A 144,179-nucleotide genomic window follows, 5' to 3' on the forward strand; every position below is an offset into this window, starting at 1 on the left:
GCCGAAACCGCCCCCTTACGTAAATAGGGTTCCTGGATCAGGGCCACGTCCACTTATTGTCTTCTCAGAAAACAACTCAGGGCAGCAGTTGCCTCTTGAGCACGTTGCAAGTTTATTTCCAACACTTTCCGTCTCTATCTTGCTGCCTTGGTCACTTCCAGTACCTATGATTACACTGGCGGTAATCTGTAATGAATCAGGTCCTGTTCCCGCCTTGCCATCAGGGGTTTTTTCACCGACTTCCAACCGCAAGGGTTTGGTTGTCTGGTGCAACCTTCCGGCTGATTACCCTCCAGTCCTCTGTCGAAACCTACTAGATCTGTGTACTTATTTTCTCGAGCAGTCTTTGGATCCTGAAGAAGTTTTCGTAACCATACCAATGCCTTTGAGGTCTTGAGGAGCTCAGCCGCTGATTTGAAAAGCATCTTTACATCCTCTCATGGTGCTATCTCAGACGCTATCTTCTTAAGACAATCCTTTGTTTCCATCTCCTCACGGGCAAAGATAAGAACACCTTGTCCAGATAGATCCTCTTGAATTTAGGTGCTGGACTTTCGTATATCTCAGAGAAAGTCATCCAAACAAGCTCCATCTGCTGCGAAGTATTATTAACAAGTGGATATCCTTGTTGGATAACCGTCATCCTGAGAACCTAGACAGCTGTTTCCCTATGCCTTGTCGCAGCTCTTTCTGGATGCGGTCATCATGAGATGTGGGGGTATTAGGCTCCTCCCTTATTCTCTTGTTTCCTGTCTTCGAGGTCAAAGAGCTCTGTTTATCCCCTTCACTCCTGAGACAGTCGTTTTTGAGAGACTTCAGTTAAACACCGTTTAGTTCCCACGTTTTTGTTTGGGAATTCAGTCTTTACCATCCTTTTCCTTTTGTTCTTTGAGAAGTTTTCTTCTCAGAGCCCCAGGAAAGGATTTAATCTTGACCTTTTCCAACTTCTTATTGACAAATCTTGGACTAGTGTATCACCTGGTCAAGTTGCAGAAACAGCTTCCACCGGTTTGAAGCTCGATGTATAGTTATTTATGGTCTCATCACGTCCCACCAGTTTTTGCTTTTATTTTTCTGTGTTCTCCATTTTGGTCCCATTAGAATTAACAAAATATTCAGTCAACACCATGTGATGCAAGGCAAATTACTCAGAAAGGTCACTCGGTATCTCTCAGTCTCAGTTAATGACACGTTCCCATGTGCCTAGCGCCTATCGGCACCGATCGCGCCACACCTTGGCTTGCATGTCTAAGGAAATGACGTAGGGCTTCGGATTGGATGTGGAAGAAATGGATTGTTGTAGGACACTCTTCGTCTGGTCCATCAGCTGAGGCCTGTCCGGCGTGGGAGACCTAAAGCATAGCCCTTAGCTTCCTGCAGGCACACATCCTCTCTTCTCTCACGGACAGTGTGTGTACGAGGCAGTGTCCTCTGGAGAGCGTTTCAGTATATACTTCTGCACAACTACATTCGGCTGCTTACCCTCCAATCCTATGTCGAAACCTACTAGATCTGTGTACTTGTTTCCTCGAGCTGTCTTTGGATCCTGAAGAAGATTTGGTAACCATACTGATGCACACATATCCCGTGTGTCGCCACTATATCTTTTGCTGTTCCCAAACATTCTACTGATTCTTGTACAACTTGTGGACTGGTAGTGACTAATGTAGCAGTGGAAGAAATGAATCATTGGTTCATCTTTCTTTTGAAAGCCCCTGACGACAACCAACATTTCCGTTGGCCAAGTCCATGGTCTTTCATTTTTCCGTCGTTGCTTCTTAGTACCAGCGGTGTCACCACTTATTCCTTATGTTAAGTGATCTTTTTGTGCGATGTTCCCTTCTCACACGTCCATATTTCACACTAATTTACAATCTCTTTTCAAATGCAATTTAGCCTAGGTAACAGATGGAGCAGTTGCATAGCATTTTGCAAAGATGGTCAGTAAAGCAAATGAATATACTATTACGTCCTGCTTGTAAAATACTTCAGTTAAATTTTGAGGCTGAGAAGTCGTGGTCGATATACACTGGTGCCCAAAATTAAAGGAACAAACGAAAGTTTTACAAGGTTGCGTTTATTTTGCCACAAAACAGTACAAACAGGTGGTAGTAAAGTAGAAACAATGTAAAGAATACAGAACGTAATCAACTGCAACATGTACAATGGCAGACAAAAATGTTGCTCGATTTTTCTAACGCACCGGACTTACACACACATTCTGACAACTGGTTAACGCGCTCAGTAGGGGTCTGACCATCTCTGGCACCACGGGCATGACGGAACATGCTGTTAATGATGTCATCAATCTCATGTTGAGGCAATAACGCCCTTCCTTCCTGGGGAGCTGCTCGAATCTTGGAGAGTAATTGGTGGATGCAACCCATTTCCTTAGTGCATTGCAGAGGGAGAGCGAGCAGGCCACTCCGGGCGGCAATATTTCCGTTTCCAAAAACACCATCAAGCACCTGTGCTCTATGAAGTCGAGTATTATCGTCCATCAGTACGAAGTCTGGGCCCGCAGCATCTCGTGCCAACAACGCATGATATCCAAAGACCTCCTCACAGTACCTGACAGCTGTTAAAATCTTGCTCATCCACCCATACAATTTCATGAAGAGGTACCCGAGTGGTCAACATAATCCACGCCCACACCGTTAGGGATCCTCCTCGATATAGGTCTCTTTCCACAACGTTTTGGTCTGGAAGTCGTGTTCCACGTGCCCTCCAGATGCGAATCCGCCGAGAATCACTCTCGAGACCAGATCTGCACTCATCTGTGGAAAGATCGTTGACCCACCGTCCGACCGTCCAGGAAACATGTTGACGGCTCCACGCCAGACGCGCCAGTGGTAAACAGACAGCAAGTCTCCAACGATAAAGGGAAATCTGCTGAAGCCTTCTGTACTCCATTCGCCTCAATACAACATGTCCAGTGGATGTTGCGAAGTCAGATGCCAGCTGCAGAGTAGTAGTAATTCGGTACCTTCAAGCCGTTTCAGCCAAATAACGGTCGGCTCTTTATGATGGCATACCTGGTCACTCCTGCCGTGGTCTCTGGGGTACAGTTTCGGTCTCTATAAGCTGTCGCCTCATCCGAGAAACAACAGAACGATTCACATTAAGCTATCGGGCCTCATCAGTTGGCGATTCTCCTGCTTCCATTCTTCCTACGGTCCTCCACAACAGAAAGTCTTTAGGTGTCTTGTCTGTGCCATAGTGCACACTCTGTGCCGTACTGCACCATCCGTGACTGCGTTCACAGCGATTGTGGTTGTGGAACTACCCTGAAAATACTATCCCGGTTGATAGGTGACCTGACGTCATTGATGGCGTGGTTGTCCGTTCATCGGAATACCATATTCCATACAACGACATCTGTTCACAGTTTGTATGGTTATATCGTGAGTTAGACATAGGATGGGGAAATAGGAGCTTGTTGCTTTAATTGTGGACACCAGCGTATAAAACTATTTCCTGGTGTTTCGTCTCGAATCAGAGAGACATCCTCAGAGGTAAAATGAAACTGTATCAAGGGTACTGCCATTCGTCATGTGTTGCAAAATGCATGGCTTTGCATCTTCTTCGTTTCTGTTAAAATTATTATGGTGTTTGCAAATCTCTAGAGCCCCTCTATAAGGCACGCATGATAACGCGTTGTCTTTGCTGAAACGCTCGTCCCATTGAATTTTATTTCGAGGCGTTAACACCTCGGAAAACGTATTCTGCTACAGTTGATTTGTTAGTATGTACCAAACGCCAAGTGGCCGAGCGGTTCTAGGCGCTACAGTCTGGAACCGCGTGACCGCTACGGTCGCAGGTTCGAATCCTGCCATGGGCATGGATGTGTGTGATGTCCTTGGTAAACGGAATTTTTGGGTTTATACCATTGAGATGTACCAAGGAGGCATCCTACTCTTCGTCACTGTGCTTTCATACTACAAAAATATCTGCCACATAGCGACACGAAATTACACTGCATTATGACCACTGCCCACTGCAACGCTGGATGCCACCTGGTGGCGATGCGGCACGTCATGCGGTAGCGAAAGTATGTAAGCGGTGCAGACACGGATGGGGTGATCACCCTTGCGAAGATATGGGCTGCAAATGTGGAAAGCCATTGAGATAGGAGAGTTTGATAAAGGGTAGATAATAGTTTCGCAAAGCCTATGATCGAGTATATCGAAAACGGTGAACCTGATAAAATTTCCACGTACTACTGTTGTGAGCATCTATGGAAAGAGGTAGAAGAACAGCGAAACTACCAATAGGCGCCAAACGGTTAGACGGCCACGACTCTACACAAAACTTTGGGCTCGGAGGCTTGTCTGCTCTGTAAAGTATGGCAGATGGTGATGTGTGGCGTCTCCGCCGAAAGAGCACAATACTGGTGCACGCACAAGTGTTTCGGAGCATACTGTTCATTGTACATTGTTGAACATGGAGCTCTACAGCAGATCGCCCCTACGTGTTTAAATGGTTCAAATGGCTCTGAGCACTATGGGACTCAACTGCTGTGGTCATTAGTTCCCTAGAACTTAAACCTAACTAACCTAAGGACATCACACACATCCATGCCCGAGGCAGGATTCGAACCTGCGACCATAGCAGTCGCACGGTTCCGGACAGCGCGCCTAGAACCGCCAGATCACCGCAGCCGGCACCCCTACGTGTTCACATGGTCACCCAAAGACACCTTCAGTTAGTATTTCAGTGGGCACGACACCATCGGGATTCGACCGTCGATCAATAAAAACGTGTCAGCTCTTCGGGTGAACCATATTTTTGCTACGCTAGGTCGATACCCGTCTCCACAAACGCCGTCATCGAGGTGAATAGCGGCTCTGACCGCGCAACCCGGCACGGACGCGGGCTGCTCAGTATTGTGCTATGGGTGACATTCTCCAGGTAGTAATCGAAGACACACTGACAGTTACGAACCAACAGCATCCCTTCATACTTGATGTCTTCTTACAACAGTATAACTGTCCGCGTCTCGGAGCCAGGACGGCGCTACAGTGATTTGCATTGTAGAAAACTCACGTTGTCTCAGCGACCACATTTGCCTCATGTAATCCTAGGCAATTCTTCTCGGTAGCTATGGGACGCCATCACTGCGTGCGCATGTCAGCGGCCCGTCATTAACACGAATTATATGACCTGTGCAGTGACTCCTAATACCACATACCTCCACAAACCTACCAACAAACCGTCGGACCAGTACTACGAAAAACCAGTCCAAAGCTGCAAATTATACTTTTTTAGTCCACTCGACGACTAGTTTCGGGCCGAGATGATTTACAAACCATCGTGTCATTGTCGAGAATGGTATTTCGGAAGACGTCAAAACCATGTCAAAAATGTGCAACAGTTACGGAGCGTACAGATGCTGGAAGTTCGTAAACTGTCGGACACCTGATACGCAGAATCAATGATGTATTTCACTCCAAAGACGGACAAACAATCTATTGAGCACGTGGTCATAGTGTTTTGGCGTTTTATTGACAGTCTGCGTCACCCGTTGTTTGAAAATCTCGATAACCAATTCGACCACAGCAGGACTAAGTGGGCTGCTCTTGGTCACCCCGTCAATTTTCTGGGAATAGGTTTTAGTCAGACAGTGTCTAAATAAGTCTACTACTTCGATCGGAAAAATATCTGCTGTTTATGAAGTAGCATCTTTCACAGGAATCAAATGGTTCAAACTATGGGTCCTAACATATGAGATAATCAGTCCCCTAGACTTAGAACTACTTAAACCTAACTAACCTAAGGACAGCACACACATCCACGCCCGAGGCAAGATTCGAACCTGCGACCGTAGGAGCAGCGCGGTGCCGTCACAGGAATCATCCCAAATAAGGGCACAATATAATAGATGAGAAGAATATCCCTGACCCATACAATGTCTTTCAATTTAATAATATAGTGCGTGCAGTTTTTAATATAAATGTCTTCTCTCAGCGTATTGCAGTAATGAGACCAAAGGTGAGACATACAGCACGGGTGGATAAGCTTCCGTCGTACAGAATTGTTTATTATCTTCCGTAGAGTAAAAATAACAGGCGGTTGGCAATTGTTAAAAATTTTGTTGGGGATTTTTCCGAAACTTTTTATTGGTCTCAAGACCTGTATTGCCCCTTGTGTGAAATTACTGCCAGGTGGCTTGGATTTACGTAATATTCTAGCGGTTTCTGTCCTAATTCTATCAGAGGACAGTTTTGATGACAGACGAACTGTTGCCTCAATCTTTTCGATGATGTCCTCCGTGGGAATCTTCAGTGGCACACAGCACAATTAGCTCCTTTAGATGGTAGTGAACTTTCATCTTTAGTTAAAATTTTCTACCTGATACTTTGTAACTTTTCGGGAATTGTCAGCAATTAAGGTTTCTTGTCTATTATTTTGTAAGGTAGTAAACTTTCCCTTGTATCAATAGTCACCCTGCACTTCGTTCCGTAGCCTCGAACGTTAGACTCCGTGTGTGATGTATTCGCTCTGTTGCATACTGTTGCATACTGTTGAAAATACGAGCAACTTATGCCGAGCAAAACAGCCTCCTCACCTTCAGAACTGTGGATTACGCTGGGCCGGCCGTTGTGGCCGAGCGGTTCTAGGCGCTTCACACCGGAACCGCGGTGCTGCTACGGTCGCAAGCTCAAATCCCGCCTCGGGCATGAATGTGTGTGATGTCCTTACGTTAATTAGGTTTACGTAATTCTAAGTCTAGGGGACTGATGGCCTCAGATGTTAAGTCCCATAGTGCTTAGAGCCATTTGAACCATTTGAATACGCCGGCGGCGTAAAAGGAAACTGTGCATACAGAGATGATGAGCGCCCATCTTGCGCAGTTAACAGGAAAGATGAAGGTGGTAATTTAGACTAAAAATGGATGTCGACTTTGTGCCAGCAGAATGAAATCTAAGGCGTTAGCCTGAGATAATCATATAGTCGACATCGTGTGACGACTGGCGATGCCTTCTATGCACCTCTATAAATTCGGGAACATCTGAGCCCTTGATGTAGTTGCCGTTTTACCTATGAATATCTCTCTCGCCATCCGGCAGTTTTAATTGAGGTAATGCATTTTAGTTTTCAGTCACCATTTTCGTTTTTAAATAGCACTGCAGACACTAACCCTACACTTTTTCATGTCTTCGATTTATCAAAGCCGTAGCGTTGTCGAAACGATTGAGTGAAATGTACCCTGTTGCTGATACGCACCTATTAGATAGTGTAGCTGGATGGATTAATGTGTAAAACAAACCGTTCCAAATGTGGTGTCACCGCCAGACACCACACTTGCTAGGTGGTAGCCTTTAAATCGGCCACGGTCCGGTAGTATACGTCGGACCCGCTTGTCGCCACTATCAGTTATTGCAGACTGAGAGCCGCCACACGGCAGGTCTAGAGAGACTTCCTAGCACTCGCCCTAGTTGTACAGCCGACTTTCCTAGCGATGGTTCACTGACTTCTACTCTCTCATTTGCCGATACGATAGTTAGCATAGCCTTCAGCTACGTTATTTGCTACGACCTAGCAAGGCGCCAGTTTCCGTACTATTGATATTGTGAATCATGTACCATAAAGAGCGACGTTCTCCATGAATGGATTAAAGTTAAGTATTCCACCAGCTACGTCCGTTTTTCTCAATTCTAATTCCCTTGTCATGTTCCAGACCTCACGCCAGCCTGCGTGAGCTTAGACGCGTGCATTTCGGCCTCCTTTAACCATACGGTTGGCTCTCCTGCCAACCACAAGCTCAAAGATCAGAGAATTAATGGAAAAAATGCTTAAAAACTGCTCTTTTATAGTTAACATTTGCGAAATCACAAGTAAACGTTGCACCATAAAGAATGGGCTCACACAGTTCTCGATTCTGGTCCCGCTTTTATGTAACTTGTACACCAGCGACATAGTCACCGACGATTCTCTAAAGTTTAGCTACGCCTACCACCTAGCTATTGCAGCTCAAAGCAACACACTCGAAGAAAGTGAAGAAACACTATCTAGAGCCCTCGACCATTATTACTTCACCCGAACCACAATAAAATAGAAGTCAGCTCATTCCACCCAACCAACAGAACGGCAAAAAGAGAACTAAATGTAATCTTCAACAACAGAAAAGCACGACAGTGTCGACGCCTCAAATATCTGGGTGTGACCCTCGACAGCGAGAAGTAACATGTTAAGGAATCTGGCTGGTGCCATTTCCTGATCTAATGCACTATAGAACAGGCACTTATCCTGTCCCCGAATACCATTCTCCTACTTTGAGTAGAAGTCGCCATATCCACAAAAGAGTTATCGATCTAAATGATGGGATGAGGATCGCGGCAGGAACTCCCAAATCACACCAACACCATGGCTGTCAGTATTCGGCAATTGCCCCTCCAAACCTCCGACGACAACAAGCATTAACGCTTGAAAGCATGAAGCACAAAATACCCAGAGACCTACCTATTCATAACACATTGAACTATCTACCACGTACTCGATTAAAATCTGTTGAACATATCTGGGTAAAGACAGAAGTGGCCGAACCATGACCAAAGCCACGTTACAGAAATGGGGAATTAGCAGTGATCATCAATGCGACTGCGGAACATGGGAACAAACATTGGAGAATTCCTTAACTTCGTCTACTTAGTTATTCCCAATTCTGAGGTTACGTTTCTCGCTGTTGTCATTCCTGCTACTTCTCATTAAATTCGTCTTTCTTCAGTTTACTCTCAATCCATATCATGCACTCATTGAACTGTTCACTCCATTCAACAAATCATGTAATTCCTCTTCACTTTCAGTGGAAATAGCAATGTCATCAGCGAATCCTCTGATGCCTATCCTCCGACCCAAAATTTTAACTCCGCCCTTGAACCCTCTTTTATTTCCGTCACTGCCTTTTCGAAGTACAGTTTGAACAGTAGGGGCGAAAGGCTACATCCGTGTCTTATATTGTTTTTAATCCGAGCACTGCAATCTTGGCCTTCCAGTCTTATTATTCCGTCTAGGTTCTTCCACTAATGCTATACTGCTCGTCTTTCCGTACAGCTTACCCCAGTTTTTCTCGGAATTTCGAACGTTTTGCATAGTTATACATTGTTGAACGCTTTTCCCAGGGCGACAAAACCTACGAACGTGTCTTGGTTTTTCTTTAGGCTTGCTTCCATTTTCAAAAGCAACGTCCGAGCTGCCTCTCTAGTGCCTTTATCTTTCCTAAAGCCAAACTGATTGTCACCTAACACATCCTCAATTTTCTTTTCGATTCTTCTGTGTATTATTCATGTCAGCAAATTGGATTCATGAGCCTACAAGGTGATTGTGCGATAATTCTCACACTTGTCGGCTCTTGCAATCTTCGGAATTGTGTGAATGATGTTTTCCCGAATGTCTGATGGTGTATCGCCACACTCAGACATTCTACACAACGAAGTGAACAGTCGTTTTGCTGCCACTCCAGCGCAGCAGGAAAAGGTGTATCGGTGGAGCGTGCATACCCGTCCCCTCATGAGGGTAGTTACCCTCCACGAGGAAACGGACGTCGCTACTCTCAAGACGTTCACGCGAGAGAAGGCAGGGCGTCGCTATGTCAAAGTAGAAGCCCTAAGCGACACGGTCGCTGGCTTACAAAACATTGGCACCACGATTCCCCGCCACTGGCACCGACACCCTGTTCCCCTCACCACCATTGAGGTTACCAATTCTGACCATGGCTAACGATAACCCTGTTACGGCCACTCGTAATGCATTAGTGTTAACTTGACCACTTAATGGGTACTGACCATCGTAAACCGCCACTGTTGATACCTAATGTAATTAGTAGTTAGTTAGTAGTTGCCTGCAACCTGAACTTCCACCGTCGGAGGTTGCTATGGGAACTCAAGTCCCACTGCCACACCTTCAACGTGCACTCCATTGATGTCTGTGGTTCAAATGGTTCAAAAGGCTCTGAGCACTATGGGACTTAACTTCTGAGGTCATCAGTCCCCTAGAACTTAGAACTACTTAAACCTAACTAACCCAAGGACATCACACACATCCATGCCCGAAGCAGGATTCGAACCTGCGACCGTAGCGGTCGCGCGGTTCCAGACTGTAGCGCCTAGAACCGCTCGGCCACCCCGGCCGGCGAGTGATGTCTTTGGAATGAAATCATTGTCGAATGGACCAGTTTTACCATTCACGAAGACAGTAAAACCGTCAGACACTGGTGAAGCTGTATTTCAACCTCCGACAAAAAAAAAAAAAAGTATGACCTAGTAGCCACCAACGTGAGTTACTGTTTTTTGTGTTCCTTGTTGTTGTTGCCAGACCTCTTGGGGTGTATTTTTGTCGTGAACAGCACCAGACATAGGTGATAAATGGGATGGAGATGCCACGCACTTGTGTGTGACAGCATTATCACCATCTGACAGAGCTTTAAAGGGACCTCATACTAGGTCTCCGTTTGGTCGGCTGCACGGATTGTTCTGTACCCAGGTTTTGTGAGGCATTGGGATGTGACAGGGGCCTGATGAGGGACTATATAGGAACACGAGGGCGGTCATACTGGTCATGAAGGTTATGGACAACCACTTTTGGCCACCACAAGGCACTATTTTGCATCAAATACATCATAATCCCTTCACAATTGTTCCTGCTGTCCGAGAACAAGTAATAGACGTATGTTTCATCTGAGACCATTGGTCTGAGATTGGCAGCAGGCACACGAGGGTTTTACCAACCCACATCTACTGTCATTAACATCACAAAAGCAAGTTTGGAGTATTTCTGTGCCTGGAAACGTGGACTGCCAATAAACTGCATCGTATTATCTTTAGCGATGAATCACGGTTCTGCAGTACCCTTCGTCGTCGTCGTGAAGCAAAGCAAGCGCTGTATCATGTATAAGATACAGAGGCGAGCGAGTGCACGGGACTTACCCTAGTTCACTGCTAGTAGCGTCACGTCATCGTAACGCGCCTGCATATAGTATTGCACCACATTTAACATAAAAGTAAAAATTAAGATTTGTGTGTAAAACGTTGTTAAAGTATAGTTCTATGTAATAATGTTTCAGGTAACAAATCTTAATGTTATAAAATTAGTAGTTTACGTAAAATTCACGTTTTGAAAGAAAAATAGGAGGCGCTAAATAATGACGCTAGGAAGCCAAAATTTGGTGAGAAGGTGCAGTAAGAAGTCATTAATGAGTGGTGCTGGTTTCCAAAACCATAAAACTAAAATTGACTCCAGAATCCGCATTTTTCGGAAAAATCAGAGGCGCGAAATAATAGAGCTACAATATTGAAAATTGGTAGGATGCTTCAGTTCACCCTAATAATAATAATGGAAATACCACAATCAGTTACCTCTTCTAGTTTTTTAGTAATTTAGTAAAAACTACTTTTGTGAGTAAAATGTACATAAGCATTATAGATTAAGTACTTTAAATTTTAATGATAAAACAAATTCTTTAAGACCAATGATCAGATAGGACAATTAACAAAGCTACACCAAGTTTTAGTCTTGTAGCATAATTAACAGCTGATACAAGTCTTGATAAAGCTATAGTTCAGAGGTAACAATCCTCCGTTAGTTCCATTGTAAAAATTCTAGAGAGTAAAGTTTTAATTTTAGCGGGCTGAGATTTTCTACGTGCTTTTGTACTGCTCAGATGTATGTATACAAAAATTGAGAAGTTTGTAAAGCTATTATTAAATGTGATATTTAAGATTATGTGCCTGAGATAGCGATCATTTGGAGGCTGCAGGCATCTGCATAGGAACGGAAAGAACAGATGCTCTCTTGGCGGTACGCGCCGGAGCTATATAAAAAGAGCGGCAGAGGCAGTAGTAAGCTCACTCCGCATTAGACCAACGCCTAGTCCACGCGAGCTTAACGTCCGATCGCGCCTCGCCTCGGGTGACGTCATAGCGGGCTGTGACATGCGCGTACTTAGCAATGTAAACGGACATTGAAAATCGCGAGGACTGTACACCGTCCTGGATCGTTTAGACTTCGGTAACAAACTGTTATTATGCCGTCCGTGTGAAGTATAATTCCGCGTGGCAAGTGGTGACTAACTCCACTTTTAAGGCGAGCATTAATCTTTTTTTTTAACATTATTGCGAACTATTAATAGAGCACCGTTAGTTAGAGTAATGAACTATTGGGGAGGAACTTGCTGTAGAAGTCGCCTCTGAACTATTAAACGATTGGCTGAATTAACAATATTTAATGTCTTTAGCATTTTCAGAAGTTTCGAGTAATTTGTGTGAGCCTTTAAGATAATAAAATCTTGTTTGGAACTTTAAATTTTATTGAAGCAGCCCTAATCCCGTGAAGAACTATGGATATTTTTCGTTTAGCTGGGCTGTACAGGAATGTGGCCGTGCAGACTGGGAACTAAGGTCAGTAAGTTTCCCTTCGCTTTCTGACTGGCCACCAAATTAGTTGCCAGGCTCGCGTGATTTAAGGTGGCAATGTTCAACTTTCATTCAACATTAAACAACGACTTCTTCGCCGTCCCACATATGTTGCATCGGCAATAGTCTGTTACGTGAAATGAACATTCAAACAACTCATTCGACAACTTCTTCGCCGCCCCACATATGGTGCTTATCGGCCGGGAAAACTGAATTAAAAGCAAATAAAAGTGCTCGATGTGTGAAAGCGATTGGTATAAATTAACGAACTCGGTAGGCAATAACAGGACACTGAATTGAACTAGTGTGGGAACAGTGTTACCAGTAAAGGCGGGTGTAGTGTATAAACAATAAGTGTCTACCGCTGTACGTTGGTTAGTGACGATGGTGAGGAAGGCGACGATGCTGGATCGCGGCTGCCGACGGCGCTGAGACTAAAGGAAGACGGTGCGTCATCGCGGAGCTGCGCTGATCTGCGAGACAGCTGCCGGCTGCGCCGAGCGGTCAACGGTGCCTTGCTGCCCCCCCCCCCCCCCCCCCCCTGGAGCTATTGCAGTAGGCGATTCCTGTGGCGGTACTCGACGCTACAGCTGCTGCTGCTGCATTCAATACGTCGCGACGCGTCGCATCACGATTGCTGGTACACCGCGACGACATCATTCGTCGAAATCAAGCATTTAAGTTAAGCCAAAGACTTTTAAAATATTTATTAACTGCTGCTAACAAACTAAAAGATATGGAAAGTAGTGTACATTTCAGAAGGGAACCGGTCTCTGACCAAGAATCCTCAGGATCAGGAATTGAGTTTAATGAGGATGGTTCCATTAATCCCTCAAATATTGAACTAGAACGTAATTTGTCACCAGTAAATTATGACTTTAATTTAAATGAGAGTGCAGGGATGCAATCAATAAGTGAAATAGAAGTCAAAAGGGAGCCAGTAGAGTTGCTAACTTTGTCAGGTAGTGAAACTGAGCTCAATATATCTCCAGCTCAGTCAAGTCAAGAGATACAAAGTATCAAGGTAGAAGCTCCGGATTGGATGCAAATACTGTTTGCCAAACTCGAATCAAACCAAAATAAAATTGAGGCTAAAATTGAGGATAGTAATAAAGAACTAAAAGAAGAACTGCAATCAAAATGGAATAGTTTGAATTATAAGATAGATGCTATTCATCATGACATTCAAGTAAAAGTAGGGCAACAGTTAACTAAAATGCATAGTACTTTCAAATGTGAAATAGATCAAATTCAAAAAAATTATCAAGAGGCAGATGAACTTTTGGAAGTGAGGTTGTCCGAAAGATTGAGCAACGAGTCCAAACTTTGCTCTGACAAGGTTAAAGAGGTACAAATTAAAGTAGATACTTGTCAGAAAAACATTGAGAAAGTAAAAGAAACCTGTACCGAAATTCGTGGTGCAGTGGAACAAAGATGTTCTGCCAGGATAGAAGCAGTAGAGTCACAAGTAGAGGAATTAAATACTAACATTGCTGACCTAGAAAATAGAGTAACCTCTGTTAATTCTAGTCATTCTACTGTACAGCATGTGACTTCAGTTGACGCCGCTTTTATAGGGTGTCGACAGTTTTTGCGCTTTGATCCTGATAAGTACATTCACCCTCTTGAATTTTGGAATGACTTTGAGGATGTTCTCCCCAACACTTGGTCAGAAAGAGAAAAAATTTCATTTATAAGAAGTCATTTGTCAGGTGATGCTTTGCGATGGTCAGCGGATGTAATGATCAAATGTAAAACTTTATCTGAATTTAAGTCTGCATTTCTCAACGAATACTGGTCACATAACAAACAAAATGATGTGTTAAGGGAATTCTGGAGTGGTAAGAAGTTTTTCCCAGGGCGTGAATCAGTAAAGGATTTCGCTAGGAAGTGGGTTTCAAGACTGTCACATTTGACAGAAAAGATGAAGCCAGATATGATCATTATGGGTTTAGAAGGTAAGCTGCCGTGGTACTGGCAGAAGAGGATCATTTCCGCCCCTAGAGATAATATAGACAAATTTATTGAATATCTGGAAAGAGTGGAAAGGGTAGCTGCTGCTGAGGAGCAGGTGCAGCAGAATAACAAATCTTCTAACAATCACGTACAAAATAATGGAAACGTGAACGTTAGAAATATGGAAGTTAGGCACACCAAAACAAACTATCGAAACCAAAGCCGTGGCAGAGGAAGAGGGGGTAGATACTCACCACGCTTTCGTAACAACTACTATGACGAAAGTGGAGAAGTAAATACTATGCCATTAAGACAAGAAGGGAGTCATGATGCTACTATATCTAGTGGTGTCACAGATGAACACAACAGGCCGCGTGTGGGAAACTAAATCCCGTCTATGAGGAAACTGGCGCTCACCAGGCGGTAACAGTAACACAACCAGTAACGGAAACACAGACAATCAGCCAACATACACAGACAGACAACATGGATGACGAAATAAATACAGATAATACCAGTGATGTGTTAAGCCACTCTCACAAAATAGTGGATAGTATTTTGGATACACTAGAAAAATGGGTCAAGGAAGAACAGGAACTCAAGGTAGATAATGGGGAAGAAATAGATAATGGGTTTGAGTCTGATGGGAATAATGATGAAGTAAAAGCTTACATCTTCGATGAAAATGGCAATCTAAAAGCTGAAGTAGAAGTAGCAGAAGTAGAATCAGTACTGCAAAACTTTAGAGAGGAGGAAATGATGAATGAAGGGGGTAGAAATAGTAACGAGGTGAAAGAATATAGTAGCTGTGTAAACGTGCCACAAATGGTTGAAGGTGACGACATTCTTATGAACAGCAATATTGCGCAGGGACGCAGTTGCTCAGAGGTAGAGGATAGTTTGGCTGATGTGCAGCAAACAAAAGTAGAAAAAGTCGTCAGATGCTTCGATTTAAAGTTAGTGGACAGATTAGAGAAAGCAGCTAAGATTATAGAGCATGATGAGCCCCAGGATGTAAATGTAAATGTAATTGCAACTGATCAGAATTACTTTAGCTGGAAGAACATAGAACGAGATTTATTAGACGAGGTGTGTGAGCAACCTGTTCAATGTAAAATAACTCACCCTGTTATCAAAGTAAACATATCAGGAGTCACTGTGCGTTGTCTGCTTGACAGTGGCAGTGAAGCAAGTGCTTTATCACAAACATTTTTTGACACCATACCCAATAAAGAGAAGTTAACAGTTATGAAAGTAAGTGGCTTAAAGATTATAGGTGCTACTGGAAAAGTCTCTAGACCAGTTCAACACGAAGCTTTGATACCCATTGGTATAAATGACGTAGTAATAGATCATCCTTGTTTGATTGTGCTAGGCTTAAGTGTTGATATGTTGATTGGTACTGATTTCTTATCAAAGTACCAGGGAAAGATCAATTTTGATCAGAACAACTTAATTTTAACTTTACCTGACTCTAAAGTGATAAGAGAGTCTTTTATAGGAAGTCATATAGGCGGTAGTAATGAAACTTGGGAACTGCCTATTAGAGTAATAAAGAATAAAGGATACTTGCAGGAAAATTTGGTTTTCAGTGAGAATGAGGAAAGTGCTAAGGTTGAAGAGAGACACATCCTAAAGGAAATAGAGGAAAAGGTACAATCAACAAAGCAAATTGCTGACGAACAAAGATCAGAGTTAAAGAGTGTGTTAACTAAGCATAGTAATGTATTCTCAAACGCACCTGGTGAAGTTAAAGGTTATGAATGCCATTTGGATATCAAGCCTGGGAAGGTATTTTTTTCTGCAGAAACTAAAAAGTTTATGCATGTATATCATGGACCATTTAGAATAGTAAGTAAACCTCATGCAAATGCCTATCGTTTGGAATATCCAAAGAGTAAGAGAGAACTAGGTCTAAGAAATATTGTGGATCTAAAGGAATTTAAAATTAACAGTAATTATTTGCTGTAGGGAGTCTGCCACTCTTTGGCGGATACACGGTTTGGCGTACCGTGCAGTCCCAGCTGGGTGAAACTTTATTTCCTTTTCAAGTTTCATTCCCTTCTTCTGGTCTACCATAACAGGTAAGAATCACATATGTCTTCATGTTGTATATATGCTATTAGGTTTTAAGTATTCTTAGTAAGGATCTACCTAGTGAATGGCAAAACAAAAGTCTGAGTACCAATAAGAGGCAAACATGGCTAAAATAAATAAATTAAAATATTTCATGTAATTGTAAAGGGTTAGAAACTACAACTAAGAGAGACACTTTGCAGTATACGAAGTACGGTATGAATATGAATAATCCATGAGATTATGCAGAAGGTAGTATGTTGCTAGAAATAAGGTTGTCTGAAGGAAAACAGCGTAAGAAGGTAATGCTCATAGAGGCAAGCAATGGCGTTTTAGAATTAAATAAATGGAGATGTGTGGAAGTGGTGTGAGGATCGCACCAAATATATAGAAACAGGACGTCAATAGGCTGACAAAAGGAAAAGGGAGAAAGAGGTGAAGAAGTGAAGTAAGTAAATTGAAGTAAATGATGTAGGATTAAAGAATAATTCCCTCACGTCTCGTGAAATGGTGAAAAACGCTAAATCTTGCTTGAGGCAAATAAATAGTTAAACAGACAACAGAAATACACAAATATTGGAAAATGCAGAAATTTGGAATCGGTATACTGAAAATAACTAATTTCTTTAGTAATTCATACAATAAAGCAAAGTGCTGGTCAGCAAATGACTTCTTTGATGAACTAATCCATACGATAATTAAGCCAGAGTACATTAAAACTAAAAGGTTACTCAATTTTCTAAGTTGAAGCAAGATCTTAATATATTAATTTGCTAAAAGAATTTTCACTATTTAGGAACCTAAAAGATTATTTATGAAAGAAGAAAGTAGGAGCTATTGTATCAGATACGACTTAGTGCTAAATGTCTTTCTGACAACTTCACAATTAGTAAAATAGTGCCAGAATATAAACTATAAAATGTACTTTGTCCTACCTTAGATATAAGTTGAAAACAGAAACTTAGACTGTATTGTCTGTTTCTCAGGGACATGCAGGCTGCATGAATGACTGACAACAAGCGGTAGGGAGATTGGAAGTAGAGACGCAAACCACAGTGAATACAATTTCCTCCCACAATTTTGTCAATCAGTGAAATTAAATGAGTGTTACAATAGGACACCCACCACAGTGCCGAGTATTATAGTAAAAGAAAAATGTGAGTGCGTTGCAGTGATAAAAGTCGTGTGTATTTTCTTTTTCAGGAAGAGACTGATTTTAAAGAAAAAAAATAACTATTTTGTAACCATTGAAAAATTTATATTTCCATGTAAATGTATGTAAATAATTTGTGAATGTCTTCTGTACTAGGTTTTCTATGTGTATATGAGTATGGTTATTTTGTGTATGTAGTAATAAGGAATTTCCTAAGAAGAAGCAACTTAAGTTGAAAGAGGTATACTAAAGTAATCCATCGCTTGTTTGTTCTTTTAGAAATTTAATTTTGTTCAAAAATAGATTTTCACGAAAATTAAAAAGGGGGTGATGAAGCAAAGCAAGCGCTGTATCATGTATAAGATACAGAGGCGAGCGAGTGCACGGGACTTACCCTAGTTCACTGCTAGTAGCGTCACGTCATCGTAACGCGCCTGCATATAGTATTGCACCACATTTAACATAAAAGTAAAAATTAAGATTTGTGTGTAAAACTTTGTTAAAGTATAGTTTTATGTAATAATGTTTCAGGTAACAAATCTTAATGTTATAAAATTAGTAGTTTACGTAAAATTCACGTTTTGAAAGAAAAATAGGAGGCGCTAAATAATGACGCTAGGAAGCCAAAATTTGGTGAGAAGGTGCAGTAAGAAGTCATTAATGAGTGGTGCTGGTTTCCAAAACCATAAAACTAAAATTGTCTCCAGAATCCGCATTTTTCGGAAAAATCAGAGGAGCGAAATAATAGAGCTACAATATTGAAAATTGGTAGGATGCTTCAGTTCACCCTAATAATAATAATGGAAATACCGCAATCAGTTACCTCTTCTAGTTTTTTAGTAATTTAGTAAAAACTACTTTTGTGAGTAAAATGTACATAAGCATTATAGATTAAGTACTTTAAATTTTAATGATAAAACAAATTCTTTAAGACCAATGATCAGATAGGACAATTAACAAAGCTACACCAAGTTTTAGTCTTGTAGCATAATTAACAGCTGATACAAGTCTTGATAAAGCTATAGTTCAGAGGTAACAATCCTCCGTTAGTTCCATTGTAAAAATTCTAGAGAGTAAAGTTTTAATTTTAGCGGGCTGAGATTTTCTACGTGCTTTTGTACTGCTCAGATGTATGTATACAAAAATTGAGAAGTTTGTAAAGCTATTATTAAATGTGATATTTAAGATTATGTGCCTGAGATAGCGATCATTTGGAGGCTGCAGGCATCTGCATAGGAACGGAAAGAACAGATGCTCTCTTGGCGGTACGCGCCGGAGCTATATAAAAAGAGCGGCAGAGGCAGTAGTAAGCTCACTCCGCATTAGACCAACGCCTAGTCCACGCGAGCTTAACGTCCGATCGCGCCTCGCCTCGGGTGACGTCATAGCGGGCTGTGACATGCGCGTACTTAGCAATGTAAACGGACATTGAAAATCGCGAGGACTGTACACCGTCCTGGATCGTTTAGACTTCGGTAACAAACTGTTATTGTGCCGTCCGTGTGAAGTATAATTCCGCGTGGCAAGTGGTGACTAACTCCACTTTTAAGGCGAGCATTAATCTTTTTTTTTAACATTATTGCGAACTATTAATAGAGCACCGTTAGTTAGAGCAATGAACTATTCGGGAGGAACTTGCTGTAGAAGTCGCCTCTGAACTATTAAACGATTGGCTGAATTAACAATATTTAATGTCTTTAGCATTTTCAGAAGTTTCGAGTAATTTGTGTGAGCCTTTAAGATAATAAAATCTTGTTTGGAACTTTAAATTTTATTGAAGCAGCCCTAATCCCGTGAAGAACTATGGATATTTTTCGTTTAGCTGGGCTGTACAGGAATGTGGCCGTGCAGACTGGGAACTAAGGTCAGTAAGTTTCCCTTCGCTTTCTGACTGGCCACCAAATTAGTTGCCAGGCTCGCGTGATTTAAGGTGGCAATGTTCAACTTTCATTCAACATTAAACAACGACTTCTTCGCCGTCCCACATATGTTGCATCGGCAATAGTCTGTTACGTGAAATGAACATTCAAACAACTCATTCGACAACTTCTTCGCCGCCCCACAGTCGGCGACTACAGTGGCAGCCTGGCAGGAGGTCTCATTCTCCAGTGTTTTGGATATCCACAATGGTGTTACCCCTGGCGTCAAGGCAGGGGCAGCAGTCGGGTATGACTGGTGTGACAGGTCTTGCCTGATAGTTATTGATGGAACCCTGACGAAACAAACAGTGATGTGTTGTAGAAATAATTCAGAAGCCAAGATCGCTTGAATACTGTTTACTGGATAACCAGTTTCAGCACACTAAAGGTGCCATCATCGGATCTGTGAAGATATAACATGACAGGTTTGAGGGAGGGCTTTTGTGAGTTACATTATATACATTACTCTTAGTATAGTAACACAAACCTGAATGTGGATTAACATTGATAAACCATTTGCATATAACGATACATGAGTCAAACCAGCTGATATAAAGTCATTGTCACAAAAAATCAAAAAACAACGGCTGTCATGGTCACTCTTTTCCATAAAGTATGTAAAACCGAAGTCACAATATAACACTATTTGGCACACACAGTCCCATTACTACTATAATACAACTTTACTATTTCTGCTAATCAAATACCCATGCAAATAACAGTTTCGCATATACTTACTGTACATATTATACATACTATGCATACTATACATACTACAAAGTACGCCATTTACAGAGTAAAACATCTGAAGGAAAGGCATAATCCACATTAGCGCTATACAAAAGTGCATATTAAAATTTACCCTTATTCATATATGGAAGTCACACATAGTAAGCTGTTTATAACATGACTTAGATACAATGTGACGAGTGATTAAAATCTGTATGCTCTGCTTTCCTTGTCTGGGTACTAATGTCTTAGATATTGTAAGCGCTAAAAAAACCACTAACTTGCTATAAACTGTTGGGGCAGCGCTATCAAGTCGCCGGTTGTGAACCACTAGAATTGCAGCAGGTATCAGGTATAGGGAAGTGTGATGCCGACCGTTGTTAGTCGAGCAGCGGTCATGTATCAAATAGTGTTATCTTGTGACTTCGGTTTTACATATTTTATGGAAAAGAATGACTATGACAGGTGTTTTTCGATTTTTTGTAACAATGATTAGATATCAACTGGTCTGCCTCACGTATTGTTTTATCCAAATAGTTTGTAAATGTTAATCTACATTCAGGTGCGTGGTATTATACTAAGAGTAATGTATATAGTGTAACTCATGTAAGTCTTCCCTCAAACCTATCATGTTAAGTCTTCACAAATCCGATGATGTCAGCTTTAGTGTGTTGAAATTGGTTATCCAGTAAACAGTATTTAAGTGAACTTGGCTTTTGAATTATCTCTACAACAGAGTGATCGCCCCTCTACGCACTATGTGTTCATTGCAGCACAGTGATCAGTACCACACACCTTGTGTCCTCCCATCCTCATGCGACAGTGTTTCTGTGGTCGTCAGTCCAGAGACTGGTTTGATGCAGCTGTCCATGCTACTCTATCCTGTGTAAAGTTCTTCATCTCCCAGTACGTACTGCAGCCACATCCTTCTGAATCTGCTTAGTGTATTCATCTCTTGGTCTCCCTCTACGATTTTTACCCTCCACGCTGACCTCCAATACTAAACTGGTCATCCCTTGATGCCTCAGAACATGTCCTACCAACCGATCCCTTCTTGTAGTCAAGTTGTGCCACAAACTTCTCTTCTCCCCAATCCTATTCAATACATCCTCATTACTTGTGTGATCTACCCATCTAATCTTCAGCATTCTTCTGTAGCACCACATTTCGAAAGTTTCTATTCTCTTCTTGTCCAAACTATTTGTCGTCTATGTTTCACTTCCATACATGGCTACACTCCATACAAATACTTTCAGAAACGGCTTCCTGACACTTAAATCTATGCTCGATGTTAACAAATTTCTCTTCTTCAGAAACGCTTTCCTTGCCATTGCCAGTCTACATTTTATATCCTCTCTACTTTGACCATCATCAGTTATTTTGCTCCCCAAATAGCAAAACCCCTTTACTACTTTAAGTGTCTGATTTCCTAATCTAATTCCCTCAGCATCACCCGACTTAATTTGACTACGTTCTATTATCCTTGTTTGCTTCAAGACACTGTCCATTCCGTTCAACTGCTCTTCCAAGTCCTTTGCTGTCTCTGACAGAATCACAATGTCATCGGCGAACCTTAAAGTTTTTATTTGTTATCCATGGATTTTAATACCTACGCCGAATTTTTCTTTTGTTTCCTTTACTGCTTGCTCAATATACAGATTGAATAACATCGGGGAGAGGCTATAGCCCTGTCTCACTCCCTTCCCAACCACTGCTTTCCTTTCATGTCCCTCGACTCTTATACCTACCATCTGGTTTCTGTACAAATTGTAAATAGCCTTTTGCTCCCTCTACTTTACCCCTGCCACCTTCATAATTTGAAAGAGAGTATTCCAGTCAACATTGTCAAAAGCTTTCTCCAAGTCCACAAATGCTACGAACGTAGGTTTTCCTTTTCTTAATCTATTTTCTAAGATATGTCATAGGGTAAGTATTGCCTCGAGTGTTCCAATATTTCTAAAGAAAACCAAACTGATCTTCGCCGAGGTCGGCTTCTACCAGTTTTTCTGTTCGTCTGTAAAGAATTCGAGTTAGTATTTTGCAGTTGTGACTTATTAAACTGATAGCTCGGTAATTTTCACATCTGTCAACACGCGCCTTCTTTGGGATTGGAATTATTATATTCTTCGTGAAGTCTGAGGGTACTTCGCCTGTCTCATACATTTTGCTCACCAGATGGTAGAGTTTTGTCAGGACTGTCTCTCCCAACGCCGTCAGTAGTTCTATTGGAATGTTGTCTCCTCCCGGGGCCTTGTTTCGACTTAGCTCTTTCAGTGCTGTATCAAACTCTTCACGCAGTATCGTATCTCACATTTCATCTTCATGCACATCCTCTTCCATTTCCATAATATTGTACTCAAGTACATCGCCTTGTATAGACGCTCTACATACTCCTTCCACCTTTCTGCTTTCATGCGACAGTATCGTGGCGTAATTTATCAACTATAAAATCGTCCAAAGATGGCACGTTTCTCTATGAACTAAAAGCCTTGTGTTGAGGTACTCCTGTAACCAGCAAAATCACAAGATCTGTCTCCAGTAGAACATGTGTGAGACCAGCTCAGAAGCCACTGGCAGTATGCAGGTCATCAACGACCTCACAATAGTTGTGGGCCAATTTGCGTCAGGAAGGGGTACAGGAATTTCTGACACCCATTTTAATTGAATCGGTAGATGCAACAGGACTGACAGGGTACAATGTCATGCTGGTAAGTGGGATGATACTGTCACGTTTTTTGAAAATTTGATTCGAATTTGTAATCACTAATGTAACACAACACACCCACTCGCACCGTGAAGTCTCATTTCGTTTTTTTCTCACTTTCTAAGACCGGTAGTTTAGATTTTGGGCATCAAAGACCATCTCCTGACAACAACGGTTGCTCTTTTCTATTGTAAAAATGAGCCAGACAATATGAGATTTTACTTTATTATATGAGCTTCCAAACGGTAACTTCATTTTTCCATTGCGTCCAAGCCAAGGCAGGCAGTGTTACCTGCCTGTTAATTCTTTCGTCCCGCGATCTTGTAACAGAAAGTCAGCACCGAGGAAGGGCACCTTGGCCACCCGCCTCTATCACGTGTTTACGTGGTAACCCCGACCCAGGCGTCGCTTAGCGGGTAACGCTCTGGAAATTTCCATGCCGCCCTCACGGTTTGCTCGGTCCTGACCAATCAGGGCGGAGGAAGCCGAGTGGTGTGTCGAATATACCCGGCCACCCGTCGCCGGGCCCCATCTCTTGTATTCTTGCTCACCCGCGAGTCGGATGCTCGCCCTGTAGCATTGAACATCTCCCGCTTCTCCCGGTGCTGCGGTACTGTGGACTTAGTTTTGGCAGACAACCACTTTCGTTAGCTTCGCGAACTATGACTCGCTAAACTCTACGCTCCGGCTCACCCTCACCTCCATAGGCCTATGTAACCCCTTTCAACATGCTTTCGCCAATAAATGGCCTTTATCTAAAAATTACCCTATTCATTCCATAACGCCCACCGTCTTCCCATACGCCCATCCTGTACACTATCATGTAATCGTGATTTCCGTCTCTTAATTCCACTACCACAGGGTGTTACAAAAAGGTACGGCCAAACTTTCAGGAAACATTCCTCACACACAAATTAAGAAAAGATATGTGGACATGTGTCCGGAAACGCTTAACTTCCATGTTAGAGCTCATTTTTGTTTCGTCAGTGTGTACGGTACTTCCTCGAGTCACCGCCAGTCGGCTCAATTGAAGGAAGGTAACGTTGACTGAGGTGCTTGTGTTGACATGCGACTCATTGCTCTACAGTACTAGCATCAAACACATCAGTACGTAGCATCAACAGGTTAATGTTATCGCGAACGTGGTTTTGCAGTCAGTGCAATGTTTACAAATGCGGAGTTGGCAGATGCCCATTTGATGTATGGATTAGCACGTGGCAATAGCCGTGGAGCGGTACGTTTGTATCGAGACAGGTTTCCGGAACGAAGGTGTCCCGACAGGAAGACGTTCGAAGCAATTGATCGGCGTCTTAGGGAGCACGGAACATTCCAGCCTATGACTCGCGACTGGGGAAGACCTAGAACGAAGAGAACACCCGCAATGGACGAGGGAATTCTTCGTGCAGTTGACGATAACCCTAATGTCAGCGTCAGAGAAATTGCTGCTGTACAAGGTAACGTTGACCACGTCACTGCATGGAGAGTGCTACGGGGGAACCAGTTGTTTCCGTACCATGTACAGCGTGTGCAGGCACTATCAGCAGCTGATTGGCCTCCACGGGTACACTTCTGCGAATGGTTCATTCAGCAATGTGTCAATCCTCATTTCAGTGCAAATGTTCTCTTTACGGATGAGGCTTCATTCTAACGTGATCAAATTGTAAATTTTCACTATCAACATGTGTGGGCAGACGAGAATCCGCACGCAATTATGCAATCACGTTATCAACACAGATTTTCTGTGAACGTTTGGGCAGGCATTGTTGGTGATGTCTTGATTGGGCTCCATGTTATTCCACCTACGCTCAATGGAGCGCGTTATCATGATTTCATACGGGATACTCTACCTGTGCTGCTAGAACATTTGCCTCTACAAGTGCGACACAACATGAGGTTCATGCACGATGGAGCTCCTGCACATTTCAGTCGAAGTGTTCGTACGCTTCTCAACAACAGATTCGGTGACCGACGGATTGGTAGAGGCGGACCAATTCCCTGGCCTCCACGCTCTCCTGACCTCAACCCTCTTGACTTTCATTTATGGGGGCATTTTAAGGCTCTTGTCTACGCAACCCCGGTACCAAATGTAGAGACTCTTCGTGCTCGTATTGTGGACGGCTGTGATACAATACGCCCTTCTCCATGGTTGCATCAGCTCATCAGGGATTCCATGCGACGGAGGGTGGATGCATGTATTCTCACTAATGGGGGACATTTTGAACATTTCCTGTAGCAAAGTGTTTGAAGTCACGCTGGTACGTTCTGTTGCCGTGTGTTTCCATTCCATGATTAATGTGATTTGAAGAGAAGTAATAAAATGATCCCTAACATGGAAAGTAAACATATTTTCTTTCTTTGTGTGGGAGGAATTTTTCCTGAAAGTTTGGGCGTACCCTTTTTAACACCCTGTATATGGCAAAATATTTGTTCAACATGGCACAAGTAATGACTTCCTAAGAACCAGTGGACATCTGACGAACAACAGGATGTCAGACAGTGCCTCGCGCACGCGCCGCCTGCGCCTGTCTGAGACGAGTCCTCCTGCCGCAGACAGCGTTCGCGTGGCCAGGCGTGTGCTGGGCCAGCAGCAGGGGGTGTGGCTACTGCAGGCGCCGCCGCTGTCCGCCATCCCGCGCTGCAGCAGCTCGCTCATCCTCCTCCACTACGACTGTCCGCAGAACCGCAGGATCTTCCAGCAGGTACTGTACTCCACATAAATTGCTGCTGCAAGTACCCATGCAGCGTTGTAGCAGAAGTAAGTGAAGTGTTCATTACCAGTCCGCTTATTGAATATACAGCTAAAGAGACAGTTTGAAACATCAGCTGAGGTGACAGAAGTCCTTGACATCTCCTAATATCGTCTCAGACTTCCTCCTGCCCAGCTTAGTGCAGCAAATCGACGTGGCATGAACTCAACAAGTCGTTGGAAATCTCCTGCGGAAACATGGAGCCATATGGCCTCCATACCTATTCACAATTGCGAAAGTGTTGACAGTGCAGGATTTCGTGACACAACGCTTCTGTCCCATATATGTTCAATCTGGTTCATGCGATCTGGGTGCCCCAATTATCCGCTCTAACTGTCTAAAGGCCGGCCGTGTGGCTGAGCGGTTCTAGGCGCTTCAATCTGGAACCGCGCGACCGCTACGGTCGCAGGTTCGAATCGTGCCTCGGGCATGGATGTGTGTGATGCCCTTAGGTTAGTTAGGTTTCAGTAGTTATAAGTTCTAGGAGACTGATGACCTCAGATGTTACGTACCGTAGTGCTCAGAGCCATTTGAACCATTTGAACTGTCGAGAACATTCTTCAAACCAATTGGGAACAGCTGTGCCCCAGTGACATGACACGTTGTCATCCACAAAAATTCCGTCGTTATTTGGGAACATGAAGTCCATGAAATGGTCTCCAAGTATCCGAACATAACCATTTACGTCAATGATGGGTTCAGTCGGACCAGAGGATCCAGTGTATTCCTTGTAAAAACAGCCATCACCAGATTGCAACATGCCTCGTAGACGACCTGTGTCCATGGCGTCGTTGGGTCTGCACCACACTGGAACCCTACTAATAGCTCTTATGAACTAAATCGACACTCATCTGACCAGGCCACGGTTTTCCAGTCATCTAGGGCCCAACTGATATGGTCACGAGCCGAGCAGAGGCGTGGCAGGCAATGTCTTGCTGTCAGCAAAGACACCTGTGTTGGTCGTCTGATGCCACAGCCTATTAACGGCAGATTTCGCCGTACTGTCATAAGGGATGTATTCGTCGTACGTCCCACACTGATTTCTATGTTTATTTCACGCAGTTCTGCTCGTCTGTTATCACTGATAACTCTAAGCAAACGCCGCGCGGGCTTAGCCGAGCGGTTTAGGGCGCTGCAGTCATGGGCTGTGCGGCTGGTCCCGGCGGAGGTTCGAGCCCTCCCTCGGGCATGGGTGTGTGTGTTTGTCCTTAGGATAATTTAGGTTAAGTAGTGTGTAAACTTAGCAGTTAAGTGCCATAATATTTCACGCACATTTGAACATTTTTAAGCAAAGTCTGCTGCTCTTGGTTGTTAAATGAAGTCTGTTGGCCACTTCGTTGTCCATAGTGAGAGGTAGTATCTGAAAATTGGTATTTCCGGCACACTCTTGATACTATGGACTTCAGAATACTGAATTCCCTAGAATCTAGCTTCAACTGCTACTCCATGTTCAGCATCTGTTAATTTCTGTCGCCCAGCCATAATCACGTTAGAAACCTTTTTACATGAATTACCTGAATACTAATGATGCTCCGCCAATGGTTCAAAATGGCACTGAGCACTATGGGACTTAACATCTGAGGTCATCAGTCCCCTAGAACTTAGAACTTCTTAAACCTAACTAACCTAAGGACATCACACACATCCATGCCCGAGGCAGGATTCGAACCTGCGACCGTAGCAGTCACGTGGTTCCAGACTGACGGGCCTAGAACCGCTCGGCCACACCTGCCGACGCTCCGCCAATGCCCTGCGCTTTTATACCCTGTGTGCGTGATACTACAGTCAACTGGTATTACCAAAGCGCAGTTCTAATAGTCAGTAATTTTGTTGTGTACTCTTAAAACTATTGAAATACTCAACTGCAACCTGTTCTTCAGTAGTGGCACAGAGATAGTGCTGTCTCAGACAGGTCTCTCCCTTCGCCATACCCTTCCATCTAGGCCGAATGCATTACATATAAAGTAATGGGCTGTTCTCCTCTTGGCTGAGGCATGTGAATCACAGTCTGCATTGTTTCTATGTTTTTGTATTTAGGACACTTAATGCTCTGATTTATTACATAAGATGGGTGCATCTTTACGTTTGTCACTTTTATCTTTATCAGTATAATTTACGATCGACACAACCAATCATGGCTATCCATGGTAAATCTGACAGTTCAACATTAAAGTGGACATAGCCAGCAGAAAAAATGGGTGGAAATTAAGAAAATCCAAATGAAATAACCTGGTTTGTTTATTTAGGAATTTTCAGTGCAGTGTTGTGCTAAGTATAAAAAGACAGGAAATGCGAGATAGTTTGCTAATAAAACAATTACTGACATACTTTCCAAGCTGTCATCCAAGTGCACACGTAGATAATCGTAAATACAATACTTTTGATGCTAAGCAACTGTGTGCATGTTGTAGGAGAGAGTGGGATAGGAAATTTCATTTATGTAAACAAATACCACTCTGGACCCTATTGCTCTCTGCCGACCAAGTGCCAACAGATGCTTCCACCTCAGGTCAAACGCCATCACTACATGTCAATGCGCTACATCACTTGGGGTGAAAGTGCCTGCCACCCATTGCCGCATCTGGTCGATTTAGAAATCCAGTGTGGAATGACAAGGTGGGGAGCTGTTGGTTGCACACCTGAATAAACGCATAAAGAAACTCATTCCAAGCCAAGAGCAGGTGGGATATGTCTTAAAGCCTTAGACAGTGTGGCCCCACCACTGTATCTTGGTGTGCAATGTTCCACAGAGCCCCCTTGTCTTGTCATAGTCTTTGGGTGCATAAAGTGAATGGGTGCTATGTCTACACTTCATACAAACACAGTAACATCCATAGCAGTTCCTTCCAGGTTTAGATATTGCAACTAGTGGTCTCGTTTCTATTAAGCATAGGCACAGAGACAGACGTTTCAGCTGTAATAACGTTGTAGATTTTTATTTCAGCTTTTGGCTAGAGACAGCACATAACTCCTGTCATTTGGGCAGTGCACTTGCTTTAACTTGCTGTCCTCTTAACCATCTGGGATACTCCCAGGGATGAGACATCATTAACATTCCATCACCATGGCATGTTCTTCCGTATAGGGTTCCACATTCTTTGGTCCCAAACTTCAAAAATATGAAACATCTGTACAGTAACCACATAGGAACTGCAACAACCACATATGTGTTTGGTGTATCATCGCTCTTTTCTAAGTACAATATGTTACAATGATACTACAATGTTTTGTCATTCATCAATCGAGGTACATATATGTGATTTTGTATCCCTCTGACATCTAGCGTTTACATTAAAGCCCATAGCTTCTGTTGCAGATTCCTATTACCACAAAACCTTGGCTATTAACACCCCATACCACTAATCTATCCCTGAAAGTTAAGTATCAAATGAGATCAGATGTGTAACACAGGTGTCATCAATTCCACTAAGAATAAAGTATATCCCCTGGTCATTTGTGAAATGTATACTAAATCCATCACTTAAGTTTGTAGTAATTACAAATTTCTAGATAGCATCTATACATACAAAGATACAGTGCAACATAGTGATTATCCTGTATGACAGTACTTAGATCGCATGTATGGGTGAACCAAAGACTGTGTTTTATTGTCACATACATAGCAGATGCAGGAAATCTTTACTAAAAGAGATTGCCTACATTTTGCCTGTCATTCCTCTTACACAGTATTGTTGCTTGCTATAGGATGCTTACAGGTAGAAACTGATAGAGCCTTAGAGAATGACATGATCAAACTACCTCCCCATCGGTACCTAATCTACATTTGAGCTCCCTCCATATCTTCCAATAGATAATATTGTATCTACGCTCCATAAAGCTTTTTAACATGGTTCTGCTGTCATTGTCAAGACTGCACTAAAAATCAGATGTGTAACACCCACATGCCTAATTATGGTGTATGGTGGAGATACTTCCACTGTTTGACCCTCATTCCTGGTATTCAAGTATGGAATCGTCAATATGCCTGACTCTGATACCGTTTTACAACTAGGTGCATATCCTGCCACTTGGGTAGTGGACATGCACGAACTTCCTCGCATATTAGATGCTTGTACACTTGTGGTCAACACTAGGCATATACTGTCTGATCAAAAATCTCTGGATACTTGCAGTAGACAGTAACATGGAGAGTGTCTGCCACTCAAAATACACGCCTTGTTTAAAAAGAAAACTGTGACTGATGGTAGAAAAAAAGCTCCAAATACTTACATTTCGTTCCAAAGACGGAACAGAGTCTCACTAGTTATCGATGGCACGTCAAAGCCTCTCTATTGCTGCCAAGATCCGACTGAACCATCATGTGAAATGAAACACAGATTTTCCCGCTTGCATTCTCCATAAAGCTTTTCCCAGATTATGGTGTTGTAGGTACAAAAACTGTACCAAAAATCAGATGTATAACACCAGCATGCTACCTTATAGAGTGTGGTGGAGAGTACTTGCGATACATTCATCATTTATGTGCCGTCCCTATCCAATCCATGAACAGTGTCTGGAATGAATTATTGTCTGCAAACCTTTGCATTAGCTGTAATTGCTTAGATTTTCGCAATGTGGTCATTTTGTGAGATATATGTGGAAGGAAGAAATGTGTTGCAGAATTCTTCCCAGAATGTTCTCTCTTGTATTTTAATCACCACCATCAACTGATTCCTCTGTAAACAAAGAGGACAACACTAATGTTTTTAAAAAACATCATTCATCTGCTATTGCTGTATACCCTGTATTTGAAAAACAAAATCGTGACTGGCAATAGTAAAAAAGTTGTTTTCCACCATGTCATTGATTTCTATGGAGAAAAAGAGGGTCACACTGACATGTTTTTTTTTTTTTTTTTTTTTTTTTTAACAAGTCATGTGTCTTCCATTGCTATGTAGTCCATACTTAAGAAAGAAAACTAAGACAGGCAGCAGAAAGAATATTTTATAAACAAATCCATTAGTTACATTTCGTTAAAACACAGAACTTCTGCTATATCTATCATGTAACATTTGTTCTTGTTATATTCCCAAATGGCAGGTGAGGAATGGTGGATATCATGTGTCACTTTCAATTAGATTTTTAGCATGTGATATTTTTTTCATACGACAGGCCCTACTTCTGGGAAATTCAAAACAGTAGCCCTCACTACAGCTCTACACTGATGTGGGATATTGTAACTCATAGACATCAGCTGTGGCTGGGGTTTACATTTGTATACAAGCCCAATAGTTCACTCATCTATTTAGCTGTCAAAGCAATGTTACAGCTCAGAAGTACATTTTATGAGGCCACTCATGCACCAAAAGGCATCAATGTAGGAATTGCGCCAGATGTCAATTTTCTCATTTATATACTAAGATGGTATCTGTAATTTCGGACATGTCCAGAACAACACACTTAAAACACACTTGGAGCACACACAATGAAGAATAAAACTGCCCGGTGGGACTTGCCGAATCAGAGGCCGGAGATGATGGAAAAAGTAGGGAGAGCAAGGGGCAGTAGGGGAGGTGGCAGGATAAAGAGAGTAGGGGCATCAGCGGGTACACTAAGAGGCAGGAGACTGGTGGGGCAGGTGATTAAGAGGGAAGACAAGGCAGGAGGAAGTGCAGAGACACTGTAGGGGAGCACAAGAGAGGGGGGGAGTAGGAGGGGGAAGCTGAGCAGGAGAAGGGAGGTGGAGGAGAGGGAGCCCTGAGGAGGAGGCAGGAAGATGGGGTTAGAGATGGTCAGAAGGGTAGATGTCAGGGCGAAGCTCATCATCTTGGAGGGATAGATGGTGAAAGTTGCATTGGGAAAGGAGGCGAGGCTATGGAGATGGAGAGAGGGTGGGACACAACGGTAAAGACACGGCAACGGGTTGGGGGTGGAGAAGAAGGGAGACACCAGGGGGGAGGGGGATCTTGGGGGAAGTGGCTGAGCGAGAGGTAGGCGATTAAATCCATGATCAAGGGCGCCGCTATTGGCTACTAGGACCACGTGTTCCACTGTGGCGCCCTCACACTAAATGTGGGCCAGGAGGCGCGTGCTACCACGTCTTAGGCGCGATGGTGCAGAGACCTCTAGGGGTCTTTGACCACCGTGGCGTCTGGCACGGATTCAAATTCCGCGGTGCGCGGTACGAGACTGTGGAAATTTGAAGTCTGGTTTCTACTGCATTAAGTATTTGCCTTTTCACTTTTGTTTTATGGAGGACAATATTGGCAAGAGTCACTAGGAAGCTATCGGAGATGGAGTAGTGACTGTTTACACAATGAGTTCTCCAGTCTAGTTCCTTTTTGTTAGGAATGGGTAGAGGTATTAATTTCAAATTTAATTCACATACTAAGATCAAAGGGCCCTTGGCTGTGTAAAATTTGTGTGCTTCTAAGACACTAAAGACAAAAGGTATGGCTATTTATGTCATTTTATGATACTTGCAAACTCACTTATCAGAACCTGAAGGGTCTTAGGGGTGTACGTGCAGATATTGCAATCATTGTTATCTTAATGTATATCCACTGCAGTCTGTTAGTTTCTTTTTCTGCGCTAGCACTCTTCCCACAAACATGTCACATAATTTACTACCTGATCGTATCTGCATGGCCGTAATTGAGCCACTAAGGGGATTACCCGTGTCGGTATAGACTATCCGTTTTGCGTCCCCACGTTCACAAATAAAACCTGACCTACTGCCCACGGAAAGCTAGGCATTAATGGCTTTCTCTGGCCACATGTACTTGCAAGTACTAACCAACCTAAAAACGTACTAATCCTAATTGCTATAACAGTCTGCAAATGAAGTAAGTAGAGAAGTAATATTGTTCAGTATACCGACGTAAAAGCATCTGTCCCTAACAACCTGTATAGATGATCTACTTAATAACATGGTGGGCTTGGTGGTCTAGCGATTCCCCTATACAATAAAAATGTCAGTGAAGTTCTAATCGACGAAATTGAAAAGACGTCACGTGACAATCGCAGAGAACCACTAACGTAAAAAGAAGAAAGAGATGGGAAAAAAGCGGTAAGAACGTTTCTAGAAACCAAAACGTCGCAGGATGGAATCTCAGTGGGACCGCGGACTTTTCGCTCTTCATTTTAACCTGACCTTCACCTCTCCGCGATATGAGGAGTCGCCACTGTTTTGCTTTCCACGACAAAATGTAGGTTTTCTGTCAGCGGACGAATATCTGTCGTAGGTCAGGGATACACAAGTAGTTGAAATGGCGTCCAATTGAAAGATTTGCATCAGTTCACTGAACCACACGAAATCATTATTCTTAATACATTTCTTTATGTTTTGACTATACTTTTGTTTTTCCAACAACCGTACGCATTTTTAATTTCCGTCATTTTCAAAGGCAGTCATATAAAATTGTTCATTAGATACAACGTTCTCGATCACGAGATCACGAGTTGTTGGAAAAATAAAAGTGTGGTCAAAACACAAGAAAAGTTATTAAAAGTGCATCTAAATAGTCGCGTCGTGTAGCATCATTTTCATGGAAATTTCATTACCTACGTACATTACCTACGTACATTATTAAGATTATAACTTCCTGGCAGATTAAAACTGTGTGCCGGACCGAGACTCGAACCCAGGACCTTTTGCCTTTCGCGGGCCAGTGTTCTACCAGCTGAGCTACCTAAGCACGCCCCGTTCTCACAGTTTAACTTCTGCCAGTACCTCGTCTCCTACCTTCCAAACTTTACTGAAGCTCTCCTGCGAACCTTGGAGAACTTGCACTCCTGAAAGAAAGGATATTGCGGAGACACAGTATATTCCGAGTGTTGACCACAAGTGTACAAGCATATAATTTGCGAGCAAGTTCTTGCATGTCCACTACCCAAGTGGCAGGATATGCACCTAGTTGTAAAATGATGTCAGACTCAGACATATTGACGATTCCATACTTGAATACCAGGAATGAGGGTCAAACAGTGGAAGTATCTCCACCATACACCACAATTAGGCATGTGGGTGTTACACATCTGATTTTTAGTGCAGTCTTGACATTGACAGTAGAACCATGTTAAAAAGCTTTGTGGAGCGTACATGAAGCCTGGAGGGTGTTTCCAGAACGGGATTTTCACTCTGCAGCGGAGTGTGAGCTGATATGAAACCTGCTGGCGGACCGAGACTCGAACTCGGGACCGCCTCCCCCGCCCATCCCACCCTACCTGCGAGTCAGACTGCAGCCAGTGCCTAGACGTACGGCTTGGGCATTGTACCACGCCAGTGCTGAAGGGTGACGCGTGACTTTTCCAGAGCGCATCGGCGGGCCTGCTGGGGATCTCCGCCCGCTGGCTGGTGGTGAGTGCGAGCCAGCCCGAGGAGGGCCTGCCGCTGCGGATGGACAGTGAGGTCACGTGGGTGACGAGCGACGCGGGCGGCATGCTGCGGCAGGTGTCCGTGTACCGCCCGCACCCCGCGCTGCCGCTCCACAGCCTGCCCGCCTCCGTTCTGCAGGATCTGCGACTGCGCGGAGGCCGCAACCCCAGGTGGGACCTGGAGGGCCACGTGCTGCACGCCGCCGCCACTGTGAGTTGGGCTGCTCTTCGAGAAAGTGACGTTCATCTTCATGCTGCACCTTTGCCATCAATGGGGTCACTTAAGGGGAGGTTTACTATCTTTTGGTTCAAGAAATCGATTTTTTAAAATTGTTTTTTTGGCTCCATAAAAGTGTTTAGAATCCACCCCTGAAATCTTTGTTATTCGCGGTTGAACAAGAAAATGCACCTGCCTGAAATCGGCTTTTTTCACGCACCAGATTTTATCTTTCGGAGGACGAATTCTTGTACTGGTGCTTGGGAGGAAACACATAAAATTCAAATGAAAGTTTAAACGCGTGTGAAACTTCCTGGCAGACTAAAACTGTGTGCCGGACCGAGAATCGAACCTGGGACCTTCGCCTTCCGCGGGCAAGTGCTCCTTTCTTTCAGGAGTGCTAATTCTGCAAGGTTCGCAGCAGAGCTTCTGTAAAGTTTGGAAGGTAGGAGAAGAGGTACTGGCAGAAGTAAAGCTGTGAGGAGGGGGCGTGAGTCGTGCTTGGGTAGCTCAGTTGGTAGAGCACTTGCTCGCGAAAGGCAAAGGACCCGAGTTCGAGTCTCGGTCCGGCACACAGTTTTAATGTGCCAGGAAGTTTCATATCAGAGCACACTCCGCTGCAGAGTCAAAATCTCATTCTTAAACGTGTGTGTTTGGAAGTTAGCCCCCAAGTATTTGCATTCTGGTGCGAATACTGTGGAGATTGCGACATTACTGGCAGTGAGCAGCTTCAAGGAAGGGTATTCAGCAATTTGGAAGACCATGAAAACGATGCACGTAACCCTGGGACTCTATTCGACGCAGTTCGCTAAGTATTCGGACGACCACCGGATTCAAGCGGCCGAAAACCGCTCGTACGAGCGGCTCTGGAGCAGCGCACGATGGCCCAGATCGAGCAAAACGCTCTCTGACGGAGAGGAAGGACTAGTTTATGGACCCAGAATAGCTGATAGAACGTACGTTGCATAATATTGCATTTATATGTAGTCAAAACTTCAGACGCGTTTTGCTCGAAACGACGTTTTGTTTATCGCGCGGTATTGTAGCTTCAAATATACTGAACCGATTGACTTGATTCTTTGTTTCCGACGAAACTAACTAAATTTTCTTGGAGTTGTACAACTTTTATTGCGATACATCAACTACAAATATTTTTACGTGGTCGATGAAGTCGAAAAATCGATGAAAAACCCTATTTTTTTTCAAATGGCCGCCTTTTTGTTTCGTATGGTCCAAATAGCTTAAGCAAGGTACAGCTCCTAAAGAATCTTATATACTTCGCTAACGTCAACTCAATTTTGATCTCAGACGAGCCGGCTGACCTGTGAGATACTGCGCGTGGAGGTCTACATTGTAATTTTGTTTTGTTCCGACGGCACTTCCGCCTTTGCTTTTAGACATTTCCGGTCAAAAAAATTCCAGTTTGTAGAGGAAATATCAATAATTATTTTGACCAAATTTTACATTGATAGGCCGGTCGGTGTGGCCGAGCGGTTCTAGGCGCTTCACTCTGGAACCGCGCGACCGCTATGGTCGCTGGTTGGAATCCTGCCTCGGGCATGGATGTGTGTGATGTCCTTAGGTTAGTTAGGTTTAAGCAGTTCTATGTTCTAAGCGACTGATGACCTCAGATGTTAAGTCCCATAGTGCTCAGAGCCATTTGAAGCATTTGACATTGATATCTGTAACACATCCCGAGAACAAACTACTCAAAGAAAATGCTTTTTTTCTGGCCAATGACAGTAAATCTCCCCTTAAAGAACACTATTTGACAGTGCCTTTCCCCCGACATTCTGCAATGTTTTCACTGTCACAAATTAATTCCACTATAATTAGCAGGTCGAGCCCGACGTAATTCGCTCTCCGACATAGTGGAAACTTGGCAGGATTATAGAGACGCCGAGTGGGGTAGCGCATTGGCGGACTCGCATTTGGAAGGAGGACGGTTGAAACCTGCGTCTGGCCACCTTACTTAGATGTTTTCAAAGATTTCCCTAAATTGCTTGAAGCAAATGCCAGGTTGATTCCTTCGGAATAGCATGGCCGCATTCCTTTTCCATCGTTCCCTAATCCGAGCATGTGTCCTGTCTCCAACGACCTCGTCGTCGACGGGATGTTAAAACTAATCTCTTCCACCTCCTCAGGATCATAGAAGGATGAAAATAAAGAGACACACATTTTGGTTTAGGTACCAACATACAATAGCTTCCGAGAAAATGACAGTCAAAGGTTCGACACTGCTTCCTCAGGCTCCACGCACATCGCTAAATCATCTGCGCTGGTTGCGTAGTTGGTAGGGGCACAGTTCCGAAATTTCGTGCCTCGAGTTCAGGTCCAGGTGTGACTTACGAAGTCGGGGTGAGGGGTACACTTAGCTTGGGAAGTCAAGGCCCTCAACTATGTCAGTCCTTAACACAACAACTAGCAAATCAATAACTAACGATTTATTCAAAACAAGCTTTTATAAAAGAGATAAGAGGCGATCAACACGTGGCCGTGTTTAAGACAATATCAAATATACAATCACAACAAGTGACTTAAAAGATGAGCCACGGAGATTTCAATACCTAAGAAACATAAATTACAATCTGAAGGTGATTTTAAAGGTGGGATAGATAGTTTTTTCTTTTTTGGCAATAATCAGCAATGTGAAAGTGATTTACAAGGCACACCAGTTGGTTACGAACCCAAATAACACAAGGAGCACAACAAGTTAATTAATACAATAGCTTCACAAGCAAATTAAAACATCCATTTTTTTAAATGTCTACCAAACGGGCAGTGACGCCAGGCTGCCCTGGGCAAATGTTGACTTAAGTTAAAATGCCGGAAGCAGCAGACCAGCCATCCAAAACAACACCTAAACGCCAGGTCCCAACGGGGAGTCACCTCCCATTAGACAACACGTCACAGCTTCTGTGCGCCGAAGCAGAACGTGGCGTCGCTCCCACACACCCCAGCACGCAGAAAACTGGAACACAAACAGACCGCAAGAAACACGGTAAACACCAAGCAAACATCAATTAATATAAGTTAAGAGATCAATAAACAACAACATAAACGAAGAACCAATAAATGCTTCTAATAGAAGTGACTGAAGTTTTACAGCAATATCCCCCATGAACCATGGACCTTGCCGTTGGTGGGGAGGCTTGCGTGCCTCAGCGATACAGATGGCCGTACCGTAGGTGCAACCACAACGGAGGGGTATCTGTTGAGAGGCCAGACAAACGTGTGGTTCCTGAAGAGGGGCAGCAGCCTTTTCAGTAGTTGCAGGGGCAACAGTCTGGATGATTGACTGATATGGCCTTGCAACATTAACCAAAACGGCCTTGCTGTGGTGGTACTGCGAACGGCTGAAAGCAGGGGAAACTACAGCCGTAATTTTTCCCGAGGACATGCAGCTTTACTGTATGATTAAATGATGATGGCATCCTCTTGGGTAAAATATTCCGGAGGTAAAATAGTCCCCCATTCGGATCTCCGGGCGGGGACTACTCAGGAGGATGTCGTTATCAGGAGAAAGAAAACTGGCATTCTACGGATCGGAACGTGGAATGCCAGATCCCTTAATCGGGCAGGTAGGTTAGAAAATTTAAAAAGGGAAATGGATAGGTTAAAGTTAGATATAGTGGGAATTAGTGAGGTTCGGTGGCAGGAGAAACAAGACTTCTGGTCAGGTGACTACAGGGTTATAAACACAAAATCAAATAGGGGTAATGCAGGAGTAGGTTTAATAATGAATAGGAAAATAGGAATGCGGGTAAGCTACTACAAACAGCATAGTGAACGCATTATTGTGGCCAAGATAGATACGAAGCCCACACCTACTACAGTAGTACAAGTTTATATGCCAACTAGCTCTGCAGATGATGAAGAAATTGAAGAAATGTACGATGAAATAAAAGAAATTATTCAGATAGTGAAGGGAGACGAAAATTTAATAGTAATGGGTGACTGGAATTCGAGTGTAGGAAAAGGGAGAGAAGGAAACATAGTAGGTGAATATGGATTGGGGCTAAGAAATGAAAGAGGAAGCCGCCTAGTAGAATTTTGCACAGAGCACAACTTAATCATAGCTAACACTTGGTTTAAGAATCATGAAAGAAGGTTGTATACGTGGAAGAACCCTGGAGATACTAAAAGGTATCAGATAGATTATATAATGGTAAGACAGAGATTTAGGAACCAGGTTTTAAGTTGTAAGACATTTCCAGGGGCAGATGTGGACTCTGACCACACTCCGTTGGTTATGACCTGTAGATTAAAACTGAAGAAACTGCAAAAATGTGAGAAATTAAGGAGATGGGACCTGGATAAACTGAAAGAACCAGAGGTTGTACAGAGTTTCAGAGAGAGCATAAGGGAACAATTGACAGGAATAGGGGAAAGAAATACAGTAGAAGAAGAATGGGTAGCTCTGAGGGATGTAGTAGTGAAGGCAGCAGAGGATAAAGTAGGTACAAAGACGAGGGCTGCTAGAAATCCTTGGGTAACAGAAGAAATATTGAATTTAATTGATGAAAGGAGAAAATATAAAAATGCAGTAAATGAAGCAGGCAAAAAGGAATACAAACGTCTCAAAAATGAGATTGACAGGAAGTGCAAAATGGCTAAACAGGGATGGCTAGAGGACAAATGTAAGGATGTAGAAGCTTATCTCACTAGGGGTAAGATAGATACTGCCTACAGGAAAATTAAAGAGACCTTTGGAGAGAAGAGAACCACGTGTATGAATATCAAGAGCTCAGATGGCAGCCCAGTTCTAAGCAAAGAAGGGAAGGCAGAAAGGTGGAAGGAGTATATAGAAGGCTTATACAAGGGTGATGTACTTGAGGACAATATTATGGAAATAGAAGAGGATGTAGATGAACACGAAATGGGAGATACGATACTGCGTGAAGAGTTTGACAGAGCACTGAAAGACCTGAGTCGAAACAAGGCCCCGGGAGTAGACAACATTCCATTAGAACTACTGACGGCCTTGGGAGAGCCAGTCATGACAAAACTCTACCAGCTGGTGAGCAAGATGTATGAGACAGGCGAAATACCCTCAGACTTCAAGAAGAATATAATAATTCCAATCCCAAAGAAAGCAGGTGCTGACAGATGTGAAAATTACCGAACTATCAGTTTAATAAGCCACGGCTGCAAAATACTAACGCGAATTCTTTACTGGTAGATGCAGACCTCGGGGAGGATCAGTTTGGATTCCGTAGAAATGTTGGAACACGTGAGGCAATACTGACCTTACGACTTATCTTAGAAGAAAGACTAAGAAAAGGCAAACCTACGTTTCTAGCATTTGTAGACTTAGAGAAAGTTTTTGACAATGTTGACTGGAATACTCTTTTCAAATTCTAAAGGTGGCAGGGGTAAAATACAGGGAGCGAAAGGCTATTTATAATTTGTACAGAAACCAGATGGCAGTAATAAGAGTCGAGGGGCATGAAAGGGAAGCAGTGGTTGGGAAAGGAGTGAGACAGGGTTGTAGCCGCTCCCCGATGTTATTCAATCTGTATATTGAGCAAGCAGTAAAGGAAACAAAAGAAAAATTTGGAGTAGGTATTAAAATTCATGGAGACGAAGTAAAAACTTTGAGGTTCGCCGATGACATTGTAATTCTGTCAGAGACGGCAAAGGACTTGGAAGAGCAGTTGAACGGAATGGACAGTGTCTTGAAAGGAGGATATAAGATGAACATTAACAAAAGCAAAACGAGGATAATGGAATGTAGTCAAATTAAATCGGGTGATGCTGAGGGAATTAAATTAGGAAATGAGACACTTAAAGTAGTAAAGGAGTTTTGCTATTTAGGAAGTAAAATAACTGATGATGGTCGAAGTAGAGAGGATATAAAATGTAGACTGGCAATGGCAAGGAAAGCGTTTCTGAAGAAGAGAAATTTGTTAACATCGAATATAGATTTATGTATCAGGAAGTCGCTTCTGAAAGTATTTGTTTGGAGTGTAGCCATGTATGGAAGTGAAACATGGACGATAACTAGTTTGGACAAGAAGAGAATAGAAGCTTTCGAAATGTGGTGCTACAGAAGAATACTGAAGATAAGGTGGATAGATCACGTAACTAATGAGGAGGTACTGAATAGGATTGGGGAGAAGAGAAGTTTGTGGCACAACTTGACTAGAAGAAGGGACCAGTTGGTAGGACATGTTTTGAGGCATCAAGGGATCACAAATTTAGCATTGGAGGGCAGCGTGGAGGGTAAAAATCGTAGAGGGAGACCGAGAGATGAGTACACTAAGCAGATTCAGAAGGATGTAGGTTGCAGTAGGTACTGGGAGATGAAGCAGCTTGCACAGGATAGAGTAGCATGGAGAGCTGCATCAAACCAGTCTCAGGACTGAAGACAACAACAACAACATCGATGCTGTAAAACATTTGAACTAAGAACTGTAAACAAATCCGATGCTGAAAATATAGTATCAGACTTTTACACTCTCATAGTTTGCCAAACAATATTTCCACATATGATTATGGCCGAAAATGTGTACAGAGATGAAATTGAAAAAAATTTCAAGATAATATCACGTTATTCAAATGCTCACCTTCACAATGATACTAGGTTTTGTGCACTTTAATTTGGTTGCATAGGTCTGCAATGTAGACCCGCCAGGTTAGCCGAGCGCGCTAACCGGGTGCTTCCTGGACACGGGTGTGCGCGGCGGCCCCAGACCGAATCCGCCCGGCGGATTAATGACGACGGCCGGTGTGCCGGCCAGCGTGGATGTGGTTTTTATTCGGTTTTCCACATCCCCGTAGGTGAGTGCCGAGCTGGTCCCCACGTCCCACCTCAGTGACACGACTCGCAGACATCTGAACAGTTTCGCAGTGTACCATGGCTTACACAAGTCGCAGACCGTTGGGGTGCACTAATTCCGTCCTGGGGGGTACGGGGTGGCGGCAGGAAGGACATCGGGCCACCCCTTTCACTAACATTGCCACAGCCGATTAACCATGCCCACCCTGCGTTTCCGCGGGAAAAACGGCACAAGCAAAAGAAAAAGAAAGAAGGTCTGCAGTGTATCTGCCAATTGTGTAAGCTTGGTATGCAGAAAATTACAACTAGACTCTGATCTAATATCTTCAATACCTTACAGTTACTAGCTCATTTCGAATACTGATCTTTTGAAGGAAGTAGTGACTGCTGTTCTCGATGCGGCCACTCACCTTGCCGGCTGGTCTTACTTCAGCAACAAGTACGTTAGGGCGACCAACCAACAAGTACACTCGCTGCAACGCAAATCGTTCAACGAAACGAAAGTACCAAAATCACTTACACCTTCGATGGAGAGCGCTGTTCGAGATGGTCTTGAGGGATGGGTCTCTCCGAGAAAACAGGCACCAAGGCAATGCGACGAACAGCGCCCGGAGTTGACATCAGGCAGGTCCACCACAAACTCGCGCCCGCCTGCCATGGTAGACCGGCCGCGCCGCTGCTGGCCGAGCCAGCGTGTTTTCCTCCACGGTCCTTCCGCCTTGTAGCGAATCTGACCCCAACTGCCGCGACTGCAAAGCAGCCCACAGATCACAACAGGGGCAAAGATCGTAGTACAGCCGGGTAATCGCTAGTGACGTGTCAAAGAGCTGGTGTGCCAGGAAAGGCACACCACGACTCACCAGACTTATGTTTGTCGATTTTATTGTTGCAGAAGTATGTGACATCAACATTTTTTTTTACTACATCGGGAAATATGCTCTAAGACGCACCACGAAGGAATTCTCTGAATGGGACGGAAATCCGTACCTGTGATGCACATGTACAGACAAACCATTTCAGAAACATTGGATGATTTATTCAAGAGAAATAGCTTCTCAAATCGATTAAGTTCGTACTGTATGCTGCGCCTCCCGCTGCAGGTTCGAGATCTACCTCGGACATGGGTGTGTATGTTGTTCTTAGCATAAGTTAGTTTAAGTAATGTGTAAGTCTAGGGACTGGTGACCTTAGCAGTTTAGCCCTTTAGGAATTCCACACATTTGAACATTTTTTGTACTGCATGAGTACATCTTTGTCCCTTATGCAAGCAGTTATTCGGCTTGGCATTGATTGAAAGAGTTGCCTGATGCCCTCTGAGGGATACTGGGCCAAATTCCGCCCAAATTGATCCTTAAAATCCCGTTGCTCCAAACATTGTCAACTGGGGAAATATCCAGTGACCCTGTGACCAAGGTAGGACGGCAAGCACGAAGACATGCCGTGTGCAGGCAGGCGTTATCCTGCTGAAAAGTAGGCCCAGGACGGCTTGCCGTGAAGGGTAACAAAACGGGACGTACCACATTGTCGATGTACCGCTCTGCCGTAGGGGGTGCAGCAGATGACAACCAAAGGCGTCCTACTGTGAAATGAAGTGGCACCCCAGACGATCGATCCTAGTTGTAGGGCCGTATGGCGACGGACATTCAGGTTGGTATCCTACCACCAGTGAGTCTCCAGACACGTCTTCGCTGGTTCAAAGTGGTTCAAATGGCTCTGAGCACAATGAGACTTAACTTCTGTGGTCATCAGTCCGCTAGAACGTAGAACTACTTAAACCTAACTAACCTAAGAACATAACACACATCCATGCCCGAGGCAGGATTCGAACCTGCGACCGTAGCTCTTCGCTGGTCATCGGGGCTCAGCTCGAAGCAGGATTCATCACTGCACACAATTCTACTCCGATGAATGAGATTTCAGACCGAATGTATCCGAGACCACTGCAAAGGGTGTTGTTGGTTTACAGTGGTCAATGATAATTGGCGCAAGGAAACGAGTGAGCCTATCTTTCTTTCTATGAGCAGCATGTAAATGTTTCGTGTGGTCACTGAAGGACCAGTTGCTCATCGGATCGACGATAATGATGGGTGGGGCTCTCGTCCCTCTCTGACGACTGTTCGGTCTTCGCATTCTCTCTAGGTCGACTGCGTCCATCTTAACCCTATATAAGACCAGATTTCACACTTTTCTGCCAACATCGTCGAATCGTGCCATTGCCCACATTCAGACTTAGGCGATTCGCTCCAACCAGCATCTTTGAGCCCAATTGCACGACGTTTCTGAAATGCTGAAAACTACGTATGTGGGTCACTCCAAAAGAATTGCACACTATTTTTTTCAAATCTCTCTTTTATTATACATGTTTGAAAGTTTTACACTGTGTAGATACATCCTTTAGGAACAATATTTTCATTTCTCCACACACTTTCCATCCATCTCAACTGCCTTAAGCCATCTTGGAACCAGCGCCTGTATACCCGCACGGTAAATTTCTGGACCAACCTGTTGAACTCATTTTTTGGCAGCGTGCGGAAGGGAGTCATCATCTTCAAGCCTTGTTCCACGAAGAGAGTCTTTCAGTTTCCCAAAGAGATGATAGTCACATGGAGCCAGGTCAGGACTGTAACGCGGAAGGCGGGTGTTTCAGTGTTGTCCATCCGAGTTTTGTGATCGCTTCCATGGTTTGTTGACTGACATGTGGCCGTACATTATCGTACAACAGCGAAATATCCTGCTTTTGCCGATGTGGTCGAACACGACTCAGTCGAGCTTGAAGTTTCTTCAGTGTCGTCACATTTGCATAAGAATTTATGCTGGTTCCACTTGGCATGATGTTCAGAAGCAAGAGTCCTTCGGAATCGAAATGCACTGTAACCATAACTTTCCCAGCAGAAGATGTGGTTTTGAATTTTTTTTTTCTTGGGTGAATTTGCATGACGCCACTCCACTGATTGCCTCTTCGTCTCTGGTGAAAAATGATGGATCCATGTTTCATCAGCTGTCACAGTTCTTCCAAGAAATTCACCTCCACCATTCTCGTACTGTTCCAAAAGTTCGATGCATACCGTTTTTCTTGTTTCTTTGTGAGCCACTGTCAACATCCTGGGAACCCACCTGGCACAAACTTTTTTAACGCCAACACTTTCAGTATTCTGCAAACACTTCCTTCCGCTATCCCAACGTAACGTGACAATTTCTTCACTGTGATGCGTCTGTCAGCAGTCACCAGTTCGTTAGCTCTCGGCACATTGTCTGGTGTGTGTGAAGTACGATGCCTGCCGCTGTGAGGACAATCCTCAATATCGCCGTGCCCGTTTTCATCACATAACCTGCTTGCCCACCGACTAACTGTACTGCAATCGACAGCAGCATCTCCATACACTTTTTTCAACCTCTTGTGGATGTTTCCCACTGTCTCGTTTTCACAGCACAGGAATTCTATGACAGCACGTTGCTTCTGACGAACGTCAAGTGTAGCAGCCATCTTGAAGACATGCTGTGACGGCGCCATTCACGGGAACAGGTTCAACTAAGCGGAAAGGATGTATCTACACACTGTAAAACTTTCACACATGCAGAATGAAAACTGTGTTTTTACAAAATTAGTGTGCATTTCTTTTGGAGTGACCCTCGTATATTGTTCATGCGTCTGCGACGCCTAGTTACTGTCCAACTGAGTACGTGGAATGAGATTCGCAAAGACTTTATGCCCGATATCGACATTTCCCCTGTTTACTATCCTTGACTGCTGCGTGGTGAAACTGTGCTGCAGCGTCGCACATACATACATCAGCCGCCAACAGTTTTGTATTTTCCGGTGATACCTGTGTCAATATCAATTTGTGACCAGTTTGCGTATTTTGCTCGTGGTGCATCGCTTGTTTTGGTCTTAGAGTGTATAATGAAATTATCTTGTCCTTCTTCTTCTCCTCCTCTTCGTCTATTAGACGAAATTGCCTGTACCTATTGTTGCGGGGTCTTCCGGTATCTCTTCTACCTTAGCGCTTATGTTTTCTACCCTTTAAGGGGAGTCTATCTATCATTTTCCATTCTTTTTAGGTGTTCGTTCCATTTTCTCCTGTACTCTACAGTTTTATCAATCAGACCGAAATTTCTTTTACTTCTTCTCTAATAACTTAATTCCTTAGTATGTCTTCTATCGTGTAACGTTTCACTAGTCCCAGGAATATTAATTCTTGTGCCTGAAAACGACGTTCTTGCTAAACACTCAGGTATCGCTTCCATAGAGCAACTGGGTCTGCAACTGTTTTGTAGAGTTTAATATGAATGTCTTTCCTAGTTATCTTTTTAAGGTTTCTGTTAAATGCTCCACATTTAAGTTTACTAAGCTTAATTTCTATAGCCATACATTACTTCACATCCTAGGTAACTGAAGTGGTTTAATTGCTCTAAAATATTTTTATCTCCCATAATTTTGTTTCTAATGTGTTCCTTCGCCATGGAGACTGTTGTCTTAGTTGTTTTTGTTGATATCTCCATATCATATTTCGTAGTTATGTGTTTCAGTAAGGTTTCTGAAGGTCCTCTTCTTTATCATCTAGAATCGCGTGCATCTTCAGCATATAATAAGCTGTTTAAAAGAGTTGACATGTCTAGGTATCTACATTTTTGAAATTCTGTTTCCATATTTGCATTATTTCATGTATGTAAATGTTAAACAAAGTTGAGGATATACAGCAGGCTTGTCATACTCCTTTGTTAGTTGGTATCTCGTCAATCCTTTTTTCGTTGAGATCTAAAGTGAAAGCGGTGTTCTGATCCATACTTTTCATTGCATTTATCAGATGTTCTGCATATCTGCGCTTCGTCATTTTCTTCCAATTTCTATGTCTATTGACACTGTCAAAAGCTTTTTTAAAGCCGATAAAAGCAAGGTGTGTTTCTTCGTTATATTGTCTGCGTTTTTTAAATTATCTGTTGTAAAATAAAAACTGCATCTATTGTAAAGCATCCTTTCCTAAAATCCATTTGTTCCTCATGCAGTAGTGCTTCCGTTATGTTTTTAAGTCTTGTGTTCAAAATCTTAGCATACATTTGTATGCTGATCTAGTAAACTTATTCCTCTGTAGTTGCTGCACAGGCTTTATCTTCTTTTCTAAATATTGATATCACTCTAGCAATCCTCCAGTCTTTGGGGATACTTTAGCTCTTGCCACATTCGTTTAATGGGCGTAACAGTCGTAGATGTAGCATCATTCCTCCACGTTGTAGCAATTTAGATTTAATACCATCCCTTCTACTCTTCAGTGATGTTCCAGCAGATTTAATTTCAGCAGGTTGTATTTCATCTAATCCCGTGTTTCAATTTAAGTTTCTTGTGCTGTACGACGATACCATAATGCTTTGTAATAAGTTACCCACTGCTCTTCTTCAATATTGTTTATTTGTATCTTCACTTTCTCTGTTGTGTTTAAATTTTTTATCCTTATTGGCCATTTCCAGTCTCCTGTGAACATCATCGTCGATATTAGAAATAAATATATCTCAGTGATACTGGTGTGCCTTTCTTACTATACGTTTAGCAATATCTCTTCTCTCCTTATAAGACTGCCTATTTCCAGCTCCGTGATTGCTTATGTGTTTTATATGCATCCTATTTTTCTTTAACGGATTTCCTTATATGCTCATTCCAAATTAGAGCCCTTTATTTTCCTTATTTTCTTCTTTTTACAGAGAGCTTCTCCTGCTACTCTATAGAAGGTGACTTTTTTCCAACGTGAACGAACTCTAGGGACTGATCGGTGAGAAGATACCAGAACAAAAAAGGTCTAATGAACTTACGTCCGGAAATGCTCATGGTTTCCGTGCTAGAGATCATTTATTCAGCCACACTTTGTTACAGAGAGTGCAGTCTAATACACGCTGTACCATGCAGCCACTGTTACAGTATGCACGGTTTCTTCATGGAGGGTGGTACTGTTCCTCATACGTCATGCACTAGCGCCCTCTGATGCCTTAGTAATGGGTAATGTTGTGTCCGATTCACTTCTCATGTTGTAGTGGATGTGATACAGCGTTGTACACAATGGTTCCGTATTCGAATCGACAGCTTGCCGACATGGTGTGTACTAACGGAAAGGCAAATGGCGACCGGCGGTGAGCAGAAGGTTGTATCAGAAGCCCTATCCATGCCGACAACAACCACAGATTTCAGTGTTTGCAACAGTGTTTCGCTGTTGGTCTGAGACACGGTCGTTTCATGAAGCAGGAAATCATGAAGGACGTATCCGAAATGTTCGGACACCAGTCGCCTAACAGGCCAGAACTGTATGCTTTTCTTGCGGGTTACTTTGCCTCCCCTGCTGGAAAAAGTGCCATTCATGATTCGAAGGGTTATGTGGCACATGAATGGTGCTGCAGCCTACTGCGCCGTTAACGTCCGATCGCATCTCAATCTTCCATGGTCGATGGATTAGTCAGGGCGCCCAGTTACATGTCCTGCTCGTTTACCTGGTCTCAAACCGTGAGATTTTTGGTTATGGGTCTATCTCAAAATTATCGAGTATGCAGAGTCCATTCCAGATATGGAGACACTGGAGCAACGTATTCATGCTGCCCTTTACAGTGTTCGGATGCAGCCTCGTTGATGTGAACATGTAAGACAGCACAAGCTACGGCGCATACACGCATGCGTCGAGGCACATGGAAACCATTTTTAACACGTACTTAACTGTGACTGCGTGGTACAGCGCTTATTAGATCGCAGCCTCTGTAACAAAGTATGACTGAATAAATGGTCTCTAGCCTGGAAACGATGCATTTCCGGACATAAGTTTGTACAAGGTGGAAAAAATCACCCTGTATGTGACATTATTTACATTTTTTCTTCGTCTTTGTTACTTATAGTCTGGAAGTTTTCTAGCTCTTGATTCAATCTGCTTTGATAAAGGTGTTTGATGCTCTCCTCTTCCAGCAAGTAAATTTCATAAACGCTTTGATCTTATTAGTTAGTTAGTTGTTATTAGTTAGTTAGTTGTTTTGTCATTTTCTTCTATTTCCGTAAAAGATCTGTTCTAGATATTAACGGAAAATTGTATAATCGTGTAGCCCTTACTTAGCCCGATTGCTTATTATTTACTGAAATGTAGTCAGTTATTGATCGAAGACCTCTTCTGGTCCTAGTATACTTAGGTACATCTTAAAAAGTGAGTTTGTTATTGTTAGATTATTGTAAGTTGTAAAACCTCTTAGTATTTTTTTTCCATTTTCTTACATAGCGGCTCTCCAAAAGGACCCATAATATTCGTTACTGGGACATTTCCTGTTCTGGCGCTAAAGTCATCCATCATAATAAACGGATCAGTAGCATTGTATTGATTCAGAGTTTTATGTAGTTCTTCATAGAAGGTTCTAGACTCATCCTTTTTTCCCTTCTTCAGCTGCAAATATACATATAATGGTAGTATTGCGTCTTCTCAGTTTCAGTCTATCACTTTTGTTTTTCTTGTGTATGTGCAATATTTGATGTCTTCTCCCCATCTCGTATGCAGCAGTAATGCCACATACTTGCTTGCTCTTTCATTTTGTTGGCTCCACCATAGAAAATAATGTAATCGCCTACATGCTTAGTACCTCTCACTTTCATATTCATTTCTTTGATTGCTACAGCATTGATATTAATATCTCTTAGTATATTTGCTAGTTCTATGTCTGGGAAATTACCCTGAAATTCCAGGTCGCTACTCTGACCTATCGGTTGATCCATTTTCGTTTGTCGTTTCTCACAGCTTTCTCACTTATCTTTGAGATCATTCTGATTCCATGGCTCCTTCGTGTACTAGGAGTAGGGAGTGTTTTCCGAGAGTTGGTTACTAGTCATGTGCTCATCCCACTTTCTAGAAGGACCAGGATTTTCCTTAAGGATTATCTTCCTTAGCCAGTATGTTCTGGTCGTTTAAAGGTGCCGGAAAACCCGCCTTCAATTCTCTCCAGTTGGCTACTTAATGTACAGCCACTGTACGCCATGCATTAGGGAGAAGTGGCACGACTCATGTCTTCCTGGTCGTGGGAGCAGGGTTTCTTGGCAGAGCTGCCTTGAATTTTTCGAGACCTGATCCATTCATCAAATTTCAGTGGATGTTTCTCAAAGTTTTGATTCTGACTAGGTATCGGCAGCCTGAACAGGCTAAGAGCCTTTGCCAAACTTTCACCATTAGAGATAGAAAAGGAAAAGGGAAATGAAAGACACCCTCAGGCATCGAAACATGATACCGTAGGGGTCAAAGAAAACAAGAGTTGCCCAAAAGAGGATGACAGAAAAGAAAAAAAAGAAGAAGGCTGATGCAAGTAAATGGAAGTAATGTCAGATGTCAGATTTAGCTACAGGCTTGTAAGGAGGGAGCCCGCTAGGGGAGCTACACTTTGTCTGGAATCTCACCAATGAAATTAATGGCAAAGTAAATCAAGATTTAAAATCTTACTAAAACAGATTTTATCTCACACTTGACACGGGTTAACACCCTACAGAAAACCGCTACCAATAAGTTTGTGACAAAGTTATTCCTCGAATCTGTCAAGACCTGTTTATCATCTGATGGTTATTGACCGACTGGGTAGACAAACGATCCCTCCTTACGTGATGGATTGTTTCTCGATGAAATTGGAAACACGTCACATTCTTTAAAAGTAATTCCACCATCCTGTATATCGGTGTGTGCAGATTGCGACCTATAATTTTAATCACTGGTGAAGAATTACATACGTCGATTACAGAATTATACTGCTCTCATCACGGCGAAGGCAAATAACAAGTAGAATCAGTGCAGTTAAAATATACACCTTGGTCCGTAATCAGTTTCAGGCTTCAGTTTTGAGCAAACTGCTTCGATATGCGTGGTCTGCCGCGAAATTACCATGACATCGTGACACTGTCTTTCTAATGATATTCACCATCACAAATATGACTTTGCTTTACGTGCCTTCACACGTTGCTCGTGCTGCTTCGAATTTTTAATTCTTTGAATGTTTCTATGAATGAAAATGTTCTCCTGAAGCATAAAAGTAAGACAACAAAGCAAAAATTGAAAAACTACAATTTTTATATATTTTTTATTTTCAGTCTCTGTTAATAATGTAAGACTATATAAGGTTTGTAATAAAACAATCTATTTTAATAAGATTTGAAATGATGTTTTATTCAATAATTTCATTGTCTTTTACAAAGTCACATGACAAATACTGAAAGATAGTATTCATGAGCCGGCAACTGTGAGCGAGCGGTTAAAGGTGCTACGGTCGCAGGTTCGAATCCTGCCTCGGGCATGGATGTGTGTGATGTCCTTAGGTTAGTTAGATTTAATTAGTTCTAAGTTTAGGGGACTGATGACCTCAGATGTTAGGTCCCATAGTTGTAAGAGCCATTTGAACCAGTATTTATTACCTGAAGACTCCTCCTAATGTCAGGAGGCAAAAGGAAACTTCTGATAGCAAATACGTGTTAATAAAAATTACTTGATTCGCTCTAGAACAAATGAACTTACCCTACGTATCTCTTTGCTGACGTCATGAGCGATTTCTGCATCGGCTTCTCATCCCACTGGCAATGAAAGCGACAGATGGCCAACTGCCTCTGCTTGCTAGCGTGGGAACCTACGGCTTGCTCGTTTGTCTTACTGCAGTGCTGACACATTCACTTCATGTCAGTGACTTAGAAGAACTGGAAATATAGTAAGCTATGAGGTACCTTACCAGGACTTTTCCAAAATTTGGTATGAGGACTTTGCATGTGTGTTGGTAATCTCCCAGTTATGTATTATCGTCTTCCAAAATTGAAAATGTGTCCCGTTATTGGTTCAAATGTTACGATTCCTTAAATTGTTCAGGTTTATATGGCTCTCACTGAAGATGCGTCTTAAATAAAAGAAGCGAAAAGGGTATACCACGAATCATATAGCATTTCGTTTAGTTGCTTATACGACCATATCTCGAAAAAAGCGCCTCTTTCTTTGTTCTTTGGAGTTTTGCTTGATCTTCACTATACTAGTACTACGAAGGGCGTTTGAAAAGTCCGAGAGATGGCACCACCGGCGCGTATAGAGGTTATGTTTAGTTAGCAGCATCTTTGGAAAGAACGTACACCAAGTTTCGGCCATATTGGTCTATTTATTTGTGTTTGGCATTCGTGTGAATCAAGGAAGTCGAGTGATTGCCAAAAAATGGACGAAAAAGAATTTCGTGTGGTGATTTAACATTACATTATGAAAGGAAAAACGCCTCAGGAGACTAAAGAGAAGCTTGATAAACATTACCGTGACTCATCACCTTTGATTAGAACAGTTTATAAGTGTGTTCAAAATTTTCGGAGTGGCCATATGTGCAGAATTGATGCTGAACGTCCTGGACGCCTCCAGAAATAATTGATAAAATCCGTGATATGGTGATGGATGACAAATAGTTATGGTGCATGAGATAGCTAGTGCTGTGGGCATCTCGAATCAACGGGTATATAATATTTTGCATAAAAATTTGAATATGAGAAAGCTATCGTCAAGATGGGTTCTGCGATTACTCACGCTTGAGCAAAAACGGAATCGTGTGGAGTGTTCAAGGATGGTTTGCAGCTGTTCAGAAATAATCCGCAGGACTTTAAGCGTCGTATCGTCAGTGTGGATGAAATATGGATACGCTACTGCCCCATCGGGCAGACCATTCGCCGGGTGTCGGTCTTTCAATTTGACGCCACTTCGGCGACCTGCAGTCGATGAGGGTGATAGGATGATGAACATGACAGCACAACACCCAGTCTCTGGTTGGAGAAAATTCCCCGACCCAGCCGGGAATCGAATCCGGGCTCAGAGGATTGACAATCCATCACGCTGACCATTCAGTTACTGGAGGCAGACAGTACATTACTATACTCCTGAGACTAAACAAGAATCTGAAGAATGTGTTACCAAGGGAGAATCTAAGCCAAAAAAGGCGAAGACCATTCCTTCGGGCGGAAAGTTTATGGCGACTGTCTTTTGGGATAATCCTCTGGAAATAGATAGAACTATTACAGGTGCGTATTATTCATCGTCGATGGACTGTTTAATAACCGAGCTGCAAGAAAATCGTCGGCAATTGGACCGCAAAAAAGTCATTTTCCATCACGACACTGCACCAGCACACACCTTAGCAGTTGTGGTCGCAAAATTAATGGAAATAGGATTCCAACTCGTTTCATATCCCCCTGTTCTCTAGACTTGGCTCCCTCAGACTACTATTTGTTCCTCAATTTGAAGAAATGGCTGGCGGGTCAAAGATTTTATTCAACTCAGGAGGTGAGTGCAGCTACTAATAGCTATTTCGCAGACTTAGACAATTCCCATCATTCGGAAGGTATCAGCAAATTAGAACAGCGTTGGACGAAGTGTATAAGTCTAAATGGAGACTAGGCCGAAAAATAAAAAATCTTTACTCCAAACACGTAAGTAGTTTTTAGTTTTGCACGGACTTTTGAAACGCCCCTCGTAGATGCGATTTTCGTCAGCCTACACATGTTTGCACAGCTGTACTGCGTTCGTTATTTGGGCAGGTGGTGAACACTCCCTTGGACCACCTCGGCGACCGTCTGAGGAACGTGAAGGACAAGCACCTGGACACGATCACGCGCTACGGCTGGTCGGTGTGCACGACGCTGTCGCACATGTACAACTTCCGGTAAGCGCGCGACCCCTTACGATGGCTGCCGCAACCCGCAGCGCACTGCCCAGCCGGTGGCCCGCACTCACTTTGGTGCACACGCGCTCGTGCAGGCTGGTGCTGATGGCGACGCCCTCGTTCGGCTTCACGACGGACGGCGTGGTGGGCCTGCTGCACAACGGCTCCGCGGACCTCGGCGTGCCCGCGCTCATCATGAGCGCCAAGCGGCTGGGCTACGTCGACTTCACCGGGCCGTCGCGTCTCTGGACGTAAGCGCGACTGTCCGTCTCTCCCTGTCTGCCTACTGACAGCCTACTCATGTGGGGAGCAGAGGCCCATCACCATCCAGCTGTCCTGATCTAGTGTTACCCTTCTCTTTTCAAACACTTCAGAGGTTTGGAGGTTTGGCTGTTAAGATTTTTCTCTGCCATTCTTTGTGTAGAATATCTGTACATACAACTGGTATTAACTAAAGTCTTCGATACCAATGACGTCATAACGAGTACCAAAATGCAGTGTGATGAGGGCTATGCGAGAGGCTGTAATGTCCCCACAGCAAGTACCCTCTACCACGCACCAATTAATCATTTTCAATCAAACCATCCACATTCACTCACTTTGGTAAAGTAATATATGCGGCGACAGCTCGTCGACGCCAAAGTATTTTCTAGTGCGTTTATTCTTTGAAATAACACAGATACATATATGCATTCTCCATGGTTGTTAGAGTGGTAACGAGGACAGCTTCTGGAGTATCTGTTTCCTTCTCGCTAAAGCGAGCCAATTAACATTTGTGCCGTTGGCGGTTTGGTTTGAAGAGAAAGAGATTGTAAAAGGAAAATAATTAAGGCGTGGAATCACCAGAGATCTGGACATGTAATGCAGATGGATTTAATACACGATTTCCTCTATAAATAAGGTTTGTGACTTTTTTGTTCTGGAGTGAATGAACGAATGAGTTTTTTTCTGTATCATTTGATTATCAAGTTGGCCCTGTAATTAGTGGGGAAGTTTCATCTGTGTCGAAGAGAGCCTGCAAACACTGAGTCTGTGTTAAATCGTCCAAAAAGGCTTCGTACACATCTGGAATTCGCAGCCTTTCGTAAAAGGAACAAATTGTCCAAACGATTGATTCTCCCGACTGACTGCAGTGTTTAACAGTAATTATAAATGTAAAGATCTTTTACAGCAAGCCATCCGCTGATTACCAAGACGAAGCACTCCACCAAAGATTCTATTTTTGCTGATTCTTTTTATCACGTAATGAAATCTTATTTTAAAAACTATACATAGATAAAGCAGAGAAAGAGAAAGAGCGAATGAAAATAGAGATAATACTAATAATCCTCCATTAGTCTAATTTTTCGCCTGTCTTATCACGGAGAAGCCAAGAACTGGGAGGGCCTTACTTTACTGTATAGACTTATGTGTGATGGTGAAGGGATATTAAAGACAACAGATACACGTCTATTCAGACAAGACATTACACAGAGATAGCGGCTAGCTGCATTGTTCATCTATTCTTAGATTAAAGAGACGGCAACTTATTATCAGAACATTGAAAATGTTAAAAGGCGTTCAGTGAATTCAAAAGTTCTATGTACTAACTTGGCAGAAAATCTAAGAAATTTTGGTCTTATGTCACAGCGGTAGGTGGATCAAAACAAAATTTCCGGACACTCTGTGAGGAAAATGGTACTGAAACAGAGGATGACAGACTAAAGGCCGAAAAATTAAATGTCTTTTTCGAAGGCTGTTTCACAGAGCAAGACTGCACTGTAGTTGCTTCTCTAGATTGTCGCACAGATGACAAAATGGTAGCTATCGAAATAGATGACAGAGGGATAGAAAAACAATTAAAATCGCCCAAAAGAGGAAAGGCCGCTGGTCCTGATGGGATACCAGTTCGATTTTACACAGAATACGCGAAGGAACTTGCCCCCCTTCTTGCAGCGGTGTACCAGAGATCTCTAGAAGAGCGTAGCATTCCAAAGGATTGGAAAAGGGCACAGGTCATCCCCGTTTTCAAGAAGGGACGTCGAACAGATGAGCAGAACTATAGACCTATATCTCTGACGTCGATCAGTTGTAGAATTTTGGAACACGTATTATGTTCGAGTATAATGACTTTTCTGGAGACTAGAAATCTAACTGTAGGAATCAGCATGGGTTTGGAAAAAGACGGTCGCGTGAAACCCAGCTCGCGCTATTCGTCCACGAGACTCAGAGGGCCACAGACGGATTCCCAGGTAAATGCCGTGTTTCTTGACTTCCGCAAGGCGTATGATACAGTTCCTCACAGTCGTTTAATGATCAGAGTAAGAGCATATGGACTATCAGACCAATTGTGTGATTGGATTGAAGAGTTCCTAGATAACAGAACGCAGCATGTCATTCTCAACGGAGAGAAGTCTCCCGAAGTAAGAGTGATTTCAGTTGTGCCGCAGGGGAGTGTCGTAGGACCGTTGCTATTCAAAATATATATTAATGACTTTGTGGATAACATCGGAAGTTCACTGAGGCTTTTTGCGGATGATGCTGTAGTATATCGAGAGGTTGTAACAATGGAAAATTGTACTGAAATGCAGAAGGATCTGCAACGAATTGACGCATGGTGCAGGGAATGGCAATTGAATCTCAATGTAGACAAGTGTCATATGCTGCGAATGCATAGAAAGAAACATCTTAAATGATTTAGCTACAATATAGCAGGTCAGCAACTGGAAGCAGTTAATTCCATAAATTATCTGGGAGTGGGCGTTAGAACTGATTTAAAATGGAATGACCATATAAAATTAATCGTCGGTAAAGCAGATGCCAGACTGAGAATCATTGGAAGAATCCTAAGGAAAATGCAATGTGAAAACAAAGGAAGTAGGATACAGTACACTTGTTTGCCCACTACTTGAATACTGCTCAGCAGTGTGGGATCCGCATCAGATAGGGTTGATAGAAGAGATACAGAAGATCCAATGGAGAGCAGCGCGCTTCGTTACAGGATCATTTAGTAATCGTGAAAGCGTTACGGAGATGATAGATAAATGCCAGTGGAAGACTCTGCAGGAGAGATGCTCAGTAGCTCGGAACGGGCTTTTGTTGAAGTTTCGAGAACATACCTTCACCGAGGAAGCAGTATATTGCTTTCTCCTACGTATATCTCGCGAAGAGACCGTGAGGATAAAATCAGAGACATAAGCGCCCACACAGAGGCATACCGACAATATTTATTTCCACGAACAATACGAGACTGGATTAGAAGAGAGAACGGGTAGAGATACTCAAAGTACCGTCCGCCACATACCGTCAGGGGGTTTGCGAAGTAGGGATGCAGATGTTGATGTAGACAAATGCTTCGGAGGTTTCGCTGATAAGATCTTTCTCTGCCATTCTTTCTCTGGTATATCTGCACATACAACTGGGATAAACTAAAGTCTTTGATATCAATTATGTCACAACAAGTCCCAAAATGCAACACAAACGCGATTCCAAACTGGCGACCAATGACACAACGCATACCAATGGCGCTTAAATACGCTGCACAACAGTATTAAAGAATCACTTTTTTTAAATCCCGTAACTATTTCCCAATGCGACAGGAAAATTCGAAATTTGCCTCAAAGGTGCCTACAACCTTCCTCTGCAAAGGTGAATAAGTCGTGGCGCCCTCCGACGTCACCTCCGCCTTCCTGTCCTCTCCTGGAGGTCTGAAACTTGGAGCAATCCGTAACCGTCTGCCAAGGCATATGGATATTTGACCTTAAATCATCCGCACAGATACACCAGTATCACACCTAGGTTCTGTTGACTAATAGCCGATTGCGTAGTCAAACGATATTGTACCTAAAAGTCTGAAAGTAATTAAGTGTAGGACTAGTGTAAGGCATTTAAAGACTCATCTGCGAATCTCTGCATCAGGCCTTATCATCTTCACTTCTCTCTCCATTTCGAAACATGTTTCTAAATACACTGATGCTCATTAATTAAGTATCATGCTGATACATGGTGAAACAACGCTCTGGTGGGCGGTTTGCAGATTTAAATCACCTCGGGGTATGGCCATGCGGTGCATTTGACCTGCGGTCTTCGCATGGTGGCGCTGACAGCAGTTCACATATGGAGAGGTGTGTTGATACATGTCAGAGTACGGTGCAGCGAGTAAGTGTGCAGACATTTTCAGACGTTCTAATGATGACGGTGTGTTGAAAATGGCTCAAAGAACACATATTTATGACGTTATGAGGGGTGGAATACTAGGGCGACTAGAGGCTGGTCAAATACAGCAGCTCTTAGCACGGGTCCTCCGCGTGCCACAAAGTGTGATCTCAAGGTTATGGCAACGACTCCAGCAGACGTGTCCAGGCACTACTGTAAGGGAAGTCCACAGTGGACAACACCACAAGAAGACCGATATCTTACCATCAGTGCTCGCAGACGGCCACGGAGTACTGCAGGTAGCCTTGCTCGGGACCGTACCGCAGCCACAGGAACAGTTGTCTCCAGACACACAGTCTACAGATGACTGAACAGTGGTCTCAGGCTATGTTCACGGAGGAGTATTGTCTGAATAGTGATTCTCGCCGGGTTTCCATCCGGCGTGAAACAGGAACCAAATACTAACCTCTTAATGTCCTTGAAAGGGACCTGAATGGAGATCATCGTTTGATGGTGTGGGGTTGGATTATGATTGGTGCATGTACATCCCTGCATGTCTTTGACAGAGGAACAGGTCAGCTGCATCGGAACGTCATTTTACACCATTGTGTCGGCCTTTTCAGGGGTGCAGTGGGTCTCACCTTCCTCCTGATGTATGATAGCGCACGGCCCCACCGATCTGAGACGGTGGAGGAGTACCTTGAAACAGAAGACATCAGGCGAATGGAGTGGCCTGCCTGTTCTCCAGACCTAAACCCCATCGAGAACGTCTGGAATGCTCTCGGTCGACGTATTGCTGCAAGTCTTCAAACACCTACGACACTTAAGAAGCTCCGACAGACACTGGTGCAAGAATGGGAGGCTATACCCCGGCAGCTGCTCGGCCACCTGATCCAGAGTATGCCAACCTGTTGTGTGGTCTGTGTACATGTGCACGGTGATCGTATCCCATATTTGTGTCGGGGTATATACGCAGGAAACAGTGGCGTTTTCTAGCACATGTGTTTCGGGATGCTTTTCTCAACTTTTCACCCATATCGTGGACTTACAGGTCTGTGTCGTCTGTGTTCCATATGCGCCTATGCTATTAGTGTCAGTTTTGCGTAGTGCTACGTTGTGTTCCTCCACATTCTGGAGCTATTCTTAATTTATGAGTATGAGTGTATATTACCTTTCTGTACACTACTGCATCACCTGCGTACGTAGGGCTGCAAATGTTTTCCACCAGCTCTTATATGTCTGCCATTATCAGCAGCTGCCTTATCACAGTACAGCCGGATACTAATTTATCCGTTAAAAATGACCCATGTGTTTACGTTCTGCCTCCGGATTGCAGTATCCATAGCCTTGATGGTTAGTGTGGTAAAACTTAATCTGTAGGTAGCTAGTATAACATTTCTGGCTGTTGAAGCTTCCAGCCCTGACTATTAAGCCATCCTACGTCCTGTAAGAGGCAGTTGACGGCAATAGAAAATATTTATCGGTGTGTACGACCAAAGGAAGCTAAACGTGTTGTCATCACACGGCACCACAATTGGTTGGGCTCCTTTATTTATTTGACGTCGTTCCGGCGGGTGATGCTGTGATTTGATTGGCTACTGGGGTGGTGAATGCGCGCCAGAACGTGCAACTTCGTTACTTGTTGTTTGTTAAATAAAGTGTAAAACACGAATTTGCGTAAACTAAAAGATCTCACCATCTGAAACATAAGAAAAGTATGGACAGCCCAGTCACAGTATGCAAGTTAGAGGGCGGAATCCCGATTGTTATGTAAATCACACCCAAGTGGGTGTATATTGAATCTGCACATGGTGTGTAATGCAGTGTAATAATTTCCCTGATATAAATCGTACGTAGGGTGTTTAGCCTTTCATGTAATTTGTTCACTAAATTAAATTCTCAAACTTTCCCTCCCAAAAATGATGACGGGAACGGATTCTGCTGAGTATGAATGTTTAGCAGATAAATGCCATCATTAAAATATTACACCTGCATTCTTTTCTTTTCATGAAACACAGGATTGATCATGAATTTGTACAAGGAACAATCAGGTATATGAACCGAAACAAAACATGTAAATGGTCCATATCTGATAGAGGTGTCGGCAAGACCTTGTACAAGTGACACTGCACGGAATCTAGTGTGCTTCTTTACTGGAGGAAGGGGGAGCAAAGACAACAGGTGAAATGTATAATATCGCTAAACAAGAGGGTAATCAGATGTAGTGCCTCGATATCAATTAAGGAGGCGAAGTGTCTCTATGGATGAAATCGCTGAGAAACCTTACCTTGAATTCTGGGCGGCTGAAAAATCTGCTGAAACTCTACAGGCCGGAGCTGCGGAATGCGCCGTGCTGACGTCGGCTGCTACTCGTTGTCACCTCCGCCTAGGAGATCGATCCAAGTACGGAGCTCTGTTTGTCCAGGTGGTCGGACAAATGAGTCTGCGAATGAGATTACTCTGAAGCAAGGGCGGCAGAGAACGCAACCGACTTGTTAGGCGGCCAGGAACCACCAATTACTCAAATTCTCTTCCCGCCCTCACCCTGTGTGCGGCTTCTGCGCTGTGTCAGAACTCGGCCAGTCGTTCCCGATTGACAAAGCTTTCTTCAATTATGGATTTGCAACAAAATTCGTTTAGACTCCCTGTCACCCGAAATCGAGAGAAGAAACCACTAGCTACCGAAAGTGACTCCGTCCGTAATGCCCGTTACCGGATGTTCTTCCGGCATCCTGGCCTTCTCTCTGCCAAGTTACCGCTCGCCTCCAGCGTGAAATGAGAGAATTTTGATATGCATGCATCCTACTGCCAACCACGTACACGCTGGTACATGACATCCGATTACCTTCTTTTCGTCACAGTGTAGTGTGGTTCCGAAATGACACTAATTTGCATGTATGCAAATTCAGATTTTAGAAATGCGAGGTAGTCTGGTTTGGTGGCCCTTAATAAGTCTATGAAGAGGCCAGAGGGCCTGCCGTATTGCAAAATGTTGTTATTGTTGTTGTTGTGGTCTTCAGTCCTAAGACTGGTTTGATGCAGCTCTCCATGCTACTCTATCCTGTGCAGGCTTCTTCATCTCCCAGTACCTACTGCAACCTACATCCTTCTCAATCTGCTTAGTGTAGTCATCTCTTGGTCTCCCTCTACGATTTTTACCCTCCACGCTGCCCTCCAATACGAAATTGGTGATCCCTTGATGCCTCAGAACATGTCCTACCAACCGATCCCTTCTTCTGGTCAAGTTGTGCCACAAACTTCTTTTCTCCCCAATCCAATTCAATACTTCCTCATTAGTTATGTGATCTACCCATCTAATCTTGAGCATTCTTCTGTAGCACCACATTTTGAAAGCTTCTATTCTCTTCTTCTCCAAACTATTTATCGCCCATGATTCACTTCCATAAATGGCTACACTCCATACAAATACTTTCAGAAATTACTTCCTGACACTTAAATCTATACTCGATGTTAACAAACTTCTCTTCTTCAGAAACGCTTTCCTTGCCATTGCCAGTCTACATTTTATGTTCTCCCTACTTCGACCATTATCAATTATTTTTCTCCCCAAATAGCAAAACTCCTTTATTGCTTTAAGTGTCTCACTTCCTAATCTATTTCCTTCAGCATCACCCGACTTAATTCGACTACATTCCATTATCCTCGTTTTGCTTTTGTTGATGGTCATCTCATATCCTCCTTTCAACACACTATCCATTCCGTTCAACTACTCTTCCAAGTCCTTTGCTGTCTCTGACAGAATTACGATGTCATCGGCGAACCTCAAAGTTTTTATTTCTTCTCCATGGACTTTAATACCTACACCGAATTTTTCTTTTGTTTCCTTCTCTGCTTGCTCAATATACAGATTGAATAACATCGGGGAGAGACTACAGCCCTGTCTCACTCCCTTTCCAACCTCTGCTTCCCTTTCATGTCCCTTGACTCTTTTAACTGCCATCTGGTTTCTGTACAAATTGTAAATAGCCTTTCGCTCTCTGTATTTTACCCCTGCCACCTTCAGAATTTGAAAGAGAGTATTCCAGTCAACATTGTCAAAAGCTTTCTCTAAGTCTACAAATGCTAGAAATGGAGGTTTGCTCTTCCTTAATCTAGCTTCTAAGATAATTCGTAGGGTCAGTATTGCCTCACGTGTTCCAACATTTCGACGGAATCCAAACTGATCCTCCCCGAGGTCGGCATCTACCAGTTTTTCCATTCGCCTGTAAAGAATTCGCGTTAGTATTTTGCAGCTGTGACTTATTAAACTGATTGTTCGGTAATTTTCACATCTGTCAACACCTGCTTTCTTTGGGATTGGAATTATTATATTCTTCTTGAAGTCTGAGGGTATTTCGCCTGTCTCGTACATCTTGCTCACAAGATGGTAGAGTTTTGTCAGGACTGGCTCTCCCAAGGCCTTCAGTAGTTACAATGGAATGTTATCTACTCCGGGGGCCTTGTTTCGACTCAGGTCTTTCAGTGCTCTGTCAAACTCTTCACGCAGTATCGTATCTCCCATTTCATCTCCTCTTCCATTTCCATAATATTGTCCTCAAGTACATCGCCCTTGTATAGACCCTTTATATACTCCTTCCACCTTTATGCTTTCCCTTCTTTGCTTAGAACTGGGTTTCCATCTGAGCTCTTAATATTCATACAAGTGGTCCTCTTTTCTCCAAAGGTCTCTTTAATTTTCCTGTAGGCAGTATCTATCTTACGCCTAGTGAGATAAGCGTCTACATCCTTACGTAATAAATAATCAAATAAAAATATTTTTTAATATAGCACGTTTTTCAGTAGGGTTAAAAAGCATAAAATAATTTTTCCTAGTCCCATACACATTCCTAATCCTACACAGACAGTAATGAAAATGTGTGATTATGAATTTGTAACTGCTATGAAAAACTTTCCAAATTTCATACAAAAACGTGGAGTACATACAGCACATAACTGATGCATGAGTAGTTCATCTCCTGACTATCATCTATTGCATTCATCCCACGTTTGTCGTTTTTAATCTTGTAAGTATTTTCATAGCTGTCAAAAATTCACATACACAAATTTTCAGGCCTATTTGCGCGGGGTTAGGAAGCAGTATGCGGCAATGAGAAATATTGTATACTTTTTAGTCCGATTTATATCTTGTTATGCAGAGTGTTTTAAATCTAATATCCGGGTCTTAAGGCTTTGTAGCATTTATTACAGACAACTTACGATTGTAAATAATACATCAAATGAAAGAGCAACCGAACTGTTTGCTTTAGTGTTCAGTGTGAGGACCGTTCGACACATAGCACACATCGAGCTGATAGGCGAGATCTGCCCAAACCTAGATCAGTGTGTCCGGAGTAATTCCTGCAACAGGTGCTTCAATCCTGTTTCTTAATTCGGGTAGATCAGCTGGTAGCGGAAGTACGTACACATGACCCTTTATGAATTCCCAACGTTAGAATCACATAGCGTCAAATAGTGTCAACGTGGACCCATGAAAATCGAGTTCTGTCATCCAGCGTCTTGCAGATAGTCCCGCAGTCGGCTACAACGTCGTTTAACCAACAGGGTACTGACGCTATGCGAGTGCAGCGGCACACCATCTTGCCACACGGCAGTTACACTTCACTGGAAAAGAAAAGCCCATAAATTTTTCGCCAGGACAGTCTCGTTACAACTGTACAATATCGTTGGGATTTTCTGATTACCAGAAGAGCACGTTACGTGTGTTCACACTTCCACTTAGACGAAGTTTCGATCCATCACTGAAGACGACACGATGCAAAAAATCTTCATCGTCATCAAGTAACATTTCGTTTGCAAAGTCGGCACGTATCGACTCCATGTGAGCCATGTGGTGAATGGTGCTCATATTGAACACTTGTAAGAAAAAGTGTTCGAGTTGCTCTTTTATTTGATGTATTATTTACGATCCAAGCGGAACGTATATATGCTACAAATCCTTAAAATTTGGATATTCATTTTCAAACAACATGTGTTGTAAATTCAATTTCACTTAATTATTTTCTGCTGTTTAGACTTACGTGTGTGGATTTCTCATTTGATTTGAAACATTTTGAGGAGATTATGAGAGTATGTTAAATTACAGGTTTATTTCAGTGTCACTTCACTTGATCATATCTGAAATAGACTAGTTGTGTAGTTTTCTTCTAATAATATGCCAATTTGTTTAATTGCTATTTTCGTAGAAATAAAATAAAGAAGCAAGGAAAATTAATTTTATATGATTTTTGTAACATTTTTATTTCAATACTATTTTATACCAGTTGCTTTTCTCTTGAATGTGTATGTCACATTGCACATCTCTCTCTTTCTCTCTCTCTCTTGCTCTCTCCTTTTTTCCCTGCCCTGTCTGTCCATCTCCTCCTCCCCTCTCTGTCCATCTTCTCCTTCCCACTCTATTTTTCGCTCTTCCCTTGTTAACTGTCTTCTATCTCTCTCTGGTCATCTCCCCCTCCTCTCTTTCTCTGTCCATCGCCTTCTCCCCCATCTCCTTCTGTCCATTTCCTCCCTCTCTCTCCATCTGTCTCCTTCTCCCCCCTGTCACCCCATCACCTTCTCACACAGCTCTCCATTTCCTCTTCCCCTCCCTCTTTGGCTACTTGCCCGTCCTTCCACTCTCTATCATTTTCTTTCTACCCCCCTCTCTCTCTCTTCACATACTTCTATGCCCTCTCTTTATCTATTTCCTTCTCCCTCCCCTCTGCTCATCTCCTCCAGCCCCCTCTCTGTGCCCATCTCTTCATTATCTTTCCACCATCTCTCCCCTACCCCTCACTATGTCTCTATCCTCCTTTCTTTTTTCATTGCCTCCTACCCTTCTCTCTGACCATCTCCCACTTCCCACTCCACATTTATCTCCATCTCCTCTCTTTGCCCCCCCCACCCACCCATCATTATAAACACCTCTCCCATCACGTCTCTCTGCCCATCACCCTTTCTTGCCTGTTCTCTCATCCTGCTCTCTACCTCCTCTCTCTGTCCATCTCTTCCACTTCCTGTATCTCTCTGTCCATCTCATCTTCCCAGCTCCACCTGTCCATTTCCCCCTCCTCCCTGCCTTTCTCCATCCCCTCCTACCCAGCTCCCTGCTCGGACAACATTGTCTGGACATACACTTCTTGAAGCACATTCCGATACTACTCACAAAACATGGCAGTCACGCAGGGCAGCCTAGATGTCAGGTGTTACCAAGTTAAGACACCCCAATCTCTACCCCTGCCAAAAAGACCTACAAGAAAGCTGGTTAATACTGTGTTGTGATCCAGTTCTCAGCTACATATTAAATTTTAAGTCTCTTACCCATTGGGAAGTTAGCTTAAAGTAATATGAAAAATTTGTACTGAACATAAGACAAAAGATGTAATGAAAACACTTTCAAAACATTTTATAAGTGTAGTTCTCAGGGAGATATCACACTAACTATTCTCTCTTATATTCCGCTGCTTCATGAATGTTGTTTCGAACAGATTCTGACAAAATTTTTTGTCATAGATTATATGTGTCTAGTCGAAAAGTGTTCTGTTTTGTCCCATTATTGTCTGCAGTTTTTTCTCTGTAAGTGCTGCATTAAGATTCGAAGTAGTGGGAATGACAGATATACACAATGTTTCAAAAGGACTCAAATGATTTCACAATAGTATATCTTGCACGTAAATGTATACCAAAACATGTCTTCAGTTTCAATTTACATACAGGACTAAAACATTTCATTGTAAAAATTAACGTCCAATTTTACTATACATATTTTACATGCGTGCAAATATGACTTTGCGATAGATTTTGCTTTTAGGTTCAGGATCAGACATTTCATTTACGTTTCAGAAATATTTAATGAGCCCTCAATGCGACATCTGGAAAGTAGCTAAAGTTTTTCTGTGTGTTTGTTGGAAGGTTGGAGTTACTAAGTTAACGTCTGTTGCTATGCAGCCGTACAGTCTCTCAAAGCTGCTGCAAGAGGAGGCACATAGACTTAGTTACACAAATCGAACGAAAAATTTACAAGCCCTGATATCAGGTGACCTTGTGGGCCAATGGTGCAATGTGAGATCCATATGCCACTTGCACTGTAGGAGATGCAGTGCTGTACACTGTGCTAAAAACTATTCCGCACGATTGTAACTGAATTGCACTTCCTGAGCCGGCCGGCGTGGCCAAAAGGTTCTAGGCGCCACAGTCTGGGACCGCGCGACCTCTACTGTCGCCCGTTCGAATCCTGCCTTGGTCATGGATATGTGTGATGTCCTTAAGTTAGTTAGGTCTAAGTAGTTCCAAGTTCTAGGGGACTGATGACCTCAGAAGTTAAGTCCCATAGTGCTCAGAACCATTTGAACCATTATTTCTTTTTGCACTTAGTGAAATGGAGGTCTTAGTATGCCGTTTGTTGCTGTGTTATTACCATCTCAAATGGTTCAGAAGGCTCTGAGCACTATGGGACTTAACGTGTGAGGTCACCAGTCCCCTAGAACTTACAACTCTTATACCTAAGGACATCACACACATCCATACCCGAGGCAGGATTCGAACCTGCGACCGTGGCGGTCGCGCGGTTCAGGACTGTAGCGCCTAGAACCGCTCGGCCACCCGGCCGGCTATCACCGTCTTGCCATGAACCACGCTGAGTAATACACGACGAGCAGGCGAGTTAGTTGTACCAGGGAGGCATATTCAGGATGCCAAATAACCTGCAACTTACAACTTACAAGAGGTTGTCAGGACCAGGTCTTTAGCTTACGGCAAATAATGGAGACTTGTTATGAGTGGAACATGGAATTGTATCTATGCTTTATAGATCTAGAAAAGGCATATGACCGGGTTCCTAGGAGGAAGTTATTGTCTGTTCTACGAGATTATGGAATAGGAGGAAAACTTTTGCAAGGAATTAAAGGTCTTTACATGAATAGTCAGGCAGCAGTTAGAGTTGATGGTAAAGTGAGTTCATGGTTCAGAGTAGTTTCAGGGGTAAGGCAAGGCTGCAACCTGTCTCCACTGTTGTTCATATTATTTATGGAACATATGTTGAAAACAATAGACTGGCTGGGTGAGATTAAGATAGGTGAACACAAAAAGTCATATGCGGATATCTTAGTTGTGATGGCAGATTCTATTGAAAGTTTGCAAAGTAATATTTCAGAGCTAGATCAGAAATGTAAGGGCTATGGTATGAAGATTAGCATCTGCAAAACAAAAGTTATGTCAGTGGGAAAGAGATATAAACGGATTGAGTGCCAAATAGGAGGAACAAAGTTAGAACCGGTGGACGGTTTCAAGTACTTAAGATGCATATTCTCACAGGATGGCAACATAGTGAAAGAACTGGAAGCGAGGTGCAGCAAAGTTAATGCAGTGAGCGCTCAGCTACCATCTACTCTCTTCTGCAAGAAGGAAGTCAGTACCAAGACTAAGTTATCTGTGCACCGTTCAATCTTTCGAGCAACTTTGTTGTATGGGAGCGAAAGCTGGGTGGATTCAGATTACCTTATCAATAAGGTCGAGGTTACGGATATGAAAGTAGCTAGGATGATTGCAGGTACTAGTAGATGGGAACAATGGCAGGAGGGTGTGCAGAATGAGGAAATCAAAGAAAAACTGGGAATGAACTCTATAGATGTAGCAGTCACAGCGAACAGGCTTAGATGGTGGGGTCATGTTACACGCATGGGAGAAGCAAGGTTACCCAGGAGGCTCGTGGGTTCAGCAGTAGAGGGTAGGAGGAGTCGGGGCAGACCAAGGAGAACGTACCTGGATTCGGTTAAGAATGATTTTGGAGTAATAGGTTTAACATCAGAAGAGGCACCAATGTTATCACTGAATAGGGGATCATGTAGGAATTTTATAAGGGGGACTATGCTCCAGACTGAACGCTGAAAGGCATAATCAGTCTTAAATGATGATGATGATGATTACAACTGGCTTTGAGGTGAACTTTTAGTTTCGATGCTTAAGTTAAAACAGATCAAAATTTCTATTTTCTTCCATGTATGAGGTGATGAAACGATTGAAGAAATGTTTGACAAGATAAAAGAAATTATTTTATAGTTAATGTAGACGAAAGTTTAATTGTGATTCAGGAGTGGAATTCGATAGTAGAGGAAAATGAAGAGAAGGAAAAATAATATGTGAAAGTGGACTGGGAGAAAAGAACGAAAGAGGAAGCCGCCTGGTAGAACTCTGCACAGAGCATGATTTAATCATTGCAGACCATTTAAGAATCATGAAAGGATGTGTATGTGAAGCAGACCCACAGACACAAGAAGGTTTCAGATTGATTATATAAAGGTAAGACAGAGATTTCGGAACCAGATTTTAAATTGTAAGACATTTAGAGGAGCATATGTGGACTCTGATCACAGAAAATTGGTTGTGAACTGTAGATTAAAGCTGAAGAAATAGTAAAAAAGTACGAAATTAAGGAGAAGGGACATGTATAGGTTAACATAATGTGAAGCTGTTGAAATTTCAGAGGGAGATTTATTCAACGGATGACTAGAACAGGGGAAAGGAAGGCAGTAGAAGACGAATGGGTAGCATCAAGTCATAAAATAGTGAAGGCAACACATGATACAATAGGTAAAAAGATAAGGCCTAGCAGAAACACAAGAGATACTGAACTTAAATGGTGAAACGAAAAAATTTAAACTGCAGCCAATGAAACATATGAAGGGGAATACAAACATCTAAGGAATAAGACTGGCAGGAAGTACAAAATGGCAAAGTAGGAACGGCTAGAGGACAAAAAAATGGTTCAAATGGCTCTGAGCACTATGGGAGTCAACTGCTGTGGTCATTAGTCCCCTAGAACCTAGAACTACTTGAACCTAACTAACCTAAGGACATCACACACATGCATGCCCGAGGCAGGATTCGAACCTGCGACCGCAGCAGTCGCACGGTTCCGAACTGCGCGTCTACAACCGCGAGACCACCGCGGTCGGCGCTAGAGGACAAATGTAAGGATTTGGGAGCTTATTTCAGTAGGGGAAAGATAGATATAGCCAACAAAAAAATTAAAGAGGCCTTCGGAGAAAAAAGAAGCAACTGTCTGAACATCAAGAGCTCAAAAGGAAAATCAGTCCTAAACAAAAAAGGGAAAGCTGAAAGTTGAAAGAAGTATATAGAGGGTCTATGCAAGGGAGATGAACTTGAAAGCGATATTACAGAAAGGAACGAGGACGTAGATGAGGATGAGATTGGAGGTATGACACTACCTAAGTAATTTGACAGGGCACTGAAACAAAGCCCTGTGAATACACGACATTCCATCAGAACTACTGATTGCCTTGTGAGAGCCAAGCATGACAAAATCGTTCCATCTCGTGCACAGGTTGTATGAGACAGGCGAAATACACTTAGAGTTAAGGAAGAATGTAATAATTGCAATTCTAGAGAAAGGAGATGCCGACATGTGTGGAATTACCGAACTAGTAAGACATGGTTACAAAATAGTAACACGACTTCTTTACGGAAGAATGGAAAGACTGTTAGAATCCGATCTGGGGGATGTCAGTTTGGAATTAGGAGAAATGTAGGAACACGCGAAGCGATTCTGCCCCTACGATTTACTTTAGGAGATGGGTTTAAGGAAAGACAAACCTACGTTTACAACATTTGTAGAATTAGAGAAAGCTTTTGACACTGTTGACTGGCATCCTCTCTTTGAAACTCTCAAGGTATCAGGGATAAAATACAGGGAGCATAAGGGTATTTATAACCTCAAAGAAAAATTTGGAGTAGGAGTTAAACTTCAGTAAGAAGAAATAAAAACTTTGAGGTTTGCCGAAGACATTTTAATACTCTCAGAGACAGCAAATGACTTGGAAGAGCAGCTAAACGGAATGGACAGTGTCTTTGAAAGGAGGACATTAGATGAACATCACCAAAAGCAACCTGGTAGGATCAAATCATGTGATGCTGGTGGAACTAGATTAGAAAATGAGACATTTGAAGTAGTAGTTGAGTTTTGCTATGTGGGCAGCAAAATAACTCATGATGACCGAAGTAGAGAACATATAAAATGTAGATTGGCAAGGCAAGTGTATCTAAAGAAGAGAGATTTGTTAACATCTAAAACAAATTTGTATTAGGAAGTCTTTTTTGAAGACATTTGTCTGCAGTGTAGCCACGTAAGAAAGTGAAAGAGTTTAGTCAAGAAGAGAATAGAAGCTTTTGGAATTTGGTGCTGCAGAAGAGTGCTGAAGATTAAATGGGTAGATCACGTAACTAATGAGAGGTAGTGAATATAACTGATGAGAAAAAAGATTTGAGTGCAACCTGATTAGAAGAAGGGATCAGCTGACGGGACACATTCCGAGACACCAAAGGATTACTAATTTAGTATTGGAGGGAGTGTGGGCGTAAAAATCGTAGAGGGAAATCAACAGATGACAACAGTAAGCAGATTCAGAAGGATATAGGATACAGTGACATGAGGATGCTTGCTCAGGATAGAGTAGCATGGACAGCTGCACCAAACCAGTCTTCAGACTGAAACCACAGCAACAACAACAATGAGGTATAATTGTGAAAATATTTGTAACCTCATATGTTCACTTAGTTTGTTTTTTGTTTACAAGAAGAGCCACTAATAGGAAGCTAATGATTTGTCCTGCACTGCGACACAAGGTGGTACCTCTATGGGACATGCACTGTGAGTATGTTTCAGTTCGAAGATCATGTTCCGGCACCCGAAGATCGTGGGCATATACGGGGCGCTGTTCAAGCCGTTCAGGGCGTCGTTGTGGGCGTGCTGCGGCCTGACCTTCCTGCTGGTGCTGCTCGCTGCCAGACTGGTCAACTGGGTGCACAGCGACGGCAGCTGGAGCTGCGCCATGCTCTTCGTCTTCTCTGCCATCACTCTGCAAAGTGAGTAGGGGCGCCCTCTACAGCCGCTCACCGGCGTCAGGCATAGGAACATAAGACTGTTTCTCATCACGTGCAGACTTCGTTTCCACACTGCTTCCACACCAAAGCACTGTAACTTTTCACCACTCGAAGAGCACTGTCACTCCACAGTACTATCAGTACACGTATACCTCTATATCCCCCATCTTCCACCTGCCCTTGGCAACAACATCTGAAGGTCCATCGACCTATCAAGAGCAAATGTCTCTTACTTGCCACAAGCTTAATCGGCTCAGTCCTCCCCTCCTTAAAGAAAACATAGTGGGGAGGGGCCTTCAGGGAGAAACTTCTTAACCAATCGCCAGCATCACACCGTCCTGACTCCCTGAGTTGGCTCAGATGAATTCTCACCACCTTGCTGTTGGCGTGATACTGAAATCAGACAACTTCTGGAAGATAGTCACTTAACAATCTCGCAAGGCATCACAAAGCAGGATAGCGTTTTTCTGGTTAGCCTCTACATCTACATCTACATTTATACTCCGCAAGCCACCCAACGGTGTATGGCGGAGGGCACTTTACGTGCCACTGTCATTACCTCCCTTTTCTGTTCCAGTCGCGGATGGTTCGCTGGAAGAACGACTGCCGGAAACCTCCGTGCACGCTCAAATCTCTCTAATTTTACAATCGTGATCTCCTCGGGAGGTATAAGTAGGGGGAAGCAATATATTCGATACCTCATCCAGAAACGCACGCTCTCGAAACCTGGACAGCAAGCTACACCGCGATGCAGAGCGCTTCTCTTGCAGAGTCTGCCACTTGAGTTTGCTAAACATCTCCGTAACGCTATCACACTAACCAAATAACTCTGTGACGAAACGCGCGTCTCTTCTTTGGATCTTCTCTATCTCCTCCGTCAACCCGACCTGGTACGGATCCCACACTGATGAGCAATACTCAAGTACAGGTCGAACGAGTGTTTTCTAAGCCACCTCCTTTGTTGATGGACTACATTTTCTAAGGACTTTCCCAATGAATCTCAACCTGGTACCCGCCTTACCAACAATTCATTTTATATGATAATTCCACTTCAAATCGTTCCGTACGCATACTCCCAGATATTTTACAGAAGTAACTGCTACCAATGTTTGTTCCGCTACCATATAGTCATACAATAAAAGATCCTTCTTTCTTAGTATGCGCAATACATTACATTTGTCTCTGTTAAGGGTCAGTTGCCACTCCCTGCACCAAGTGCCTGTCCGCTGCAGATCTTCCTGTATTTCGCTGCTACTTTCTAATGCTGCAACGTCTCTGTATACTACAGCATCATCCGCGAAAAGCAGCATGGAACTTCCGACACTATCTACTAGGTCATTTATATATATTGTGAAAAGCAATGGTCCCATAACACTCCCCTGTTGCACGCCAGAGGTTACTTTAACGTCTGTAGACGTTTATCCATTGAGAACAACGTGCTGTGTTCTGTTTGCTAAAAACTCTTCAATCGAGCCAAACAGCTGGTCTGGTATTCCTTAGGCTCTTACTTTGGTTATAAGGCGACAGTGCGGAACTGTATCGAACGACCTCCGGAAGTCAAGGAAAACGGCATCCACCTGGGAGCCTGTATCTAATATTTTCTGGGTCTCATGAACAAATAAAGCGAGTTGGTTCTCACATGATCGCTGTTTCCGGAATCCATGTTGATTCCTACAGAGTAGATTCTGGGTTTCCAGATTGCTCGACGACCCTTCTTGAAGACTGGGACTACCTGTGCTCTTTTCCAACCATTTGGAACCTTCCGCTCCTCTAGGGGCCTGCGGTACACTGCTGTTAGAAGGGGGGCAAATTCTTTCGCGTACTCCGTGTAGAATCGAATTGGTATTCCGTCAGGTCCAGTGGACTTCCCCTGTTGAGTGATTCCAGTTGCTTTTCTATTCCTTGGACACTTATTTCGATGTCAGCCATTTTTTCGTTTGTGCGAGGATTTAGAGAAGGAACTGCAGTGCGGTCTTTCTCTTTGGAAAAAGGTGTTCAGTATTTCAGCTTTCCCTTACTCTCAGCCCAGGAATTCCTTAAGGAAACTTCATCCTCCATTTTCAGTTTAACGGGTCGCCTGCCCTTATTGTACTGGTCTGCTACTCTCCAGTGCGCCAGGAATATGTTCTTTCTTGCGGCATTCCATTTCCTCCAAATGATCACGTAATTGTTAACTTCATGTAAAAGATCGTTTATGGAACATAAATTTGATAACAGAGAGTTAACTTGAAACGTGAACATTATTTTGAAGTGTGTAGTACCACGGCACCCATTCACTGTTGTTTCAAACGCAAAGCTAATCCAATCCTGTCACTCATCCCACTTGGTTTGTGAGTTCCCATTATATGTAGTTATGCTTGGTTTTCAATTGCTTTTCAACATCTCAGCAAAGCAAGCCTGAAGATGATACGGAATGGTTGTGACATGAGAAACTGCACTATTAAATAGAAGTCTTTTGTATTGGCAGGATACAAATGCTGCAGCACTGTCACTAATAAGGGTCTTCCGCGCTCCAAATACCGCAATTATCTTGCTTAAATATTTGATAGACTCGTGGGCTGTGGTGTGTAATAGCAGTCAGCCATACTAACGGCGTGAAAGTGCCCACTACGACCAAGAGGTAGCAGATACCTTGCTTAGATTAAGGCAGAGGGCCTAAAAAATCTATTAATACTTTATCCAAGAGATGTTCTCCACTCGAAATAAGCTTCCCTGTTCCAGAATTTGGGTACGGTTTTGCTATGTTGCATCCCCTGTACCCTTCCATGAGCTTCCTTAAACCACAGTAAGGATTTGGCCATGTTAAGTGACCCTTGATTTTCATCAAGGTCTTATCTATTTTCAAATGTCCCCCACGTGGTAAATTGTGATAGTATTTACACACTGGCTGATTTAATTCTGTAGCGAAAAATATCTTGTCCTTATTATCCTAGTATGTCTTATAGTACAAGAGATCCTTCCAGAGACAATGGTTCAAATGGTTGAAATGGCTCTGAGCACTATCGGACTTCTGAGGTCATCAGTCCCCTAGAACTTAGGACTACTGAAACCTAACTAACCTAAGGACATCACACACATCCATGCCCGAGGCAGGATTCGAACCTGCGATGGTAGCGGTCGCGCGGGCCCAGACTGTAGCTCCTAGAATTGCTCGGCCATCTCGCCCGGCCAGGACAATGTCTGGCGGCTTCAGGTCCTCTATTAATCTGTTGTTAAATTTTTGCCAGTCGTTTTTAACCCTGCTGTTTTTCTGATAAGTAGCCAAAGAAGCCCTCAGTTTCTCCCAAGACCTTCGACGCACACACACCCCCCTCATCCTCCTGTGGGGTATCCGAACTTCTGGATTCCTATTGGAACATTCAGTTCAGTGCATCAGGAATTACGTTTTCAGTGCCCTTAATACGTTTAACCTGAAATCTAAAAGCCGACATCCAAACGGCCCGTCGGTCTCTCCTTCCTTACGGGGACAATGACAGCCTTGTAAGACCGTCAGGCAGCTGCTGACCAATTAGTTTCCTCAAATCGCACACCTTAGGGGGAGACAATATGCATGGTGACTGCTATACAGGGACCTCAACGGCTAAATGTATCTCATATTGTATTTCACTCGTTACCCCCAGCTTTCCTGTTAGAACTTCTAGGAATTCACTCAATATCTATACCAGCTTATTCGCTTACTCCTTTCTTAAGTGAGCTTCATTAAACGGTGACTCTTCTTCTTCCATGTTATACAACTGTCCCGGAGAGCTACGCTTACAAAATCTGCAGCTTCTTTATGGCTGAACTGTAAACACAAAACTCTTATTTGATAATCCAGAATACACCCTGTTCTCCATAAGAAATCGCAACCTAACAGTCCCATCCATCACAATAAATTCAGTTGGTTATGTGAACCCCTGGAAGCCTAATCTAATTCTCATCTTGCCGGCTACATGCAACATGATCTTTGCTTCATTGCGGTAAATTACTAACATGGAGCAACCGTTGATACCATCTCCTCTCTAAAAAGAGGACATTACTACCTGAATCCACTATCATACACTCTGGTTCTTTATTCACGCTTGCACACACAGGGGTAAGAAAACGTGTGACATTGCTTTACTTCACTGCAACTTTTCAATAGCTCTTGCAAATCGTTTCGCTTCGCTATCCTCCACTGGCGTCAACTTTGTCTGGTCCTACCTCTTGGGACCCTGTTATTTCGTACTGAAAGACCAGGAAGATTACTCCTCTAATATAATATTTTCTTTCAGACACTCCCCCCTGAGACACTCCCTGGGGTGGAACTCCCCCTACGTTCAGTGACTCGGTCCTATCTTGCCTAACTATACGCCTCTCATCTCTGAATCTGAAACTGTCGATGATTCATATGACTTCATCGAGATCCTGGAAGCTCACTAGTTTAGCAACAAAAATAAGTCGAGACAAATCTTCTCGTGATATTCCTTCCAGAATTTGCTAACCATCTTCGCTTCCATCCGCTGTAGACACGAGGCCGAAACTGCTGTTCTAACATGCTCAATTTAACGCACGTGTGTTTCACTCGAGCCTTGTAGTCGGTAGCAATGCCTGTTAATCAACTCATTCCTCACACTACTCATTTTTGCACAAGACCTCACTAATTACCCTTCTTAACCTTCCATGGGCTAAAAGACAGACAACCTGAAACAACGTATAATCAGCAGTTAGTAAGGCCCTAGCCTGCTCTTCCAACCTAACGGACAACCACACTACCTGCACCATCTACTCTTTAGTATCTATGGCCAGTCTCTCAGTTTCTTGAAATACAGCACACAGAGAGTTTGGGAGTTTCCCAAACATCTTCAAGATCAGACACAGCTTCCCATCTTCCTCGTTGTGAGGGAGAGCAATGAACACCTGGAGTGAATAATTACTAATTACAATCAAATATCACATTTTTCGTAAATCATTGTTTATCTGTCTACGCTACAATAGATCCGAGTCATGTTACGTGCAGTACCTTATTTTCCTCATTAACAATAGCTGCCTTGAAATGGCTTACGGGTGAATTTTAAATGTAATGAAATATAAGACAGGGGCTTACGCCCTAACACGAATAAAATATCTTGTTATTTTAAAATAACCGCGGATCTATAAACATTAGGTTACAATCTCATTAAAAACGGCCTATTGTAATAAAATAAGAGGCAATACATTTTTCTTTTGTAAAAGTCCTCAACAAAGGCAGCAAGTAAGTAAATCAGGATACACGACGGAGTGGAATAGGAAAAGAGAAAAGCGTTGACAATGGCCTCTGGACAAGCATGAATCAGGCATCTAATTAGTCTTGCGTAATCGGGGGTGTAGTAATAAATGTATGATAGAATAGTAATCCACTTCTTTCTTTCAATAAATAATGTAGCAAAAAAAAACCATCCACGTAAAAAAAATATAAAGAGATAAAAATATAAACTGTATATACAAGTAGTGAAATACAGGATTCAGCCATCAATGTGCTATGACATGTCGACCGCTATCTCAGGACTGCAAATCAAGACAGGAGACAGGCTCTGAGGTCAGAAAACAGACAGACGTACAAAAATTAGAGCAACTCAGGACAGACATTATACACCCACAGTCTGAAATATAAAGTAAACGGGTCACAAAGAACATAAATCCGTTAGTATTTAAATATACTAAAATTTTGATATCTGTCTCACGTGAGGTATCACAAATAAACTAACAGAATGCGTAAGGGTGAGCTATGCCACATTACATCTAGATGCACGTTTAGTCCTTCTGCGGCAATGTGTAGCAGAGTAAGCAGTTAGAGCACTTGAGTAGGAGCGTTGGCCTGTAAGTCAATGATACAATCACTGAAATGAAATAAGCGATTGGGACAGAGGGGATTGATACTACGTAATTCCTCTCAGTGCCACAAGTAATAGTATGAGGAAGTGAATTAATATCTCATGCTCTATGCTCTGACTCAATTCTTGTCAGAAAACAAGACGTGGCTTGAACAGATACTAAACTGATGAAGTACACTGAACCTGAATCCAAATATCTAGCTCAACGTATTATGCGAAAGGGAAACAAACAACCAAAGAAAATAATGTATCGAGGCCGACTACATTTCGTCTGACATGATTCCTACCACCATATCACAGTAATGCAATTAGTTTTATCTCATGATTATCTGATGTGGATAAGTCTGCAAAGATTGAATTATCACGTGTGTTAATGTGAAAGAAATTACGAGCGTGAGCAACTGGCTGTAAACATGAGGGTTGGAACTGTAATAGTGACAGCTATTTATTTACAGCTCGTACAAAATACATACTTGTTGCAAAGTAGTCACCAGCATTGTGTATAACCCGTTGCCAGCGATGTGGAAGTCGTAGGATACTCTTAGCAGTACCAGTTGTGTTGACAATTCGAGCGGCGCAGTCTATTGCCCGACGAATTTTTAGCAGTTCTGAAGCGAATGCCGCGAAGTGTTTCCTTCAGTTTAGAAATCGAGCTGGAATCACGAGGGCTTAACTCAGGGGAGTGCAGTAGGGTGGTATAGCACTTAGCATCCCCATCAGTCAAACAAATCAGTAACAGTTTGCATTGTACGTTCCCAAACAACAATGGAGTTTTTATGGATGGCAATGCGATGTTTCACCAGCCCACAACTGTTCGCGATTGGTTTGATGAACTTTCTAGACAGTTCGAGTGAATGATTTGACCACCCATATCGCCCAACGAGAATTCCATCGAACATGTATGGGGCATAATGTAGAGGTCACTTTGTGCAACATTTTCGCAATTACGGACGGATGTAGAGGCAGCATGGCTCAGTATTTCTGCAGGGGAATTGCAACTATTTGTTGGGTCTGTACCACGACGAGCTGGTGTACTATGCTGACGTGAGAGAAGGTCCGATGCGATGACTTTTTCCACCCCACTGTATGTTGCTGAATGCACCTGTAAATACACTACTGGCCATTAAAATTGCTACATCAAAAATAAACGTAGATGATAAACGGGTATTCATTGGACAAGTGTATTATACTAGAACTGGCATGTGATTACATTTTCACGCAATTTGGGTGAATAGGTCCTGAAAAATCAATACCCAGAACAACCACCTCTGGCCATAATAACGGCCTTGATACCACTGGGCATTGAGTCAAACAGAGCCTGGATGGCATGTACAGGTACAGCTGCCCTTGCAGCTTCAACACGATACCACAGTTCATTAAGAGTAGTGACTGGCGTATTGTGACAAACCAGTTGCTCGGCCACCATTGACCAGACGTTTCCAGTTGGTGAGAGTTCTGGAGAATGTGCTGGCCAGGGCAGCAGCCGAACATTTTCTGTATCCAGAAAGGCCCCTACAAGACCTGCAAGATGCGGTCGTACATTATCCTGCTGAAATGTAGCGTTTCGCAGGGATCGAATGAAGGGTAGAGCCACGAGTCGTAACACATCTGAAATGTAACGTCCACTGTTCGAAGTGCCGTGAATGCGAACAAGAGTTGACACAGACGTGTAAACAATGGCAACCCATACCACCACGCTGGGTGATAAGCCAGTATGGCGATGACGAACACACGCTTGCAATGTGGGTTCACCGCCATGTCGCCAGACGAAGGCGACCATGATGATGCTATAGACAGAACCTGGATTCATCCGAAAAATGACGTTTTGCCATTCGTGCACCCAGGTTCGTCGTTGAATACACCATCGCAGGTGCTCCTGTCAGTATTGCAGCGTCAAGGGCAACTGTAGCCATGGTCTCCAAGCTGATAGTCCATGCTGCTGCAAACGTCGTCGAACTGTTCGTACAGATGGTTGTTGTCTTGCAAACGTCCACATCTGTTGACTCAGGGATCGAGACGTGACTGCACGATCCCTTACAGCCATGCGGATAATATGCCTATAATCTCTACTACTAGTGATAAGAGGCCGTTGGGATCCATCACGGCGTTCCGTATTACACTTCTGAACGCACCGATTCTATATTCTGCTATCTGCTATTGGATCTCCACCAACGCGAGCAGCAATGTCGCGATACGATGAACCACAATCACGATAGGCTACAATCTGACCTTTATCAAAGTCGGAGACGTGATGGAACACAATTCTTGTTCTTACACGGCGCATCGCAACAACGATTCACCAGGCAACGCCGGTCAACTGCTTTTTGTGTATGAGAAATCGGTTGGAAACTTTCCTCATGTCAGCACGTTGTAGGTGTTGCCACTGGTGCCAACCTTGTGTGAATGCTCTGAAAAGCTAATCATTTGCTTATCACTGCATATTCTTCGCGTCGATTAAATTTCGCGTCTGTAGCAGATTATCTTCGTGGTGTCGCAATTTGAATGGCCAGCAGGGTACAAGGTGTCCATAATTAAAGTTCCAGTTTCAAAACGCAGTCGAAAGAGGACCACTGCTCTGAATAAAGTCAAGTTTGAACAGAATATTCTTGGCGCCGGGGGAAACGTCGTAGAAAAAAAATACAAAATTTGACCAGTAGATGTCATTGTCCTTTGGGACACGTATGTTCGTCAATTTGTCTCCGAGATCCTCATGTGTCCATTAAAGACCGCACGCTGCTGGTAAAGCTATTTTACAAGAAAGGTGAGTTTGTGCCAATAACCCTGCCGAGTTTCTGGACGTTCAAGGCTATGAAACAAGGCATTTCTCCGAGGCTTGCAAAGGGTCTGGAAAAAATGAATGACCATAACTTTTCCCTTATTCTGCCTAGGAATGGTATGCATTCCACTATGTTCGGATATTCATGTCTATCTAATCTAATGCGTGAAAGTTCGAGTTATTAACTTAAGTTTTGTACATATATATTTTCCCTAAACCACTCACTAAGCGTTCCGTCCATCTGACTGCGGAACGTGCGCAAAGTGTGGGGTGCGTGTAGAGCTGGCGAGCCAGTGGCAGCGACGCGTGTGCGCAGGCGCGGCGGTGCCCGCGCGATGGGCGAGCTGGCGGCTGCTGCTGCTGTGCAGCGTGCTGTCGGCGCTGCTGCTGGACACGCACTACTCGGCCGCCATCGTGACGTCACTCCTGCTGCCGCCGCCTCGCACCATCAACACCAAGGTAGACCTCGTGCACAGCCCGCTCGCGTTCGGCCTCGAGAACCTGAGCAACGTCCAGGAGTACTTCGAGGTACGAGCTAGCCTACTTCGCTTGCTGAATGATAACCTACTGGGCACTACTTGTGAATGATAGAAAAATCGAAATTTTTCTACATCTTCATCATATTCCATTGTCGTTCCTGGTTACATTAATATACACTACTGGCTACTGTTCTAAGTTGCTACACCATGAGGAAATGCAGACGATAAACGGGTATTCATTGGACAAATATATTATACTGGAACTCACATGTGATTACATTTTCACCCAATTTGGGTACATAGGTCCTGAAAAATCAGTACCCAGAACAACCACCTCTGGCTGTAACAACGGCCTTGATACGCCTGGGCATTGAGTCAAACACAGCTTGGATGGCGTGTACAGGTATAGCTGCTCGTGCAGCTTCAACATGATATCACAGTTCATCAAGAGTAGTGGCTGGCGTATTGCGGCGATGAGCCAGTTGCTCGGCCACCATTGACCAGACGTTTTCAATTGGAGAGAGATCTGGAGAATGTGCTGGCCAGGGCAACAGTCGAACAATTTCTGTATCCAGAAAGGCCCGTACAGTACCTGCAACATGCGGTTGTGAATTATCCTGCTAAAATGGAGGATATCGCAGGGATCAAAAGAAGGGTAGAGCCACTGGTCGTAAAACGTCTGAAATGTAACGTCTACTGTTCAAAACGCCGTCAATTCGACTAAGAGGTGACCGAGACTTGTAACCAGTGGCACCCCATACCATCACGCCGGATGCGCTGGTATGGCGATGACCAATACACGCTTCCAATGTGCGTTCACCGCGATGTCGCCAAACACGGATGTGACCATCATGATGCTGTAAACAGAACCTGGATTCATCCGAAAAAATCACTTTTTGCCATTCGTGCACCCAGGTTCGTCGTTGAGTACACCATCGCAGGCGCTCCTGTCTGTGATGCAGCTTCAACGGTAACCACAGACATGGTCTCCGAGCTGATAGTCCATGCTGCTGCAGACGTCGTCGAACTGTTCGTGCAGATGGTTGTTGTCTTTCAAACGTCCCCATCTGTTGACTCACGGATCGAGACGTGGCTGCACGATCCGTTACAGCCATGCGGATAAGATGCCTGCCACTCGACTGCTAGTGATACGAGGCCGTTGGGATCCATCACGGCGTTGCGTATTACCCTCCTGAAGCCACCGATGCCATATTCTGCTAACAGTCATTGGATCTTGACCAACGCGAGCAGCAATGTCGCGATACGATAAACCACAATTACGATAGGCTACAATCTGACCTTTATCAAAGTCGGAGACGTGATGGTACGCTATTCTTCGTCTTACACGAGGCATCACAACAAAGTTTAACGAGGCAACGCCGGTCAACTGCTGTTTGTGTATGAGAAATCGGTTGGAAACTTTCCTCATGTCAGCACGTTGTAGGTGTCGACACCGGCGCCTTCCTTGTGTGAGTGCTCTGAAAAGCTAATCATTTGCATATCACAGCACCTTATTCCTGTAGGTAGCACGTCATCTTCTTGGTGTAGCAATTTTAATGGCCAGCAGGGTATAAGGTGTCCGTAATTAAAGTTCCAGTTTCAAAAGGCAGTCGAAAGAGGACCACTGCTCAGAATAAAGTCAAGTTTGAACAGAATATTCTTGGCGCCGGGGAAATCGTCGTAGAAAAAAAAACAAATTTGACCAGTGGATGTCATTGTCCTTTGGGACACGTATGTTCGTCAATTTGTCTCCGAGATCCTCATGTCCCCATTGAAGACCGCACGCTGCTGGTAAAGCTATTTTACAAGAAAGGTGAGTCTCCGCCAATAACCCTGCCGAGTTTCTGGACTTTCAAGGCTATGAAACAAGGCATTGCTCCGAGGCTTGCAAAGGATCTGGAAAAAATGATGGCAAAATTCGAACAACTTTCTGAGGACGGCCGCCAAAGCTCAGAGACGTCGTGAATAACTGTAAAAAATATTCAGAGCTCAATAACATTACTGAACATCATAAAAATTATAATAATTACAATAGTCAAGAATAATGAAGTGTTTCTAAAAGCCGCATAGCTGTATTAAGAAGCTTTCTTCGCAGATAACAGTTTCACTTCAGTATAGACGCATCTTCAGATTTATGATGGTTATTCTTTCATAATGTAGACGGACAGTTACGAAGTACCAGCATTCGAGAAGTTATGCACGTTTCTATTATGACAAACCATCAGTGTTGTTTGATTCTTAACGTGCTGAACTGAAAGCACGCATCGTTCAAAGCATTCCGAACGTCACCCGCGAGTCACTCCGATGTGTGTTGATCATGCTGTTTCTCGATTTCAACTTGTGGCAGGAAACGACCTCATGACAATTAGTAAGTGATTCCATTTCTCTTTGTATGCCTCAGGACAATTAAAAACAGATTTTTCTCATGCGATGTAGTACGATCTTGCCGTGGTGGATGGGCTTTCCTAAATAACAGAGCGACAATCGTTGACTGCAGAACTTGTGCTTCAAGCTCTCAGCGATTATTTTTCGAATATATTGTATATGTTGGTACCACTGCCAGTTTGTAGCATCTCTGGATTGTCATATTTGCTCCTGTTTACTTGGCTGTGGTGTGGCATTTTGTTTATGTCCAATTGAAAGTTTGTTGCCTAAGTGCTATAGATTTTTGTGGGTGTACGTATTTTTTTGTGTGCAATAAATACTGACAGTGTCACACATCAAGGAATTTAATAAAAGAAAATTCATGGTTTACAAAGCTGTCCACAATACTGGGAAGAAGCTTTGAAACAGTTCTTCAGGAAATGACTCTCACATAGCTCACCTTCTGATGATTTAAATTTTTAATATTAACATTCTTACTGTTTATGCTGGATTCTAATCTTTTCCTACTACTTTGTTGCTCAGTTATTTCCAGGCAATCTACACCACTGCATTTTTTGCATTTGTGCACTTCCTTTAGCAAAGGGGGTGCTTTGATAATTGATAATAGATTATGAAATTATATCACAACACAACTCCCGTCCCCCAAATTTCACATGTTACAATGAATTGAGTGTAGAACTCTACCTCTAGGCTGATCTAAGTTCTTTTAAGCAATTATATATTCATTTATGTAAAATGTTGTTATCTCCCGATTAACTTCATGGCACAAACAAAAATTTAATAGTTGTTTTTGCTTAAGTATATCGACATAAATATAATTAATATACATTCATTAGAGAACCAAAAAATGATAGAAGTAATGCGAAGAGGAAGCTTGAAGATGAACCAATATAACAGGATGAAGACTATGTTTTGAGAATGTTCCCAGGCACAATTTAATATGACCCGTGCCTTCATTCACAGTTTCCCTTATCCGGTCGCTCTGGCCGAGCGGTTCTACGCGCTTCAGTCCGGAACCGCGCTGCTGCTGCGGTCGCAGGTTCGAATCCTGCCTTGGGCATGGATGTGTGTGTTGTCTTTATATTAGTTAGGTTCAAATGGCTCTGAGCACTATGGGACTCAATTTCTGAGGTCATCAGTCTCCTAGAACTTAGAACTACTTAAACCTAACTAACCTAAGGACATCACACACATCCATGCCCGAGGCAGGATTCGAACCTCCGACCGTTGCGGTCGCGCCGTTCCAGACTGTAGCGCCTAGAACCACTCGGCCACTCCAGCCGGCAGTTAGGTTTTAGTATTTCCAAGTCTGGGGAACTGAAGACCTCAGATGTTAGGTCCCATAGTGCTTAGAGCCATTTAGTTTCCCTTAAGTTGTATTTTCATAATTTTGTGACATATTTTCCTATATTTATAAAGCTTTGCACTTTTTTTCTCTTTAACTTGCAAGTATCTATGTCTGTCTACTAGCTGTAAACTTTACTGCATTTTGAACTAAAACATAGAGAAACAAAATTATAGTTAGGAAAAAAATTCTAAAAATTAAAATATTTTCAAGATAATGTACATGATGTGCAGAATTAAACAGGTCTAGTATCTCAGTCATTATGTCATACACACAGCATATGGTAAATATGTTGTATCCTTTACATGTGTGTTATGTGATTAAATGGTAACTGATTTACTGGAAGCGTATCAGGTAAACGTACACATCACTTTTTTGTGACATCTGTTTACGAACGTCAATGAATTCTAAATTGTCCAAAACATCGGAATTTGTTTAAAAAGTGTTCTACATTAATTTTGATAAACTATAGAGCTATAAAACATCACTTGGTGCCGATTATTTCTTAATGCAGAGCCTAAAAAGTACCCATGAGAGACCATCAGGCGCATATATTTGTATAAGACGTAGTCAAATAAAAACGAGAAAATGGAAAAATGTAAGTAAACTTTTTATTACTTCAATAGTAATCGCATAACTGTTAACAAATTTATCCCACGAAAAGACAAGGCGGTGAGTGCCTTTATGTAGGAATGTATGTGTTTGTCTATGGAACCGTGGTTGTACCCAAGTGATTGTGTCCAAAACAAATCGACACCCAGGAATGTCTTTCTTCAGGGATCGAAAAATAAGTAGATAGTATGGTGAAGGATCGGGTCTCTATGTAGGATGTGTACAGGCCGTCCAGGGAAACTTTACAGCATACTCGAAATAATCTTGACAACATGTACGTGGGTATTTTGTTAGCAAAATATTTCGACAACTCTGCAGAAGTTTCGATGGGTAGCTCTTAAACATCCTCCATACAGTCCCGATCGCTTCCTATGCGATTTCCATATTTTCGGTGCTCTGAAGAAAGACATTCGCCTGGCTCTGTTGGCAATTACAAACATTTTCCCACGGAGTCAGTGACCTTCTTGTCTTACAGTGGGATAAATGTATTAACATTTATAGTAATAAGGTTTGAAATAAGAAGCAGTTCACTTTTTTCAATCTGTCTCATTTTGATTTGGCTGTCCCTTGTAGATCCCTGGTCAACACATCAAACCTGTGGCTCGTTTCGTGGCTTCTCACATGTGCCACGGGGCCTGACCTTTTATCTCGTTCGCCACCCTGGAGTTTATATGATGCTTTAATCTGACAAAAGTGGTTACTGTGTCTCCATCTCAACATATCAGCATGAAGCTGAGAGCACTCAGTAACCTCCGTTCCCTTTCTCTTCTCTAAGCTTCTCCATTCTCTTGATATTTCGGCACACCTTCATTTAGTCTCTTGATGTAATACAAAATTTGAACAAGACCTTGGTGGAAATTTTCACAGGTTGCGTCTCGGTCTACCTAACCAGCCACGAGATGTGCATTTCAGAAAGAGTGGAACACAAAGGAAAAAGCCAGCCTTTAAAACTGAATTAAGTGGACATTCCCACACATCTACACTGAAGACCAAGAAACCTGTTCTGAATCTATGATCGCACATATACTTCCAATCATCCTGACATTCATCCACCTATGGTTAGAATTATATAAGGCGTAACACTGGCTGCTGATATGAAATAAAAAGGAAATAAAATTAGCCATGACTATATGTTAAGTAAGTAGCAAAAAAGCACTCTGCTGATCTAAATAAAGCCAAGTTAATCACTGAAAGCAATAATTTCATGAAATTTAGATGAAACAGATGTCTTTTATTACTCCAGTGTAGGAAAGAAAAATCGCGCTGCATCTGATACATCATATCGCGATAGAGCGATTGTCTCTTTTGTTGTTGTTCACCCTGACAGTGATGAGGACACACGTGAGAATGTTAACCCTTGCGATCAACACAAAAACTATTCATTTTTTTTAACACTGCAAGTATCATAAATTGAAAAAATTCTTCAGGACCGGAATGATCACTAGTATTTTAAGAAAGTTTATACACAAATCGGACTCCAAAATAAATATGTTTATGTACTCACTCAGATTATATACAATCCAAAAACATAATAAATACTACTAATTTCACAAAACAAAAACACAGTTTTCATTCTCACTAAAAAATATACTTCACATGTCATTTCAGAACAAAGATTCTTTATTCCTACTAACACAGTGTACTTTAATGTGAAAGTTCAAAAACAAGTATTCTGGTTACATGCCAAAGGCTAGATAATAGATCACGTATCAGTGTGTCGTGCGTCTATGTACGCTAGCATGTCTTCCTGTAAAAGACGTGTTTACCTGTATGGTGAGTTATGTTTCAATTTAATTACAGCGCAGGACACAAATTGACAATGGACTATTACAGAAAGTTTGACAGATTTTACTGTAGGGTAATTCCATGTCAATTCAACGCAGCAACCAACCTGACAGACTTATATATCTTTGAAGTGTGGTTCATTTCGCGATCCATATGAGAGGTGTAAAACTACCTATTTGTAGAGGTAACTGAGAACTGTGAATAAAGTTAGCAGTGTTTGGAAATTGTGTGAAATTTACATGCATCTGTCTCAATATAAATGTCTATAATTCTGGTACTAATCCAGATAATGCAATGAAACTTATATCATAGAAACTCTAATGAGCAGAGCTTTACATTTACATGCAACATAATGGTTTTCTAAGAACACAACTCATGGTCACTGGCCTTACATTTGACCTTTAATATCTCAAAATACCCCACCTTCAATTTTTGTAAACATCTTGCACTGACTCAGTATGCCACTATAAACACGGTAAATATCGAGATGGGACGCCAGTTTCATCAGGGATAAACACTTATTTCGTCTAAATCACGCAAAGCAGCTATTTTTATTATTAATGAAATGCGCGCAGTGCGCAAATACAAGCAAATATAAATGCAAATCCCTATACGTCACTCTAGCGGTAGTTTTATTATTGACGTTGTTCTGTCTCTGTAGTTTTTTCCATGGTATCTTCCAGAGTGTTGACCGCACAGTTCGCATACGCAGTCTTCACTCGACTAGTGGAATCTCTTGTTTAGGCAGAACTTTGGGCGGAATCCATGTGTTGAGTACCGTGTTACCACGTGTCAGGGTTCGTAGCTTGTCTGTTTCCACTCTTCTGTTATTATGGCGTCCGTTGAGTAGAAGTCGTCCCCCGTACAGTCGTGTGTTTCTATGAGTGTCTGGCGTGTACTTTGTATTCTGCTGTCTTCTATGAAGAAGCTATCTTACATTAAGATGTAAACCAGACTTGAAGCTGCTCTCTTCCCAACGTCCAGGATTCCATTTAGGTAGAGGGACTTGATTTTCTCTAGTGTTATTAGGACACAGACGTTCGGTTTTTTAAGATTATGTGGATACGACTAGTCGTTATTGGTGCTATAACTATTTTAAATATTTTCGTTGCCGTTTTTATTGATAGTTTTTGAGGATGTCGGATGCTGTAAATTGTTTTTATTGCTGCTGTTGCTCTTTCTTTCGCATGGGTATTAAATGGTGCAAGTGTTGTTTGCAGAGTGTCTCCGAGGTTTTAGTGTTTTGGCACTATTTCTAATGGCTTGTTTTAAAGGTCCAGCGTTTCTTTTGAAGTGGGTTTACCACCTCAGAAAAACATGTGTTTGGTTTTGCTTTGGTTTATTTGTAACTCATTTTCCACAGTCCATGACGTAAGTCTGTTTGGCACCTAAAAGGACTGCTTTGTCTTCTGAACCTATTACCATGTCATGTGGATGATGTATGAGTGTCGCTGAGCTGTCTGTGATGATCTTCGTGATGTCTCTTGTCATGATGTTGAATAGTGTCGGACTCATTGTGTTTCTTTGTAGTACTGCATTTGTGTTAAATTGTCACATACGGAGATATCATCAAATATCTGGATGTGGCTGTACCCCAGGATGTCTGAAAGTACTTTCCTTCCCAGGTGTGTATCACCTTTCAGTAGACTGAGTTTTCGGGTGCATGTTTTTCTGTTAATGGTGTAAAATGTTTTGCTATAGTCTATAAAGACTACAAAATATTTTTTTCCCTGGATGTCATAGTACGTCTTGAGCTTGCTGTGATAAGCAGCTCACTGCATGTAGGGCTCTTGTTCCCTCCTTGAAGCCAAGCTGGCGTCCTGGTATTTGAGCGTCTACTTCAGCGGTAAGCCTTCTGGTTAATATTTCCATAAAAGTTTGAAATATGCTCAAATATGAAACTTTTCTTTCAGAACAGTAGGTAATAGTAGTCAATATAATTCTCAAAAAGTGGTCAAAATTTCTTCCAGTAAACAGCCAGTCAGACAGACTTTTGTGTAAACTAAACATTACTAGGTTCTTTGATGTGTGTGGATTGTTTACTCTAACTGCACTCTATTTGTGCTATGAAACAGCACTTGGTAGTACTCTGTAAGAAATGGATTCCAGGCTGATAAGTAACATGCAAGTTCGATATGCTAATTATATAGTACAGTACCACATATCTCGGTTCATCAAGAGCAATTGATCGCCCATATTCCAGTTAACAAGTTAATTATAATGTCAGAACCAGTAATCTCTACTTTGTGATTCATATAATTTCTAAATATCAATATATGGAACCTACAGAACTCAGTCAATTGGTTTGAACATCTGAAATTACCGCAGTCTCCTCTAATTTACATATAATGAAATCGTGTTATACCACGCTACGCGGCTTCGTTTGTCAGCAAAAGCACATGAAACGAAGTTTGGATTAACATATGTACAGCTACTGTTCAACTTACGTGCATAATTAAATTCATTAGTTTTCGGAATTCTTAGAGACACTGCGAAAGAATGAGACCCAATATATGTAAACAAATCAATAAAAATGAAACGTCCCCTTCGAAAAATAAGAATGACTATGCTGGTAAACTTGGGTTATTTGATACTGAAACAGCTGAGTAAAACTGAACGTACTCAGACAGTTTTCTCTTTACTTATCCTGTTCATCACTAAACTGACACACAATATTTTAGCGCAACGCAACCTGACTTTCAATAATCCCTACAGAAGTATAGCCCTGACGAACATTAACCCATACCCTTCATGGATAACAAAAATCTTCATTACTCGAACTACTGCAACACAGCGAGCGCCAATACTGCCAACTAAATGAAAGATTCTAACTACTAGAGGCACTAACTACTGATAGGCACATAGTTAGCCAATGAGAGATTTTGATAGAGTACAAACAATATATTTACCGTAATAGTGTTCAAAAGTCATAATATATATATATATATAAATTCGTCACATCCAAGTTGACAAATATCCTTTTTCTGACGGTCACACAACCAGATCGTCCGCTCATATTAACATCTCAGAACTAAGCATATTTCTCCCCTCATCCACAAAATTATACTGTTGCAATCCGTTTAAAGATAAAGGTCCAGGAAGAGTGCAGAAGAATTTGAGAAATGTTTAGGAGTGAGTGGTAGACACGTGTCCTGATGTATTGCTAGGTATAAAAATTTTCAGAAAATCTAGAAAGAAACTGTCACTAAACACATCAACCCCTGCAGGTACTGTCTCAGTTGGGATAGATAATTCGAGAGAAGATGTTGAAATGACATTAGAAGAAATAAGCCCTCGGTCACAAATATTAAGTCAAAATTGACCAGGTTTCGACGCTACTATGAACGTCGTCTTCAGAATTAAACTAACTGTTCTAAAACAAATTACGTATATAATACGTTAATAAAATTAAAGTTTGTACTGATTGGAAAGAGATGCAGTCTTACAAGCCACATTTAAAAAAAATCTAAGCTGGAAAGGCGACGTCATCAATGGTTGTAAATAAGATGACGAGCTGCTAAGCGCTGCTCGTACTTGAGTGAACAAGGGTTGCTACAAGACTGAGGTGTCCACGTTAGAAAGTGTGGGCAAGTAAACATGGTGTTGCTACGAGCGCCATCTAGTAGCCGCAGAAACAACTAGGCTACTGTACATTCAAAATTAGACACATGAAATTGTGATGCATCTGATTCAGGCATAACGTAAGCACTAATAATTATAGGATGAAGTTATATATTTATCTACTTTAAGCAGACATACATTTTGTAAAGTAAAGAAAAACGTCGATTATTACATACAAGAAAACGGCAAAGATGTAACAAGAAAACAACATTTCGGTAAACTGTATGAGGAAACCTGAATCGAAGATCAAGCAATGGCTTTATACAGTCGAAAAAGTTTTTATTTCGCAGCTGTAGCTGTTCGTTGAGAATGGGGCCGACGGACATGGCCAATTCCAGAAGGACGGTGCGAAACCCCACACGTCCGTAATTGCTACAGACCGGCTCCAGGAACAGTTTAAACACTTCCTCTAGCCACAAAACTCCACAGGCATGAACATTATTGAGGATACCTGGGATGCCTTGCAACGTGCTGTTCAGAAGAGACTTCCACCCCCTCGTATTCTTCTCCCCCCCCTCCACAATTTTCATGGTGTCACTTCCCTCTCCCCTCCAGAACTACTTCAGACATTAGTCAAGTCCATGCCATGTCGTGCTGCGGCACTTTTGCCTGCTCGCATGGGCCCGACACGATATTAGGCAGGTGTACCAGTTTCTTTGGATCTTCAGTATATAATGTACAGAACATAATTCCACTTCGTATGAGATACGTTTATGTGCCCATAATAAACTTCCGAAAGCTTCCTTATATCAATCTGAACAATGAATCGGAAAAGGAGAGAATACTAAACTATTCCCTTAAGTACATACACTAAAATCAGAGGAAAACAATTTCCTGAAGAGATACTGGTGCCACGACATTGACAAGTTTTCGAAAGGTCCTAAAACATACATTTAATCACGTATATATGCTATTAAATCAAGGAGGACGAATCTCTAAATGATAATACCACTGGTGAAATTTGTAGAAAGCACAAATCAATTTATAGCTAATGATACAGGACAAATTATCACTGTGTAGCAAAATTTAACCCAAGTTATTGTTTATCTTATTGTTTGTACATGGTTTTGCCATGCTGCTAAAGGATATTAAACTACTTTTTTCTTTTTCCTCAGATTTCAATATTTTATGTGTAATTTCAAAGTATTCAATTTGACTGAAACTAGCCTAACACAAGGAACTACTGTTTATTGCAAACAAAATAATACATAGAAAGTAATATTTCCGGGCGTAGCAGTTCTTGTAATACACAAGAAACATTCCTGAAGTATATTCTTTAGTTTGGAGAGAATTTAATTAAAAATGAACTTTAGAACAGCTTCTTCGTCTGTGTGGTGTTGCCTTCGTTTCACCCACCAAGCGCCAGATACAGTCATAGCTGTATGCCACCTTCTTTGGAATATTTTTTCAATGGATTCAGTACGTTGCTGAGAACGTTCACCGTGTTCATTACTCACGTCTCGCTAGTTCTGTTTATATATAAAAACAAATAGTACATTCTGACGGATATTGTGCATCCAAGTGCATTTTAGGGTAGAACTGAAATATTTTCATAGAAGCAAGCAAATTTATTATATCTTTTCCCCTATTTGAATATCCTGCAAGAATAACAGAGTACATTCTATTCTGTCAAATGGCATACAATAATTCATCTTTGGATCTCGTAAATTTATTCCTCATTAACTCATTCAAACCTTCCTACAATAATTTCATCTTTTAACCTAGCAAATTTATCGTCCATTAACTCATCCAAACCTTCCTGTCTGGGGAGATTTGGTTCCAGTGCTGAATCTTCGCCACAGCCACTGAAATCGGAATCACTGTTAGTATCTGGTTCCTCTTCATGTGTTAAATGACTTGGTAACACTGGAACGGCAAATTTCTCACTGTGCGGCAGTGGAGCAATAGATGAATTTTGTAGTTTCGTAAATTTATATGTCCACAATACAATAACAGCAATTATCATGATGGTTTGTGGGCCCCCTCTAAATTCTGGAGATTGTAAAAGAGATACTCTTTTTTGTCCACGAAGCCATCCTTCCATTGTAGACCTACAACTTTCACATGACAATAGAGGAGCCCAGGAAATATGGAGATCTCCAACTGGCAGTGAGGTTTATATACAACACAAACCTTTATGCTTAATACGTGATGTCTAACTTGTTTAGAGCCAACATAGTACCAACAGATATAACAAAACGGGTTGTGTGGTAATTTACACTTGATGCTGATTGCCACTCTTCTAAATAATCTATAAAGAGACAGAAAAAAACTTACAACCAGTTTGAATAATCTAGAAAAGAGTGGAATAATTTTACACTCGAGTGTCATGTAGCTGTAACCTATGTCGCTAACCAAGAAATTGGAGACGCAACTAAAAAATTACACTGGATGCCATATGGGGATTACTTATCTATTTAGATGAATGAACAGTTTATTATTTTAAGTCTTTTAAAAACAGGATGTCCTAAATATTAAAAAAAGTTAACGAATATCAATTTATTCAGAAAATGTTGCTAAACTGACATCAACATTTTCTTGTTTCGTAGATTTATTATTTCACGAATACGTTAACGTTCGAAATTTAGCACTATATCACGACAAACGCCTAAGTTTTGACGCATCAGCGAAAGATAAAGGAGAAAAGGTGCAAACAGGGCGTTTAATCTGTCGTGTAAACCTTTATGATCTAGAAATTCGGATGTAATTTAAATATAATAATATACTTGTCTTCTGGCAGTAAGACAATCGAGCATGGTGAAACTTGTCACAAGGAAGGATTACTTTAAGAGCACGAAATCTCATGCATTATTTATTTATGTAGCGTATGGCACTGTAACTAAAGTACGAACTACCGTAGCTAAATTGTGTAATTTTGCAAAATCAATTGATCTAAAACACCAAATCTACAAATTAATATCAAAGTATTTAATCCATTCATGGGCTTTCTCCGTCACTTCATAGAAATCGTCTAGTTTTCAGTGGTATGGTCATCTGCTACAGATTGTTGGAATGTGTTTGATGGTCTGATCTGCACATCCACAATCACAGTGAGTAGATGATACCTTCTCTCCTTGGTGGAGTTTTTCTACACATAGCCTGTATGCATCCTGTTAATAGTCTTCCAAGACCGTCGCAGTAATTCCATGTCCTCTGGTCTTGTACCAGGTCTTACAAGGGTCTGATATTCCTCGTGGAAACTGCTATTGCACCTTTCTGCTCATGTTGAAATCCAGCCATTCTACCAATACGTTAAGCGACTGTCTGCATTTAATCGGCTCATTCTAAGTTCAGACGTATCAGGGTGGATTGGGAGCTGGGGAATTTTAATTATTTTGGCATATTCTTTGATAAGGGCACTCTGTCATCGAAGATTTGACGGCGCAACTCGGCTTGGAGGTGGTAACTAGTGAAGAGGAGTACGTCTCATGGAAACTGTCAATGTCCTCATTGCTGCCCATAGATAAACATTGACTTTGCTCAAACGTCCACAATGGAGTATAGTGTTCGTCAGCAGAATAGGCAAGTCCTAAGAAAAAACATACTTCTGTTGTAACTCTTTGCGTCCCACTAGATAACACTCTGATACTGCATGATGTTATTCCATGATCTTATCTTTGCTGTGCTGTGTTCTAAATGTTTCTTTTAGAACAATAGACTACGCAGAGTAATTTAAAAAAAAGCCCTTGGAAAGTCTTGGTGGTGGAGGACTTGAACATTAAACTGACATTTAGTTTTGGTTATTAACATGAAACAGCTAACTTCGCTCTTTGTTAGACTCGGTGTTAATCTACACTTGTTGAAGTAATATAAAATAGCTCATGGATCTCGGTTGTGAGTTCTGCAAGATCCATGAGCTATTTTATATTAACGTGACAAACCCTAATTCTAGGGATATATTTTATTTTTGACACATGGCTCTATGCCGACAATAGTAAAAACGACGATGGTACATTATTCCTTACTAATGCAAAATTGTTACCTTCTGAAGAGGACAAATTTACAAATTTATATTTGTCGAAACCTAGGGAAAGAATTTCTTTATCCATTGCAACTGGTCGGCTGTTTATAATTTCATTACGTGAAACCGTTGCTGTTGTGCACCTATGTTTAAAATACTTGTCGAAGTATTTGTGCGTAGTAGTCAGAGCTGCAGAGAGTATCTGTTCACATGCTTCAAGACTGCTCTGTTGAGTGGTAAAATCTACATCCTCTTCTTAGACTCTGTTACAGAAAGATCCCATGTAGGGGCTATAAAATTCGAACAGAAATCATGCCAAAATTGCATCCTGAAGTAGACCGTTATACCGTTTTTTCTGTGTGCTCAATCAACTGTCGTGACGACTTGGAAGTATCTCTTCGATAACATGTAGTTTATGAGTCTAATTATGGTTTGGAAGTGTATAACACCTGTGAGTTTCTACAGGAGTCCTTGTTTTCGTGCTGTGTCATAGGCAGCAACACACCAGCAAACGACACTTATGATTTAAGTCATTGTTAGAACACAGCTGTTGTGTGTTGGGTTAAGCTTAGTAATTGGTCTGTACAGCTTCTCTTAGGTTTGAATTCCCCTTGTTCGATGGGTGTTGGTTCATGGATATTAGGATAGATTTTGATAAGAATGAGTCTTTCTAAATTCTTATACGACAAATAGTCCCTTCGTAACGGTATTCCTAGTGGGTTCAAGGAGGAAAGAAATTAAGTTATGTGTCCTCTAATTATTACATCTGAAGCCAATTAATCAGAGTGGTAACGCCAGCAGTGATGTATTGGTGCGGAGCGTACAATGTGGTATAGTTATACTTTATATTCCGTCTAGTTCTTAGTATTAAACATTGTTTAAAGCTAAGTACAGACAAGGTTCAACGGCTCTGAGCACTATGGGACTTAACTGCTGAGGTCATCAGTCCCCTTGAACTTAGAACTACTAAAACCGAACTAACCTAAGGACATCACACACATCCATGCGTGAGGCAGGATTCGAACCTGCGACCGTAGCAGTGGCGCGGTTGCAGGCTGTAGCGCCTAGAACCGCTCGGCCACCAAAGCTACATACAAGGATGGAGACTGACTGGCTTTTCCAAAGGAAATACAGTGGCACTTGATTTAGGCAACCAAAACAACTCCTAATATGGCATGGCCACATGATGGTCTGAACTGCACTGCTCAGAACGGCGAGTCTAGTGTCTTAACCATTCTGTGTCATCAAGCTAGATCGTTTAGCGTTTCTTCTTCAACTGAGCTGGTGTTCCGCAGTTAATAATCTTGCTAATGGCGGAAAGTTAGTATTTCAGAAAAAAAATCTCTCTGAACCGAAGAGCATTCCTATACAACTTGTAAATTGAAAATACTTGAGCCAAAAACACGTTTGTGAGTAAGATTGCAAACAGCTGAATCCATACACATTGCAATGTTTTGTTTCAAATCATTAATGTTTGAGTAACAGACTTGACTCTCAGTGAGACTGGTGGAGAAACGCCGCAATATGGGTGCAGAAAAGTGAGGACCCGGTGGACCGCGCGCTGTTCGCCACCAAGGTGTTTCCCCCGGGAGCCAAGCAGCCCAACTACTTCCCGCTGGAGGTGGGCGTGCACAAGATGGCCACCGAGCCGTTCGCCTTCCACACGGAGGAGGTGAACATGTACCCGCTGATCGAGCGCATCTTCAGCCCCGAGGACAAGTGCTCGCTGGTGGTCACACCGCTGCTGCCGCCTGTCATGACCTACACGCCCGTGCAGAAGAAGTCGCCCCTCAAGGAGATGGTCACGGTCGGGTAATGTTATCATCAGTATTACACCTAGACCAGGGCTTCCCAACGTGTGGTCCGCGGACCCCTTAGGGGTCCCCCGGCTCTTTCTAGGAGGTCCGCGGTCACCTTTCACCAAATCGTGTAAAATAATGTGTAAAATTATTGAATAAAAATGTGAAAATCAAATTCATCACTATTTTTGTCGTGTGAAAAAAATGTGTACTTTTACTTCAGCTCGTATTCCCAAGCAGTCTTTGCGGTTCCTAAGTGAGAACGTATACACAGTTTAGTGCCTGAGAATGCGGCTTCTCTGACCGACTGTTCAGCAACAATACGAGGGTCATTTGTGCGCCGTCTCACAGCTCTAGATGCGCTGAAACCTTCTACACATGCGCGGAGCGAGCTCTGTCAACCAATCACAGCACTCGCTGGCACGTATGCCGCCCCAGGCATCCTTAAATGTTAAACTTGCTTAGTCAGTGCACTACCTATTTCATAAGTCGATTTTTGACCAGTTTATTATCTCTAACATGGATCGGTGGCTGAAGTCAGGATCATTGAAGAAGGGTGCAGTTTCTCCATCGCCTTCACAACAGGAGAAGTTTCCAGTTGAAATGAATGAGGAGGGAGGACGACCAAAGGAAGACTTTACATAAATTTGAACATTTTTCTTCGGTTTTCACGAAAAATCACACACACACACACACAAACACACACACACACACACACACACACACACACACACACACGCACGCACACACACACACACACGACTCTTGCGAAATATGCATGCTCCTTACACAACAGTAGCCAAATAGTGGAAGTGAACATACCGTAAGAGGCAGCTTGGCAGCTTGTCATCAACATTGAACAGTTTAGACGTTGATTGCTCTTGGAAGAATACAGCTCTGTCGTGAGAAATTTCAATTACCAAGTAATTCTAATCAGGCTATAGTGTGTTGAACATAGGGAGTAAATCCACTAGTCAGTGTGGATACAGTGGGAATCAAATTGGATATCTAATTTCAAGTTGTTTTCATTCATCTCTAAACCAAAGACTATTGATACTTCAGGTGGGGGGGGGGGTCATTGGGAACACGGCACCTGCATTAAGAAGCTTTCAGTTCCCATGGGTCTCGCTCTGATATTTAAAGTTGCTGTGCTTTTGACTGAACAGTGGTCCGCCATGGCTTTTCGAATAAAGAAGGGGTCCGCCAGCTGAAAAGGTTGGGAATCCCTGACCTAGACTATCCTAATGCATGCTGGCCGCTGGCAATTGTATTTACTTCTCACACCATCATACACTGTCATACACCGTGAAGCATCAGTTGTAAGTAGTTACGCTGCTACGAGTATTATTCTTTTATTTGAACTAAATGCCTATTTCAGCTATACAGCCATCATCAGGTTATCTGTAATAGAACATTTGTAAATTTTGGTACATTTGTTGTATGGTATGTGAGTTACTTATGGATAATATGATTTTACATATGCGTTAATGTCCTGGCTTCCATGCAATATCGTTCATTCTTTTGATATCTATTTGTTTACTGACTGTGTCATTTCTTTGTTATTCTGGTAGTAATCATTTGTGTGTTCCAGTAGGTTTCGATATTTCATTAATAATAGCAAACATAAAGTGCAGTTGAAATTTCGTGACACCAATAATATCAGATGATCAGCGATGTTGAACATTACATCTGATTATTGACAGTGCTGGTTCTCCTGAATGTATATCTGTGGTGTTGTGTTACTTAAATTTTGTGGATAGATGTATTATGATTTATACAGGAACTTGGGCATTATGTGAATGAAGTTTCCTATGGAGTGTTTTTATTTTATACCAGTCTTTTTTTCCTTGAGGATTAATTGTGGATAATCTCTTCTCTGTAAATGTATCTTCATTTCCTCCACCATAATCACTATTGGTCCTTTTTATGTCATGTATAAGGTATCCATAACATTTTTCAGTCGATCTTTCATGTGCTGTTCATTTTAATGTGGTGCAAAAAGGAGGATGAGTTGTTTGCAATTAGTGTAACATGCTCCAGATATCTAGTAGCGAAGTTTGTACCTCTTTGTCATATGTTGAAATTTCCACAGTCTGCAGCGAATTTTATACATACGTGGGTGTGAGTGTATTAGCGATTTTAAGCTGCATGAATATTTTTGTTTTTATATTACATAGTGTTTGGTAAGAGAAACATATGTTGGCATTTTTCAGTAGTGCATTAATTCTGTCTGATATATTTCCTAAACAAAAACAAGATCTGCTAGACACATGATTAAAGTATAATGTAGAACCTAAATTTACAAAAACAAATTAATTAAACTTATGGCAACAACTGAGACAGCTATAGAGAGAACTAAACTACCAGTCAAACAACAAAAACAGATAACAGTTAAAGCAGTAAATATGATGGAAAGAGAATCAACAAAATTCTATATAGTATTAAGAAAAAGAAAAATAATCATAGAATGTTACGCCAAATCAACCACAAGAAAACATCCAGTAATGAAATAGCTATAAAGCCAGATAAGGGAAATAGTCCAGTCATACTACAAAAAAATTAGTACACTGAAAAACTTAATCAGTTCTTCATGATAAACAACATAATACATATATAAAGGGATCCAGCAAACAAATATGCTGCTCAATCCAAGAAAATTATAAAGTACTCCACTATACTTATTTCTGAACACTAAAAGAAACATGTATTGTAATGAACCCAAAGATATCCAGAGTAGATGGACACCCAAAAGTACATAAACCTTCACTTCCAGTCCATCCACTTGTGGGTAGTGTAAAAAGTCCTGCATATCTCATTAACAAAAAAACTGGATTGAATCCTGCAGCTTCTGCATTTAGTCCGAAACCAAAACTACTTCGCATTCAGTGATGAAGTAGCAATGGAATGTAGCATTGCTGGCACATAGCAGATTTTTTTCTTAAGCACATTAGAAGAAAAATTCACTAGAACCAGAAAATAAAATAATGTATTGCTACATATATGATGACAACACAATAATGCTTATGGTTGGAAACAAGAAGCATATGGAACACATATACACAACACTCAACACTCTGTATCTCAAAATGAAATTTACAATACAACGAGAAACAAGAAAATCAATTAACTTCCTCGATTTGGCCATAGGTAATAGTAACAGCACTTGTAAATTCGAAAGCCTATAGCAACTGATAACATTATCAATGCAAATATCTGCCACCCAACAACACACAAATATGTGTGCTTGCACACCATGGTCAGCAGAATGATTAACTTGCATCTAAAACTGGAGTCTATACAAAAAAATTAAAACCCTGCAATATGTGGCTCAATATAACAGTCATCAGAAATACCCCAAGAAAACAGAAAATTACATATATATGTATCTACCACATACTACAAACAAAATGAATGTTTTGCTGAAAAACACCATCATACCTTTAGCTTACCACACTTGGCATAATATAAAAGCTGAAATAGAGTCAGGCCACTGGAAACCATTTATATACTCCAAATGAGGTATATTTAAATTCGCTTCAAAGACTGTGAAAAATTCTATGTAGGACAGACAGGTAGAAACTTCGCCACTGGAAGTTGAGAGCATGTTAGGCTGACACCAACCCATCCAACATTCTTCAGCACATAAAAATGAGCAACTAACAACACGTTTATTGGATAATTCTGTCAATATTTAACTCATAACGCCCGAAGACCGATAGTGAATATGTTGTAGGGAACCGAGTTATCAGTAGTATATGAAGCGTAAGTATCCACATTCAATACTCAACAAAGAAACTGACCTACAATATAAACACTACATTGAAAACTTTATTGACATTATCCACAAAGAACTTGGATAAATCATAATACAAACAGAGAAAGTATTTAACGAACACAGATATACATTCAACATAACCAATGACATCACTGACAGAACTGTCAACAAGCCGACATAACTATACAACATCTCTGATCATCTGACACAATTGCTGTCATAAAATTTAATTTTAACATTATTAATGAAGTGTCAGAACATACAGGAATGCACAACTGATTACTACTCAAATGTAGGAAACAAACAGACAGGAACAGAATCAACGATATTTCATGAAAGTAAGAAGTTAAAAACGTATGTAAAATCGTATTATCAATAAGTAACTCACATGTCATACAACAAACGTACCAAAATTTATAAGATGTTCTATTACAGACAACCTGATAATGGCTGTATAGCTCAAATAGGCCTACAGTTCAAATAAAAAAAAATAGTACTGATAGCAGTGTAACTGGTTATATGAAATTCGTTATATCCTTGACAGAAATCATTCATTACATTCGTTACATTCTGTAGTGATATCCACTATCAACATCTGTATGAGTGTGGCCCATGTGGCGCAAATGCACTCTTGTATTCACTTGGATATGAAAGTAAACATCCTTCAGCTGTCAGCTGGAGAAATTGCTTGACATGTATGTCAGACTGCTGTTTCGAAAGTATACGTTTTCCCAGAGGATACCAGGCATGACCTACAGGTGTATGTCAGGGGAAGGGGCAGGTCAATCAAGTATTATTACATTCCCCGTGGTGTTTTTACTGTGAACTGCAGTGAGGGTCACGCGTTACCCTACTGGAATATGTAATTTGGATGCCTGGTTGCGAAAGTTATGACACGCAGAGTATATAACTCTTGGCACTCAAGGAAAAGCATTTTGTCCATAAACAATTACCAAACTAATTCTTTCTTCACATTTAATGTACACCATGTTTCCAGGAGCTGGATAGTTAAGGAATTCAAAGCTCCTTGTGGACTCTCACAAGGTCATCCATGGACACAATGGAGTCAATCTGAACGCTACAACAGAATTAAGATTCAAACCCACAGAATATCAGTCTGTGTCCCAGCTGACTCTGGCCTTACACCATACAGGTCTCTCTTTTCTGTGGTATGGTGTCAGTGGTAAATGAAGCATGATAGCTCGAGATCTCAACCCACCTTCAAGTAATCTGTCTCCGACAGTTCGTGGTGACACGAATATCAGCTGTTGTGATCTGCCTGTTAGCAGATCAAATCGAACTAACCGATTGTCTCCTGGTTGTGCAGATCTTCTGGAGGGATCTGAACTTACTCTCCTTCCCATACTGTTGTCCTGAGCCCACCTAGCCACCATTAGATCTACAATAGATGATAAGAATTTTCTATATCTGAAACATGACGATAACCTTCACATTGAAATAGCCTTTGGCATTCTTGACAAGAGTCTGAACATGAAGTCAGATTAAACGTGAGGATTGGATAATAAGCTCAGAAGTTACTAGAAAAACCATAGGGTTCAAATGAAACATAATTTATCTCGTGTTTTGTCGAGCTTCTCAATACCCATTTTGAAACCACATTATGAGATTTTCCAGAGTCGTCCCCTATTCTGTATAGGCAATGTTTAATAACCTCTACTGACTTTAAATAAAAACACTGACCATAAAACGTTATCAGACATATCCATTAATTTATTCACAGATAACTTTTGCACAGTGTGGTCATACACTGCATAATCCATGGTATCATTGCCCAATATTTAGACACATAGAGTGGCAACCACGTTTGTTCATTAACACATCCAAACAGCTTCTGCCTTGTTGAGACGAAGCGTCAAACAATTGGGAATACCAACTTTATCAGTTATGTGTTTACATTTTGCCATCCTTACACAAACAGAAAAGTACAATATTTGTGGCAAAAACGTATCAGATAATGGTTCTTTCTGGGAACTAATTCAGTTTTTATGTAATTCACATTTTTATGTGGTCGCTTAATTTATACGTTTTGTACTTTCAAATACAAGTAATTTGAACTCAGAAGTTGTTTCAGAAATTCTCTTGGCATATTTATATTTTAAGGTGCGTTTTTCTCTGACAGGGGTTTTTGAGTTGTTATTTATTTTACTGGTGTTAACAATTTTGCAACCGGAATTTGTTTTTGAAGTTTAGAATTGCAAAGCAAATTAAATGTTTCGTGTTTCACTATTAACTCATTCCAGCGAATTTGACGAGATATGAAATGCACACATCAAAAAAATGTTTTGGAGCACCCAAGTTCCCAGAACTCCTAAAGATAGACATTGACTATGGATATTGTATATCGTATCACAGACACAGTCCCTTTGACTATTCAGAGATGTAACTAAACCCGTCCAAATATGTAAACAACCATGCACGAGCAGCTCCTATTGGAAGGAAGGGGTTCGACAGCCGATCAGTTCCAGTCATTCCCCAAGGGAGGAGGTACACGGCTCGTGATGTCTGTAGTTCAACCATGCCTAGACGGTCAATACCGCAACAAGGGAAGTGTCCAGGCATCTCGTGGTGAACCAAACGATGTTGTTCGGACATGGGGGAGACACAGGGAGACAGGAACTGTCGATGACATGCCTCGCTCAGGGCGCCCAAGGGCTACTACTGCAGTTGATGACCGCTACCTACGGATTAAGGCTTGGAAGAACCCAGACAGCAACGCCACCATGCTGAATAACGTTTCTCGTGCAGCCACAGGACGTCGTGTTACGACCCAAACTGTTCGCAATAGGCTGCATGATGCACAATTTCCCTTCCGACGTCCATGGCGAGGTCCATCTTTGCAATCACGACAGCATGCACCACGGTATAGATGGGCTGAACAACATGGCGTATGAACCGCTCAGCACTGGCACACGTTTTTTGACCGATGAGTGTCGCATGTGCCTTCAACCAGACAATCATCGGAGACGTGTTTGGGGCCCACCCAGTCAGTCTGAGCGCCTTAGACACACTGTCCAACGAGTGCAGCAAGGTGGAGGCTTCCTGCTGTTTTGGGGTGGCATTACGTGGAGTCGACGTACGCCGCTGGTGGTCGTGGAAGGCGCCGTAAATGCTGTACGACACGTGAATGCTATCCTCCGACCGATAGTATAACCATATTGGCAGCATATTGGTGAGGCTTTCATATTCATAGACGAAAATTTGTGCCCCCATCGTGCACATCTTGCCAAAGACGTCCTTCAGCATAACAACATCGCTCGACTGGAGTGGCCAGCATGTTCTCCAGACATGAACCCTATCGAACATGCCTGGGATGGATTGGAATGGACTGCCTATGGACGACGTGACCCACTAAACACTCTGAGGGATTTACGCCGAATCACCGTTGAGGAGTGGGATAATGTGGACCAGCAGTGCCTTATGAACTTGTGGATAGTATGTTACGAGGAATATAGGCATGCATCAGTGCACAAGGACGTGCTACTGGCTATTAGAAGTACCAATGTGTACGACAATCTGGACCACCAATTGTGAAAGTCTCGCTGTATGGTGGTACAACATGCAATGTGTAGTTTTCACGAGCAATAAAAAGGGCGGAAATGATTTTTATGCTGGTCTCTATTCCAATTGTCTGTACAGGTTCTGGAACTCTCAGAAACGAGGTGATGCAAAACTTTTCCAGATGAGCATTAATTGTTAAGGGGGTAGTAACTTTCTGTAACAACTAACTTTGCAGATTATGTACATCGTCAAAATACTTTCCATTTCTCTTATTTAGCAGTTTATTTTGTCATTTATACGTTATGGTCACTATCAGATTAGACTAAGTGCTACTGTTATTTAAATTGCTTGGCACCAGAGTTCAATCTGCAGCAGAATTAGTGACTGACTTGCAGACTGCGCAAGCTGTGGGAGACGGGCCACGTGGCCTACTGGCGCACCAAGTGGCACTCGCGGCGGCCATCTTGCCTGGTGGACGGGCAGTTCGCCAGCGCGCGCCTCGACACACTGGCGCCAGCTTTCCTGCTGCTCATCGCCGCGCTGCTCGTGGCGCCTCTCCTCTTGCTCTGCGAGGTCCTCTCGACACGCAGGTACGTGTCCGTGGCGCTCCTCCGGTCTTCATCTGACGACCAATTGGTAGCGCCAGGATCTGACAGATGTCCTTCTGTTGCTGTCTGCTCTTACTCAAATGGGGACTTGCCACACAGCTTTCTGTCCTGAATATCATCCAAACATAAGCTTCACCTCGTATTTCCAGATGCGAATACCCTTGAGTACTAGTATAATCCCCGTGATGATAAAGCTGTTAAACGGCACTACGAACACATGGTGGAGATTAGAAACGTACATACAGGTGGCGGGGGGGGGGGGAGGGGGGGGGGGGGGACAAAAATATGGAAACACCAAATGCACAACACATTACCATGTCTAAATTGTTACCATGTCTAAATTGGTGTACGAAAACCGTTGGTATCTGAAAAATTTCCAGTCGTCTCAGAGTGGAAAAATTTAGGCATTATATGGTTTTCAATGGAATCTTATGCCACTTTTCCTGCTAAATTCTGGCAGGATCAGGCAACGATGATAAAGACAGACAGCCATCACGCATCCTTCTCTGCAAAGGGGTCGACAAAGGCTCAATAATATTGACATCTAGTGGTGTGGAGGCCAAGTGAGATGCAGCAATTCATCCCTGTACTCACAAAACCAGTCCTGAACGACGTGAGCTGCCTTAAAAGAGTCCTTGCCCAAATCATCACCCAACCTCCTCCAGGTTTCACTCTTGAGACGCAGAATTAGAAGTTGGAGGCAATGTGAAATAAGAATCGTCCGACCAAATGACTTTCTTCTATTGAACCATAGCCCAGGTTTTATGGCTTCGGTACAACACTTTGCTCTTACAGAGATTTACATCACCAATGAGTAGTTTTGAAATTCCATCTCGTCCTGAAACTCCATGTTTATGACGCTCCTTTCATTTTGTTTCGGTGCTGACAGGGTTCGCGACAGCAACATTCAGTTCTTCAATGATCTTTGCAACTGTCATTCTTTTGATTATTGTCATAATCTTTGGACCATGGTACAACTCAATTCTTCAGAAAATCAAAATTACAATCTCACCACAGTTATTTATAGAAAATAGGAAGCCAGGGACCACTGGTGATGGACAAGCTTGTAATTGTTTAACAATTTCAATTTGACTCAAAACCGACTTTATTATAAACTTCAATTCGGACATTTGGCCTCTTACTGATGCAATATACAAATTTTGACTTCAATTGAATTACATAAACACGAATAAGAATCATGTTTTGCATCCGTAACCAAAAACATAGATAGTAGGCGCGGTGAGTAATCAATCATAAACAATCGTTCTTGTTTAAACATACTCAAAAGGCTAGTCACACTATACCCTTCCAACCAAAAGTTACAAATCACAACTTCATTTCAAAAACAAAGACATTAAAGTTTAATAAAACTGAACTGCCCGCATACAGGTCCACAGTGAAAGATGCTTATACCAAAAATGCAAAGTGGGCCAACCAAGGTCGCACAACAGGCACACAGGAAAAATAACAAGTTTCACATTCATTAAAGATACACAAGTCATTTGAATAAGAATGGCTAGTAATATCCAGTAAAATAACTTACAGAAACGCTAATATTATCAAAGTGGCCACACGTAACTTTAGAGAACAGCGTTACGGCCCACAGCAGTGTTTGGAAGCAATAACGCTACGGCCGGCAGGCAATACCGGCGTTCACTCCCCACGGCTTGTGCACAGCCTCACAAGCACTCCGATCGGCCTAACAATGCGCGGTCCTGACAAGAATCCTTGATTGCACCGACGCCAGCTTAACGAATGGCCTGCAGCACAAACAGATTGCACTGGAATATATAATGAGCATGCCCCCAAATTCTTATGGAGCAATGCTCTAACAGTACCAGTCTACCCTGTAAATTAGCAGGAAACTTAGAGATCACTTGCAGTTGCCTTACGGCACTTTCTACATTAAATAAACATATCAAATCCTGCTGTGACAAATGATTAAACCATTAACTCTACGGCTGCCGGGCGCGTACACAACGGCAACCATTCCCCAAGCGGTCAATATGTCCTAAAACCACTTAAAACCACTTAAAACACACACTCCACAAACGATGAGAAACGAAATGAGGAACATCAGCCTCCTTAAAATATCCACTGTGGAACCACGTTCAGAACCGTCTGCGGCAACTACCCATGCCACAATAACATAGAATAACTTGGAGCTTGCAAATTACGAGCTGGGAAGCTGTTCAGCATGAGACGACGAACCCACCACGATTTTGCACGTCACGGCGCCCAGTGATCGGCACCGTACATCCGACGCGATAAAAACACAAGGACGGCGATGCCCTTGCACCACGGTTAGGGACGCAGGCTTGTTTTGAACACAAGTTGGTTCGATGAACGCCGACCGGAGACTCCCTCGTCACACGTTCACCCGGAAAATCCGCGGGGGGGAGCAGTCAAAGAAAGCGAGACCGCCGAATATCGATATCAGCGATGCAAGTATAACACACTAGCGCCAGCCGCCACGGCTCAATCTTTTTGAATGACCGCCTGTCACCATCAAGTAAATCCCGCTTTCGCTATTTGCGGTATGAATCTCCGACACGGTGCCTCATGAAACACCAAACACTTTCACTAACTTGGTTCTGGAAGCCCCCACCATACGAGCACCAATAATGTCCGCGCTTTCGAATTCACTTAGCCTCCACATAGTGCACTCACAACTACATAGAGCACTCTTCTGATCTCGAATGACCCTTGCAATTTATGGAGGACATTGGACAAGTAGTGCTCGTGGTCAAATACAACAGCGCAACTTGCAGGCATGTCCAGCAGCTGCACTGATGTTCAGACTAGTACTTTTCGGGTTGTTTCTATATTTTTGCCCAACCCCTGTACATAAAACTTACAGCTACATTAAATAAAACCCTCAGATACAGATACAAGAGGCTATCTCAATGAATGATTGTGGTAGCTCTCAAATGGCACAAAAAGCTTGCTTAAACGGTCCAACCTTCACAAATCACTGCTCAATCAACAAGAGAAAATCACACGCAATAATTACTATACTACATGAGAAAAAGAGCGAGATTTTGCCAAATGATGCCACGCCGGCAGCAAAACATTTAGCATTGAGTGGCAGCTTGGTGACTTTGTAGTTAGGTTGTAATCGTATTTTCGAATTGTCCTCGTCTTCCTTTGAAGGGTTCGTCTACGGCAAGTTGTAAACTCACAAACAAACTCATTCCCATCTTTTCCAAGATCTTCCAATTCCTCTCTTATCTCATTGGGCTTGCAGTTCAGAATGGCCTGGTTAATTCTATGACCTGGTATTGCTGTTAGATGTCCAGTTTTTAAAATACGTTGAAATTATTTTATTCTGTTCTAGTATCTTCATTTCTAATCACGTTTCTTACTTCGTCCCCCGGTCGAACATCATCTCTACTGTTTGAACTCCCATTATTTCTCCTTGCAACAACTCAGCTTTCGTTTCCATAGGATAAGACAGAAGCCACCATTACCTTATGAAATTTTAAATTTTATGACATCCTCTTTTTATACTTAATGGCCTACTTGTATCGCTACTGGTACAACAAATTTGTATGTTTTATTTTCAATATCAAACTCAAAGGAAAACTTATGTCAAAGCCTCAGTAGTAAGAGATTCGAGATACTTCTTCTAAAACTGAAATTTTTATCTAACTGAATATATACCTTGGAATTTCATGTTTTGATTTTACTACTGGACACTTTTAAGTTGTGTTCTTTGCATATTTCATTCAGCTGATATACTGATCTTTGGAGGTCGTTTTCGTCCTTGTGAATAATGATGATATCATCTGCAAACAGAATCACACTCAGGTACTCATCATTGGCTATCTTAACTCCTTTGTTTACTTTACATTTCATTTATGAAGAGTGGTGTCAATGTAAACATTAAAAAGAGCAGACGATCCTTCACGTTCTTATCGTACACTTTCGTTGCTAAATATTTCTTGTAATTTCTGTCTTTGTTCATTACAATTAGTTTGTTTTTATGAAGACTCTGGCCTCTGCTAGTTAATAAGCATAACCAGCGCCTGACATAATCTTCCATATGCTCTCACAGCTCACATGATTGAAAGCCTCCCCATGGCCGATAAGGGCCTTATAGGTATCTAGATTGAATTTTCTGTTTCACTTCAATGTTCTTAATTACAAACACATTGCCCGCGCACTAACGACCTCATTAAATCCATTTTGTGCCTCGGAAATAACGGCTTCTTTGATATTTCTCTTGCTTTTACTGGCTATACTTCACTAAATTGTAGTTTATTGTCAGTGTTTAAAAAACACTTAGATTCAGCTTTTCGAAGAGAGAGCTTATCTCTGCAATATACCAAAGATATGCGATCTTACAGTTCTTGCCACAGTCAAATATTAATTGTTGAAGTGAGTTATCTAGTGACAAACCACCAAATTTAATTTGTTCGACAACTGACAGACTAGTGCATGACTTACAGTGGCATCGCACAACGTAAACAGTCTGGTGCTACAGCATTATTATAGTCAAAGATAAATAGACAAGAAACTATTGTGAATACAGCTATCATTGCAACATTTACTATCTGATTCGTCACGACCGTGCGAACGGCAAGATGCTAAAACTGCTCGCGCTTGGAACACCAGGAGCCTTCGCTAACCGCCTCAGGCTGCAGCACTCACAAGCACAACATGGCACCTCAGCTGTCCGACGCTGACGGAACCTGTCGCGGAAACGTGTTTCGCCTTCTTCCAAGTGGTCCAGACTACTCACTTTCGGTGCTTTTTAAAACCTCCGCTCCAAAAGAGAACATCTGACAGGCTAAAATGGCACAACCTTATTGCCCAGCCTAACTGCCTCGTTTACAACAGTTCTCTAAGGACCACTCTGAGACGTTAAATTGCCAGGCACTGGCGTACTCAAACAGCCCACTTCACCCTGCCGGTGTATATCTACATGCGAAAGCGATAAAGATGCTACAAAGACTTGATTTCAGCAGGAATCGCCATATCGGCAAAAAATAGTAAGTTTTTAATGCAACTAGATAACGACCTGGGAAAATCAAGAGAAAAAACTTCTGTATCTTTGTATCTACATTCTGTGTTTGTCATTTTCTATCTGCTCTGGCAACACACATAAAAATGACTTGCATATACGCTTACTCATTAAGTACTCAAGTTTCATATACATTTTAGTCTAAATAATGGTATAGTCTTATTGCCAACTTTTTAGGATATAACATCACCAGCACAGTGCCTTAAAAATACCATTCTTCACTTCTCCTCAAACTGCCACTTTCCTTAAATTTATCAGATGTGATATAAGGCACACAACAGTGTTGACCGGTACGTGAGTGTACCGTGTTCAGAGATTTGGAGATCTGTGCGGCCATGGACAGCGTATGGATTGAGAGTAAATCAAAGATAGACGAAAGTAATGAGAAGTGGCAGAAATGAGAACATCTGAATTGGGGTTAACGAAGTGGACGACATTAAGGAATTCTGCTACCTAGAGAGTAACCCATGATGGACGGAGCGAGGAGGGCATTAAATGCAGACTAGCACTAGCAAAAGGACTTGCAGTACACTGAAGAGCCAAAGAAACTGGTACGCCTGCCTAATATCGTATAGAGCCCCCGCAAGCAAGCAGAAGTGCCGCAACACGACGTGGCATGGGATCGACTAATGTCTGAAGTAGTGCTGGAGGGAAGTGACACCATGAATCCTGCAGAGCTGTCCATAAATCCGTAAGAGTGGTGGAGCAAAGCACGTTGCAAGGCATTCCAGATATCCTCAATAATATTCACATCTGATGAGTTTGGTGGCCAGCGGGAGTGTTTAAACTCAGAAGTGTCCCTGGAGCCAGTCTGTAGCAGTTCTGAACGTGTGGCATGTCGCATTGTCCTGCTGGAATTGCCAAAGACCGTTGGAATGCACAATAGACGTGAATGGATGGAGGTGATCATACAGGAGGATTACGTACGTGTCACCTGTCAAGAGTCGTAACTACACTCCTGGAAATTGAAATAAGAACACCGTGAATTCATTGTCCCAGGAAGGGGAAACTTTATTGACACATTCCTGGGGTCAGATACATCACATGATCACACTGACAGAACCACAGGCACATAGACACAGGCAACAGAGCATGCACAATGTCGGCACTAGTACAGTGTATATCCACCTTTCGCAGCAATGCAGGCTGCTATTCTCCCATGGAGACGATCGTAGAGATGCTGGATGTAGTCCTGTGGAACGGCTTGCCATGCCATTTCCACCTGGCGCCTCAGTTGGACCAGCATTCGTGCTGGACGTGCAGACCGCGTGAGACGACGCTTCATCCAGTCCCAAACATGCTCAATGGGGGACAGATCCGGAGATCTTGCTGGCCAGGGTAGTTGACTTACACCTTCTAGAGCACGTTGGGTGGCACGGGATACATGCGGACGTGAATTGTCCTGTTGGAACAGCAAGTTCCCTTGCCGGTCTAGGAATGGTAGAACCATGGGTTCGATGACGGTTTGGATGTACCGTACACTATTCAGTGTCCTCTCGACGATCACCAGAGGTGTACGGCCAGTGAAGAAGATCGCTCCCTACACCATGATGCCGGGTGTTGGCCCTGTGTGCCTTGGTCGTACGCAGTCCTGATTGTGGCGCTCACCTGCACGGCGCCAAACACGCATACGACCATCATTGGCACCAAGGCAGAAGCGACTCTCATCGCTGAAGACGACACGTCTCCATTCGTCCCTCCATTCACGCCTGTCGCTACACCACTGGAGGCGGGCTGCACGATGTTGGAGCGTGAGCGGAAGACGGCCTAACGGTGTGCGGGACCGTAGCCCAGTTTCATGGAGACGGTTGCGAATGGTCCTCGCCGATACCCCAGGAGCAACAGTGTCCCTAATTTGCTGGGAAGTGGCGGTGCGGTCCCCTACGGCACTGCGTAGGATCCTACGGTCTTGGCGTGCATCCGTGCGTCGCTGCGGTCCGGTCCCAGGTCGACGGGCACGTGCACCTTCCGCCGACCACTGGCGACAAAATCGATGTACTGTGGAGACCTCACGCTCCACGTGTTGAGCAATTCGGCGGTACATCCACCCGGCCTCCCGCATGCCCACTATACGCCCTCGCTCAAAGTCCGTCAACTGCACATACGGTTCACGTCCACGCTGTCGTGGCATGCTACCAGTGTTAAAGACTGCGATGGAGCTCCGTATGCCACGGCAAACTGGCTGACACTGACGGCGGCGGTGCACAAATGCTGCGCAGCTAGCGCCATTCGACGGCCAACACCGCGGTTCCTGGTGTGTCCGCTGTGCCGTGCGTGTGTTCATTGCTTGTACAGCCCTCTCGCAGTGTCTGGAGCAAGTATGGTGGGTCTGACACACCGGTGTCAATGTGTTCTTTTTTCCATTTCCAGGAGTGTAGATGTATCATGTGTCCCATATCACTTCAACTGCACACGCCCGACATCATTACACAGCCCCCACCAGCTCTAACAGTCCCCTGGTGACACACATCCGCTCGATAGAATTTGAAACGAGACTCATCCGACCAGGTCACATGTTTCCAGTCATCAACAGTCCAATGTCGGTATTGACAGGCCCAGGAGAGGCGTAAGGCTTCGTGTCGGCAGGCATTAAGGGTACACGACTGGGCCTTCACCTCCTAAAGGTTATATCGATGATGTTTAGTTGAATGGTTCGCACGCTGACACTTCCTCATGGCCCAGCATTGAATCTGCAGCAATTTGCTTAAAGGTTGCACTTCTGTCACGCTGAACGATTCTCTTCAGTTGTCGTTGGTCCCGTTCTTGCAACACCTTTTTCCGCCCGCAGAGATGTCGGAAATTTGATGTTTCACCGGATTCCTGATATTCATGGTACACTCGTGAAATCGTCGCACAGGAAATCCCCACTTCATTACTACCTCGGAGATGCTGTGTCCCATCGCTCGTACGCCAACTATAACACCACGTTCAAAATCACTTAAATCCTGATAACCTACCATTGTAGCAGCAGTAACCGATGTAACAACTACGCCAGATACTTGTTGTCTTAGATAGCCGTTGCCGACCGCAGCACTGTATTCTACGTGTTTCCGTATCTCTGTGTTTGAATACGCATGTCTATACCAGTTTCTTTGGCGCTTCACTATAGTATCAAACACAGGCCTTAATTTGAGGAAGAAATGTAAGAGAATGTACGGTGGAGCACAGCATTATGTGGTAGTGAAACATGGGGTGCGGGAAAATCGAGACAGAAGAGAGTCGAATCATTTGAAATGTGGTGCTAAAGACGAATACTGAGAATTAGGGTGACTGATATGGTAAAGAATGAGGAGGTTCTCCGCAGAACCGGCGAAGAAAGGGATGTATGAAAAACATTGAAAAGAACTAGGGACAGGATAACAGGACATCTGTTAAAACAACAGGGAGTGCCCACCATAGTGCTAGAGGGAGCTGTAGAGGGTAAATACTGTAGAGGAAGATAAAGACTGGAATACAACCAGCAAATAATTTAGGACGTAGGTTGCGAGTGCTACTCTGAGGAGAAAATCATGGCGTAGGAGAGATATCATGGCGGGATAGCATCAAAGCAGTCAGTAGACTGATGACTCGAAAACAAAAAAAAAAGGTCAATGCAACATTATGCCTCCACACATCGTAACCGAAAACGATCATGTTCGAAAATGCTAGACATACTTTCATAAGGCGAGAGAAGGGAACAGGTACTGCACCGAGAAACAACAATATGAAAAATTCTGGAAGATACCTTCATCCAGAAGGGAATTGCAAAAGGAGGTGGTGGTATTGGTGGTGGTGGTGAAATGAAACTGTACGAAATATCAAAACTACATTATAAACACATTTCTCTCCTTTAATCGTCTCCTAACAGCAATATTTTATATTTTCGCCCCTCTTATTAAATTAGCATGCATCAGATACCCATCTTCTAATTTCACATTCTCTTATCTAATTAGAATTGTCATAAAGAGCTAATTTAGTAACTTCTGGATAAGTCTTTGCGGTTAACGTGGCATCTTATGTTATGTGAAATAAATGTTACCTTACGCCCGGCGCAGTATACAATCCATTTCTGGAACACGGAGTAGTGATTAAAATTAAAACAAAAAAAGCATCATTTTCACCCACACTAAGTAGCTTTTAGTACAGTGATCGGAACTCTTAAAGATAATTATGCTACAGAAATATTAAATATTGTTACATTCAAATTACAAGTATCGCATCAAAGAAGTGAACAATGTTCTTTTAAGATCCATTTTATTTTTCATCGATCTGGTATTTTTACAGTGTGTGAGATTGATGATTTTTTCACATGGATCTAAGGCCGGTATACCTGCTCGAAATAAGCAGACCGCACGTTTGAGCCACTGCTTAGAAGTCTTCACAGAGGAGTCATCTTCAAATCTCGTACCGTGAAGGGGTGAAGGGATTCTTTCAGCTGGCCGAAGGTGCGGTACACAAGCTGGCAGATTAGGTGTGGGAGGCGTGGGTTTCATTACTGTCACCGTGGTCTCGGTGGAGGTTGTCAGCATCACACAACAGCAAAACATGCCGCCTTAGCACATGGTGTCAGACGCGACATATTCGAGAAGGAACGTTCTAGAGCAGGCTCATCCAAGAACTGCGCCAGGCGGGCGGGCCCGCGACCCGCGGACGCAAGGCAGTGTAGTTCAGCGCTCCGTCCGCGACCCTGTGTCGCTAGTGTCGGCATAGGAGCGAGAGAGAGAGAGAGAGAGAGAGAGAGAGAGAGAGAGAGCTGCGGAGCGAGTGAGACCGCACAGCACTGCTCTGGACTATCCCGCGGTCAGATCCAATGTAAACAAAATAACAGAGGAAGCGCACTTCTGTAAAAGAGGCCGATGCGCGGTAAAACAAGCAAACCATTTACTTTCTAGGCAGCAACTAATGTTCGTGTGGCAGAATTACTGCGCAAAGCTTTAGGAAACAATATCCAAAACTAGAATCGAAGAATAACTTAATAGTTTTCTGACCCACAGGTTGATTCTATTAGTACTGCACAAGCACACTCGTCATTTGTACAATAGGCGTCTTCTGAAAATATATCAGTTTCTAAAATAAACTATAGTCATAAATATTCTATTTTAGAAATAATTTTATGTAAGGGATATAGAGTTTCATTCTTACTGTTAGTAGTTACAAGTAAATATTTTTTGTTGTACTTCGTGCTACAGCTTATTGTATCCCTTTTCAGAGTCTAGAAATCGGATGCTAAGTTTGCTGTTTTGTACGTAACAATTATAACTGACCAAGTTTGAAGCCGTATTAAAAATAGAATTCAGGTTATTAAGCTCTTTAATTCTTACAGTCATTTTTGTTAAAGAAGACAATTAACATTTTACACTTTTTTCTTTTTCCAGGAAACGATTTTGTCTAGGTTTGGTACAACATTCCGTGATACTGCTCACCTCAAAGAATTAGTCAAATTTTTATCGCCAAGTAATGAACGGTTAAAAGAGAGAAAAAGCGCTCTGAAATATACGCTGAGCCAAACATTGAGAGAACTTTTGCCGCGTGCTCGTGCAAAAGAGAATATGTTTCTCGTGCAAGACAGCTGTAGAAGTCATCCAAAATTTTACACATAAGAAAGCGGTCCTTCAGGCGGATATCGCACTGCAGGTCAATCAGCTCTAGTTGAAGCACTTGTGAGACTTCCTCTGCCCGAAGGGAAAACGGGCGAACGAATATATCTAAGGCCGGTTGAAGATCACTTATCTCCAAAAATCTGTTTTCAAACTGTTCTTGTAATTCGCAAATGATTTGAACATAATCTGAAAAATCTCGTGCAGGAGATCGTCCACAGTTCTTCAGCCGTAACTGTTTTTCCCACGAAATAAGATTTTTTTTTCAAAAAAAGCTTGAATCGTCTGCACTAAATCAATAAGAGTGTGATTCTCGCCTCTGAGTGAAATGTTCAAAGTATTTGAATGACCAGTAAGGTCATTCAAAAAAGTCAAATTCGCCACCCACTTAGGATCACAAAGTAGTTCTTCTGGATGTCCTTTCATTTCCAAAAAGGTATTTATTTCGCCCCTCAAGGAGAAACACCGATGAAGCACCTTTCCTCTGCTCATCCATCTTACTTCGGCGTGGTAGGGGATGTCCGGGTATTCCGATTCGATATCAGCCAGAAATTCTTTAAATTGGCGATGTGTGGGTCCATGAGATCGCAGATAATTAAGTTTGAAGAACTGTGCCGATAAAATTTTTTTATGTTGACAATCTTCGCTCAAAGTGCCTGATGGTGTATCAGACAATGGATTACCGCGAATTAGGAACAGCCAACTTCAGCAATTTTCGACCTGACGAAACTCAGAAATCCAGTGCGTATCCCTAGAAGCGCAAGGGTTCCATCCGTTGTTACACTGGTCAGGTGTTCCCATTTAAACCCATCGACTATAACACGTTTTCTACGGATAGAAAAATATCCAAACCCGTGGTTGTGTCTTTTAATGGTGTAAGGTGGAGAAAATCATCTATGACACGCAGATTGTCGTCGATACCTCGAATGAATATGACGAGATGAGATGTGTCCGCAGCTTCCGCGGACTCGTCAAGGGTGATAGGAAATGAAATGAAGTTTGACGTTCTCTCCATTAATTGCTGCTCCAAATGGCTCAAATGGCTCTGAGCACTATGTGACTTAACTTCTGAGGTCATCAGTCACCTAGAACTTAGAACTAATTAAACCTAACTAACCTAAGGACATCACACACATCCATGCCCGAGGCAGACTGTAGCGCCTAGTTGCTGCTCCATATCTGAGGTCATGCCTTTAACTCGGCGACCAACAGTTTCAGGCGAAAGAGCTATATTTTTAAAAAAAATTTCTGTGAGGTCTGCTGGACAAATACAAGCCGCCGAGTCGACCAGGGAATCCTTTATGATATTCCCAGCCGCAGAGGGTTTCCCTTCTTTCGCAATTCTCAGCGAGCATTTGTAGCTTGCGCACAAACTTTGCCCACCTGTTTCCTACTCCTAACACGGCAAAAAAGAACATACAATTAATTCTGTACAATCCTGTTTTTTAAAACACTTTTATCATTTTAACAATTAATTGTTTCATTCATTGAAACTGAAAACAAAGAAAGATTGGTTTTAGGTGCGTTTTCCCCCAGTTCCTCTGAAAAGCGACCTTAGACGCTGGCGAGGACAGCGAAATGTGGTTGCAAAATAAATTTTTATCTATTGGAATATTAGCGTTGTAATTAATTGGAAACAGAGATCAAACTACAACGTATGTTTTCCCACCCATAAAAACACAAATATACAAAAACAAAGAATGACTCTTAATGACACTTTTCTGCCCGAGAGAGCGTTTGTGAAGGGTTTTCAGAAAGTGGCAAAAAATAACGCACCTGAACCTTCTTCTTATGTCTGTGCAACGCGATTTAATGCAACCCAAATACAAAAATTAACCGGAAAGAAATGTTCCTTGTTTCTGACAATCTGATATTCGACAACTGGCACATTGCTAAGTGACATATTGGATTATAAAATATAGTTTTATTTGTCATCTTCATAAATAATAAAGAGGCATACGATAGAGAGCACTTAGTTCACAGTGATGCTGCTTGAAATTGTATTTCAGTTCTTCAAGCTTTCACTGGCGTCCCTCTTGCGACAAATTTGCGAACATATTTATGACAGGTATTAAAGTGCCGTTCAATCGAATACTTTTTTAAAGACATGAGGTTCCGATGACATACTAAACATTTGGCATGATTTTCGACAGCAGTACCAAGGACATAAATTTCCCACTCAGTTTTAAATAGTGCCGACGCGCCGCTCTTCTTTCTTCTGTTGACCATTCATCTGGATCCACTGTAGCCTTTGTTGACTAACGGCATTGTTTCGTACCAATGCTTTTAACCGCTGCTGTTGCGGCGTCTGTCGACTGTAAGAAGCGCGCGGACAGCGACACAGTGAGGCGCGGCGGGCGTTCTCACGGTCAGCTAAGCGACACGGCTCGGCCACTGCGTCAACATACGAATTCGCCCGGGGCGCTGGCTGCGGGCGATCGCGGGCGCTAGCGCCCCAGGGACACAGTTTGGACGATCCTGTTCTAGAGGGTTGCCACATCACAACTGGTATTGGTTCCGCGTGGCATCATGTCCACAAGTAACTGTTCGCCTGAATAAAAAAACACAGTAGCAATCACTTTCCCTGCTGTAGGAGCCGATTTGAATTTCTTCATCTTCGACGAGTTTACATTGTACGATTCCAGCGACCGCCTTTTCCTCTGCGGTTCGCCTCGCGTAGTAGCCGTGTGGACTAAGGGGCCTTGCCATGGTTCACGAGGCATCCCCTCGCCGCTGTCGGAAGTTCGAGTCCTCCCTCAGACATGGGTGTGTGTGTGTGTGTGTGTGTTGTCCTTTGCGTAAGTTAGTTTAAGTTAGATTAATTAGTGTGTAACCCTAAGGGTCGATGGCTTCGGCAGTTTAGTCCCATACGAATTTACCACCAACTCTCTGGTTCAAAGTTGCGCAACCAGGATTCATCTCCAGTCACAATTCTTGCAAAAAGTATCTCCAGAAATCTCGTACTGTTCCAAAATGTTCTGCAATCTGCCTTCCACGTTCCTTTGTGAGCATCCATCAGAACTCTGGGAACCCACCTGGTGCAACACTTCAACTTCAGCTGTCTCAATTTCTGCACGCACTCGCTGCTCTAACACCCACCCGGAATAATAGTTTGTTCACGTTTATGCGTTTGTTACCCAGAATTAGAACGTGAATACGCCGCGCAGGAGGTCCTGAGTATTGGAGTACCCACGTTCACCACCGTCTACCTTAACTGCGAACAACAGCATCATCTCCATACATGTTCTTCCATCTCCTGTGAATGTTTATCGCTCCCTCGTTCTCACAACACGGAACTATAGCCGGAGGTGACAAAAGTCATGGGATAACTCCAAATTTCGTGTCGTGTCTCTTTTTTCCCGACTTAATGCAGCAGCTCGAGGTGACATGGACTCAACAAGTTGTTGGAAGCTCCCTACAGAAATATTCAGCCATACTGCCTCTGTACCACTCCATGATTGCAAAAATGTTGCCGGTGCAGAATTTCTCGATGATGTCCCATAGAAGTCTGAAGGGATTCCTGTCTTGCTATCTGGGAAATCAAATTATTCGCTCGAATTGTCCAGAATGTTCTTCAAACCAATCGCTAACACCAATCGGTAACAACTGTGGCCAAATGACGTGGCGCATTGTCGTCCATGAAAATTTCATCGTTGTATGGAAACATGAAGACCGTGAATGGCAGCACATGATCAATGATCACTTCAGTAGACCAAAGGACCCAGTCAATTCCACCTAGTCCATTCCTTGTAAACAGAAATCATACTCCTCTTCAGTTGAAACTTTCGGGCTGAGAGGCTGTAGTCGATGTATAAAATTTCCACCTAACGTTTCGTCTGCGGATGACATCTTTTGAGGTCGTCCAGCTACTGCCACTGAGGCTCCAGGTAGTCCCGCATTTATAGAGGGCACCACGATTCGTCACGTGATGTTAACGGTATGCCTATCTTTGGAAGGCGTCATTATTCTCGATTAAGAGTAATCGATTGTCATTCTGCTGGCACAACGTCGACATCCATATGATGGAAATTTTATACATCGACTACGGCCTCTCAGCCCGGAAGTTTCAAGAGAAGACAACACCGGCCGTGAAATCCTGCTTTGTATGAACAAACCATACTATTATGGAAGCACCACTAGCTTGCACAGTGCCTTGTGGACAACGTGGGTCCATGGCTTTGTGGGGTCTGCGCCACATGCGAATCTTACCATCAGCTTACCATGTGCTCCCTGCCGCCGTTGGATAAGCAGCTGCAGCAGCAAGTCGTATAACTCTAGCTTACTTATTTGTTAGATAGTTTAATTAATTTGTTTGCGTGTTTTTGGGTACTTGCATTGTTTAATTCATATATTTCAGGCGTATCATAGTATTTGACAGTGGTAGCATCGCGCTTTAGTGTTTACTTGGTAGATTCTTATTTAAATTGCGTGTGAGTTTCGTATAGGAGGTGCAATTTCGAGTTTTAGTTACTGTATTCGTAAATTCAGCAGATTGTAGCGCAGTCGTTAGGCATTTGTACAGGTTAGTTGATACATTCTTTCACGGACTCGTGTTTCAGTAAGTGTTGTTCAACATCGATTAGAATGGACAGGGACTGCGATTGCTGTGTTCGGATGAGGGCTGACTTGGCATCCCTTCGCTCACAGCTGCAATCGGCGCTGACTTCGGTGCGCAGCTTGAGGCTGTAGCCAATGGGCACCACTGTGGGGAGCCGGACTTGGTATCACGGGGATGTCAACCTCGTCCCGTCTGTCCCCAGATCGGTCTGCCGCTGTGGTTGCCCCGGTTGCTGCCCGCAGTGGGGCTGAGCCCTCGCCTGTGGTTGATTGGGAGGTCGTTCCAAGGCGTGGCAGGCAGCGAAAGGCGTCCCCAGAGGCTGATCAGAAAGCCTCCCCGGTGCGTCTGACAAACCGGTTTCAGGCACTGTCTCTGGCTGAGCCAGATGCAGCTGCCTGCCCTGTTTCAGAGGATCATTCTCAGCCTTCAAGGTCCGGGCAATCGCAGAGGGTGGGCTTACTGGTAGTTGGGAGCTCCAATGTTAGGCGCGTAATGGGGCCCCTTAGGGATACGGCAGCTAAGGAGGGGAAGAAATCCAGTGTGCACTCCGTGTGCATTCCGGGAGGAGTCATTCCTGATGTGGAAAGGGTCCTTCCGAATGCCATGAAGAGCACAGGGTGCAGCCAGCTGCAGGTGGTGGCACATGTCGCCACTAATGACGTGTGTCGCTTTGGATCTGAGGAAATTCTCTCTGGATTCCAGCGGCTATCTGATTTGGTGAAGGCTGCCAGTCTTGCTTACGAGATGAAGGCAGAGCTCACCATCTGCAGCATCGTTGACAGAACCGACTGCGGACCTTTGGTGCAGAGCCGGGTGGTCTGAATCAGAGGCTCAGACGGTTTTGCGACCGTGTTAGCTGCAGATTCCTTGACTTGCGCCATAGGGTGGTGGGGTTTCGGGTTCCGCTGAATAGGTCAGGAGTTCACTACACTCAGCTGGCGGCTACACGGGTAGCGGAGGCTGTGTGGCGTGGACTGGGCGGTTTTTTAGGTTAGAAGGCCTCGGGATAGTACGGGGTGGGCTGCAATGTCAAAGGGTGCTTGGCAATTACAGGACGTGCTTGGATCAAGGAACAGACGGAATTATAGTTGTAAATTGTTGTAGTTGCGATGGAAAAGTCCCTGAGCTTCAAGCGCTAATAGAAAGCACAGAAGCTGATATCGTTATAGGTACAGAAAGCTGGCTAATGCCTGAAATAAGTTCTGCAGAAATTTTTACGAAGTCTCAGACGGTGTTCAGGAAAGATAGATTAGGCAGAATTGGTGGTGGAGTGTTTGTGTCTGTCAGTAGTGGTTTATCTTGTAGTGAAGTCGAAGTAGATACTCCGTGCGAATTGGTATGGGTGGAGGTTATACTTAACAACGGAATTAAGTTAATAATTGGCTCCTTCTACCAACCCCCAGACTCCGATGGTACAGTTGCGGAACAGTTCAGAGAAAGTTTGAGTCTCGTAACAAATAAATACCCCACTCATACGGTTATACATTCCTGGAAATGGAAAAAGAACACATTGACACCGGTGTGTCAGACCCACCATACTTGCTCCGGACACTGCGAGAGGGCTGTACAAGCAATGATCACACGCACGGCACAGCGGACACACCAGGAACCGCGGTGTTGGCCGTAGAATGGCGCTAGCTCCGCAGCATTTGTGCACCGCCGCCGTCAGTGTCAGCCAGTTTGCCGTGGCATACGGAGCTCCATCGCAGTCTTTAACACTGGTAGCATGCCGCGACAGCGTGGACGTGAACCGTATGTGCAGTTGACGGACTTTGAGCGAGGGCGTATAGTGGGCATGCGGGAGGCCGGGTGGACGACCGCCGAATTGCTCAACACGTGGGGCGTGCGGTCTCCACAGTACATCGATGTTGTCGCCAGTGGTCGGTGGAAGGTGCACGTGCCCGTCGACTTGGGACCGGACCGCAGCGACGCACGGATGCACGCCAAGACCGTAGGTTCCTACGCAGTGCCGTAGGGGACCGCACCGCCACTTCCCAGCAAATTAGGGACACTGTTGCTCCTGGGGTATCGGCGAGCACCATTCGCAACCGTCTCCATGAAGCTGGTCTACGGTCCCGCACACCGTTAGGCCGTCTTCCACTCACGTCCCAACATCGTGCAGCCCGCCTCCAGTGGTGTCGCGACTGGCGTGAATGGAGGGACGAATGGAGATGTGTCGTCTTCAGCGATGAGAGTCGCTTCTGCCTTGGTGCCAATGATGGTCGTATGCGTGTTTGGTGCCATGCAGGTGAGCGCCACAATCAGGACTGCATACGACCGAGGCACACAGGTCCAACACCCGGCATCATGGTGTAGGGAGCGATCTCCTACACTGGCCGTACACCTCTGGTGATCGTCGAGGGGACACTGAATAGTGCACGGTACATCCAAACCGTCATCGAACCCATCGTTCTACCATTCCTAAACCGGCAAGGGAACTTGCTGTTCCAACAGGACAATGCACGTCCGCATGTATCCCGTGCCACCCAATGTGCTCTAGAAGGTGTAAGTCAACTACCCTGGCCAGCAAGATCTCCGGATCTGTCCCCCATTGAGCATGTTTGGGACTGGATGAAGCGTCTGCACGTCCAGCACGAACGCTGGTCCAACTGAGGCGCCATGTGGAAATGGCATGGCAAGCCGTTCCACAGGACTACATCCAGCATCTCTACGATCGTCTCCATGGGAGAATAGCAGCCTGCATTGCTGCGAAAGCTGGATATACACTGTACTAGTGCCGACATTGTGCATGCTCTGTTGCCTGTGTCTATGTGCCTATGGTTCTGTCAGTCTGATCATGTGATGTATCTGACCCCAGGAATGTGTCAATAAAGTTTCCCCTTCCTGGTACAATGAATTCACGGTGTTCTTATATCAATTTCCAGGGGTGTAGTTGGTGGGGACTTCAACCTACCCTCGGTATGTTGGCAAAAATACTTGTTCAAAACCGGTGGTAGGCAGAAAACGTCTTCCGAGATTGTCCTAAATGCTTTCTCCGAAAATTATTTCGAGAAGTTAGTCCACGAACCCACGCGAATTGTAAATGGTTGCGAAAACACACTTGACCTCTTAGCCACAAACAATCCAGAACTGATAGAGAGCATCATGACTGATACAGAGATTAGTGATCACAAGGTCGTTGTAGCTAGGCTCAATACCATTTCTTCCAAATCCATCAGAAACAAACGCAAAATAATTTTATTTAAAAAAGCGGATAAAGTGTCACTAGAAGCCTTCCTAAAGACAATTTCCATTCCTTCCGAACTGACTATGCGAATGTAGACGAGATGTGGCTCAAATTCAAAGATATAGTAGCAACAGCAATTGAGATATTCACACCTCATAAATTGGTAAGAGATGGAACAGATCCCCCGTGGTACACAAAAAAGGTCCGAACGCTGTTGCAGAGGCAACGGAAAGTTCAGAAGAACACGAAATCCCGAAGATGGGCTAAAACTTACAGACGCGCGAAATTTGGCACGTACTTCGATGCGAGATGCCTTTAATAGGTTCCACAACGAAACATTGTCTCGAAATTTGGTAGAAAATCCGAAGAAATTCTGGTCGTATGTGAAGTACACAAGCGGCAAAACGCAGTCAATACCTTCGCTGCGCAGTGCCGATGGTACTGTTATCGACCACTGTGCCGCTAAACCATAGTTATTGAACGCAGTTTTCCGAGATTCCTTCACCAGGGAAGACGAATGGAATATTCCAGAATTTGAAACACGAACATCTGCTACCATGAGTTTCTTAGAAGTAGATACCTTACGGGTTGCGAAGCAACTCAAATCGCTTGATACGGGCAAGTCTTCAGGTCCAGATTGTATACCGATTAGGTTCCTTTCAGATTACGCTGATACTATAGCTCCCTACTTAGCACTCATATACAACCGCTCGCTCACCAATAGATCTGTACCTACAGATTGCAAAATTGCGCAGGTCGCACCAGTATTCAAGAAGGGTAGTAGGAGTAATCCATTTAACTACAGACCTATATCATTGACGTCGGTTTGCAGTAGGGTTTTGGAGCATATACTGTATTCAAACATTATGAATCACCTCGAAGGGAACGATCTATTGACATGTAATCAGCATGGCTTCAGAAAACATCGCTCTTGTGCAACGCAGCTAGCTCTTTATTCGCACGAAGTAATGGCCGCTATCGACAGGGGATCTCAAGTTGATTCCGTATTTCTAGATTTCCGGAAAGCTTTTGACACCGTTCCTCACAAGCGACTTCTAATCAAGCTGCGGAGCTATGGGGTATCGTCTCAGTTGTGCGACTGGATTCGTGATTTCCTGTCAGGAAGGTCGCAGTTCGTAGTAATAGACGGCAAATCATCGAGTAAAACTGAAGTGATATTAGGTGTTCCCCAGGGAAGCGTCCTGGGACCTCTACTGTTCCTGATCTATATAAATGACCTGGGTGACAATCTGAGCAGTTCTCTTAGACTGTTCGCAGATGATGCTGTAATTTACCGTCTAGTAAGGTCATCCGAAGACCAGTATCAGCTGCAAAGCGATTTAGAAAAGATTGCTGTATGGTGTGTCAGGTGGCAGTTGACGCTAAATAACGAAAAGTGTGAGATGATCCACATGAGTTCCAAAAGAAATCCGTTGGAATTCGATTACTCGATAAATAGTACAATTCTCAAGGCTGTCAATTCAACTAAGTATCTGGGTGTTAAAATTACGAACAACTTCAGTTGGAAGGACCACATAGATAATATTGTCGGGAAGGCGAGCCAAAGGTTGCGTTTCATTGGCAGGACACTTAGAAGATGCAACAAGTCCACTAAAGAGACGGCTTACACTACACTCGTTCTTCCTCTGTTAGAATATTGCTGCGCGGTGTGGGATCCTTACCAGGTGGGATTGACGGAGGACATCGAAAGGGTGCAAAAAAGGGCAGCTCGTTTTGTATTATCACGTTATAGGGGAGAGAGTGTGGCAGATATGATACACGAGTTGAGATGGAAGTCATTACAGCATAGACGTTTTTCGTCGCGGCGAGACCTTTTTACGAAATTTCAGTCACCAACTTTCTCATCCGAATGCGAAAATATTTTGTTGAGCCCAACCTACATAGGTAGGAATGATCATCAAAATAAAATAAGAGAAATCAAAGCTCGAACAGAAAGGTTTAGGTGTTCGTTTTCCCCGCTCGCTGTTCGGGAGTGGAATAGTAGAGAGATAGTATGATTGTGGTTCGATGAACCCTCTGCCAAGCACTTAAATGTGAATTGCAGAGTAGTCATGTAGATGTAGATGTAGATCGGGACGCGTCTGACCAGGCCACGGTTTTCCAGTCGTCTAGGGTCCAGCCGATGTGGTGAGGAGCCCAGAAGAGGTGCAGCCAGCGACGTGGTGCTCTTAGCAAGGGCACTCGCGTCCATCGTCTGCTGCCATAACTAATTTCGGCCCACCCTCCTTACAGATACGCTCATTGTACGTACCACATTGTTTTCTGCTGTTATGCTGTTATTTCAAGCATTGTCGCTTGTCTGTTAACACTGACAACTCTACGCAAAACGCCGTTGGTTTCGGTCGTAAAGTGAATGCCGTCGGCCACTGCGTTGTCGATGGTGAGAAGTAATGCCTGAAATTTGGTATTCTCAGAACAATTTTGACGCTGTGTCTCTCGTAATATTGAATTTCCTAACGATTTACAAGATAGAATATCCATTGCCTCTAGCTCCGACTATCATTTCGCGTTCAAATTTTGTCAGTTACCGTCGTGCCTCCATAATCACGTTGGAAAGATTTTTAAATGAATCAGCTAAGTACAAATGGCAGTTCCGTCAAGGTACCGGCCTTTTATACCTTCTGAATGCGATACTACCGCCATCTGTATACGTGCACATCGCCATCCCATGAATTTTTCCACCTCAGCGTATAATAGTCCGTTGCTTCAGACTAAGGCTGTCAAACTCGCGGCCGGCGAGACAGGAACCATGAACGGATTTATTTATAGTGGATAAACATGACACAAAACATATATAGAAAAAGTTCCTGAGTGTCACAAATGAGTTTGCATATCTTAAATTATCGGAAAATAAATTTTCATTGTTCAAAATGGCTCAGGCATTATGCGACTTAACATCTGAAGTCATTAGTCCCCTAGACTTAGAACTACTTAAACCTAACGAACCTAAGGGCATGACACACATCCAAGCAAGAGGCAGAATTCGAACCTGCGACCGTAGCAGCAGCGCGATTCCGGACTGAAGGTTTTAATTTTTCTCTTGGATTTGTGTAATAAATGAAGAATCGGCACCCAATCAAATACAAATGTAAGTAACTGAGATCCAGGGTGATTCACAACTGAAGACAAAATGTAGTGGAATTTGAATACCCTTACTTTACAAATATTTGCCTACCCCATTCGAAAATAAACGAAACTTTGCATCTGAAATTAGGTTCCTTGTTTGGAAGATACGAGCATCTACATTCAATAATGGAAGGGTGTAAATCTGTCAGTTACAGAATTTCAGACATTCACTATGAGTCAATTTTTAAAGTAATTACTAGACCGCGGATTTTAGGTAAAAACCTATTTTGCTCCTGGGTTCCTATTTGCATAAAAATTTGTACTTATGCGTTTCATGACTATTTACACTTAATAGCATTCATTCTATAGGACCTACAAAAGCCTATTTCAACGTTAGTGCCTATTTTTGCCTATTTCGGCTTTAATATCCTAAAAAGTGCCTGTTTCATTATATAAGACAGTGGCTCCAAGTTTTTCCACACTATACGACAGATAGCAAAAAATATTTTCTGCCCAGCGTGCAGCAAGGTGGCTAGTTGACATGCGTTCATACTTCGTATTTGCTTAACACATCGGTCTTTTTTTCTTTTTTTATATCGCTATCCCTGTTAATACCAAATACTCTTTATAGGGGTTTTATTATTCATATGTAAAAAATAGATCGCGGATCTTTAGGTTAAAACCTTTTTTTCCCTAAGTTCCAATTTGCATATAAGTTGGTACTTATGCGTTACATGACTAACTAAACTGAATACCGTTAGTTCTATAGAACCTAAAATTGCGTATTTCGACGTTGACGCCTAATTTTGCCTATTTCAACATCAAAATCCTAAAAGTAAATATTTCGTTAATCTGACATAGAGTTCTTGTGTTTTCAAAGATTAGAAAAAGTAAACGTAGGGATTTACGTCTCGTCGTTAGAGTCTGTTTACAATTCCTTTGCTTGCCTTACTACCAACAGCACTCGGCACGGTTGAATGGTCATCCATCCAAGTACGCGCAGAGCGCGACATTGCTTAACTTCGGTGAGCGAATGGGAACCGGTCAAAGATTTGCGTTACACATTAGAATCGAATGTACTAAATGTTATATTTGAAAATATTTCTTTCGTAGGATTCTAGCCAGCTGTTTATTTTCGCAAAGAAACAGTTTCATAGGCTTTAAGCTGAGCACGGATTAAAAAATCGCAATGTTAATCGCAGACGCCCTCTATAGCTAAATTACTGCCCTTCGCGCATTTTCTCGCTGCTGTCTACAGGCAGTCCTATCAAACTACTCTGTTTCGTGAAAGGTATTATGCGTGAATTTTCCGGTTAGAAAAATAATTTGCCAGTAGTGAGATGTTTTCATCTGAAGCACCGGTAGATTCCATTCGCTTGTACAGAAGGGGCGGCCATCTGTCCGGTGCCATATGTCCAGCAATGAGTGCGCTACTTCCGCTACCGCTCCCATGCACCGCAGTAAAATGAAAAAAATAAAAACACGTCATCTTTCACTTCTTCCTAGCTAAAACAAATCAGTACATTGTGTAGCGACCGACGCGTTAAGTGTTACTGACGTTCTAAGAGCAAAATAAACTCTAGTTTTTGTGTGAGAATACTACGTCATGCCGAGAACAGCTAGTTCAAAGTCTGCTCATATAAGGCAGTGCTTGCAAGATTTTCCGCATTATACAACAGATGGAAAGTTATTTTCTGCCAAGCATGCAACAAGAAGGTTAGTTGATGTTTTTCTTAGACTTATAATTTTCCTGTCACTTAGGATTCATTTTTATCGCTTTCCTTTAGTAATACGAAATACTATTCATATGCGATTCTAAACTGTATTTTCCTTTTCTCTCGTATTAGGTTTCGGGTGTTAACAAATCTCACGTGACTCAGCATACAGATGGAATCGCACATAAAGCTAATGTTGAACGAAAGTCAAAATTGAAGCAAACTCTTTTAACCAATAAATCTGGGGAACCTCCGAAAAATAGTTCTGCAGTGATTTGTGTCATGCACTTGTGGCAGCAAACATCCCCTTTCGGAAACTAGAGAAACCTTCTTTCAAAGGTTTTCTTGAGCAGTACTGCCATCAGTCTGTCCCTGCAGAGTCAATTTTACGTAAGAATTACGTGGATTCAGCTTACAATGCTGGATTGCACAGAATCCGAGAAGATGTTGGAGAGTCTTGTATATGGATTTCCTTTGATGAAACTACTGACAGTCTTGGCTGTTACATTGCAAACCTGATTCTTGGCAAGCTAGGTCCAGATGCTCCATCCAGGGCTCATTTGATTTACTCAAAACAGCTTGCAAAAACTAACAAACAATAGCACAGTTTGTGAACAATAGGCTTAAGGTGCTATACCCAAACGGAGTGGATGAGAATAAGGTGCTTCAGGCCGTCTCTGATGCCGCTGCATATATGATAGCAGCATTTCAACTATTAAAAGTATTCTACCCATTGATGCTGCACGTAACTTGTGTAGTGCATGGGATCAACCGCATAGCACAGCAAGTAAGGCTACAATTTCCTAAGGTAAATAAAGTGATATCAATGGTGAAGAAAATTTTTGTTAAGGCACCATCAAGAATACGGGCATCCGAAGAACAGCTTCCAGATGTCCCATTGCCGCCAGAGCCCGTTGTCACCCGCTGGGTCACGTGGCTGATAGCAGCAGAATACTACAGTACGCATCTCTCAGCTGTCCAGAAGGTGGTTGAAAATATACCGGAGGATGCTGCATCCGTAACTGCAGCAATGGAGTTACTCAAAGATTCTTCTTTAAAACGGGACTTATCTTACATTAGGGCCCACTACACATTTATAGCAAGAATAATTTCACAATTAGAAGGCTGAGGGAGACGTATGTACGACAATATTTCTTTGCTTCAAGAAGTCAAAATGACAATTAATGAAGCGCCAGGTGAAGTAAGGGAAAAAGCACGGGCAAAAATGCAAACGGTTTTGCAGAAGAACACTGGCCTGATGGAGTTGTGTGCAGCTGCCGACTTACTTAATGGAAAATCCAGCACTCCAGCATTCCTGTCCAACATGTGCCGAAAATGAAGTACGCCCCTGTCACATCTGTTGATGTAGAACGTCCTTTTTCAGCGTATAAATTGATTCTGATTGACAAGCGTCACAGGTTTTCACAAGAAAAACTAGAAAAGATTCTGGTTATTTATTGTGAAGCCAACTAGGGTCAGAATAAGTGAAACTACGAATGTATTAATTAAACCATTGCCACATCTTTTTTACGAAGATCTTTATCTTGCAGGAACTCAAAAATATTTGGAGTTAACTTCAACATTAATGTACTATATTGCTGTCCTCTTTAACTGTGTAAATATTCATTCTACTTGTTTTAATGACTAATAAGATGTTCATACTGACAACACTGTGTATTTTAATTCATTTTTATTCTCTCTGCATCATTTGTTTAGAGTCTATTTTAGGTTTTATGGAGCCTAAATGAGCTACTGAAAGAGCCTATTTTAGTTACCTAAAACACACTTTTTTACGACCTAAAAATCCGTGGCCTAGTAATTACTACGCATAAGTTATCTCCCAAAATAGAGAAGATGTTCATCTGGCCCATGTCAGCTTTTGAGTTTGACACTCTTGCTTCAGATGAAAGTCAAGTGCGGCAGACATCTAGAGAGAGCGATACGACAACGCGACCTAGGCTTGCAGAAACAGGTTGAAAAAAATTTGAATCAAGAGGTAAGAATGTTTCTATGACTTGCCCGAACAGCAATGGCGTAGAACAGAAGCTGGAGTTTGAAAAAATGTCGCGCGTTATTAGAGTGCACTTTTCATAAAAAGCGCTTGTCCTGTTTTTTCCAGAAACTACACTAAAAGGGTATGTGATACGTATTACTCTAAGGAAGAGTAGTTCAAATTATTGAGATCTTGAGGGATGTGTAAAAACTTGTGCCAAGTATATGAGAGTGCTTTTGCAGAAACGTGACAAGCACAGCTACATCTCAATTATGAGATGTAAGTTTTGGAGCTCAACAAACAATGACAGCTCGTCAAAGAGTAATAGGACAGAAGGAATCGGCAAACCTTATCGACGTCATTGAGCATAGTAACAGAGCGCTAATGATATCAAACTGTGCAAAATAATCCGTGGTTGGAATATGGAATTCTTGCCAGTCCAAGGAGAGTCAAAAGAAAGATGGGTATCTTAGGACTGGCTAGGATTTCGAAATGTCCTTTTTTCCCTGACATGAAACATTCGACATATTTGTCTAGTGTTGATGAAAACTACCTTTCATATTAAAATACGATGCATTTTTTAAGCACTAAATACTTCCACTGAAAAATTATTGTGCTGAAAAAAAATTAATACACCCTATTACAGGTTTACAATTCACTCAAGATTTATATTTGTACAATGCATATAGAGTACATGAAATGAGGACATTTACAGATTAATAGGAAAAACGGTTCAGTGGTAGCAGGTAAAGAACCATGCTAAAACACCCATATTAGTTCGTGGTGTAGTTTCATGGGCGGAATGCAGGCGCTGACTCTGGCGTCCAGTCGAACTTATATATGGCTGGCTGGGATACGTTATGCCACAGCTGCTCATGTGTTCACTAGTCTTGTAAGATTTGTTGGTTGACGAGTCGCACGAGTACCGTCTCTCCCAGCACATCCCATGCGTGCTCGGCTGGATACAAACCTGGAGATTGTGTTGGCCAGGGAAGTTTCTGCAAGTCTTGCAGGGCACATTCCGTTTCACGAACACTGTGTGGGCGAGCTTTATGCTATTGGAGCAACACATCGCCTTCCTCTTACGTGGACGGCAAAAGAATGGGTCTAACAACATTCTGCATGTACAGAGCGCTGGTTAGCGTCCCATCCAGAAACACCAAAGGTGAACGAGGGTTGTAGCCTATCGCACCACAGACAATTTGGCCTCAGGTGGTGCCAGTGTGTTTCGGACGACTCCACCAGATATACGTCATATGCGCAAACGACCTGTGTGTAGGCAGAATATGCCTCCATCGCTGAAGATCGCGGCGCATAATTCCATCTTATTCTCTCACGGCACCAGTCAAGCCAGCCACGTCGATGCTGTAGCGTGAGTGGAAAACGGGCTAGAGGTGTGTGTGCCAGTAGTCCCAGTGCTAATTGCAGGTTCACAACAGTTCGTGTTGACAAGACTCAGGTCACAAGCTCTCGTATGTGTCCACATAATACAGTCTTTAAATGGTAAAATGCCACCAATAAGAATTTTCTGTGACTTCTCCAAAGCATTTGATTGTGTGCACTATGACACTATGTTACAGAAATTACAATTCTATGGTGTAAATGGAATAGCATATGAGTGGTTTAAGTCATACCTACGGAACAGGAAGTAAAACGTTTCCTTATATGGGTCAAGTGATTTAAATAAATTTTCAACATCATCTTTCCTGCGCCCGGGTTCCCGGGTTCGATTCCCGGCGGGGTCAGGGATTTTCTCTGCCTCATGATGACTGGGTGTTGTGTGATGCCCTTAGGTTAGTTAGGTTTAAGTCGTTCTAAGTTCTACGGGACTCATGACCATAGATGTTAAGTCCCATAGTGCTCAGAGCAATTTGAACCATTTGAACCACATCATCTAACTGGGGTGAAATTACATTAGGTGTTCCACAGGGTTCAATCATGGGTCCCATTCTGTTCTTGATATTTTGAACGACCTCCCTTCCTATCTGAAACAGGAAGCTAAACTGACACTGTTTGCTGATGATATGAGCATCATTATTAATCCAGTAAAAGAAACTCCAATTGAAAATGATACAAATAAGGTCTTTGGAAAAGTCAATAATTGGTTTTCTGCAAATGGGCTTGCTCTAAACGGTGAAAAACCACAGTACATCCAATTTTCTGCTGCAAAAAATACAGTTCCTTCAAGATTTATGTAACACATTAACAGAAGTCAGTAGACAGGGTAGAGCATACTAAGTTTTTGGGTGTACATATAGATTAGAATCTTAATTGGAAAATTCATATTTTGGATCTTCTAAAGCGAATAGCTTCAGCTTTTGCGATCAGAATAATTGCCAATTTTGAGTATATAGAAATTAGTAAGCTAAAATACTTTGCAGACTTTGTGATGTCATACAGAATAATATTTTAGGTTAACTCAACATTTAGACAAATTGTATTCATTGCTCAAAAGAGAATAGTTAGAATAAAGTGTGGGATTCATAGTCACACATCTTGCAGGCATCTTTTTAAAAGACTGGGAATTCTTACAACAGCCTCACAGTGCATTTACTCATTAATGAAATTTGTTCTCAACAACATGGACCAGTTTAAAAAGCAGCAGGGTCATTCATGATTATGATACCAGAAAAAAGAAAGACTTACACTAGCCTTTACTCAACCTATCTTTGGCACAGAAAGGGGTAAAATATACTGCTATAAAAATTTTCGACAAATTACCAGATGAAATAAAATGTCTGACAGACAGCAGTAATAGCTTCAAAAATAAATTTAAATCATACCTCCTTGACAACTCCTTCTATACTATAGATGAATTCTTGAATAGGAATAAATAAATCTATCTAGTATATGCATTTTGTGCCATTTAAGGGAATGGGGTGAATAATAGAAATATTAATCTTGTTTCATACGTGCATTTCTTGTGCACTTGACACGTTACACATCATAACGGCTACCGTACCGTGTCAATGATTAACGGAGCACGCAACCAACTAACTAACTAACTAACTGTGGCAGCTTTAAGATCTGTCACTGCTGGCCGTACAATACGAGGATCTAGGTGGACGTCTGTGATGCGTGGTTGTCCAGAAGCTAGTTTACGGCTTTGACAATCTTCAAATGACTACTGATACCAGGATCGTTGCACAAATGACGCAGCAAATCTATCTTGTGTCGCACCACAATCTGACCCCTTTCAAATTCGCATGGTTGGCTATCTCCGCGGCATGATTGCCTACTTGCTACCAACGTTTGCCCTGCACCGGGCCTTCTAGCTGTGAGCATTCCCTATTAATGGGTAGACATAGATGGCGGTCTAGTAGCTGTGCTACTGTGCTATCCATTGGCGGACGCCGTTGAAGCCATTGTCAGTACACCTATTATTCCCCACGTGGCACATTCCATCATCAGATCAAACTCGAAGTCGTCTGACCAAGTGTACAATTTTTTTTTCCGGCGGTGTTTGATAATAACACATTACAGCTCAATGATCTGATGTTCATTTCAGCTCTTCCTGCCGGAGGCCCTTCACTCGCCGCGCCACGCAGAGAGGGATTCTGCAGAGATTGCGACTTGGAAACAACAGGAAGAACAGAAGACGAATGGTGACCCGCGGGGTGAACGTCAAATCTTTCGGCATGTCTCAAGCTGCAACAGTCGGTCGACTACCGTACAATGCATAGCATTTCTTTCGCAGCGGCATACCGTAAAGTAATTCACTTAGCAATGCTCTGCACTTTGTGTGATTGGTAACAATGAAATGAATTCACTTAGCAACGCTGTATACTTTGGGTGATTGGTAACAATACTGCTTGAGTTCTACGTACATACATGCACAGGTTTATAAGTACACAATTATCAGTAATGTTCTTGTAGTATAATGTTCGATCAGTATTGCTGTGGTATAATATCAAATATACATTGCAGAAATACAATCACGTTTTTATGTTGCTCATAATTTATTGAACATAACTTATACTTGTTTGCGTTAGCCCATAAAGCTAAGAGAAAGTATCCCACTGCGAGAAATTTTGGACAGTTGGTACTCCAGAAACAAATGAGATAATTAACAAGGAGGAGAGCGCTATTAAAGTCAAGAAATCTCATAAATATTTTTTCTGTAATGCTCAACACTTTAGTTCCCATGTAGCGTGCAGTGTGAGTTGTTTAACACATCTGTCACACAAGTTTGCAAATAGGAAGCAATTTACAACACTACCAAAATATAATTAATTAATTAATTAGACACTGCAATTTGAGATTACAACACTTGTAAAAAATAAACAATTAATTAATTTGAGACATAAGTGCGAAACCTTAATGACGACGTTAACAAAAGATAGAAACTGACATCTCATTTCTACACTCCTGCCCATTAAAATGGCATTACCGTGAAGATTGCAAGCAAGAAACGTCAAATTCTTATAAAACTTTCTAAACTGCCGAATATTTATTTATGTAGCTCGTTATTTAACACAGTCTGAATACCTGTTCTTCTTCGTTTCCAAAGCACGTCATACGATACATTCATAACGATCTCTTACCTATTCTGTATACGTGGTGGGGGTATCGTCTGTATATTGTTATGTACACCCCTACAGGGGATAATGTGATTCACATCTAGTCTTTCTCTGACTCTTGCAAGGAAACTTTATGCATGACTCCCTGTATACCAGCAGTTTCAGTCCCGCTGTCTTTCGGTAAGCGTCCATTTCCGAACATCAAATATATTATTTATTAATGGTCTTTTTTTTCGGTACGCCATGTCTCCGGCATTATTTAACAAAGATTAGTGACTGACATACTGTTTTCAAGATTTCGTTCTAAGCTAACGACGAAAATACACAAAAAGTTTAAAGTAATTGTTTATGCTAAAAATTTTATTGTAAAACCATTATGAGTTTTCGGCATCATCTGCATATGCTGTTCTCCCGCCACTGCCAATATAGCTGAGTTGTGGAAAACATTTCAGGACGCATTTTCAGAAATTTTTCTGTGGCAGCAGACACCATCTGAACCTACAGCCTCACACTGCTAGAACTGGAGTATGGAATATCTTGCCAACAATTAAACCTGCAAGCCCCTGTTGTGATAGTCACACAACACACAACAGAAGCCCACAGCATAAAAGAAGAACGTGCGAACGGCAAGACAGCTTATGAGGGACTAAACGAAGAATAGAAGGCAACTGCTGAGGAAGTCTTACATTTCAATAAGAAAAAGGATTCTCAGTTGTTACTTCACAGGTGGGCAGGGAATTTCCGGTAAAACAGTTGTCTAAAAACTTTGGTTCATATTTACGAGGTGAAAACAAGGTTTTTTTTCTGCCACTCTCCAAAACAATGATTTTTTTCTGCCTCTCTCCTACCAGGGGGACGCACATCATACATAATTTTCAATCTATCTGCATCAATCTTGAACACATCGTTCTTATCGATTTGCACTCGCACCAAGAATGCACAACCTCTCCATAACTCTGTCTTCATCATTTGGGACGGGATTTCATTGGTTCCCAAAGAATCGCTAAAATTCGTCGATCGACTTTTAAGGCACGAAATCCCTTACGGAGGCAAAATAATTCTGTTTGATGGAGATATCGGTCAAGTATCACCCAGCGTTAGAGATGCCAACATAAAAGCCATTGCCGAAATTACAATTAAACAATTACTCTTATGGTGTCATGCTAAAATTCGTAAGTTGAATCAAAACATGAGGGCGAGTGGTGATCCCATTTTCATTGAGTGGTTACTTAAATTGGATAACAGCGATTTAGAAAATCAAACTGATCACTTCAATGACGCAATCAAAATTCCTAAAAATTATTATTGGAGTTACGATAGTTTTATTACCATTGTATTCAGCGCCAAAGAGATCATTGAACAAAACGTTTAGAAATTACTTTCAACGGCGATTGCAGGTTCAAAAAGTGATGACTGTACGTAAAACATTAATGAATATCTCATTTTAAATTTGTTACCTGGAGAGGCAGAGGTTTACTTGAGTTCTGATTCTGTAAAACTTGAAGAAATAAATAACATTCACTTGTATGCCGTAGATTTCTCGAACTCTTTAAATCCACCCGATCTGCCACTTCATCATTTGCTTTTGAAGAAAAATGCTAGTATTATGATAATTAGAATCTTAATGCTAATCAGAGGTTCATTAATGGTGCAATATTAATGGTAACTAACTTATGTGAGAACATCATCATTGCTACAATCAATGACTCCGATGAAACTGTGCTCATACCCCACAATGATGAGCAAATCCACAGAAAAGTAGCTTTCTCTACGTCCATTAATAAAGCACAAGACCAGACACTTCAAAGGGCAGGACTGTATTTGCCAGAACCCGTTTTATCTCACGGATGGTTAGTTATACGTCGCTTTTTCATGGGATTGCAAATTCAGTGGTATTTATGTTTGTGCTAAAGATACATGCAGCCAAGAAGTAAACGATGATCAGATTACAACGGCTAACATTGTTTCAAAGAAGTTTTATGAAGTAAAGGAAGCTTAAAAGATAAAATTGATCTGAAGGAGGAGGAGATTATAGCGTCACGTCGACAACGAGGTCATTAGAGACGCAGCACAAGCTCGGTTTATGGAAGGATGGAGAGGGAAGTCTGCCGGGCAGTTTCAAAGGAAACTGACGCGATTTTGGGAAACCACGGGAAGCCTAAATCAGGATGGCCGGACGCGGGTTTGAACCGTCGTCCTCCCGAATGCAAGTTCAGTGTGCTAACCACTGCGCCACCTCGCTCGGTAAAATTAATCTGAATAAGACAATATTTCCTTTCTGTACGTTTTGCAGTTACCCATATCGTGTATAATTATTCGGAATTTTTTTGTAATGAGACTAATATTCGTTTCTACTATCCAAAATAAAATACCTTATATGAACAAATACTTGCATTTACATATTTCTCTATTACTACACTACTGGCCATTAAAATTGCTACACCAAGAAGAAATGCAGATAATAAACGGGTATTCATTGGACAAATATATTATACTAGAACTGACATGTAATTACATTTTCACGCAATTTGGGTGCATAGATCCTGAGAAATCAGTACCCCGAACAACCAACACTGGCCATAATAACGGCCTTGATACGCCTGGGCATTGAGTCAAACAGAGCTTGCATGGCGTGTACAAGCACAGTTTGCCTTGCAGCTTCAACACGATGCCACATTTCATCAAGAGTAGTGACTGGTGTATTGTGACGAGACATTTGCTCTGCCATCATTGACCAGACGTTTTCTGTTGGGGAGAGATCTGGAGAATGTGCTGGTCAGGACAACAGTCGAACATTTTCTGTATCCAGAAAGGCCCGTACAGAACCTCCAACATGCGGTCTTGCATTATCCTACTGAAATGTAGAGTTTCTCAGGGATCTAATCAAGGGTAGAGACATGGGTCGTAACATATCTGAAATGTAACACCCACTGTTCAAAGTGCCATCAATGCGAACGAGAGGTGACCGAGACGTGTAACCAATGGCATCCCATACCATCACGCCGGTTGATACGCCAGTATGGCGATGAAGAATACACCCTTCCAATGTGCGTTCACCGCGATGTCGCCAAACACGAATGCGACCATGCTGTAAACAGAACCTGGATTCATCCGAAAAAATGACGTTTTTCCATTCGTGCAATCTGGTTCGTCGTTGAGTACACCATCGCAGGCGCTCCTGTCTGTGATTCAGCGTCAAGGGTAACCGCAGCCATGGTCTCCGAGCTGATAGTCCATGCTGCTGCAAACGTCGTGGAACTGGTTGTTGTCTTGTCAACGTCCCCATCTGTTGACTCAGGGATCGAGATGTGGCTGCACGATCCGTTACAGCCATGCCGATAAGATGCCTGCAATCTCGACTGCTGGTGATACGAGGCAGTTGGGATCCAAAACGGCGTTCCGTATTACCCTCATGCACTAACCGATTCCATATTCTGCTAACAGTCATTGGATCTCGACCAACGCGAGTAGCAGTGTCGCGATACGATAAACCGCAATCGTGACAGGCTACAATCCGACCTTTATCAAAGTCGGAAAGGTGGTGGTACCGATTTCTCCTCCTTACACGAGGCATCACAACAACGTTTCCCCAGGCAACGCTGGTCAACTGCTGTTTGTGTATGAGAAATCGGTTGGAAACTTTCCTCATGTCAGCACGGTGTAGGTGTCGCCACCAGCGCCAACCTTGTGTGAATGCTCTGAAAAGCTAATCATTTGCATATCACAGCGGTTGTAGCAGGTCATCTTCGTGGTGTAGCAATTTTAATGGCCAGTAATGTAATAGCCTGTGCGTTCACCTTTGGCACGGCTAACAGCGGCGAGGCGTCGTACCATGGAACGCCGAAGGCCTTGGCAGGTCGTTAGAGGGAGTTGGCAACACATCTGCATACACAACTCACTTAATTCCCATAAAGTCCCGTGAGGTGGGGGATGAGCTCTGACGCCACGTTCAATCACATCCCAGAGGTGTTCGATCAGGTTCAAATATAGCGAGTTGCGGGGCCCAGCACATCAATTGGGACACGCCACTGCATTCCTCGAACCACTCCATCGCACTCCTGGCCTTGTAACATCGCGCATTATCTTGTTAAAAGAAATGCACTGCCATCGGAAAACATGATCGTCATGAAGGGGTATACGTGATCTGAAACAAGTGTACGATGTGCAATTGGCGCCATGATGCACAAGCTCCGCTGGACCCATGGATGGCCACGTGAATGTCCCCCAGAGCATAATTGAGCCGCCGCCAGCTTGTCGCCAGACCGTAGTACAGGCGTCAAGGAGCTGTTCACCTGGAAGAAGGCGGATTTGGGTGCTCCCGTAGGTATTGCTATTCATCAGACCATGCAACGCTCTGCCACTGCACCAGTGTCCAGCGTCGATAACCAGGTGCCCATTTCAATAGCAGTTGCCGAGATATTGGTGTTGATAAATGCACATGCATGCGTCCTGTTTCACCAGTCTGGCCAGACTACGACGTCCGATATCTGTTATGAGTGGTGGCCGCTCAACCTCATGATATCTGGAAGTGGTTTCACCAAGGTTTCGCCACGTGTTGATGACACTCGCCACAGCACTCCTCGAACACCCGACGAGTCGTACAGTTTCCGAAAACCTCGTGCCGAACCTTGAGGCCATCACAATCTGCCCTTGGTGAAACTCAGATAGACGACACGTCTTCCCCATTCTACACACAGACAGCACGATACTGCATGCATATATAGGCATAGGATATAAAAATGAAAAATCTGGCATACTATGCTTACTTTCATTCCATAATGTAATATGGGATTATTTTTTGGGATAATTCATCAAGCCAAGCTAAAGTTTTCCGGGCACAAAAACGTGCAATAAGAGTTATATGTGGTGTGAACTCAAGAACATCCTGCAGAAGCCTGTTTATGGAACTAGGGATACTAGCTATTGCTTCCCAATATATTTATTCCTTAATGAAATTTGTCATTAAAATATACCACTTTTTCAAACCAACAGCTCAATTCATGGAATCAATACTAGAAATAAGAATAATCTTCACAAGGATTTAAAGTCACTTAGTCTTGTACAAAAAGGTGTGCATTATTCAGGAACACACATTTTCAATAACTTGCCAGCAGCCATAAAAAGCTTAACAACCAATGAAATTCAGTTTAAGAGAAGCCTAAAGGATTTATTGGTGGCCAACTCCTTCTACTCCACTGATGAATTTCTCAGTAAAGCCAACTGATTTGTAAATAAGTACAATCTAACTTCTGCATCATTTCAGTGCAGTAATGTGTTTATTGTAAATAAGTATAATAGTAGTTGTATTACATGTTTATTATCTTATAAATAAATAAAAAACTTTTTTATTTTAAATTCAGTGCATTAGTATTTGTAAAATGACTCTTTCATGTAGTGTTCATTAAAAAATGGCGATCATTCCACTTGGTACCTGTGGAATGGTACATTAGCTTATTTGTTTTAGTAGTAAATATTTGTCATGTATTGTTGTTTTTCTGACATGTTCCACATCCTGGAGGACCTCCTCACTACGGATCAATTGGAATGAAAGTAAATCTACAATCTACAATTTTCCATGTGTCTCACTAGCAGTCATACCTCGACAGGTAATGCTGCTATCGCCTGGGCGGGTTTATATCCATAGGAGGTCGGTGATCATAATGTTCTGGCTGATCTTTGTATATGGTCATTAAGACTGGTAGACGAGAGTACTGCGAAAAGTAAGTTACACATGTCTTCCGACACAACACGAGTGGCACAGTGTCAGCAGACAGTACAAGTTCTGGAATTCCGCAGACGTCTACTACAGTACGGATAATAGGTACATCACAGTGTGACAATGAAATGTCACGGCGACTGGAACCATTCTTCACATTTGAAGAGCGCGGAAACTTGCGACTCTTGTACGCAAAACGTCTAAATTGCACGCAGATTCATGGTGAAATTCTGGCGGTATACGTCCAAAATCAAGTGCCGTGTCCAGCCGCAGTGACAAAGTGTCAACAGTTCGACCAAGGACGCACAGCCGTGGGATATGCAAATTGGGAAAGAAGGCCATCGTCATCGACCACAGACGACAACGTCCAGGCAATCGAAGAACAGATCCAGAGCAAATACAGATTTTCCAGAGATGAAGACATTCGCTCATCGGTTCACGAATCGCTCCGTTACCTAGGAGCCGATTTCTATCGTTGAGGAATTGAAGGTATAACATTCCCACCGTTATTTATAGAGACATCGTGACCATGTTGAAAATGGTGTCATACATATGTGACACTAGAACTTAGAGCTACGTAAACCTAACTAACCTAAGGACATCGCACACATCCATGTCCGAGGCAGGATTCGAACCTGCGACCGTAGCAGTCGCACGGTTCCGGACTGCGCGCCTAGAACCGTGAGACCACAGTGGGCGGCAAAAGCAAAATGCGATCAACTGCCTGTGGCGCTGTAAAAATAATAATTGTTTTCATTTCGTTATGAGTCTCTGGCTTCGTGGGAATTACGGAATTCTCCAGCCCATTCAGCCTGTGCTGCCTTCCCTTCTATCTTGGTACACATTATAACAGATGGTTAAAATGACTCTGAGCACTATGGGACTTAATATCTGAGATCATCTGTCCACTAGAACTTAGACCTACTTAAACCTAACTAACCTAAGAACATCACACACAACCATGCCCGAGGCAGGATTCGAACCTGCGACCATAGCGGTCGAGCAGTTCCAGACTGAAGCGCCTAAAACCGCTCGGCTACCCCGGCTGGTCACATTACAACATTACCGACTACTAGTAATTTAGCGATACACCGGTAATGTTACTGTGAAAGGATACTAATTTGAACGTGATTGTGCGTGTAACAGTTAAGTTTTCGGGTTAGTTTCGTTTCTTTGAAGATTTCTGATGAAAGGAAGCAGTAGCAAAATGAAAAGGAATCGAACCAAGGTTGTATTAGTAATAAAGTAAACTGTAATTACATAAAGGAAACGTTTGCCATCCTAATTAGGCCAAGTTGTGTCAAGAACTACCAGAGTTCATAAAAGACGTAAACTACTGCGATTGACTTTAATTGATACTGAAATTATGTTTGGCAAATAAAATACCAAGCAGCAGCGCAATTTATCAAGCAGTGCACCGGTAGTTTGGTATGAACAACAGAGGAAGAATAAGAACCGTTTTTGCGACAACTGGTTGTGAATGACACTCTCTTTGCATTACGTTACATGGTGTCCTACACTGGTGTCCAAAATTAACGCAACGCACTTCTATTGTTTCCCCGTCCTGTGTCTAATTCGTGGTATAATCATACAACCTGTCAACCAGATGTCCTTATGGTAGCGTTACACACGGAAGATGGCATTTCGGTCAACGGACGACCGTGCGAGCGAGGACGTCAGTGCAGCTATGGAACTAGTCAGTGTTTGTTGTGTAGCACCATATCTACAACCACTGTGTACGCAACTACAGACGGTGCAGTGTGGCACAGAGAAGATGCCTTCCAGATTCTCTGCGGTGGAGGGCCACAGAAAGACAGGAAGCAGGACAGTTGCAGACTGATATGGCCCGATGGCATAATTTGAATCGTTCTGTTGTTTCTCGGAGGCGGTGACAGTTTATGGAGACCGTAACTGTATCTGGAAGACCAGGACAGGGCCGGACCAGGTGTGACTTAAGAAGAGGAAACCGTTATTTGGCTAAGGGCACGAGAGTACCGTCTTAGTACTGCACTGCAGCCCGCAGCATCCATTGGACGTGTTGTATCGAAGCAAACGGAGTGCAGAAGGCTTCGGCAGAGCAGCTTTATTGTCGAAGACCTGCTTGGGGCTATCTGTGACGCGTCTTCACAGAAGGGAACGTCTAGAGTGGAATCATAAACATGCCACGTGGACGATCGAAAAGTAAGCGAACGTTATTTTCACAGATGGGTCCCGATTTAGTCTGGAGAGTGATTCTCGGTGGATTCGCAACTGGAGGGAACTTGGAACACGATTTCTGTACCCAAACATTGAGGAAAGAGACCGATATCGAGAAGGATGCCTGATGGTGTGGGCAGGGACTAACGTTAAATGGAATTCCTCCTCATGAAATTGTGCGAGCATATCGATAATGTTTACCTGCTGTCACGTATTGTGGCGAGATCTTGAAACTTGATTTGCGGTTGTTGCGAGGTACTGTGGGCCAAGACCTCAAATTGATGGACGGTAATGCTCGACGTCATGGAGCACAGGTGGATGACGTTTTCTGGGAAACGGAAGACATTGCACGCATGACCTGACTTGCTCACGCTCTCCATTTGAATCCCGATGTCTGGTATGCACTGGGGAGACCGCTTGAATCACGTCAGCATCCAACAAACACTCTCCAAACTGCGAGCAGGCTCTACCAGAAGAATGTGCGTTAGTTATTACCTATTCAGAAGACTGACGACATCGTTGAATCCATGATCCGTGGTTGTTAGGCGTGTTTCATCGTCAATGTGAAGGTCCAAGGGTTACATTAAACCTGTACCGGTCCCCCAGGAAAGGTTCAAAGTACAACCTCTTTTAAGTGTTACTCCCTACGGACAGAAGATGGCACTGTGCCTATTGAATTCAATCCCGATGCAATTTTTATGTTTCATCGTCAACGTGAAAATCCTAGGGTGACAGTAAAAATGCTCTGGTGCATCGGAATTTACTTCTAGACTCCCAGGAAACGCTCAAAGCTCAGACTCTTTGAAGCGTTACACCCCCTGGACAGACGTTGGCATTGTGCATTTGTACTCAATCCAGATACAATTTCTGTGTGTCATCGGCAATGCGAAGGTCAAAGAGTTACAGTAAATCTTCTCTGGTGCATTGGAACCTACTTCTGGACTCCCAGGTAACGCTCAAAGCTGAGACTGTTTGAAGCGTTAATCAACATGGACAGACGTTGGCATTGAGCCTTTTGTATTGAATCCCGATGCAATTTCTGTGTTTCATCGTCAGTGTGAACGTCCAAGGTTCAAAAATGGCTCTGAGCACTATGGGACGCAACTGCTGTGGTCATCAGTCCCCTAGAACTTAGAACTACTTAAACCTAACTAACCTAAGGACATCACACACATCCATGCCCGAAGCAGGATTCGAACCTGCGACCGAAGCGGTCGCGCGGTTCCAGACTGTAGCGCCTAGAACGCGAGACCACCGCGGCCGGCAACGTCCAAGGGTTACAGTAAACTTGCAGTAGTGCAACGAAATCTACTACTGCATTCCCAGGTGATTTTCAAAACACAGACTCTTTGATGCGTAACTACCCCTGGACAGAAGTTGGCATTGTGCCTTTTGTATTCAATCACGATGCAATTTCTGTGTGTCATCGACTATGCTAAGGTCCAAGGGTTACAGTTAACCTGCAGTGGTGCATCGGAAACTATTACTGCACTCTCAGGAAAGGTTCAAAGCACATACTGTTTCAAGCTTTACTCCCCCTGGACAGAAGTCGGCATTGTGCCTTTTGTACTGAATCGCTATGTAATTCTGTGTTTCACCGTCAATGAGAAGGTACTAGGGTTATAGCAAACCTCCAGTGTTGCATTAGAATCTACTACTGGACTCCCAGGTGATTTTCAAAGCACAGATACTTTGAAGCGTTACTCCCACTGGACAGAAATCAGCATTGTGCATTTTGTATTGAATCCCAATGCAATTTCTCTGTTTCATCGTCAATGTGAAGGTCCAAGGATTACAGTACACATGCAGTAATGCATCGCCATCTACTACTGGACCCACAGAAAAGTTTGCGACACAGACTGTTTGATGGGTAACTCCCGGGACAGTGGTTGGTATTGTGTCTTTTACATATAATCACGATGCAATTTCTGTATGTCATCGACATTGCGAAGGTCCAAGTATTACAGTAAACCAACAGTGTTGTAACGGAATCTACTACTGGAATCCCAGGAGATTTTCAAAACAGAGACTCTGTGAAGTGTTACTGTCCCTGTACAGAAATCAGTATTGTGCCTTTTGTATTGAATCCCGAAGCAATATATGTGTTTCACCGTCAATGTGAAGGTCAAAGGGTTACAGTAAACTTGCAGTAGTGCATCGGAATCTACTGCTAAAGTCATAGGTGACTTTAAAAGCGCAGACTCTTTGAAGCCTTAATCCCCCAGGACAGGAATCGGCATTGTGCGTTTTGGTTGGAACACCGATGCAATTTCTGTGTTTCATCCTCAATGTGAAGGTCCAAGTGTTACACTAAACCTGCAGTAGTTCATCGGAATCTACTACTGGACTCATAGGTGATTTTAAAAGAGCAGACTCTTTGAAGAATTACTCCCCCTGCACAGGAATCGGCATTGTGCGTTTTGTATTAAATACCGATGCTAATTCTGTGTTTCATCGTCAATGTGAAGGTCCAAGGGTTGCAGTAAAATTTCAGTGGTGAACGGGAATCTACTACTGGAGTCCCAGGAAAGGCTCAAAGCACAGACTCTGATAAGCGTTACTCGCCCTGGACAGGCGTTTGCATTCTGCCGTTTCTATTCAATCCCGATCCAATTTCTGTGTTTTGTCGTGGGTGTTGAGTTTCAAGGGTTGCAGTAAACCTGCACTGGTGCATCGGAATTTACTACTGGACTCATAGGAAAGGTTCAAGGCACAAAATAATTTAAGCGTTTCTCAGCTTGGAAAGAAGTTGGCACCCTGCGGTTTGTATTCAATCCCGCTAAAATTTCTGTGTTTTACCGTCAATGAGATGGTCCACGGGTTACAGTAAACCTCCAGTGTTGCATCGGCATGTACTACTGGACCCTCAGGTATGTTTGCAACGCAGACTGTTTGATGGGTTACTCCTACTAGACAGAAGTCATCATTGTGCCTTTGGTATTGCATCGCGATGCAATTTCTGTGTTTCATCGTCAATGTAATGGTCCAATTTTTGCAGTAATTTTGCAGTGGTTCATCGGAATCTACTAGTGGACTCCCTGGAAAGGTTCAAAGCACAAAATCATTTTAGCGATACCCAGCTTGTGAAGAAGTTGGCACTGTGCAGTTTGTATTCAATCCTGATTAAATTTCTGTGTTTTACAGTCAATGTGATGGTCCAAGTGTTAAAGTAAACTTGCAGGGCTGCATCGGCATCTGCTACTGGACCCTCAGGGATGTTAGCAACACAAACTGTATGATGGATGGGAATTGTGCTTTTTGGTATTGAATCGCGATGCAATTTCTGTGTTTCATCGTCAATGCAAAGGTCCAAGAACTGCAGTAATCTAGCAGTGGTGCATCGGAATCTACTACTGGACTCCCAGGAAAGGTTCAAATCACAAAATAATTTAAGCGTTACTCCGCTTGGTAAAAGTTGGCAATGTGACGTTTGTATTCAGTCCCGATGAAATTTCTGTGTTTTACAGCTAATGTGATGGTCCAAGTGTTACAGTGAATCTGCAGTAGTGCATCGGAATCTACTACTGGACCCATAGGTGATTATAAAATCGTAGACTCTTTCAAGTCTTAGTCCCTTTGGACAGGAATCGGCATTGTGCGTTTTGAATTGAATACCGATGAAGTTTCTGTGTCTCATCGTCAATGTGGATTTCTAAGGGGTGCAGAAAAATTTCAGTGGTCCACCGCTATATACTGCTGGAGTCCTAGGAAAGGCTCAAAGACTAACTCTACTAAGTGTTACTCCCCCTGGACAGGAGTTCGCATTCTGCCGTTTCTATTCAATTCCGACATAAATCTGTGCTTCGTCGTGAATGTTAAAGTCCAAGGGTTACAGTAAATTTGCAGTGATGCATCAGCTTCTATTACTGGGCCCTCAGGAATGTTTGCAACACCGACTGTTTGATGGGTTACTCATCCTAGACAGAAGTGGGCATTGTGCCTTTCTATTCGATCCCGGTGCAGTTTCTGTGTTTCATCGTCAATGTTATGGTCCAAGGTTTACAGTAAACCTGCAGTGGTGCATCAGCATCTACTACTGAACAATCAGGAATGTTTGCAACACAGACTGTTTAATGGGTTACTCCCTCTAGACAGAAGTCGGCATTGTGCCTTTTTTACTGTATCCCGATGCAATTTCTGTGTTTCGTAGTCAATGTGAAGGTCCAAGGGTTACAGTAAACCTGTAGTAGTGTATCGGCATCTACTACTGGACCCTCAGGAATGCTTGCAACACCGACTGTTTGATGGGTTACTCCTCCTAGACAGAAGTCGGCATTGTGCATTTTGTACTTCTAAACATTCATGGTGGTGTCTGTTTGTTCTATATCGTGTCTCACTACCACTTTCGCGCAACGACGCTCTGAGCGTGTTTTTTAGGGAATTAACTAGTTTGAACCTGGGACCTGTTGCTG

General features: G+C 42.7%; 1 protein-coding gene across 1 annotated transcript; it reads left to right on the forward strand.

Annotated features, from left to right (window-relative positions):
• The first annotated feature begins 25,433 nt into the window (after positions 1-25,433).
• LOC126334722 (glutamate receptor ionotropic, delta-2-like) lies at positions 25,434-103,661 on the forward strand. Its single transcript, XM_049997297.1, has 9 exons — positions 25,434-25,646; positions 33,949-34,221; positions 52,545-52,669; positions 52,765-52,920; positions 69,480-69,679; positions 78,585-78,832; positions 94,027-94,304; positions 101,981-102,175; positions 103,583-103,661. The coding sequence occupies exons 1-9, from the start codon at positions 25,434-25,436 to the stop codon at positions 103,659-103,661; spliced, it is 1,767 nt and encodes a 588-aa protein (XP_049853254.1).
• The last annotated feature ends 40,518 nt before the right edge of the window (positions 103,662-144,179 follow it).

This window comes from Schistocerca gregaria, chromosome 1, assembly GCF_023897955.1.
Source record: "Schistocerca gregaria isolate iqSchGreg1 chromosome 1, iqSchGreg1.2, whole genome shotgun sequence".
NCBI lineage: Eukaryota > Metazoa > Arthropoda > Insecta > Orthoptera > Acrididae > Schistocerca > Schistocerca gregaria.

What these genes read in the sequence shown, in the direction of transcription:
- LOC126334722 (XM_049997297.1), top strand. Translation starts at nt 25,434, where the DNA reads ATGTCAGACAGTGCCTCGCGCACGCGCCGCCTGCGCCTGTCTGAGACG. An exon ending in ACCGCAGGATCTTCCAGCAG is followed by an intron (nt 25,647 to 33,948) that starts GTACTGTACTCC and finishes TGACTTTTCCAG; the next exon opens with AGCGCATCGGCGGGCCTGCT. An exon ending in ACGTCCAGGAGTACTTCGAG is followed by an intron (nt 78,833 to 94,026) that starts GTACGAGCTAGC and finishes ATATGGGTGCAG; the next exon opens with AAAAGTGAGGACCCGGTGGA.